Source organism: Sabethes cyaneus, chromosome 3, assembly GCF_943734655.1.
Source record: "Sabethes cyaneus chromosome 3, idSabCyanKW18_F2, whole genome shotgun sequence".
In the NCBI taxonomy this organism is placed as follows: domain Eukaryota; kingdom Metazoa; phylum Arthropoda; class Insecta; order Diptera; family Culicidae; genus Sabethes; species Sabethes cyaneus.
In genome coordinates, this window is record NC_071355.1 from 160,784,575 (window position 1) to 160,928,167 (window position 143,593).

Here is a 143,593-nt window from a genome sequence, read left to right on the forward strand (position 1 = left end):
TGCTTTTAAAGTCGGTGAGCAAAATGTCTCGGAAACGGCTCAACAGTTCAGTATCAAACACAATCCTCATCTTAGGTATATTTTTAGTGATAAATCGAAGGTTTTTCTCACCGACAAATGTTTTAGTCTATTCATAATTTAAAGCCAAGATTTCGTCGATTTTTTAGAAGCGGCCATTTTGTCAGAAATCATTTTACTTTTCCTTTGATTATTCAAGATAATACGGATAATACATTATTACTAACAACATATTTCTTTTTTTATTTTAAATGGTCCAATCCATAAATATCGTGTTCACTGCAAAACAGCTTTTTAGAAGTGTTTGAGCTGTAACAGCTTTTAACAAAAGAATATTAAAATACAGTTAAAAGTTACCATAATATGCGTAAAAATGCGTAAAAAAACATAATAAATTAAAAGATCTTTTCAAGAAGAAATCTTGAAAAAACTATTTTTGGTGAACAAAAAGCCGGGACTCAGGCATCCGTCAACTGACTTGTTAAGCCTAATCGTATCTTAAAATTAATCAATGAACAGTTAATGATAAAAGTTGCGTAAAACTTTGTTCACAAAATCCTTACTCAAAGAGTTAGCTAACAGTTCATGTAGATAAAAAAATATTCGTTGCTGACTTGCTTAACTCAAGTCTTTGTGCTAAGTTATCGTTTCTTAATCAGTAAAAACAAACTGAAACGAAATTGCTGCTAGAATTTATAGCAAAGGATAATACTCATTCTGTTTGTCTATTATACATAACGTTGCGTTAAGCTACAGCATAGAGCTTACCCGGTTCCATCAAAGCAGAACGGCTTTCCCTCCGCTCTAGTCACTAACTGAGTTGCTCTGCCGAGTCAGCGGCGTTACGGTGGAATTGTGGCGTGTTTTGCGCGATCCTTCGCTGTCCAGCTCTGATGAAGGTGTGGTAGAATTGCTCAGAGCAAAGGTTTTGTCGAAATCGATTGTTGCATACCCTGCTTTTTTCGGACTCTCTGGCGGCAGTAAGCCACCAGATACTGGACTCTGTGAATGGGGGGTGCCAGTGGTAATCGAATCGTTTGGATTGTTTAAATTCACGGCAGCTGGATTATTGTTATTGTTTTTTGTTGTCGTTGGAGCAACCCCTACTGTTGGTGATGTGACGGGCGCCGAAACGTTAATATTGTGTGACGAATTTGACTGATCCAAATCCAGCACTATGTAATGCACTTTTCGATTTGCTGAAGTTGGTGTGCACGGTTCTGAATTATCCAACGGAAGTTCAACGTTGGCAAATATATCTGGTTTCGAGTAACGACCACGCAATAAAACAGATTTCAGCTCACCTGGTTCCAAGTTTTCGTAAAAACGAGCTGGGTCGGCTGAACGACTTGAAATCATGCGTATGTGTGTAAACATGCTTGCTCCAACCGCGGTTGGTGTTCTCACGTTTTGGTACTGGTTTTCATCGAATGAGCCGGTGTTATTGTTTATTGAAATTAGGCTTGAAATACTTTTACTGGATGGCTGAACACTCTTCGTCTGTCCAACACTTTCTGACATACATGGAATATTCACATTCATGTACATTCGTGTAGGATCACTTTCTGATGCGTTTTGTGGCAGCTCTGGCAGCAGTGTATTGAGCTCTTGTTGATTGGTAACAGCGGAAATCGATTCGTTTTCAACACAAGGGGCCGATTCCTGCGGTGTTACATCTAGAGACATGCGATTTACGGAATGTACACCGCCAATCAGCGTAGTATCTCTCATGGGAAACTCTTGGTAAAGATTGCTTACCCCATGATGCGTACTATTTGATGCACTATTCGTGGGTAAAGGATTGAGAGTTGTGACTTCTAGAATATTTGTCACGCTGTTGGGTGATCCTGGCGAGGTTACATCTGGACTGATAGGTCCACTGCTTACGGAACTCAATCGTAGTCCCTGTTGAAAGCGTGTAGTAATTGTTTGAGGCTGCCCTCCTGGACGACCAGGGGTAGGTTCCAAATAGCTGGCCTCGATTGGGAGTGTATCTGTGCTCCGACTTTGGTTTGAGTTTGAATGAATGGTCCCGTTAGGACTCAACGATTGACTAGTTGCTATTCCTGTACGATTTATAATGTAACTGCCAGTTCCAGTGACGTTTTGTTGCTGCCCACTTCTGGTGGCAGTATTGTTTTGTGACACACTTCTGGCAGCTATTGAGGGTCCAAAGGAAGCCAGCGGGATCGGATACGGATCGTTTGGATCGTCGTTGTAAATTCGTCCTTGCAGATAGGACTGCACTGTGAAGAACAATGTTTGCGATCGTCTGCACTTAAATTTGTAATAACCTTCTCCCGTGGCACATCTTCTTCCAGACTCAAAGTAAAACTGCGTACTGCTCCATCCGTATCGTCTGATACACTGTAATGGCCATGTCGTAGGTTCTTTTCCTTCTCTGTACAATGTTAATTCTGTTCGTGACACTTCGAGCTGACCGCTCCATGGCGGAGTTTTATCTATGTTAATAACGTAGAATTTATTCGGATGCACATCTTCAATATCCTTCTTCGAGTTAATACAACCCATTTTGCAAGTTGGATTTTCAACCTAGAATTTCATAGCATCAGCTTTTGTAATTAGCTAATGAAGTCACCCTTGAAACTCTTGATCGGTGCATACAATTGTGTTACGGCCAATTGCACAGATCTCGAAAAACGCTTTGGAATATGTGATCATTCCACAGGCAACAGCCGAGGCGGCGCTAATCTATTTCTGCAATAATGCACACTTTTTAACTACCTATTGTTTATTCTGCAATCACTTTTTACCAATGCAACGCAAAACTTTGCTTAATCGCAATTTTTATCATGCGGGCTGATGAGATGGAAAATTTTATCATGAATCTATTTTGACATTCCTCTATTACCATTTATTTTGAAGTCAAATCACGAATTGAATAAAAGTCTGGAAGCTTGCATTCAACATTGAATCTATACACTCTTAAATGTGTTTACCACCAAGGTTGGCATTAGCTTAAATTTGGTTAAAACTACTCAAATAGCCCTTAAAGTGTACATACATTGTATAGTTTGGTTCTATTCAAATATTACGTAACCAGCAGCGGGAGAGATGGGTCTTTTGAATTTTTGTTGTAAAGTTGCATTTACGATGGGCAATATTTTGGCAACATGCGGAACGCAGTATGTGGTATGCGACATGATGCTAGTTGTTGCTCAATGTTGCTTCTGTCGTTATCTGAACATTTGTGATACGTTGCCATAGTTGCTTGGAAACATCGGGCAACACTTTGGAAAAGTTACGTGCCACATGTTGCCAATCTAAATGCACCTTAATGTGCCTTAGGATGTGAACCATTTCGCGAAATTTTTAAGTTTTTGGTTAAAATTTGACAGTTCGATGGTTATTTCTCCTTGAGTGGTTAAAATCAGTTCAGAATGTGAACCATTTCATATTTGACGGATTGATAGTTTTTTTTGCACAATGAGAGCATATAAGGTGAGGATGAAAATATTGTTTATTCTGTCCGAGTTAAAATCGGATGAATTTTTGATGTTCATTTGCTTTTATTTGATAGATAAAATTTATTTCATTTCAACCCGGGTTGTTTGGACAAATTTATTATGCGATAAGCATCCATACCAATGTAAAAAATCAGAGAGGTTGTGTACAGGACACGACCGCATATAGGTGACGCAGGACTACGTAAGTCTCTTTGTAGTGATAGTAGCATGTATTCATGCTTGTAATCATTCGATTCTTCATGTATACATGCTATCCAGCTTTTTACGCGCTATAATGGAGGACGCTATAAATTGGGTTCGTAATATGCGAACAATCTTTTTGACAACTCTGCATACATCAAAACTGGGCACTCTTCTCCTGTACGGCAGTGTTGCTCTTTCTTTCGTTTACGCAAAAGAAGGAGAGCGAGAGTTTTGTTCACATTTCGCACATTTTTGCTCTGCTTCTTTGGCGTAAACGAAAGAGAGAGCACGGTAGTGTTGCAAGAGAAGAGTGTCAGATTTGATGTATGCAGAGTTGTCAAAAAGATTGTTCGCATATCACGAACACAATTTATAGCGGCCACCATTATATCTACAGACGGTCGATAATCTACAGACGCGCAAAGAGCGTGGCATAAAACACCAATCGAACCGTCAAATCGAGACACCAAATGAGCAAAGTAAACAAACTTGTGTTTCCTATAGGCAGGGAAGACTAAGTTTTGTAATCTACCTGAAATATTAAAACTTTAACTATTGATCTACTAACAACATATGGATTAGTTACACTCGATATATCATATATTGCTTTGAAAAATTCAATTGGCTTGTTCAATTTGCAAAATATGCGTCGCAATTCGCGAAGTTCCATGGAACATACCTCGCGATTCACGCAACTTACTGCTGATTATAGGGAGATTGATCCAATTCTGACTGGTTGCCAAAACTGTTTAAATAAAATAAACAAAAAAAAGTGTTGCCGAATTGGTAATTTTTCTCTTTGCGCGTCTGTAGATTATCTACCGTCTGTAATTATAGCGCGTAAAAAGCTGGATATGCAACATATATACATGCTACATGCGTTGTATGTAACATTTATCAAAGTAACATTGCATACGTTCAATTCTCAAAAGGTTGTGCATTTGAAAACAATTTAACAAAATCAAGAATACAAACTATTGCTTTCCTGCTACCTTACTGAAATTAAAGATTGTTTTTATTATCCATGGTTTCCCACGTTGAAGGGATTTTACCAATTCAATCCTATTTTATCAACAGCACATCTTTTCACTATACACTTCTAATGAAACGGCAAGCATGCGTATTCATACAGAGTCATATTATAACCGAACACTACAGCTGTAGCACACTTTTCCAACACAGATATCAAATTCGCCTCGGTGTAATCGTCTCGCGATCTGTTGGGACAACGAACTTGTGTCATTTTTTCTGGCACACTTCCCTAACACAGACATCAAATTGGACTTGGTTTAATCGCGTTCGTAAGAAATCTGTTGGCACGAGATGGCTTTGTCACTCTCTCTAGCGTACTTCCCAAGCAAGGACATCAAAATGGTCTAGGTTGAACCGCGGTATTAAGAAATCTTGGTGAATTGAGGAAACTTTGTCACTTGTTTTGACTTACTTCCCAAGCAGTCAAGCACAGATATCAAATTGGTATAGGTTTAGATCATCGTAAAGAGTCTTCCAACCAATCACGAAGCGAGAATTCTGGTAAAACAAAGGTTCATTATTTTCAGTTTTTCAATAGTTCAACGTCAAGAATCCATACTTTTTTTCATTTGGGTTATTTCTTAGAAGATTTTCCGATCGATTGGTGTAAGAATATTGAAAATCGATCGGAAAACCGCTGAGCTATTAGCGCTCAAAACCTTTCATTTTTCGTGACGCACGCATTTTTCGATTTTTTGGAATGACACCCTATCTCAAAACTTGCCGTAAGACGTAGTCCTACGTCAAAAAATCCAACGAAAAATTAGTGAAACACATCGAAGCTCTCTTCCTCACTTGTGCATATCTCATTGGCTCTCAGAACTGGGTAAAACTAACCATGCTCCCGAGCAGGGTTATTTTCGAAAAAACCATCGTACTGTCAAATTTTAACCAAAAAGTTAAAAATTTCGCGAAATGGTTCACAGCCAATGCAATTTTTGTGAGGAGGAGGCTTGGAGGAGTGATGTTACTCGTCACATTACATATTACGATTACGTGAAATTTAACACGGTAAACAGAGCCGAAAATGAATTATATTTAAATGAAAAGCTAAGAAAAAAGCTGTGATATTTTGTATGGTGATTATATTGTGCCAGGTTGCTAAATGTGAATTATTTTTCTAATGCCAATATATGTCGGAACGAAACAGCAACGTTGCTGTTGCTCTTTCTGTTTCTTACTAAAGCGATTTCAGTATGTCGCAGCACAGAGAACAGACATCCAGGCTGGCATACCCAACCCGTGTAAATTTTTGTAACGGCCATTTCGAAATAACCCCTCGTTCACGTTAAAGTTACCCGAAGTTACCCCTCGCATTTGTTAGTTTGGTGATTCGTTTGATGGCGGCGCCACCCGCAAGCATCTGTCAAAACTGAAATCCAATATATTTCTTTCCCTTTTTCATTTATGCAAAAACCAAAAAAACATCAAAAGCTCATCAGTAAACAAACCGAACGAAGGGAATGGTACAAAGGTTTGTTGATACTATCGAAACTAGTGTGGTATCGATAGTATCGTCAAACTTCATTGTTAGAAATGATTTGCGATTTGTGACACACACGTGGCAAAATTCGGTCTTCTTTTGATGTTATCGTGTTGTTATGCTAATTATCATTATAATTACTGTTGATGTTTGACTACTTTTGTTCCAAATAGTATCCGTCAAATCATCGATAAATAACCCCATAATATCGATAGTTATTTCAAGTGTTATCTCTCATCGTTAATTGACGGAAATTCTTGACGGTGATTGACAGTCAATTTAGTTTGGCGATTCGTGGGCTAGGCGGCGTTTGATAACTGTTGTAATTTTAACGGTTTTTCGTTTGAATTTTTACACAGAAAATTACGAAAAATTTGTTCTAGCTTGGATGTCTGTTCTCTGTGGTCGCAGTTCTGTGGAGTCGCACTTTCAAACTGTGGAGTCCCATTTAGTGAGAAGTGCGGTATACATAAGATACATATACATATGAAACGCCTTGATGAATATCAAAAATGAAACGTCTGTGTCAGGTCAGTTCGTCAGTGGCTTGTGTACATCGCGAAACGATTTCGCGGTGAAAAAAAAAATTTCGTGATGAATACAAATCGCGTATACGCATACAGCATACGCGGCGAAGTGTGCGTAATACCGTTTTTGTTTTTTAACCTGGGGTAGGTCCAACTTGACCACTTAATAAACCAACATTTTCGGGAGAATAAACAACCATTTTCGGGTTGTTCGTGTAGTGCTTACAGCGGGGTTGAAACTATGAAAATAAAACCCAGAGCGAACCCGACGTCTAAAAAGTTCAGCCCAGAGCGAAACTAAGTTTAACCTGAGTGAAAAAACAATCGTTTTGACAGCCGTTCGATTGGAACTAGGGCGAACCTAGGTTGGATCTAAGCAAAATCAAAAACGCTTTTAGATAAATGAAGATAGAATTAACAAAAGGGATAGAATTAACAAAAGGGCGAAACAAACCGAGTGAGGGTTGATTTTCCTATGCTGGTCCAGCAAAAAGTAACTCTCACCCGGTTTGTTTACATTTGCGACATTCGCCCTTTTGTTAATTCTATCTAGAAATGTCAGCAATCTCTATTAAATTTTGGGTATACCGTGTACCCCCGTTGGTATGACCTTCTTTAATCTGAACATTTTTAATCTGTACCCCGGTGGTATGAATGCGTTCACATTAAAACCCGATCAAGCGTCACACACAATTGACGTTAAAGTGGACTGGTAAATTAAAAAAAGCAAAAAATATTCATGCGTTTCCTCTTGCTCAGGAGCTTTGGCAATATAGCTCATATGCAACTTATCTCTCACCAGCACTTAAAATAGACCATTTTAGTCGAAACTGCCGAGCCAATTTCGTATTATACAAACCGAACCTTTAGCATTCGCGCATGTTTGAGATGTTTTCAAAACGTTTATTTTCGTCAAATCAAAACAACAAGTTCATAGGGTGCGCGTCTTGCGCGTGTGTGAAAATGAACAGAGTTACCAAATATTCAGATTAAAAATGAACTCGCCCAATCTGAACGAGCTGTTTTTCATATTAGCGGGGGTTGAGTGTAGCAATTTGTAACAAAAATAAATCAACAAACCCGTTATGTTACGTAATATTTAAACGTCTGCAAAGCAAGTATTTTTCGAATTTTTTACAGTGGCAGTGATGAAGATTGAAATTTTCAAAATATTTTTTCCTTCATTGAAGGCATCAAGAAATCGAGAATCTGGAACAAAACAAAAAATGCAAAACTGTCCGAGCTGCTGATGCTGAGATTCCCGATGACAGCTTGCGTAACAACATTATTCTAATATTGACGAGAAATTTTTGCTTCAATTTTGCTAATATTTCGTGAGTATCATAAAAAAAATGTAAAATTTGCAGTAAAAGAAAAACGTTTACTTTTAGTGTTGGTAAAATGATCCGTAAAGCACTAGTTCCGGTACTTTCCTGTGGCTGGAAGTCGGTGCCTCGTAATGCTGCTGGTGTAGTTTCCACTCAAGTTCGTGAAAAAAGTACTTTACCTGTGGTAGAGAAAGACAAACCGGAGAAATTGCCCTATTCTCCTTTTGGAACCAAACAATCTAACTGGGCCGAATGGGGTGTTGCGCGTTTGGATGATCTTTTGAATTGGGGTCGTAAGGGCTCAATCTGGCCTCTTACTTTCGGACTAGCTTGCTGTGCTGTTGAGATGATGCACATTGCTGCTCCTCGTTACGACATGAATCGCTTCGGAGTTACATTTCGTGCTTCTCCACGACAAGCCGATTGTATTATTGTAGCCGGAACACTAACAAATAAGATGGCACCGGCTCTTAGGAAAGTTTACGATCAGATGCCAGAACCACGATGGGTCATTTCAATGGGTAGTTGCGCTAACGGTGGAGGGTACTACCACTACTCGTATTCGGTAGTCCGCGGCTGCGATCGCATTATTCCAGTGGACATCTATGTTCCTGGCTGTCCTCCCACGGCTGAGGCTCTGCTGTATGGCGTTTTGCAATTGCAGAAAAAAATTAAGCGAATGAAAACCCTCCAGATGTGGTACAGGAAGTAATAAGTCAAGTGATAATTCAGATTGTTTGAATTTTGTCGAGCAAATGCTCCAGTTTAACCTAATATAAAGCCTCTATTAAACACAACCTAGTCTTTTTTTTTTGTACTCTACTTTACTGTACTGTACTTTACTTTTGTACTCATCCGCTCAATGTAAAATGTTAAACATATGGCTATTATTCACTTAAATTTAACTGCGTGTACGTCAGAATATTCCACTTTTGAGATCACAAAATATCGTAAGAATAGTTGAAATCCATTAGCGTAGAATTGGTGATCTGGATAGAATATGACATTGTATTTTAAACCAGAGTTGTCGATTGCCCAGCATATTTGTGCTGGCAGGTGGGTCACGAATTTAATCACATAATTCTAGGGCTTTTAACAAATAAACCATTTTACGAACTAACAACATTGCTGATATTGATATTGCTTTCCCGTGGAGTCATCTGTGGATTGTCAAAGTCCCAGCACGGGAAAGCGCAATGTCAATATCAGCAGGTCACCCGTCACCTTGTCGCTTGTCACATAAAATGGTCTACAGATGCAGACTTCACCGTAAGAATGCTTGAGAATAAGGCTATTTAGATGCATTTTTTTCGGCTGATCTGGGTTACGCATTTAACCACACTCCAGAATAAAAATCGCGTAGCATTCTGAGAAACATCCCAAGCCCCTTGTTACAGCAGCGAAGCAAAATTGTGCAAATATGTTTATTACATTCTGAGAAAATGGCATACTCCGAAATCCAAACTCAATCTTTGGTATATGTTAAATGTTGAATTTATTCAAAGTGAATACTCCTCTAAATCATTGGGCGATAAAGTAACTCACCAAGGATTAAGCCATTTGAGCCGCGAATCTTTTTTTAATGTTTCTCCATCCATTCTTTCTTCAATCTTAGTAAAATTGACTGCAGCTTCCATCCGCTCATCGCGGACATTACGCGATTGTACCTCCTTTATGACAACACAGGTGCCATCTTCTTTTAGAAATGTGTAATTAATGTCTGCTTCCGTCGGCTCTCCATGAGGAAATGTTATTGGCTGAACTTCAATTAAATGTTTTACCTTCCAGAGCCGGGCGTTGTTCTCCGGGATGTTCTTAACCACCGCTACTGCATTGGACTACAAATTAGCAAAAGAAAATAAATAACACATTTTGTCGAAAAGTAATCGTTTTTTTATACATCGTAGAGACCAAGATCCCGAAGTATTCGCTTCTCCCAAAAAGGACAACCTTTGACTGGTTTGATTCGGCGAACCCTGAACAGTTTCGAGGGAGTTTCAACACTGGGAAGAGCAGGCCCGTTTTCTCTGAAACCATTGAAACACATTTATATGCATTGTTTAGTTACATAAGTTCTTTGCCTATAATACCTTGGATAGTAGTATATGTTGTTTATTTTAACACCATCCTTGTACAGGAATTTTTTATTATGTTTCCCATAATTCCTGATAAATTGGCATTGCCAGCCTCCGTTAGCCGAAGATGAAAGCAGACTTTTGAACATCTTTATTATATGTAGAAAATACTTCCTATTCCTAATAATTATAATGTTTTTTTCTTTCCACTTTTACTTATATCCATCCACAGATGACAGATGTTTATACCTTTACAAATTACTACACGCTACACCGCATGTGATCAGAGATGCCAGATTTTTTCCAAAAATTTGTTCGCAGCTACTCGAAAACCAGAAAAACACCTTGAGATCCAGCTGCTCGACCTTGCTGTTTAAAAAATAATATGCACACATTTTTAAGAAATATGTCAAATACTCAAAGATTTCAGCACTCCAAAACTAGAAAATAACTGCATCAAGCATCTGCATTTCTATATTACGATATATTGCTGATTGCAAGGAAAATTGAACCATCCAAAGTGCGCAATCGCTCATAAAAGTGCTATTTTACATTAAATCTTTTCAGCTCACTCTTTCGTTACAATACAATATTTTACGATCTGTATTTAAATACCGGATCAGAATCTGAGTGCAGACCGTAATAAAGATGCATAAATTTGCAGTTTTTATGGTTGTAGGTTTGGTGCAGATTTTTGTTCGATACTCTTTAGATTTTTACCATTTTTAGTGAATTATTCCGAAAAATGTGTGCAGAATACAGATTATAAAACCAATAAATTCAAGCTGATTTTTCGGATTTCGAGTAGTATATTTTTTTCTTAAATGTTGACACCTCTGGCTCCAAATAAGATTGGGCCGTAATGTCCGAAATTTTCAATTATTCGATTACCGACTAACCGGTTAGCGCTGTATGCTCTCAATTAATTCAGTATTTGTGCTAGTAGTTTTCGATAAAAACTATTCGAATATTTCGTTTAGTAACTCGATTAATGGAGATTATTCGCTTTCATTTTATCTCCTCTGAACTATTCTGTTAATAAATTACTCGTGCCGGCAGTCTTCGACTATTCCATTCTCTAATCGATTACCGCACGTCACTATTAAACGATTACATCGTTTTAATATTTAATTAAATGATTATCAGAGTAGTCTAAATAGTCTTAAAAGAGGCAACACATTTAGGTTCATAGTCTTTTTTGGTTTTATAGTATTTGATGTTTACTAATAAAAGGAATAAGTAAGAAAGCAAAGAAGTATTTATTTGATTCTATTAACATGTTACAAAGTTGCAGAATGTTTCAATATTTCAAATGCTAGAACATAGAAGACGTGCTAAACCAATATTGCTCTACGCAAATATTTTTTCCTCTCTTCGTTTCTTGGTAACAACTGTGCCGGGCTTATGCTGCGCATCGGCATGATTCATTAATTCCGGAGGACATACAGACACCGGGCTGGCCATAATGATCTGCTTCAGATCATAGAATAGATGGCTATCGTCTTTCGTACAGAATGAAATAGCACATCCGGTTTTTCCAGCACGGCCCGTGCGACCAATACGATGAGTGTAATCTTCAATCGTTTTAGCCATATCGTAATTGATGACCAGTGAGACATCCTTGATATCGATACCACGTCCAGCAACATCTGTCGCGACCAAAATGTCTTTGGAACCGTTTTTAAGCGAAGCCAAGGCGTACTCTCGCTGTTCTTGACCTTTGCCGCCGTGTAGTGTGCATGCATTATAACCGAGCTTCTCGAGACCCTTAGCCAGAACATCGGCACCCTTTTTCTGGTTGACAAAAATGATGCAAGGAGGTTCGACACCACGAGAAAGAATTTCCATCAACTTCTTACGCTTCTCGTTCTCAGTCATGATATGGACTATTTGTTCTGTTCGTTCCGTAGGCCGTCCGACGGAACCAATATATACCGTTGCCGGTCTTCGCAGATAGGTTCTGGCTAAACGTTCAACTGCCGGCGGCATCGTAGCTGTAAACATGACGGTTTGTCGATATTTCTTCTTTGTATTGAAATTAGCCATTAATTTTGATGCATCTTCAGCTTCTTCGGTGTCCGGCTTTAGATTAGTTACCGGCATGTATTCAAGAATTTTTTGAACGTCCGGTTCGAAACCCATATCTATCATACGATCTGCTTCATCCAAAACGATGTATGTGCATTGATTAAGCACAAGATAGCGATTCTCTAGAACATCAATCAGTCGACCAGGAGTGGCAATAACAATTTCACAACCTAATCGAAGTCGGAACCCTTGTTCCTCTCGAGACAAACCACCGACCACCACAACCGTTCGTATGCCAAGCGGTTGACCAAATTTCTGTGTTTCTTCTTCGATCTGTTGAGCCAACTCTCTTGTAGGAGCCAAAATAATTGCATATGGTCCTTGATCAGCTGTTTCCAATCGGTCTATTTTGGGCAGCGACTGAATCCAGGTTAGCAAAGGAATTAAGAAAGCTAATGTTTTACCGGAACCGGTTTCGGCGATACCAATGATATCCCTATTTTGCAAACCGATCGGGATAGCTTGTCGCTGGATGGGTGTGGGTTCCTTATAACCAACTTTGTCGATAATATCCAAGATTTCTTTAGGAAAACCGGATTCTTTCCAGTTTCTGAATGGATTTGGAATTTTTCCACCTTTTATTGTAATGTTGTAATCCTCGCGAAAAATGCGCCAGTCTCGCTCGGTCATTTCATCGCAGTCTTTTTCAGACCAGTGACGGTCATCCCATTTCTGTTTTTCTTCCTTCTTTTTTACCTTTTTTAAGCGGACTTTTTCTTGTTCCTTTTCAGCATCAGTTCGGCGTTTTTCTAAAAGATCTCCATAAAATTTGCTTTGCTTCTTTTTTTGATCTTTAATATCGATTCCAGCAATATTGCCACGACCGAAGAATTGAACATGATGCCTTTCTTTATAGAGATTGTTATAATCAACCGACGTATCTTCAGCAGCATCCCAATCGAATACGAACTTCCTATCATTCAACCGTCGGACTCGCCTTTTCTTTTTGATAATACCCAAATAACGCTCGCGAATTGCTTCCTGCTCCTTTTCCTTATCCTTAGTATTTGGATCTTCTGTATTTGAACGTCTTTTGTCATCGTCCTGTCCACGATCTTTTTCTTTTCCATCCCGATCTCTGTCCCGTGCTTTTTCACGCTCTCGCTCTCGTTCTCGTTCCCGTTCCCTCTCCCTACGGTCATACTTCTCCAAAACGTCCTTCTTTTCTCTATTCAATAAAACAGAAACCGGAATGTCTCCGAACTTTGCTACAGAGTTTGCACTTGCGGCACGCATGGCGGCGACTTCTTCCTGGCGTCGTTTCAATGCTTCAGCGGCACGTTGTTCTTTTGAAATAAATACTGGCTTACTTCGGGCTTCCTCTTCTGCTTTCTTTTTAGCCAGCAACTCTTCTAGCGAGAGTGGTTCTTTCTTATTAACAGGTGGCTCCTTTTTCACATCCGGTTTAACTTCTTCTATAACCTCAGGATCTTCCTTTCGCTCGGTATCATCCTTTTTCTTCTTTTTGTCTCGGCTCCATTCTCCAGACATTCGCCGCTTGGGCAAATTTTCTACAGGCCGTTCCCTATTAGTAGCAAATGCTCCTCCACGGTCTCGGTCTCTATCCCGGTCTCGTTCACGCTCACGGTCATATCGATCCCGATCTCGGTCCCGGTCCCGCTCTCGGTCGTTTTGGTATTCACGTTCTCGGTATCTGTCGCGGTCTCTTGCTCGATCTCTATCCAGATCAATTATTCGTTCTCGCGGGGACCGAGAACGACGTTTCTTGTCTCCGGCCATCGAAGTTCTATATGAATCTGTAGAAAAAATAAATGAAATACACCAACAAAACGTATAAAAGCGTATGCTATGCTAGTGTACTGAGCTGTGGATACTATTTCCTTGTACCGCACGGATACGATACGATTAATATAGCTAATCTTTTCATTTCTACTCACCTGATTTGATAGCTTTTTTGAAGATTTTCTTTCCAGCTTAGAGTTTTGCGTAAATAGTTCTACAAATTTTACAGAACGACAGACGACAGGAAGAAGAAAAAAATAATCCCCATAAAAAATCCTTGTGCTGCCTGTACTGCGTGCTTTTCCTCATACCCAATAAAAATTTTGACTGAAACGTGGACTGAAAGCATTTTTCCCAACGGGGTGACAAGTCAAACAAACGTCAAAATTAAAATCGTAACCAACATCCACGGGATTGGCAATCTCATACTTACCTATTGTAACTGTCAGCAACGCACATATCGCGGGCAGTATTGAATACGGCCCAAAACAAACATTTTGCATTGCTGATGTTTTGTTTCTTTTTATCGTTCTTTTTATATGTTGTTTGTTATGCTGCGATGAGCTTCGAAAACATGGCCACCTGCCTGCCGCCTGCCAACACCTCGTGAAGTCCATAACAAACGCAGCCTCGGTGCACATCTAGGTGCACATTCACTTTATCAAATCAGGTAAGCATTAATTTTTAAGATTTTTAAGATTAAGCTATAAGTATTAATCATACCGGGGTACCGCACCATTTCTATAATATAGAATATTATCTATAGAAGTGATGAGGTTAGGCGCCGTACAATGGTCTATGAGGTCTATCGAAATCGGGCAATACGGAATATAGGATGCAAAGTAGAAGGGATTTTTTAGTGGATACGAAAGAAGCGTTAGCTTTCGCGTCACTCGCTTGATTTATTATTGTTTACAATTAATGACGAGTGAGAAGGAAATAGCCCGAAATAAATATTTTTTCTTATTCTGAGAGCGTGAGAACTGATTTCGAGATTAATTTTGTTATCAATCAAAGAGAAAGTGAAAGCGAAAGCGAAAGCGTATTTAGATTGTTATTGTTAGTCATTCTCCGTCTATTGCAAGTTAAGTTATATAAGTTTTAAATTGTGTTTTCATAATATGCTTTCAAGCAAGCGGATTTTAAAGCGATTAGCAATTTTTGATTTTGACCATACAATATGCGAATACAACACTGATATAGTTGTTCGAGATTTGCTGAAACCAGATTTAATCACTTCGGATATAAAAAGTGTGCGCAGTTGTGGATGGATTCGATACATGCAACGAATTTTTGAGCTACTACACAAAAACGGATATTCAAAAATAGATATACAAAATGCGATTCAAAATATACCTGAGGTGAAAGGAATTAAGCAGTGCATTGAAGAACTGGCTAAGAATAATTTTCACATTATTATTATAAGCGATTCGAATTCTGAGTTTATTGAAACATGGAACAGTTTCAACAATATTGGCAGTTCTATACACACGGTATTTACGAATCCGGCCAGTTACAACAGTGAAGGTATGTTGCAGGTTCGTCCCTACCATTACCAAACAAAGTGCGATTTAAGTTCGAGAAATCTTTGCAAAGGGTTGATTATGGAGAATTTTCTAAGCAACCAGTATGACTCAGCCGATACAGAGTATGATAAAATATTTTACATTGGAGATGGCAAAAACGATGTCTGCCCTATGTTACGGCTAAAAGAAAACGGATATGCTTGTCCACGCGAAGGATATGCTTGCTGTGATGCGCTTAATTCCGCTATCAATCAACGTCGAGAAACATACAAAGCCAAAATCCTGAAATGGAATACTGGAACACAACTTATGAGCTTAATAACAAAGGAATTGGATGTTCTGTAAATTTTTAGCTGACTGATCAGTAGTTAAGTTGCTATCTTTTCATTTTGATGTAAATGATGTTTTAATCAATAGAACACTTTTTGAAAAATCAATCAATATTATTTTCAAAACAAAAAAAAATGTTAAAATGTGACATTTACTATTCAGCAAATAAATTTTTTGATCAGCAGCATGCCTTTTTTGCATACTTTTTTGCATATATATTTTGTATGTTTTTGAAAAAAAGAAATAATGCTGGTAGAAGTTTTGCCATAAAATACCGTGCAAGCACCATATTCAAAACAGTGCCTAATTCCAAACAGTTGCAATTTTTTCATAAATACTGCCAAAATACTAGCTATTTAAACAATTTAATCACTACATCTGATGATTTAATATTATCAAAATGGTTTAAATTGCTAGAGTTTTGTCAATATTTAACAAAAATTTGCAACTGTTCAGAATTAGGCACTGTTTCGAATATGGTGTTTGCACGGTATACTTTTCAAATAATTTCTTTTACAGGGGAATGTATGATGCAAAGGTAACTGCACTGACGGGTAAAGCATGCGGTTGATAGGACAAGCCTGAAATTGATCAGTGTATTTCACTATCAAAATGCGCGAAACCACAATCCACTATGTGTGTGAAACGTTGCTGTTATCTGGATAAATTTGTTCTATTTGTAAAGCAGAAAAGGCATTTTTTAGAGTGGTTTCAACCCAGAGGGTCATTCAGAAAAGGAATTTGTTAAAGAGTAGAGACAAACAATACTTTGCACAAATTATTAGTGTTATTGCAACTGGCCCGTCTCCCATGTTACATTTCGTTATTTTAGATATTTTGATGTCCAATACTATATAAGGTACCCCGGGGCAAGTGGGAATACGGGGTAAGTGAGAACGAAGCTTATAGCTCTCTTCAACTTCATTTTCTCCAACCGAACCTTTAGAAATGAAAGATACAACGCAAACGCATGTATTAAAATTATAGATTATTTGTCGACCAACATTTGAAAGGGGCGGATAAGCCAACTGTCAAACAGAACGACTGAGAGTTATTTTTTGCTGAAGCAGCATAGGAAAATGAATAAATTCTCACTCGTTGACAGTTGGCTTATCCGGCCCTTTCAAATGTTAGTCGACATTTATAACAGGCATTCCAAACATCAAAATGGGACTTTCAATTTGAGCGGTACTTTCAATTTGGGTTGTAAGTTTGACGCACCTTTCTATAAATGATATTTTGCTCATAGGCTTTACATAAAAGTACATGTTTTTCTGACAGTTGGTAAACATAATGAGTGTATTAACAAATTACACCCGAAAACTAGTTGTTTAATTTGACAAACGACATTAAAAAAATGGGTCGAAATAAGGTCGATACTTCAAAACACCCGGGGCAAGTGGGACCTATTAAAAATAAAGTTTTTCAGCACAAAACTTTCTGTCTTAACCCTTTATAAGGCAGTGGCAACTATATTGTCACCAACAAAAAATATTTTGCTTCTATAATTATATTGATATTATTGTCAACTGCAAAGAAAATTGTACCATCCAAAGTGCGATATCGCTCATAAAAGTGCTATTTTGCATTAAATCGTTTCGGTCTCTTCGGCGCACTTATTGCATGGAATATAACGAAAAAGTGCGCCGAAGATACCGAAACGATTTAATGCAAAATAGCACTTTTATGAGCGATATCGCACTTTGGATGGTACAATTTTCCTTGCAATCAGCAATATTATGGACGCAAAACAAATATTTTTCGTTGGTGGCAATATAATGCCTCGGCCTTATAAGGGGTTAATACATTTTTTAGATGAACTACCGAACATTTTCAGTTCAATTACATAATATGTATACCAGTAAAGCTTTAAAATAAAACCGAACAGTACTAAACCAAGGGGCCCCAAAAAAGAAGCCCATATGCACAGCTTGTTAGGGAACAGTTTGGTCACATTTTGGTTACACCTAAACGATGTTAACGGGAAACTAGCAGTCATTAACTATTCATCGGAGAGCCCAATTTCGGAAGCAGTTTTTCGGCCCAACAGCGGAGTTCTCTTTATAGAAATGTATTCACCGCATTCTACTGGCCAATCTGAACACATCGAATATATTTTTATGAACAAAATTTTTGATTCAAACAAAAAAAACTGCTTTTGAAATTTGCAGAGTCGTTGACGACTAATTTCACCTTAACCCATTATGACCCAGCGTATGATATATCATACCTCGTCTTCAAAACCTGTTTACTGCTGAATTTCAATAGTTAGCATTGTTAATATATCACTACAAGAGAGATAAGACATCAATCTGATGTGTGTGTGTGATATAAGTGGTCAGTTTTTGTCATTTCATCTGTATTTTCAACAGTGCAAAGTTGTGACAAATGGCGGAAAAAAAGTTGAAAAAATAGCAAAAAAATTTTTGTCTCCAAAACGCATGAAAAAGTCTATACATTTAGTGACGAAACATTACCTGACATGTAAATTAGTATTTATATCAAGGGGTCGGTCACTCAGCACAGCCGTTTTTATGTTAGGCGACTTGAAACAAGCCGAACTGTGCCGATGCTGTACCGAAAGTGCCGAACTGCAAGATTTGTTAAATTCGTTCTAATCTGATAGATCTGGCAACCGTGCGAGATGATTTTGACAACTGGCAGTGGTCCCATTTCATCTGTAACATTGAACCGGAGGTGTGTAAAGCCATATAAATGTTATTTTTATAGGGCTTTAGAGGTGTGCCGCTTGATATCTCTGGAGTGCCTGGGCACAATGTGCTGAGTGTCCGACCCCTTGATTTATATGTAAAGTCTATCACAAAATTCGATAAGAAATCTGTAAAAAACTTTGTAATTTGTTTGTTTGAAACTGAGCCTATAAAATATTTAACCTGCGATATTTTGGCCTTGAAAGCGTTCCAAATGACAATTTTGCGTTTCCTGACACATTTGAGCCATAATATAACCCTTTATAAGGTAGTGGCAACTATATTGCCACCAACAAAAATTTTTTATTTTGCTTCTATAATTATATTGATGTCATTATAGAAGCAAAACAAATATTTTTCGGTGGTGGCAATATAATCGCCACGGCCTTATAAAGGGATAATAGATTACAGAGTTTCACTTCATTTGGTCCAAATTTAGGTACAGGGATACCTCGATATAAGACAATTTATAATTTCTAAAAGTTGTCTTATATCGAAATTGTCTTATATCGAAACATAGTTTTTTCAAAAAAAATTTGCGTTAGCGGTCGCCAGTTTTGCTCTGTGTTATGTGTTTACGGTTTTTGAACTATTTATTATTGTTTGAACTATTAGTTTTTTACTATTTTTGGGGTATTTTGAAATAATGAACATCTTCATGGCACCGATTTCAGAATGGAAAATCAGCTCTGGTATCGTTATCAGCTATGTCAAAGGGATTTGTTTCGATATAAGACAAAATTGTCTTATATCGAATTGTCTTATATCGAGGTTGTTTTATAACGAGGCTGTCTTATATCGAGGTATACCTGTATACCCGGGTCATAATGGATTAATCGAATTTGGAAAGGCAAATTTGATATAATTAAGCAAATCTGCAACTGGAATTGAAACAATAAAGTGTTGTTGTTATTATAGCGTAACTATGTCTTATGAGGCTGTGAACCATTTCGCGAAATTTTTAACTTTTTGGTTAAAATTTGACAGTTCGATGGTTATTTCTCCTTGAGTGGTTAAAATCAGTTCAGAATATGAACCATTTCATATTTGACGGATTGATAGTTTTTTTGCTTAATGAGAGCATATAAGGTGAGGATGAAAATATTGTTTTATCTGTCCGAGTTAAAATCGGAGGAATTTTTGATGTTCATTTGCTTTTGTTTGATAGATAAAATTCATCTCATTTCAACCCGGGTTGTTTGAACAAATTTATAATGCGATAAGCATCCATACCAATGTAAAAAAAATCTAACGAAAAATCAGTGAAACTTGTCGGAGCTCTCTTCCTCACCTGTGCATATCTCATTGGCTCTCAGAACTATATAGGTTAAAACTAACCATGCTCCCGAGCAGGGTTATTTTCGGAAAACCATCGAACTGTCAAATTTTAACCAAAAAGTTAAAAAATTCGCGAAATGGTTCACAGCCTGAGTAGCTCTACCGAATTGGACATGGTAGAACAAACAGATCATAATCGTATTTTCGAGCTATTAAACAATGGTTAATCCTAAATTACGCCTCGCAAGAATTGGATACAACGACATATTCAACTACATTTCATTACAATAATGCTTTACAGCGTAATTGCTCACGATCTGTGTTTTATATAAATTATAAAGTCGCCCGTTGTGATCTGATTTTGTTCCGCTATTTTTGAACGAACCCATCGTACAAATATTGTTTTTGATTGCTTCTTGCAATGCTTTAACATTGCTGTATATTAACTTACACAATTTACCATTATTTATTGCTTTTTAAGCAAATTTGAATATAGGTCCCACCAAGGTGAGTTAAAATAGGTGATCTAGTTTTCACAGTTTGTAGAACAGAAGTGCGCGGAGCGATTGGTTAGCAACCATCGACGTTGTTAATACACATTCAATAGTTTTCGCTTTGAAAATTTTGATGACCGTCAAGGGTAACCCAGCGGGGGTGATAAACAAATTTGAACATCAGAAAACCTTCTTGACTAACCCTAAGTGGGACCTATCGCCATAATTTTGAAAACTCTCCAGATTCATTGCATGTAAATTGATAGGCCTTTTTCGTAATTAATCCTTCGAAGCGATACCACTGAAGAGTTTCTGTGTTGAAAGAATTTTGAAATAATCATAGGTAAAGAAAACACAGTGGAATAAACCCAAACTATGCATTTTTTAGGTCCCACTTACCCCGGTGTACCTTAATTCGATACGTATTTTTAAAATATTTAATCAAAACTTGGTGTTTATAATAATATTTTAGGGAATTGGCTGTTTATTCCTTTAATAAAGTAGACGATTTGTTCTCTTTTACGCAAACGTTTCGATCTCAGATTTGGATCTTCTTCAGGACTTGGTGTTTATATTGAAAAAAAAAAAAATTATGCTTGTCTCATCGCATATTTATTTTTCGTGTGAAATGTTTTCAAATTCTATATTTACAAAATTGATACAAGTTTTTCAAGGCAAAACGTATAATAACAGTGAAATTAAACAATTTTAGCAAAACCAGTTTTTTAACTTTTAGAGCGATTTTTCTCTTTTTCATTTTTTGTCACATCACAGACAACCAGAAGTCCAAATCATGAACAGAACTGAGCAGCTACTAGAGTGACTATATATAAAGTGGCGACAATGTCAAAATTGAAATGACAATTATCTGTCAGTGTCATTCCAGTCAAGCAGACGACCATCCAACGCGCATGCAGGAAAGAGAAAGAAAATACGCATTGCATACTTTTGGGATAACATATCGCCACTCTGTATATAGTGACTCGAGCAGCTACCAAAGCACGGGCACGGTACTGCTAGGCAGCCATGTTTATGCAATCAACATCTAACCACAGAGATCTAACCATTTGCGTAAATGTGGCAGCATGGCACCGCTATTGGCCTTGCCAGCCAGGGGTTTGTGTGAGAAAAAAAGAAAGGGAAGTATTTTTGCTTTTGTCAACACTCACGCGTTGACAGTTCGGCACGAGATTTCCTGTAAGTGCGAGTAGCCTACGAAATCTCTTTCACTGCTGGCATCTCAAATACGTTCTGTTCGTTTCACTCTGCAAAGCCAGGCAGATCAAGGGACTGGCAACCCTATCCTTACTCTATGTGTTTGATAGTAGCCAACATCTACTGCCGGCGTGGGTATTATTTGCAAATTCTGGCTAAGATTTGAAAATAATACCCGTCTGCCAGCATACTGCCCAGGTAACCAATTAGCATTTCCAATGCAATTTAAATGCAAGCCAATAAGCATTTAAGTCGCCGTAAATGCTATTTTAATGCTATTTTGGCAAAATATGCGGCTACTTTACTGCTAGCCCTTTTATAATGCAGCTAATGCTTATTTGCAGCTAGTTACCGGCAAGAAGAATTTAAATAGAATTGTGGATGCCAATTTACAATAGTTATGCAGTCAAAAGGCTGATAAACAGCAACCTGCAGTATAAAACGCCAGGGATGCTAATAAACGATTGATTTACTGCTTATACTAATGCTTATTGGTTACCTGGGATCCCAGTAAACCATTTGGTTTGTATATCTCGATTGCAACTGAGGTATACGAAATCATATCTGAACGAAAAAGTTATATTTCACGCCATATAAGAACATATATGTACCAAAGTGGAGGCGATATACGTGCGAAAATTTTGACAACTATTTGTAATTCTATTTTGCGCAGTTTTTATAACACGCAACTAAATACTCCTGAATATATGATTAAGATATAATCAAATATTGCAATTGTCTATCCTGCTTTATAATTCACAGTCATTAATTGTATATGAAGACACGCACGACTGCAAAACAACTTATTGTTCACTTCGATTTGACATACTCTAATCATTATACAATTCCAATGTGAAATTGACATGAACACGATTTAAAGTGAACTTTCTATTACGATTTTGTGTTATCTGGGATGGCTTTGCAGAGTGAAACAAACAGAACGTATAGCAGTGTCATGCTGTCTCATTTACGCAAATGGTTAGATGTTGGCATGGCTGCCTAGCAGTATCGTGAGGCAGATAGGTATTATTTTCAAATCTTAGCCAAAGCAATAAAAGGTGCATGCATATTTTTTATGCGTTTGGCAAACTATTTCTGGAGGGCGCCACTGGCAGATATTACACACAAAAAATCGATTACTTTCTTCGAGCCTGTTAATTTCTCTGTGCTACCTTACCTCTATACATTATAGTATTTACCTACGTATTTACCGCGTTTCGTGTTGGAACCACTGACGGGGCCCGGCGTTTCATTTTTGACTCACAAGATCTTGCAAACAAACACCCTATTGACATCTGTATATCGAGCTGCAGTAATGAAGGCGACTGAATGTCCCGGTCTCAAAATTTGACAGCGGGGCCAAAACACTGTCGAGGCCAGGCGTATGAAACTGAAGGGTAAAGAAGCGGCTAACATCTTTTTACGCTTCCTGCACGTTCGATACAAAACGACCAAACGACCACTTGCTTATACAAGCGAGGGATCGCTTATGTCTAACAGCAGAGCGATGTATTTAACGCCGTGTCTATTTTTTCGGTGTAGCTGGGAAGCGTTAGCAATCGTCATCACTTCGCGTCAGACGTCTTACGACGCTTGCGGTGACGAACCCATTTCTACCCAGTTCGAATTAAAAGTCTACAAGCGTGTAATTTATAAATCAACGGTTCTTATTTTGACATTCAGTTTGAAAAACATGTCAAAAAGCTAAAATTTTTGTGCTTGTACTTTGTTAGTTACTGATGCCGCGTTCAAAAATGTTTAGCGTACCAAATTGAAAGTATTAGGTCAAAAGTTGCGTATTTAACGTGAGAAAAAACTCATCAATTGCGTTTAAAGCATAAAAAATGCGTAAAAACAAGCGTATGACAGGTGGGCCTTCGCCAAAAATTGCGCGACAAGCTGCGCCTCCACCTCCATCGGAAGCGATGGAAGTGGACGATGATGACGCTAACTTATCGGAGGATGAAGAAGGTAATTATGAAAGATTTAGTTACAATTAAATGTCGCTTACCTACGTCTATCTTCGTTCAGGGGGAACGCGCGTTGGAGGTATCTACATTCCGCCACCAGTGCCGCCGTATTGTTCAACTGAATGCAAGGGTCCTCGGTTGATAATTACCAATATTTCGAACTACAATTTTAAAAGCTATGCGGGACAAGTTATGTTGGGTCCGTTTCATCAACGTTTCTCTGCCATCATTGGACCGAACGGTAGTGGCAAAAGCAATGTAATTGATTCAATGCTTTTTGTGTTCGGTTACCGGGCGCAGAAAATACGCTCTAAAAAACTGTCCGTGTTACTACATAGTTCTTCAAAGCATCCCAATACAAACAGTTGCACAGTTGGTGTACATTTTCAACAAATTCTAGACCGAGAAGATGGTTCATTCGAGGTGATTCCGAATTCCGAGTTTGTTGTGGCTAGAACGGCTTTCCGTGATAATTCGTCCTACTATACAATAGATAGCAAGCGAGTTCACTTTCGAGAGGTTTCAAAATTATTGAAGCAGCATGGAATCGATTTGGATCATAATCGTTTTCTGATTTTGCAAGGTGAAGTAGAATCCATTTCCATGATGAAACCGAAAGCACTTACGGAAACGGATTGTGGCTTGCTGGAATATCTGGAAGATATTGTCGGAACAACACGATACAAGCAGCCACTAGTCAAGATTAATGAGCGCGTTGAGTCGTTAAATGAAGAGCGAACGGAGAAACACAACCGCTGCAAGTTGGCCGAGCGAGAAATGAAGGATTTGGAAAAGCCGATGACAGAGGCCGTCGAGTATCTGAAGCTGGAGAATTCGCTAACAAGAACCAAAAATCAACAAATTCAGAAATATCTTAGTGAACAACGTAAAAAGATCGGAGAACTGGATGTTGAAAGGGAGCAAGCTAGCGGTATTCTGAAAAAACACGACGACACTTATGAGGCTCTAAAACAAGAGCGCATAGAAAAAGAAAATTTAGTTAAAGAGGAAATTAAGCAATACGATGGGCTGGTGAAACAAAAAGAAGACAAGGAATCGTGTTTGAAAGCTTCTTTGGATAAATATACCAAAGTGCAGGCCAATATGAAAGCCACCAATGAGCGTAGAAAAAAGACTAAAAATCAGATTGAAACCGAAAAAACGAAGTTAAACGAGCTTAAAGAGATTCCGGAGAAAAATGCCAAGGAGATAAAAGAATCGGAGAAGAAAATTGAATCACTGACAAAGCAGAAAACCGATATAGAAGCAAAACTAGCGGAAAACTTGATTACGCTGAAGGATGAAACGAAAGGTTTGCTTGACGAGAAAGAAAAGCTTCAAACAGAACTAATTGACTTGAAACGAGCTGTTGACGAAAGCAAATCTGCCTTAGCTTTAGCGGAATCCGAGTTGAAAATCTGTCAGCATAACGAAACAACAGAAAAACGAAAGCTGGAAACGTTGAAATACTCGTACGACGATTCCAACAAATCCCACGAGGAAAAACGTGTTCGTCTACGGGAATTGGAACAAGGTTTGCCGCAATTGCGATCCGATTTACAAACCGCTCAAGGAAAACTACAGGAAAATGTTACGGAGGAGAAGGAGCTTCGCCAACAGTTGCGTACTATACAGGCCAAACTACAGGAGTCGATGCAAGCGATGCAAGCTACCCGCTCCCAGGGCAAGGTATTGGATGCTTTGATGAAACAGAAAGCGGAAGGTCGCATTCCTGGTATTCTTGGTCGGCTCGGTAACCTGGGAGGTATTGATTCCAAGTACGATGTAGCCATTTCGACCTGCTGTGGGCAGTTGGATTTCATCGTTGTTGAGAAAGTAAACGACGCTCAGGCTTGCATCGATTTTCTGAAAAAGTACGACGTAGGACGAGCTTCGTTTATTGCGCTGGAAAAAATTCAGCAATATGAGCAATACTGCCACAGCCGCATTCAAACGTAAGTGAATATCGAATGTGCACCTATAAACGTATTCTAATTTTCAATTTGATTTTTTTCTAGACCCGAGAATGTGCCCCGTTTGTTTGATTTGGTTCGCGTCGAAGATGAACGGGTTTTGGCGGCGTTTTATTTTGCTCTTCGAGATACTTTGGTGGCCGATAATTTGGACCAGGGACAGCGTATTGCGTACGGTGCAAAGCGTTACCGTGTAGTGACCTTGAATGGTGATGTCATTGAAACATCCGGTACAATGTCTGGTGGTGGCCGTTCAATGCAGCGTGGTCGCATGGGCACCAAAGTGCAAACAAAAACCTCTGCGTCCAATACGCCAAAGTCCAACAAGGAAGTCGAACACCTTCAAGTGAAAGCTGAAGAAATTCAATCGCAAATAAACTTCCTGCAGGAGCAGCAAGGTACGCTCGAGCATGATATCCAGAAGTTGTCGGCTCAGCTGAAGAACCAGGAGAACGAGGTCAAGCGACTACGGATGGATCTCACCAGTTTGGCCGAACAGTTACCTCGTTTGAAGGAACAGGTTGAACGGCAGGAAGCTCGCGTCGCCCAGACACACTCCGATCCGGAGAAGGTGCGAGATTTAGAAGAAAAAGTAAAACAGTGCAAGGCAGAACATAAAGTTTCGAGCGACGCAGCAAATTCCATCCAGAAAAAGGTGGACCAGGTAACCAGTAGAATTACTGATATCACCAAAAGTAAGGTGAAGGATCTCCAAACGAAGATCAGCAACTTGACGAAGCAAATCGATAAACTGACGACCAACATTTCCAAGCTGACGGTAGAAATCAAAACTTCAGAGCGTAATGTGAAGAAGACCGAGGACAAAATCCAAAGCATGGAAGAAGAGGTAATCGCGGCTCAAACTGCCATCCGCCAGGGTAACGAAGAACGGGAAAAGCTAGACGAGGAAGCTACTCAGTTGAAGCAGCAAATTGATGACCTGCGGGTCGAAATCGAGAAAGCTCACGAAGGTTCCTCTAGCATCAAGAAGGAGATTGTTGCCATCCAGAAAAAGGAATCCGAAGGTAAAATGAAACGGCTAGAGTTTGAGCAGATTTTACAGTCGATCGAGAAAAAGTTAAGCGAAGTTAAGGACACCATTCCGCACTGGAAGAATAAGGTTAGTTCTTTTTTATATTTTAAGGATGATACAAGGTAGGTTCAATACTGTTTATATTTGCGACTTACCATTTCTGAGTGTACGTAACAACAAGACGGCTGTTATTTTATTAGTTTACCGTATTTTTTATCAGTTCAGTTGATATTTTTAATACTTGAATTATATGGTAAAAAACTGCTTCGCAGATAAAATATTCATAGGGTTCAATTTTATTCGACTTGAAAAAATTCTATCAATTTCGTTTAGCGGACTCGATCGTATATAATGCACAAACGTTATTGTATTGGGTTATAGTATTTATTCCTGTTGAGGAATAACACAAAGTATTGGCTTGGATATATGTAGACAGATTAAATTTGCGTTACGATTGATAGTATTAGGAGGAAACATGAGTTTGAATTGAAAACGTGCTAACAAGAAATTTATATTTGGGGGTAAATGACGGAGAATATGTAATACGCGTGACAGACGAAATTACTAGTCAGTAAGGAACGCGTTCTTCGGCAGAATTATAATCTGACGAATATGTTTTTGCAAAATTTTTAACATTGAAACAGTATCTTTAAAAAGTGTTTTATCTATCGTGTGTTTTACGTGCGGTTTCATTTACTGTTGATGCGCGACAGAAACGTCCTATATGTGATTATGCATCGGTTTACATACGTGAGCAGTTACTACTACAGCAGTATGTATCGTTATCGTTATGTTAACTTTTCTCTTACAGTTGATGTGGATGCAAGCGAACCTTATCGTCGTTCTCCATCCGAGCAGAATCGATTTCCGACACCGTAGGAAGCCCGCTGGGCCATTCGAGCAGCTCGGGTTCGTGTTGCATTATCATTTCAGCTTCGGCTGAAAAAGGGAACATGAAATCTAATTAATTAGTTATTGTTTAAATACATCGAATAAACAACCTATTATTCGATGAACTTTTGTGCCGTATGCCAGATCCGCATAGTAAGCCACCAAGAATGTGAGAGGTACTATCGGTCCTAAGACGGCGAACCTGCGGGTGGAATTATACCGTCCGATCAAACCAACTGTTGCCACGCAGTAGAATGATCCTAACCAATAGAATAGTTCTCTTGCTCGAGAAATCTGCAGTGCAGTTTCTCGTTCTTTGATCTGATAATGCATTTGAATCCAACGTTCCATCTAAGGCGAGAAAACAAAAAAATCAAAGTTTCAAAATACTGACACAAGAAACATATTGTCAGAATATATTTACCTTTATTTTATTCATTTCTGAAATATACTCCTGATTCTTTTTCAGGACTTCGGCTCCTGTAGGGTGAGAGAAAAAGCTTCCCATGTCTATTTTACGTATTTTTATTGTTAACTTGTTTTCACTAAATCACAGCTGTGAAACTCGTTGAAAACCGTATCGATTTTGTTTTCTGATTGTGCCCAAGATGCAATAGCTGGAATGATACCTCTATTCACTGATGACAAACTATTACGACATGCATTTGGACAAATATTCTTAGAGAAATTGATAGAACTGAAGCTCTCAGATGCTTACATTACGGGTTGGCTTCTCTTGTTTTACTTCCGATGTTGGTACATGTTTTGTAAGTACTGCGCAAGCGCTTACTTCCGGTGTATGTTTCGGTGTTGCCTCATGTTGTATGTTGCTATAACTTTGTACGTTTGTATTGTTGATTGTTTGGATTGAAAAAAAAAAGCATCGGGCTGCATCCAGGTCTAGAAAGGACATGCACACGGACAATAAGATTGTGCTGAAGAGCGAGTAAATATTTGTTTGTTTTACATCTTACATCGCTCTTATGTTTGTCGTTTCGCTTCAACGTGAACTCCAAACATATTTTTAGGATGGTTCATTTTTGCCATCAAGCGCTTCAATCGAAAATTGCTATCGCGTAATTATTCAGAAATAAATTTCTCATTAAGTATGGAGATTGTGCTGCTCGAACCACGCGAAGGAATTTTTTTGTTCGAGTTTCTTCAATATGTATATGATTCATTGTTCGAATTTCTTAAATTTTGTTTCCTACATCATTTTACGAATTTGTGCTATAAATCTGAGTTTTTTTAAACAGTTTTTCGTTTTAGTTTTTTAATTTCAATCAATACTTTCCGAAAAGATAATGATAAATTATGCCTCTATAATTGCTAAAAGTGGAAAACTGTCATGTATGTACCATCATGTAAGCCACCATCAGTTCAAGGTCCTGCCACTGGATATGGGTAGAATTATAGTTATTTTGGAACTTCGGTCCTCATTTGATTAATGAATGAATTTCACGCTAAAGCTGTTGCAGAAAGGCAAAAAGGGGTTGGGCGGACCCACAAGCAGAGACGCATGTGCGCATTCCAAGATTATAAAGGGGGACTCTGTGGCCGTGAGGTTGCCGAGTCTGCTTTGACAAGCGAATGGTCGCGGGTTCGAATCTTAGTAGAATCAGGCCATTCGATGTCAAAGTGACTTTGGCATGGATTTATTCTCAGATTCCTCATCACCCTTCCTACATGCTGAATTCTATATTATCCCGATGAAGCCTATTGACAGTGTAAAAATGAGACCCTTATAGTAAAATGTACCGGTTAGCTGTTCCAGGGGTGGCTATAATTGGGGACAGCGCTGTCATGTGAAACGAGGTGGGTAAAGCACGTCTGAAATTCAATAAGCATATCGCTCACTTAATAGCGATTATAGCAAACATTAAAATGCAGTGCGGGTTATACAGCAAACATCCGGGCGATATCACAATTGATCAACGATACTGGCCGCAGTGATGAGTCCATACAGGAAAAAAAAAGATAAAAATCTCCTTCTTTCTTCTATGTAATACTCCAATAGGCTTTACCGTCGTAGTTTTTTGTTCAAAGAGCTTACTTATTTTACTTACTTAGGGTATGGTAGCGTATCTTCGGCCTGTTTCTAAATTCGGTCTATTTTCCCTTTTTTCGCTAATAAAAGTACTTTGCCGATATACAATTTTAATATGTTATAACCTTAAACCTTATAACTATTTCATGAAGACTGTAAGTAATCTACTGTTTTTTATTAAAAGAACGTCAAAATCATGTTTTTCATCGGACCAGGCCTAAAAATATATCAGAAACTGAGACGCGGAAAATAAACCCAAGATTTCTTCGAGATTTGGTAATGATGTGACTGTAATGCTCCTGAAAGTTCAATTCAGAGTCTAGCATAACCCCAAGATCATGTACAACGTTTATTCTATCTACGTGTTCGTTTCCTATCGTTTTTCTTCTAAAAGTACCTACTGAGCATTTCGCTACGTTAATCACCACGAAGTTGCGTTTGCACCAGTCCTGAAATTTGTCGATGACTCCTTGTAACAACTGACAGTCAGTGGAGGTTTTGATTACCCAGAAAATTTTAAGGTCGTCGGGATACAGTAGTTTGCAGTCTTCCGGTAAGCATTGGCATACGTCGTTGAAAAATATAATAAACAAAATATAATATAATATAACGAAAAATATAATATAATAATGGACCTAAATTACTGCCTTGTGGAACGCCTGAACGATTGCGAAATTCTTCTGATTCTATTGAGCCCAGTATTACACACAGTCGACTATCAGTCAGTTATGACTTGAACCACTTGAACCACACATGACTTTTTACCGGATTGACCGGCCATCGACTTTGCAAGTGAAAAACCATCCGGGCCGGCCTAAAACCGGCCATTCCGTCACTTCCTACGGGATATGGACTCGGATCATTACCTAAGTCAAACCTTGGGCTTAAACTATCGACGGTGTATACCTTGCGACAAAGTCACCATCTTCGGTTAAACCGAAGACTACAGAACTCAAGACTGGCCATTCTGTCAAATCTCGACGGACAGGGTTAGTATGCCGTCTACGGATGATGGTGATAACTTTTAGGTTGTATATGTGCCATCACTCTAGCATAACAACCACACTGACATCATTGCTTGACATCATACGTCAACAATACACGCATACATTCTTTCAGATGGTTGCGCGATCACTAACACTCATAAGTAGTAGTAACTCCCTTGGGATAAGAGATGCCGTTAGTAGTATCGTCCATTGCTTGGATATGCGAACCTTCTACTATGCCCATGTCTTGAGTTCTGGAGTCTTCAGTTAAACATTTGGAAATTAGACAATCCGTGAGTTACGGAGAACTACGTGCGTACTGGATGAAGCTCTAGCTTCCGCTGTGGAGCTAGATACTTCGGCCTTCGAAGACGAGGATACGCTCGGCTGCTAATGAGGCCGCAATAGTGGTACTAGGCGAGTATCGACGAACGCGGAATAAGTTGACAACGATCCTGAGGAGGAAAAAGCGCCAGAAGGAGGACAGAGATCGTGAGGAGCTGGAACAGTTATTGCGGGCTAATGACTATTCGTAAGGGCTACACACCTAAACCTAAACCTGAAATATGTAGAAACGAGGGGAGAATCTAATTACAAACGAGCGCAAGGTGGTCAACAGGTGAAAGCAGTTCTTCGATGAGCATCTCTGCCAAATTTTGTTTTGTTAGCAGTATCACTATGGCGGGTATTACGGATAAAACTTTCACTCTCTGACAAATCCTCCAAAAATATCCGGAGTACAACGTGCCCACGCATCATATTTTCGTGGATTTCAAGGCAGCATACGTTCTAGTCAGCCGCCCAGTTAGCTTCGAGGTACGACGCTGGTCTAACAAGCCAGTCGTCTTATGTTCGAATCTCGGCAAGGCGGTGCTTGCTAGTTAGAGTCAGTAGGATTGTTGCACTGGCCCCGTAATTTTCCTGTACTCTAACAGCCGGCTGCGAAGTCTGTCGATAAAGAAGGGTAATGTCTAAAAAGACGGTATAAACCCATGGCTTTGCTTTTTACGTTCTAATCAAGCGCGAACAACTATGACAGATAGTGCACGAGAACGGTTTTCCGGACAAATTGACGTGGCTGATCAAAGCTATCCTGGAGCGAGTGATGTGTTTCGTGCGTGCTTCGGTGGCACTCTCGGGTCGCTTCAAATTGCGCAGAGGTTTGCGGCAAGTGGATGGACTATACTGCATGTAATTCAACATTGTTACTTACTTACATAGGTGGCTTGCCGTCCTAAGACAAAGCCTATTGAATGAAGTTTCTCCATGTAACTCGGTTGAGGGCTACCGCTCTCCAATTCCTCGGACACCGAGTACTCTCCGCCAGATCGCGCTCCACCTGGTCTAACCATCTTGCTCGCTGCGCTCCTGGTCGTCTTGTTCCTACCGGATTTGAAGCGAACACCATCTTTGCAGGGTAGTTGTCCGGCATTCTTGCAACATGCCCTACTCATTGTATCCGTCCAGCTTTAGCCACCTTCTGGATACTGGGTTCGCCATAGAGCTGTGCGAGTTCATGGTTCATCCTCCGCCTCCATACTCCGTTCTCCTGTTCGCCGCCGAAGATCGTTCTTAGCACTCGTCGTTCGAAAACTCCGAGCAGTCGCAGGACCTCCTAGAGCATTGTCCATGTTTCATGCCCGTAGAGAACAACCGGTCTAATAAGTGTCTTGTACAGGGTGCACTTTGTACGGGGACTTAGTTTGCTCGACCGCAATTGCTTGTGAAGCCCATAGTAAGCACGACTTCCGCTGATAATCGCCTCAAAATCTCACGGCTGGTATCATTGTCCGCCGTTATCTGGTATCATTGTTCATCGACTACCTCAAACTCATCGCCGTCGATCAATATACTACTGCCCAAGCGGTGTCGTTCGACCTCGGTTCCGCTGGCCAGCATGTACTTTGTTTTAGACGTATTTACCTTTAACCCAATCTTTTCTGATTCGCGCTTTAGTCTGTTGTACTGTTCAGCTACCGCCACAGATGTTCTGCCGATAATATCCATGTCATCGGCAAAGCAGACGAATTGGCTAGATCTGTTGAATATCGTGCCCCGCGTGTTGATATCCGCTCGGTTCATAACACCTTGTAGCACTATGTTGTACAGCAGGCATAAAAGACCATAACCTTGACGAAGCCCGCTGTGTGATTCGAATGAACTTGGCAATCCACCCGAAATCCGAACACAGTTCTCACACTCCAACTTGTCGCCCTTTTTATAGATCGGACAGATAACCCCATCTTTCCACTCCTCCGGTAGCTGTTCCGTATCCCAAATTCTAGCAATTAGTCGGTGTAGACAAACGGCCAGCTTTTCTGGTCCCATTTTAATAAGCTCCGCTCCGATGCCATCTTTTCCAGCTGACTTGTTGTTCTTTAGCTGCATGATGGCCTCCTTAACTTCGCCTATCGTTGGGGCTGGCACCTCTTCCCCGTTTGTTGCACCGTCGAAAACGCTTTCCCCGCCGCCAAGGTTCTCCGCCTGGGCGCCATTCAGGTGTTCGTCGAAGTGCTGCTTCCACCTGTCAGTCACCTCACGATCGTCCGTCAGAATACTGCCAGTCTTATCCCGACATATTTCGGCTCGCGGCACAGAGCCTTTGCGGGATCCGATCAGCTTCTGGTAAAACCTTCGCGTTTCCTGAGAACGATGCAGCCGCTTCAACTCTGCATATTCCTGCTCTTCCAGGTAGCGCTTTTTATCCCGAAAGATTTGGTTTCGCTGCGTCTTCTTCTGTTTGTGTTTTTCCGCGTTCTGACGTGTGTTCAACATTGTTAGTAAAGGTGTGACCCGGCGAGTGGGCATCGAAATGAGAGGAACGACCGTCAACAAAAGTAGCCAACTCCTAGCCCTCGCAGACGAAGCTCGATATCATTACTAGAATGCATGGGACACGAAGGCAATCTACACCAGACCAAAAACGGAGGCTAGGAGGATTGGGTTACAAATCAATGCATCGAAAACCAAATATATAAGATGCTCTAAAGAAAATGATATTCGTCTCCCACGCCTCACTATTGACGACGGTGAACTGGAAGTGATTGATAAACAATTGATGAAGGTACGGTAGGAAATGAAAATTTTTTGGTGAAAGAGAAGAAAGAGCGGAAAGGTGAGAAGGGGGGGGGACCACCGTTTCAAAAACAAACAATATTAATATATATGTATGACCGCATTTCAAGGTCAAGACTAAAAACATGAGATTAGTCGAGTGATTGATAAGTTCTTATAATTGAGTCTCTGGTCACCGCCGCAATAATACGAGTAAGGAGATTCAACAAGGTTTTCAAGCCCACTTTTCCTTCCGCAAAACGCTTTGATCAAGAAGCATACGCCACCGCATAAAGCTGACTGAGTACAAAACGCTTATCAGACCGCTAGTCGTCTACGGACAGGAGCAGTAACTTTGTAATTTACGGAACACATACGTGCACTTGCCGTATTTGAATGAAAGATGTTGCGGATTATGTTTGGCGGAGTACAAATGGATAGCGGTTAGCGGAGAGTGGCGTAGGTGTATAAACCACGAATTGCAGGCACTACATGGAGAGATTTTCATCGTACACCTGGCGAAAGTTGGAAGACTACGGTGGGCCGGCCCCATCGCAAGTATGTCGGACGATTGTGCAACGTAATCTGTTCTCTTCAAGAGCCCCCGGCACCAGGAATAGAGAGATCCAACGTGCTAGATGGCTCGACCAGGTTGAAGATGACTTGCGTGTGTCGAGGCGCTCAGCGAATTGGCGACCATAGGGGCCCAGGATCGTGTACAGTGGAGAGGAATTCTTGATACGGCAAGAGCCACTCCGGCTCTCGGCTGGTAGAAGAAAAAAGAAGTATACCATTTTAGCAGTATTATGATTGGAAATGTCATCAATCAAATAGTTCCTGTCTGTTCACCGTCACGGAAGCCAGCATGGATAAACTCCTCACTCCTCCGGCTTCAGCTCTTCTCAAAGATTGATGAAAGACGATATTCATAAAGCCGCAGATAAGAAAGGAACGAAAGAAATTGCATTTTGTTCTTAACGACTTTTCGAAAGCATTCGATAGGGTGTCGCATGTTAAACTTTTGATGAATCTTTCTCACCAGTTCAATTTCTCGCGTCAACTTATTTTCTTCATACTTGACTGATTGATTCCTGTAGATGATTCCTGAAGCTGTAGAAATTGATGGCCAGTTTTCTAATGAGATATCCATTCTTTCTGGGGTCTCACAAGGATCAGTTCTAGGGCCGCTATTTTTCTGAATGCCTATTTTAAGTGAATGCCTATTGTATTGCAATTTTGCAAATCTATATATTTTCCAAATGATGTTCAAATCTATTTTTAATCATCACCAGGGACCGAAACGGTTACACTTGTTCTATACATTTACCACCATGTAATGCCACGTCAGACTCTTAACCACCGCTCTTTACTGTTTCTGTATCGACAGTGCCTATCTCTTGTAAGTCTCGAGACTACCCGAATACGTACATGATAATAAGCAAAGATTCTCGTACGTCAGCTGACCATCCATACAAAATGTCGTGTAGACATGACATGTATTTGCCGCTTTTTGCTTACAGTTGCAGTTGGAATAGTATGGAGAAGTGATAGAGAATAAGGTGTATATTTGGTGACCTTATTTGAAACCGTATTGTTTTGGGGGAAAGCTGTATATTTGATTTATGTTATTCATCAAAAGAGAATACAAAAAGTGTGTCCAAGACTGGTGACATTTTCTCTCCGATACCGAAGAGTGTACGGCCACGTATAGAACAAAAGATGGTTTCATTGTTCTTGCATTTCTTTTCGGTACTTGTGTACCAGTAACATGCCGCAAGACTGGTACCAAGAAAAAATGGTAAATGTCACCAACCAGTACATTTTACGTCCCTCATCACAGTTACAAATTAGTGAAATGGCCCGGCTTATAAATGATGCTCTTGCTTATCTATCCTCGTGCTCTGAAAGAAAATAAATTCTTCTAAAAATTTCGTAACACGAGGACAACACCCAACAGTTTTGTCAGATGTTTTATTTAAAATGATTTATGAAAAAATTAGCTATGTTCCAAAGTTATCCATTTTGAGGGTAATTTTTCAACAATTTGCTTCACTTTCAAACATCCCCAGATATCTTCGAAGATAGTTTTCCGAATTTCGTCGGAGCATTCTACCGTTCGCGGAGGAATTCCATTATATATGCTTACGTGCAAAATTTCCTAAAATCTATCTTTAATGCCCAGTTCTATGCACCACAGTACGTTAGTTCGTTACGAGCTTCCAACAGGAACCAGTGTATCGATGTAGTTTGGTTCAAATTTAACAGCTTTTGCAGATGCTTCACCCGAAATGTGGATTTTTTATATAGTTCAATAACTATGGTCTCGTGATAGAACCGTTACTAATTGTTGCTTCGTCCTCTTCCAGTTGAAACCACTGAAATTACACGAGATTCCCGGGGAAACCACACCAGAACCGCTGAAGGAATACACTGAGGAAGAATTGGACGGGTACAAACTTGCCGATTTGCAATATCAAATTTCAATCCAGGAAGAAAAGCTAAACTCGAGCAAACCAAATCTCTCAGTTATCGAAGAGTTTCTGAAAAAACAGGAAGCCTATTTGCAACGTGTTGCAATTCTGGAAGAAATCACAGCCAAACGAAACGAGATGCGTCAACTGTATGACGACGTAAGAAAGAAACGGTTTACGGAGTTCATGCAAGGCTTCCATATTATAACCAAGAAGCTTAAAGAAATGTACCAGATGATCACGCTGGGAGGTGATGCAGAGCTTGAGTTGGTCGATTCGATGGATCCCTTCAATGAAGGCATCGTATTTAGTGTGCGACCGCCGAAAAAATCATGGAAGATGATCTCTAACTTATCTGGAGGGGAGAAGACGCTCTCTTCGCTGGCTTTAGTTTTTGCTTTGCACTACTACAAACCCTCTCCATTGTACGTGATGGACGAAATTGATGCGGCGCTCGACTTTAAAAATGTGTCGATTGTAGCGCATTACATAAAGGTAAGTAAATAGTTACACCTTTGTTACAAAGATATTCTAAAATTGTGTCTTTATTTTTTTTCAGGAAAGAACTAAAAACGCCCAGTTCATTATCATTTCACTGCGCTCTAACATGTTCGAACTATCGGATTATTTGGTTGGCATATATAAAGTAACCGACTGTACTAATTCTGTAACGATCAAAAATGATCCACCGAAGTTTCTCCATTCCGCTTCGCAACAGCAGCATCAAACGTTTTCATTCAACCCCAATTTAAGCTTGCAGTCCGATCCAGGGTCCGAGCAGACCGGTAACGAATCGAAGTCCATGGAATTCCCAGTCGAAGCCAATTAGGAAAGTATAACGTGACTGTTCTCATTCGTGTGTATTTAGTTTTCATTTTCTCTATTGACTACAACATATAATAACTGTAAAGGGAAATTTTCACATATCTTTGACAATAAGTAATTTTTGTATGACGAATCACAGTCAGTGCCTTTTGCTGCCAAAAAAAGAAAGACCTTTTCAACGCGGAACAAATTCCACTGTTGGCTTGTGAACTATCAATGAGAATCGTGCCAAGAAAGAACGCAAAACGTGCGTCTGATAGCAAATGCCTCAGCCAGTGTGTCTAATCATAGTGTGCAGGTCTGGTAAGGTCACTCGCGCCACAATGCCGCTGAGTGCACCGATACCTGCTAAAAAAAGCCTGTTAGAATGGTAGGGAGAGCAGGAATTTAAATGGAAATCTCGCCTTCTTTTTCAAATTAGTTAGATAATAATGTGAACAAAACAGGATGTTTCAGTATTTTTCAATGAAAAATAAGTCAAATGCTTAAAATTGTAAAAACCATATTAGCTAGCATGGCGAATGACCAATTGGTTAAAACCATATAAAAAATTACCTAGCAATACATAAAACTGGGATATATTTTTATGCAATAAAAATATTATTCAATGTTTTTTTCAGTAGTTCTTTAATTGTTTTCTCTAAAGTTAGGTATATACCTACTAGCAGAGTGCCCGATTGCTTGGGATTCAATTAGCTTGAGTATATGTGCTGCATGAATCTGGTGGAGCTAAACGTGGGTATAACGTTCTAATTTGACTTTTAACTGGATTGCAAGAACGTTATGTTATTAAATTGCTTATTTTACCGAACAGGTAATTTTTTTCTGAATTAAATATTAGAATAATATAACAACAAAGAGAAGCTATGGCAGTTCCATAGTAAATAAAGCTTAGATCATTTAGAAATGGGGTACTTCCGGATACGTGTATTTTTTTGACGTAGGACAATGTCTTGCCGCAGGCTGGCATTGAACCTGTCAGTGGCTGTCATTGTCAATAACATTAAAAAAAGTTTCCCATATGTTTTCTTCGGGACTGATTTTTTTCACAGGGAGGGACGACAGGGAAGTATAGCTAACGACGATTGCATCTTGACCAATGTTTTGTCCATGTTCGGAGATGTGTGCTACAATTGATACTGTAGTGTTCGGCTGTGATCTGATTTACAGGCATGCTTGCTATTCGATTGGAGCAACAGTGGAAAGAGAATCTTTGGCGTTGTTGCAATATTGTGTGTACGTCCTAGCGGTAAATACAAATATACTGAATAGCGTTGTAGAACATTTGTAAGCAATGAAAACATCGTGTGCAAATGAAAAGTTGTTGAGAATTTTTAAGCGCTCTTTTTAAATAAATTTCGCCAGTAGTAAGAGATACCTAGATAGTGACTATAGTACTTTTCCGAAAAGCAATTTTTTGGACGTATTTAAAACAAGTTTGGATTTGAAATGGAGAGAGTTATCAAGAAGGAGCGTCAAATATAGCTTTGGCTCTCTCAAGCTCCCACCTAGCGCCTCCACGCAGATCTAAGTCAAATGATGACGGTCGATGGCCTTACCCGGAAATGCTTCATGTACTTACTGGAGCAAGGAGGTGCGAACTAGAGCGACGAATCAGATGTTTACCCTGCGTCAGTTGCTAGACAAGTTCCGGGAGTGCAACTTGCAGACAAACCATCTGTTTGTGGACTTTAAAGCGGCGTACGATTCAGTTAAACGAAATGAGCTGTGGCAGATAATGCTAGAACATGGTTTTCCGACGAAACTAGTTACGCTGATTCGTGCGACGCTACACGGATCCAAATCATGCGTTAGAATAGCGGGTGAGACCTCAGCTGCTTTCGTGACGTTGGATGGACTGAAGCAAGGGGATGCACTCTCTAACCTGCTATTCAACATTGCCTTGGAAGGTGCATTACGAAGGGCAGACGTGGAAAGGAATGGAACTATCATCACGAAATCTCACATGCTTCTTGGTTTTGCGGATCATTGGAATCAACCGTAGAGCAGTGGAAGAGGCCTTCAGGCCTTTTAAAAGGGAAGCGGCGCGATTGGGACTTACCATTAACACCACCAAAACGAAGTACATGGTTGCTGGTAGGGAACGTTGGAGCCCAAGCGAAGTTGGTACGGAGGTAGAGTTTGATGGGGAACGATATGAAGTAGTGAAGGAATTTATATACCTTGGTACACTCGTGACATATGCAACGATGTAAGCCGCGAAGTGAAACGACGAGTTGCAGCCGCGAATCGGGCTTTCTACGGATTACGTAGCCAGCTGAAGTCCCGTAGTTCGCTGATTCGCACAAAACTGGCGCTCTACAGAACACTAATCCTCCCGGTGGTCCTTTACGGATACGAATCATGGATGCTAAAGGAAGCTGATCGGCGAGTGCTTGGGGTTTTTGAGCGTAAAATTCTGCGATCTATACTTGCTGGCAAAATGGAAAATGGAGTGTGGCGCAGACGCATGAATCACGAGCTGTACAGGTTGGTTGAAAAACTACTCAAAACCTGACCTTGTACACTTTAAGGGCATTTTGAGTAGTTTCAACCTAGCTTTAGCTAAATCCGACTTATTTACGGGTAGAATCATTTAAAAGTGCACTCTCGAATCACTTCAAATCGCGCGGAGGGTTGCGGCCAGGGGATATAGATAGCAGAGTAAACATAGGTAAGCGAAGATGAATCCTTTGTAGCCAAAAAGAGAATGACGTCATTATTTCCTATGCGACTCTGGAGAATTTTACAGTGTTGCTGAATTATCACCGACCTTCAGCACAAGTAGCCAACTCCTACTTAGCCTTCGCCGACGATCTTGACATTATTACTAGAAACTTTGGGACGGCGGTGGTGGTATACTTAGACTAAAAATGGCGGTTCTTGGGAAAATTTTGTAACCCAATCCGTCGCTAAATATATGGTAGGATCAAATAAAACCAAACCAAATATGTACATGGTAGCAAGAGGCTCCAGAGCAAACAACGTTCGCCTCCTACGGACAGGGACTATTGTCGGTGATGAACTGGAAGTGTTTGATGAGTTAATACATTTGAGATCTTTGGTCAACGCCGACAATAATACAAGTAAGGAGATTCAATGACGAATTCAAGCTGCAAGTCGAGCCTACTTTCTCTCCGCAAGACGCTTCGAACAAGTAGCATACGCCTCCGCATAAAGCCGACGATGTACAAAACCCTAACCAGATCATCTGGCCGATCTGGCAGGAGATTTTTAAGTTTGCTTACAGAAGACATACATGTACGTGTCGTTTTTGAACGAAAGATGTTATAGACTATTTTTGACGGGCTATTAACGGAAAGCGGAGAGTGGCGTAGGTGTATGAACCACGAGCTACAGGTACTACTTGGAGAGATTTCCGTCGTACACCTGGCGAAAGTTGGGCGGTGGGCCGGACAAGTCGCATGGATGCAGGATGACTGTGCAGTGAAATCCGTTCTCTTCAAGCAGGGATGGCACAATCACTTTGACTCAATCACACTCATTTGACAGTAGCGTATCAGTCAAGCAAAATTTGAAAAAGTTATATATGGGACGATTGAAGAACTCAAAAGGGGTCAGTCCCGGCGTAGTGGTTAGCATTCACGCCTCTCACGCCGAGGACCTGGGTTCAAATCCCAACCCCGCAGAAGTCGCGAATGACCCAAGCTGGTTAAAGTGACTATAATCTAACAAAAAAAACCACCAATACAGTCACACACTATAGCAATCCTTATTGGCCTTGCCAGCGTTGAAAGAGATTTCGTAGGCTCTCGCACTTACAGGAAATCTCGCGCCGAACTGTCAACGCGTGAGTGTTGACGAAAGCAAAAATACTTCTCTTTCTTTTTTTCTTACGCAAAACCCTGAACAATATCAGCAACGCTGGCAAGGCCAATTCTCCCGAAAATGTTTTTCATTCGGGCGTAGCACTCAAGTTTTCCACACCCGATGCACGCTCATTGTCTATACGTCCACTAAAGCGCTATAAAGGTATACTTTTGTAGAGCTTTAAAGTCCACGCGTCGCTTGCATAATCTGTCAAATCCTGCCCGTTGAACGCCGGCTTCTGAGTTTGACTCTGCGGTTTCACCTTTATCAAGGTCGTAGCGAAAAAGGGGATTCATCGCGCATCTGCTAAATATCCACGGTTGCTCTGCTCGCGAGCAAATTCGATTTCGAGCGAAAATTTCACCCATCAGCGGCAGCAGTTTGTCCAGTGAGCTCGTACTGTAAGGTTTAGTGTTTTCGATTTAAGTGCAGTTCTAAGTAAAAGTAAGTGTTTTTTTTGCTGAATGGCTTTAATTTTTTGTTTAAATAAGTCGAAGGTTACCTTCGGCGTGCGGTGCTAGAAAATAGATGCTTATCAGTAATGCGCGATATGAGAAAGGGATTATAATACTCATTATATTGGTAATAGATTCATCGTGTACTTTTCACCGGAGTGACGGCGGCTTGCAACCGGGTGCATTAGAAAGTGGTTAAATTTAGGAAAATATTGTAAAATGAGTTTAATTTGAATTGCCTAAACTCTTCTTTGAACGAAAGTACATTGTAGTCGTGGGTTTTACACCATTTGGGAATTGACCGTGTGAACAATTCTGTAGTCAGCAAAAATGGTGGCTTCCTTCGGACAATATTCTGTTACATAAGACGAGGCTATCTAAATGCCTGCAAATTAAACAACTTTTTGCAGTTTTTGTGATACTATGAACATCAAGCTGTAATGGCTATGGCAAAATTGTTAGATGCCGGTTTAAACTGTATTTGCAAGTAGTACCCATGCCATTCGGCATGACCTCTGACTCAGAATAGAGGTCAAACAAATGAGATAGTGCTTTGAAAAATTCCTACTGGGTCTGGATGGTGAAAAATTTGTTAATTTGCTGTTTTACCATATCGAACTTTGATATTTGTTGCCTTTTGATTTATAAAGTTTTTTTAAGTTTACCAATGATGAAAATTTGTGTTAACTGAGGTAATTATTTTCCTATGATAGTTATGGTATGATGTCTACGTGGTGTTGATTATTTTTTATTACTAAAAATTGTTATAGGTATCTAGTTGGTCAAATGGTTTACCATGTAAATTAAAATAGTATAGTTATGACAACACAAACTTGTTACTTTGGACTCACCTATTGTTTTATCACTACCGAGATGATTCACCTAAAAATATTGAAATAATTTTGCATCACATGCAACACGGGGCTCAACCGAGTAAAGTAACTATAATAAACTCTATCCTTTACTCTAAACAGTGTGGCTGTCAGGACTACTTAACCAATTACAATGCGTTTAAGTGAATTTTTAACTAGAAATCTGAATCCAAGCTCAAGTTGAAGTCCACTTCCTAAAGTCCACCCTAAAGGATATAAGCGCAAATCTAAGTCCAATGGTTTAAATCCGACTACAAGATATATCACACAAACCTGTCTAACGTAGAGCTATGCTGCCCATGGATGCATAGTCGACGTAACGACCAGCATCATGATTGTTGAGAAAACGCATTTTTATCGTCAAAACGTTTAAAACCATATAATCTTTGCTATAAACTTTTTGAATCGAATAATCTGTCAATTTAGTAGAGTTTATTAATCAAAACAGGACTGATGGGGTTTTATGATTCATTCATCATTTATTGTGTTTAAAAAATGCGAACGCCAGTTTATGCGAATAAACAGACTGTTTTTTTGAACGATTATTCACATAACTTGGCGTAAAGCTACAAAAACAAATAGGTTGCTATGCTGATTGATTATGCAGGGAATCACATCAACCATTAGCATTACGTGAAACCAATAGCAGAGTAGCTCAATTTTCCTAAATTTCTCGAATATTTTCGAACAAACATATGTTATTTGAGTATTGGGCATGTGAACAACATAGTTAAGAGTGCGTAGGACCGAAAAAGTACATTTTGGTCATTTTGGTTTTACGTCAACTATGCATCCATGGGCAGTATGTACATCAACCATGCTGTCATGTCTAGAACACAAGCCTTCTGATATTTTTTTTTGTTAGGGGAAATTTGCCATTTGCCCGACACGCCCCTAGTTTTCACGAAATTAGACAAATAGCTCTCTTGTTAAGCTCCCTGCGCTTTTTAATGGTTTTCCTATTTGGATTCATACACCTCAATTTTGCATTCCGATCGGACCCGTTCAAATTATGAATTTCGATCGATGTGATCTATCTTTTTGACTAATTGATGATATACCGCAGAAAGGCACCAATAAATTATGAGTTAAAGCATCTTTCACTAAATCATTTGCTACCTGATTGTTGCATCAGCCTTGCAAATTTGTACAAATAGTCTGAGTTTTTTGGCTTATATTTTGCTACGACAGAATGCTATCCTTAACAATTTTCGATATACATTTACAAAAACTTGTCAGAGTTGGTTGACTGTCGGAGTAAATGCAGAAATTTGCGTGAAATTTGTACCCTTTCCCAAAATTGCATAGATCTGTAAAACAACCATGGTCCTTTTGTTACTGTTATTTTCGGGCCAGAACCATAAATTACAGCTTCAGTTTTTCTACCAATTTTTGAGTCATCAGTGAAAGAGATCGTTGAGCCTTCTTGATGGATCACTATACTATTTCCCAATCCGAGCACAATGTTTCGCACTAATTGTAGGTGATCGTCATCTTTATGTTTCATCCAGTCTACGTTCCATATACCTACAACGCGAGCTCTATTAAAAAAACAATGTTTTCCAGATGGATTGTGTTTTAAATTTTTAGTAAAATGTCAATAAAATCTTGACCTTGAAATAGCAACAAGCGTTCTATTGATCCGTATTACAGTCAATTACGTCACTGATAACGTACCAGGCAGCGATTACACCATCTACAATAAATGATACGAAACATTATGTAAGCATTTCATCTATATTTTTTTAGTAATTTAGTATAGCAGAGCTTTTTTTGCAAAACAAGCAACATTACTGATAAGAATGTATTATCAACGTTTGTTGTCTATCTATCATTAGGCCAAAGGTACTAATTTTGACCGCTTGGCTTTCTTCACTGTTAAATTTCAGATCCAAAATGCCGTTCAAGAGTATTAAAGCACGTCAGATCTTCGATTCTCGCGGTAACCCAACCGTCGAAGTTGACTTGGTCACCGATTTGGGTCTATTTCGTGCGGCCGTCCCATCGGGGGCTTCAACCGGTGTTCATGAAGCTTTGGAGCTGCGTGACAACGTTAAGGGTGACTGGCACGGCAAGGGTGTTCTGAAAGCAGTGGAGAACATCAACAAGACCATCGCACCAGCCGTGCTAAACTCGGGTCTCTGTGTTACTCAACAGAAAGAGGTAAGTCGTATTGTTTGGAAGTATGTCGCCAAGCCCCAATGACGAGTTCCATTTGTTATTTATTATTATTTTCAAGGGTGATAACGTATTGTAGATTCGTTGGTTAATAATTATTTCATTTTACAGATTGATGAGCTCATGTTGAAGCTGGACGGAACAGAGAACAAGTCGAAGCTGGGCGCTAACGCCATCCTCGGTGTTTCTCTAGCCATCTGCAAGGCCGGTGCCGCAAAGAAGGGCATTCCACTATACAAACATATTGCTGAGCTTTCTGGTAATGGAAACATCATTCTGCCGGTGCCGGCTTTCAATGTCATCAACGGCGGTAGCCACGCCGGTAATAAGCTTGCTATGCAAGAATTTATGATTCTTCCGACTGGAGCTTCGTCGTTCACCGAAGCCATGAAGATTGGCACTGAGGTGTACCACCACTTGAAGAGTGTTATCAAGGCTAAGTTCGGTCTGGATGCCACCGCTGTTGGTGATGAGGGTGGCTTTGCTCCCAACATTCTTGAAAATAAGGAAGCCCTGAACTTGATCCAGGATGCTATTGCAAAGGCTGGTTACACTGGCAAAGTCGAAATCGGTATGGATGTTGCTGCTTCGGAGTTCCACAAGGACGGCAAGTACGATCTGGACTTCAAAAACCCCAACTCGGACAAGAGCGCATGGCTGTCTCCGGATTCGTTGGAGGAAATGTACCAAGGATTCATCAAAGGTTTCCCTATTGTCAGCATTGAAGATCCCTTCGATCAAGACCACTGGGATGCCTGGGCAAAGATTACTGCTAATACAAGTATTCAGATTGTTGGTGACGATTTGACAGTAACTAATCCGAAGCGTATTGCTACCGCTGTTGAGAAAAAGGCTTGCAACTGCTTGTTGCTAAAGGTCAACCAGATTGGCTCTGTAACCGAATCCATCAACGCCCACTTGCTGGCCAAGAAAAACGGCTGGGGTACCATGGTATCGCATCGTTCCGGTGAAACCGAGGATACTTTTATTGCCGATCTAGTCGTTGGCTTGAGCACTGGACAAATTAAGACTGGTGCTCCATGCCGATCGGAGCGACTCGCTAAGTACAACCAGATTTTACGCATTGAAGAGGAACTTGGAGCTGACGCCAAGTTCGCCGGAAAGAATTTCCGTCATCCACAGTAAATTATCTTTAGCTTAGTATTTACTATACGCGCGTAGTTTATATTGTCTGTCACTCTCTCACACTCATCAAATGAGAAGTACTAAAATCTGCCACACAAAATAAGATCTAAAATGTAAGCATTAGTAATGTGTGTTCTAACAATGCCCATAAGACTTCAAATGGGCTAAGCGATTGGCTTTTTATGATTTACAAAATCGTTAGTTTAAATACCTACCTACCTTAACCGTAAACATATTCAGAACCCGTACAAGCGTACCATCAGGAGGATTTTTACCAACATTTAATAAAGTGATTGTTACTGTTAAAATCAATGAAGTCTTACAAAAGTAAAAATGAAGTACATGATTATTCATAATAAATACACGACATACACAACAGAATAACTGTCTTCTGCGTATTTAAATTTCGATTCGAAACGAAAGATTAAAAATAGAAATTCCGAAATGCTCGCACACAGGGGGTAAATCCACAAGGGCTTGATCATGAATGTCACGAAAAAAACGCATTCTTCCAATATTTAAAGATGCTTTGATAAACATCTCTGAAATTGTTTTGCCTATACCCGTCTTAGCGAAAATAGCAAGTTTCTGGAAATGTTTTTCTAGAAGATAGGTACATATTAGATCAAATGCACCAGATTGCCGGAAGTTTTTTTTTTCCGAGTAGACCGCTTACGTAATTTCTATTTCTTTCAAGAATTTCGAAATACCAAATTAAAGTACAAGCTAATGTATACTTTAATTGGACGAATTGGGTGCTACCATTTGAAGGCTCAACAATTCATAAACTTGTAGTCTCATACACTGTAAAAACGCTCTGTAAAAACACCTGGCTTAAGTTAGGAAATAATTAAAACACTTGAAATAGAACACGTTGTATTGCTTCAAAATTAAAAGTCCTTTAAACAGAAATATCAGTCATAATTTCACTTTTAGTTCCACTGTGAGGATGGATTACTACTACTAATGCTGCAAGTATTTACAAAATAAGGTACCTACGGATAAAACAAAATCTTCAAACAGAAAGTCTAGTTCGCCCTTTGCTGCAAATGCAGATTGCTCTCAGTAGTTTAAATAACAAAGTGATCGTAAGAAAGATCAGCGGAACGGACACCACTATCACATAGGAGATCAACTGATGGAAACGGTTGGTAGTCCAGAGAACCGTATATTGTAAATTGGTACCGTCTGTGGAGGGAAAACTTGAAATTAAACGTAACTACAGCACTATGCAAATCACTTACCTATGACCGCAAAACCGTAACCAATGTCGGACACTCCCATACGGTAGGAACAAGTCGGTATGACGATCTCCAACAATTCCTGTGTGTCATGATGATACCGCAGATCAAAGTTATGCACCTTGTAGGCAGTCTTTTTATCACCACTCAGCGGCATGTAGGTAGCCGATCGCAAATGTTTACGGTGTATTCGAACGTACCGAGAGGAGTGTAAATGACCGGAAAAAATTACGTTGGGCTTAAGTTTTTCAATTGCCTAGAAAATAAATTTTTGTATTATTTCAGATTAAAATATCGTAAGCATTCATACATCATAAGTAAACGTTCCCGGCGTACTCAAAAATGGCATATGGCTTAAAAAAATTCTTATATACTGATCGGATGCATCATCCCCTTGTTCGTTTATAAGTCGAGGATCATTCAATGGCATTTCATGAGTAATACGATTGATATTATAGATCGTAATATTCTCGTTGATGATCCAGGCAGGTTTCTCACTAAAGTACTGTCGAAATCGTCGCACTATCGACGGTTTCACTTCTACTCCTTCTCCTCCGATGTCATTATCTCCAGATACATAGATCAACTGCCAGATAAAGTGCATAAGATAAATCAATTTATTACAAAACCCAAAAAATGCAAACCACTCACCTTTGCGGTCGCGTGTCTGGGGAATATCGCTCCAAAACGCTCATAATACTCTTTGAAGTAGTCTTCATTTGTAGTTATTCCTTCATCCATTAAATCGCCCAGAAAACAGATGACATCCGGCCTCACATGCTCAAGGGCCCTTTCATAGTACCACGCTAAGTAACGGTCCGAATCATAATTGGCCATCCCGGAATAAAAATGGGTATCGAACGAGTTACCTAATATCTGCGGGTCTCCAACAAACAACATTCGCAAACAATTTTCTGAGTTTGAAAACGAGATAAGCATAAGTAGGTATGTAATAAGTTCAATTAAGTCTTACCTTTTTTACAGTAAATATTCGACCACTTGAGTTTTTGAAGAACATAAATCAATACTTCATTGTAAAGAATAAGTATAAACAGCACCATTAAATAGATACGCCATATGGGGTGTAATCTAAAGATATTCAAATGGGATTAGTTATGCAATTTTATAAAAATGACTGCAAACATTCCAATTTACCTCATGAATTTCTTTCTCATTCTAGACAACGAAAACTTAGCCATATTGAACAATTATGTGTCATTCTTTTTACTCATGCCTTAGGCTAATTTGTCGACTTAATTAAGGACTACAGCGTGACTAAACAGTTTACAAAACTTGCGTTGAACAAAAATTTCGGACAGCAGAATGTGTAAAAGCGTAAGGAAATAAATAAACACGATTTGCCGATTCCGTACTTCAGTACAAACGTCAAAATTTAAAAAAGAATAAAAAATCACAGCTGATTTTGATAGTGATGCCAGATAGATATATCCTATGCTTGATTCTATGTTTTTAATGAAATGCCCGCAATTTTCCGCATTTTCCAAATACCCAGAACCTTGATAATCTTAAATAGCAGAATAGCGAATTCATAAATTAACCGTGCTAATTCGAACAAAACTCTTGCTATTTTAACTATTTTAATGATACGAAATCATCAGGTCTAGTGATCAAATTGTTTAATCAGCTAGAATTTTGTGAATATTTTCGAAAAATTTGCAACTGTCCAGGATTGGGCACTGTCTTGAGTATGGTGCTGGCACCGTATTTCTAGATGAATTTTGAGTACAACATCCAGTTTAATTAAAGGTCAGGTTTCACGTCTAAATTAGCCCAAATTTAAATTCAATTTTATATCAATTTGAAGTCAAAATTCAAGTTCCATTTCAGGCCCATTTTCACTTCTATTAAAATTTAACTTGGAATTGTATTTGAACTTACATTTGAAAATAATTTCACAATCGGAGCTGAAATTGCACATAAAATAAGACACAAAGATTCACTTAAAATTGAAACGGGAACTTATGGAGAAACTTCCAGGGTAGATGCAACTAGTCCGGGTGGCTTAAAATGCCGTTTTCAGCCGTGTAGCAAACATAGAGTCGTTTGGCAATTTTATCTGATTTGAAATTGGAGTTATGTTAGGACCAATTTGGACTTGAAGCTTTACTTCAAATTGAATTGAAAGTTCGACTTAAAATTAAATTTAAAGTTGGACTTGAAATTAGTGATCATATTTTTCTTAACATTGAACTTGAAATGGGACGTGGAATTGAACTCAATTTTGGATTCGATGTTGATATGGACTATAAATCGTAGCTGAAATTTTATTGGAAATTGGGCTTAAATTTGGAGCAATTCAGACTAGAAGATTCGTAACAAATTAAATTGGAAGTTGAGGATTGGGTTTCAAATTGTACTTGAAATTAAACGTGAAGTAGGATTTACAATGAAACATGATATTTAGCTCGAAATCGGACTTAAAATTGAACTTGAAATTATGCGTGAAACTACCCTTAAATTAGACGTAATTTTTGACGTAGGACTACGTCTTTGTTTGCTATACTGGGACTGGGTAGCACTTTGTGAAAACAAAAATAGAAGTGTAAAGGCCCGCGCACAATTGGTACTTTATGGTTGCGTTTGCGTAGATTTGACAGATAATCTGTCAAATTGTATGGGATAACAGTCAGATTTGCGCAAACGCAACCGTAAAGTACCAATTCTGCGCGGGCCTTAACGTTTGAATGAAAGATTTCAAATGCTAATAACTACTAAACTATTGAACGAAACTGAACAATTTATATGTCGTTGGATAGATAAAATAACCAGCAATTTTATGGAGGGGACAAGAGATCAGCTTTAAGGAGGGCATACGAGGGGAGGGGGGCTCCTATACAAATGAAACACAAATTACCTCAAAATTCGAGAACTAATCAATTTTCTATGGTAAATTGAGACCCTACCCGTCTTTAGGAGGGGGCTCCCATATAAATAATATGCAAATTTTCTCATAACTCGAGAGCTAATCAAGCAAAAGGAACCAAATTTGGCATGTGGGCGTTTTAGAAGGCAGGAACTTTTTCTATGGTGTACTGAGACCCATCTGTCTTTTAATAGGGGGGCTCCTGTACAAATGAAACACAAATTTCCTCATAACTCAAGAACTAATTAAGCAACTGGAGTCTGTGAAAGTAAACTAGTAAAACATTTTCTGAGCAGAAGACAGTGAATCGACGCCGCTAACTTACGTGCCTGTTGCCATTTATGTCAAAAAAGAAGAACATTCGAATAGCACGTCATATTTACAATGAACGCGCTTTAGCTTTAATGTTATTTGTAACCAATGGCCTTTTTAAAGGCCACAAGCGAGTTAGAGTAAGATTATTGAAACATGACATGGTAAGCTACGCATAATCATATTTAATACAATAATCTGTGGGCTGGTCATTCATTATTATTTCAACCTTTATGCTGCACACAAGTGATTTTTAAAAGGAATCTCCATGTCTCAATGATTGCAGGCGTTGTACTTATGAACTCCCGTCCACGTATTTTCAAAGCCACCATTGCATTCATAAAAGAATTGAGTCTGAATATATCGCTCTTCTCTTTCAAACATTCACTTAAACAATGGCACTCACAGATTCTTATAAACATACATATGCCAGAAATGCAGTTTACATTAGTCTATGATCTAATGATCTGATATTGTCCTAACGTCACCCTTTCGTAAAACCTTTAGGGCTGTATACCTTGTAATTTTTGTTTTCAAATTTTGTTCATTATAATGATAATTATTGGTGATTTATCTTATACATAAAATAGTCTATACGAATATTTATTTATTTATTTACTATTTGATGGGGCTTTCAACCTGTGGCCTCTACGCATAGAAATTTTAAAGTAAGTTAGATCTTTTTAAAGCCTGTGTTCGAGTGTGTCGAGATCAAGTAGACGACATCTATCTTCGTAAGGTGGCAAATAAATCTTCTTTGTACCCGTTCAATCCATATGACCCAAGTAAGGTACCTCGGAAATCAAACAAGATTACAATTCTCTAGAAGCGGACGATCTAGGGCACAATATAATGATTTAAGGCAGTGGGTGCTCTTAAAGTTTCTCTCAATCTTGGATATTTCCTTAAACGACCACTTCGGCCGGGGTACCTAGAAGCTGCTACTATGGCGAGCTGCGGAGGTTCGAAAACAGACATTGAGGAAGCCTGCAAGTCGTAGGCGAAATACGTATCTGTCGAGAATAAAATATACATAGTAGAATTAAATTGGATAAGCTTTCTTTTTATCTAATTTCCAGGATTTGTACTCTACTAAAACGCTCGAAAAATTTCAGTCTTATATTTGATGCAGAAAATTCAAATAGCAACATTTAAATCAAGTCAGCATGCTCGGGTTAGCGAGGGGTTTGAAACTTTATCGCAAATAAATACTTCACTTGTTTTATTCAATTAAGCTAGCCCGGTTCACAGTGACAGTTCTCACCCAGTTTTACCGGATTCCCCCAATAGTTCAATGAACAAAAACAATCCCAGCTGGCTTCTCTCGCTCAGTATTAAACCACTCACGATTCTTTCGAACAATTTAGATTCCGCGACAATTCCGTACATTCTGACGATCGCCAGATTTATATACCAGCAAAAACATATACGATTGTTTCCAAATGTCAGGAAATTTACCTTGTTCGAAAGACTTGTTAAAAATTGAACACAACGGATCCGCCATCAATTTTATTCATAGTCTCAAAGTTGTAAGAACAAATTAGAAATTGAATATAGAAAAAAAATAGTTAGATAACACGTAAGTTGCATTGTATTGTTCATTTTTACTTTTATTTCACTGCTCTATTTGATTGTTGTTGCAATGCGTGATCAAGTGTAGTTGAAATGGATACGAAGGTGTAAGTTTAATTTTTATTTTTATTTATTACAAAGAATAGAATATATTACGTTGAAAATTTATTTTTATATTTTTGATACCTTCTTGTAAATCAAAGAATTGAATTTGAGACAGAATCAACCTTTCGAACTGAGATCGATATAAAATATCGAAGAGAAAGAGCCTAAAAATCGATTCAGCGAAAAACCAACTCGGTTCAGCTTGCCCATTGCTTGTTTGGTTTACTTTTATTTACTATTTTAGTCGTGTTTTGCTACCCGGGCGGTGTGGTTGTGTTTTGTCGCTTGTTCGCATTGTAGTGTTTCAGTTTTCCCGTTGACCTGTGCAAACTGAGCAAACGAAATAAACAGGACGACGAAAGGAGGTTCGCTGTCTGCTGCCGGCTATTTCCGAAGCAGTTCTTTTGTGCGGTTATTGACGGTGGGTCACATCTATTCACTACACGCCAGATTTAGCATTATTTGATTGGTATTTTTATTGCATTACTCACCCATCGCGTCATATTTCGTGGTCATTCAGCAGTATGATGATGTATGGTGGATTGTGGATATTTTTTCTGTGCTTCACGGCAAGCATGGTTGGCTGGCGGACGACGGTTTTTGGGTGTTGGTGTATTGGTGGTCGAATTAAATCTTTAGTGCTGTGATCTTTATTCGTATTTGGGGCGCTGCTGCTTGATACGTTTCTTCGCTTTTGAATCTACCTTGGCGGGTTCCCCAATACACCCACTTTGTCGGTGCGGAGTATTCGAAATCGCACTCTGCGGCGATACTTCCATCGGATGAAAGTAGTCATAGTGAAATTATTTCAACAGTTTTCACAGAAATACTTACAGAAATTCCATTGGAATATTTTTTTTTTTTAGTTCTAGAATTTGGTTGATGTTTTGAGTAGGTACTAAAATTTTTTATTCGAAATATCGCCAACCATGTTACGCCGCATGAGCTCTTTTGTTTTCGCCCGTGGCTTTGCTTAGCAATACATGTTCGGATTGTTCACGATTCAGCCGGCCGTCGAACGATGGGACCTCATTTCAGGGTATCGAGACTTTCTATATCCAGCGATGTTTATTGCTCAAAGTTCCACTTGGGCGTTTCGGCGTTGTGCGTTTTGTGCGGGCACCCGTACTCAATAAAGTTCATTCAACATTGATGGAAGAAAAGTTAAACTGATTGAGGAAGTGTAGCAAAAATATACTACTCTTTCAGGTGTTTTACTGCTACTGTTACGACTAGACGGTTCGTTGCCAATGGGCACCAGTTTCTTGCGTTTGAAAGATGTGCGACCAACGAAAATAAATACCCCTAGTGGTGTCCCGTGAAGAACGTTCCCACTGACAGAAAACTGATGATTTACTGATAAGCAACAGTGTAGAGTGAACTGAAGATCAAAGTATTATCTAGTGAATATCTTGCATAAATAAACGATGTTTCTTTGCACTGGGACGGGACTGTCCGAAGAAAAAGCTCGGTTCTTTTAGCCCTTGTAAGAAAGAAGCCGAGGAACGTTACTCGAAGAAAACCAAATGTGAATGTAGGGGAAATAACGTTTTGCGTTATGTCTTCTGAATATTAATGTGGCAAGGCAGATAATAAATACGTATGGCGGTTGATTGGAGTTCGGGTAATTGGATGTCACAGGCAGTAAAGGTGAGCGTACCATGTGTGTTTTGAATGCCGCAACAAATTAGTGGGTTTGAAGGTAATAATTTTACAAGTATTAATTAGACGAATGGCTGTAATCGCCGATTAGCAGCAAAGCGTTGAAGTAAACCTGGTTCGGCTTATGAACAGTGAAAGTAATTGTTGATTCAAAGTGCTCCAGCATTGGCTATCGCATATGCTCTACAATGTTGTAAATATTTTGTGTACCTCTATAATGGTATTTAAATTGTGTTCTTGCAAAGTTGGACTTGATTCTTTTTATCGTTGGATTACGTTCCTGTACTTTATTGAGAGTTCTGCTAAAGTTACTATCCACACTAGTTAGATAAAATGCTAGCTTAACCTTCAAATTTTCATTCAATTCCATTTTCAGTTATTCATGTTAAATGAATGTACATTTCCTTTAAATTCATTATCCTATCTTATTAATATGAATTTAAAACAAAATCCAATGTGATGTAATGTGATAAATACATTAATAAATACTATTTGTGAAAGTTAAGGTTATATTTTATAATAATTCAAAACGTGTTTTTCGTATAAGTGTTAGCGTACGGTTGCATTATTTTATGAAAACAAAATGTAACGATTTGTATTACAAAATTACTTTGCGTTTGTACCATAGTCATACAAAGTGCTACATCTGTTTCAGTCAAATTTTGACACTGAGGTATATGCCTATCGTGTTTCCACCTCAATGGAGGTAACTCCAACGGAAATTAAGTAACTAAATGTTACCGGATATCAGTAGTTACTTGCATACTGGTACTTTAACGGTTCTACATTCATATTTATTTCGCAAACGCATCGTTAACATGCTTTGTTGCTTGTATCGATTGCATTTGCAGGGTGACTTCAAGAATTCTTTGATCAAAGCACCTTCGACTCTCCAAAGGTTTCAAAAACCACGCGGATTAATAAAATTTGAAACTCAGTATAAAAATGCAAAAAAAAGTTTTGGCCAACAAATTTTACGTTGTAAATGTAAGTTGCCATACAATTTTAACATTTTTCTAAGAAATACAGGGATACTTCGATATAAGAACCTTGAGATAAAACAATCTATATAAGGTAACTCAGTATAAGACAATTCTTTCTTCGATTTTTTTTTATACAACTAATTTTAATTAGAAAACGTCACACCATATCTAGGAATTCAGACTTTCACTTGAATCGCTTACTCGTAGTTAATGGTGCAATAGTTTCAAACTAATGCGTTTATGCTGTTTACGTTACATATGTAACATGCTGAAAAAATTAACAGTTTTTGGATTTTTTGTTTTGCTCAAGCATGGGAACTGGTGCCTGAAGATTCAATCACAAAATCGTGGAATATTCTGTATAATCCAGACCAGATTCACGAAAATGATCTCCCGCTAGTAGTTTTGAGAGAAGGGATAAGGGCTATTTCAGAAAAAATTAGTACTGTTAACGAATTGTTCAATGAAGCACGAAGATCGAATTATTCAAAAGAAACATTCTTAATCCGTTCGTTGCTGATGAAACATTGTATGGTGCAAGGAATTCTATGATCGATAACAACCAAAATTCCCAAGAATTATTTGCTCCTGACAACGAAATCATATGGCACTATACAAGTTACGCATATGAACAAAATTGGCACGAATAGGGTGCATAGAATGTTCTAAGCGACTTACCCTTGGTAAACCCACTCTTCTTCACCCGATCTTATCTTTAAACAATGAATCTAGCCGAATTTGAAGTCCTGAAAAGGAAACATCATAGAAAAGTGAGCGGTCATTCTTTTCTTTTGCCAGAATGCATCCAAATACCTACTACAAGGTTTTGTTCGAAACAGTTGTCTTGCATGGAAACAGGGCTGAAGGGATATTTGTGCATGGGACGTGACGCAGCAATTCTCAAAGCGAGGAAAATCAGTAACTGCCTTATCAAAGAATAGTTTTTGATCGTTTCATTTGCTGCTTTGCGTCAGTTAGTTGCTTACGATGCTTTACATAGTTTCAATTGTATTTTTGTCAAGTATGCAAATAGCGATAGAGTGGCAAAAAGACACTCGAAACGAAAGAGGACGTTAGCTAATTGATATTTTAACTGATTTAACTGGTAATTATACTTCAAATCAATCTATCACAATGAATGGTGTTATCAACAATTTCGTCGTAGTTGACGATTGCGAAACAGTTGTAAATAATAACTCAGAATAGTTATTTATTTTTTCGGTTTAACCGCAGTTGTAAGTAAGCTCCTTAAGTAAGTTGAAACTGCATACCAGTTTAAAGTTGACTAGTGCTACAAGTCTTGCAAAAATTGTCAAAATGCGAAATCATCGCCAATCATTAGAAGATGTGTAATTGTGATCTGATGGCTTAACTCTTAGTGTAACCACAGAGAACAGACATCCATTCAGGAACAAATTTTTCGGGAATTCTTGGATAAAATTTCAAATTAAAATCACCTAATATGCTAGCGATACCACCACTATAGTTTCCTAACTAAATGATTCATTTGATTTGCACACTGACAACCTTTGGCTCTTCTGGCGCTAGTATATATGGACTATATGCGTTATGCTAGCGCCAAAAGCTAGCTGCTGTGAGTTTAGCGTAGAATTTCATGCGCCTTTAGCGACACCATCACTATAGGTTCCCAACTAATTTGACATAAGTTTTATCCAAGTGGGGACCTTTCGCTTGGATGTCTGTTCTCTGTGGTGTAACGTCAAAGTCTAAGAAATGACTACAAATGGTATACATATACATTGGTACAGATTAAGGATATTTAAACATAACTTCATTTAACAAATGTGTATAAATGTTTTGGAGCATTTACAACACTACATTAAATTATAAATTTGCGTAACAAACTGCTGAAAATTTACAAATTGTCAAGCATTGTCGAATTGTACCTTCATTCGTAGTCCTACGTAAACGTAAGGAGGAATTCAAACCGGTGATTGGACGGTTCAGCGCCCACCCGCAAACGAACGAAAACGGCCTAAGACTTGTCGACTTCGTCGCTTCCAAGAACATGGCCATACGTAGTACCTTCTTCCAGCATAACCTCTACCATCGGTGCACCTGGAGATCACTCAACTAGACAGAATCACAAATCGACCACGTTCTGATAGATGGTCGGCACTTTTCGGACATTATCGACGTCAGAACCTATCAGGGCGCTAACATTGATTCGGATCACTACCTAGTGATGGTAAGGATACGTCAAAAACTATCTGTTGTGAACAACATGCGATACCGCCGCCCGTCACGGTATAATCTAGCGCGACTGAAGCAACCGGAGGTCACCGAAAACTATGCGTTATCTCTCAAAACCGCGCTGCCGGAAGAGGGTGAGCTGGATGATGCCCCTCTTGAGGACTGTTGGAATGCCGTGAAAACAGCCATTAACAGCGTAGCGGAGAACGTCCTAGGCCGTGTGGCACCGAATCGACGTAACGAATGGTTTGACGAGGAATGCCAGCAGATATTGGCTGAGAAGAACGCAGCGCTGGTACAAATGCTGCGTAGAGCCACCCGTCAGAATGTGGAGCGATTCAAACAGAAGCGGAGGCAGCAAACCCGACTCTTCAAGGAGAAGAAGCGCCACCAAGAGGAGAAGGAGTGCGAAGAACTCGAACAGCTGTATCGCTTTCACGACACACGGAAGTTCTATCAGAGACTCAACGGATCTCGCAAAGGCTTCGTGCCGCGGGCCGAAATGTGCAGAGATAAAGATGGAGGTATCTTGACTGACGACCGTGCAGTGATCGAAAGGTGGAAGCAGCACTACGACGAACACCTGAATGGCGTGCAGGCGGAAGACCATGATAGCAGAGGAAGTGACCACATTGGTGCAGCAAACGACGAAGAGCCCCATCGATAAGGGAAGTTAAAGAAGCCATCCAGCGCACAGTGGTCCCATTGGTATCAGAACACGCGTTTTTTTAATTGCGCCGAAATGGTTGATTATACTGGTTAAGTATGTTCAGAGAAATTTCTCAGCGTTAAAAGCTCTTTCATATGGCATGAACGATTATTTGATTAATCCCCCTAAAAGTTAGATAAAAAATTTATTTTTTGAACAGTAAGAGATACAGCAAAACAATGTTCTACAAAATTTTTGAAAAGATTATTATAAAGAACTTTGCCAAAGAAAGTAACCTTCTAGCTATTATAGTTTTAGAGATAAAGAACAATTTTTGTGGAGACTTTACGAAAATCAATTTTTTGACCACAGTTCTTTCTACAGTATTTATACGCATTAGACATGTTCGGCAAAGATTTTCTAACAGTCAAGTTACATACTTTTGTAGAATATAGTAACTTGCTATCGTCAATATTTGCGGAGAAAATTAAAGTTTTCGTTTAAAAATTAGCCAATTTTCAACAGCAATAACTCCCAAACATGCAAATATATTCAAGCCATTTATTACCCATGTGAAAGTACAAGAAAAATACTACAAAATGCAAAACAAATTAGCTTGACCCTGGCTATCCCTCTACTAAAACACTCGCATTGAAAATTGTTACTCGGTTGAATTTAATATGGCGTAGTGTAAAAACCGTGTTATCCCGATCAAGTAAAGTGTGCAAAATAAATAATGAAAATGTGTAATCCAAGCAGCATGGATTATTAAGATTTTCAAAATTCGTTTTCGGATGAAATTTAATTACTGCAGTTCGAGGTGTACAAATTTCGAAGTGTATTTCAAGATACTTCATCGCTGTTACTGTGATTATCAGACCTCAAGTATTATCAGCTCGAAAGCTGCATCACTAAACACGTTTTCTGATGAAGAACTGAAGACAGTAACTTTTTTCGTAAAGTACGGTTGCGATGGAAGATGGAACCGCAGATCTTAGCCAGTATTAGCAAACATTCATTGATGATGATGGCACGAAGTCCAGCTCAAGCCTTTGTGTCACATCAATTGTTGCCATGAAAGCAGTAACAAATGGAAAGAATATATTCCTAAATCCACATCCATCTTCGACCAGATATGTTTCTTTCAATTAGCCTAATTAGATCGTCTTCGACCAGGTATTGCCGGCCGTTGCATCTCCAGTTTGCAAAGGAAACGGCTGCACTAACGCTGCAAGAAAAAATTAACATAGACCAGCAAATCGCAAAATTTCATCCTACATCCATTGAATGTGAAGGTAGAACGGTAGTGGTTACGAGCTGATGATGACAATGGTGGACAAGGACATACAACAGTTCCGAACTCATCACACAAGGAAGATCTCCAGAATGGCTACAAATACGGGTCTTCTGCCGTCTGTTAGAATCTTCTGATCTGGTAATTTCTAGCATAAGGGAACTACCAAATAACAAAAACGCCATGTCCTCTGAAGATGTACCTACTGCAACTGTTGGTCACTACATATGATATGCACAATAATAGCGATAGTGAGGATGAAGAATCTTCAAATACATTTCGAAATTCGTACACCTCGAACTGCAGTAATCAAATTTCATCCGAAAACGAATTTTGAAAATCTTTTTCTCTACAAATAATCCATGCTGCTTGGATTACACATTTTCATTATTTATTTTGCACACTTACTTGATCGGGATAACACGGTTTTCACACTACGCCATATTAAATTCAACCGAGTAACAATTTTCAATGCGAGTGTTTTTGTAGAGGGATAGCCAGGGTCAAGCTAATTTGTTTTGCATTTTGTAGTATTTTTCTTGTACTTTCACATGGGTAATAAATGGTTTGAATATATTTGCATGTTTGGGAGTTATTGCTGTTGAAAATTGGTTAATTTTTAAACGAAAACTTTAATTTTCTCCGCAAATATTGACGATAGCAAGTTACTATATTCTACAAAAGTATGTAACTTGACTGTTAGAAAATCTTTGCCGAACATGTCTAATGCGTATAAATACTGTAGAAAGAACTGTGGTCAAAAAATTGATTTTCGTAAAGTCTCCACAAAAATTGTTCTTTATCTCTAAAACTATAGTAGCTAGAAGGTTACTTTCTTTGGCAAAGTTCTTTATAATAATCTTTTCAAAAATTTTGTAGAACATTGTTTTGCTGTATCTCTTACTGTTCAAAAAATAAATTTTTTATCTAACTTTTAGGGGGATTAATCAAATAATCGTTCATGCCATATGAAAGAGCTTTTAACGCTGAGAAATTTCTTTGAACATACTTAACAAGTATAATCAACCATTTAGGCGCAATTAAAAAAACGCGTGTTCTGATACCAATGGGACCACTGTGCAGCGGCTGAAGAACAACAAAGCAGCGGGAAAGGATGGCATTATCGCGGAACTTATTAAAATGGGCCCGGACAAGTTGGCCGGCTGTCTGCATCAACTGATTGTCAAGATTTGGGATACGGAACGACTTCCGGAGGAGTGGATGAAGATGGGGTTATCTGCCCTATCTACAAGAAAGGTGATAAGCTGGATTGTGAGAACTACCGAGCCATCACTATCCTGAATGCCGCCTACAAAGTGCTGTCCCAAGTCCTCTTTCATCGACTATCGTCAATAGCCAATAGATTTGTGGGAAGTTACCAGGCCGTCTTCATGGAGGGTCGGACTACAACGGACCAAATCTTCACCCTGCGGCAGATCCTTCAGAAGTGCCGCGAATTCCGAGTTTCCACGCACCACCTGTTCATCGATTTCAAAGCCGCATATGATAGCATAAACCGACAAGAGCTATGGAAAATTTTGGACGAAAACGGCTTTCCGGGTAAGCTTACTAGACTTATCATGGCTACGTTGGATGGGATCCAGTGCTGTGTGAGAATCTCGGGTGGATTGTCGGACCCATTCGAATCTCGCAGGGGACTTCGACAAGGAGATGGTCTTTCCTGCCTGCTATTCAACATTGCGCTTGAAGGTGTTATAAGACGAGCGGCGATCGAAATGCGGGGCACGATTTTTAATAAATCCAGTCAATTTATCTGGTTTGCTGACGACGTGGATGCTGTCGGCAGGACATTTGAGGCGGTGGAAGATCAGTACACCAGACTGAAACGCGAAGCAGAGAAGATTGGATCGAAGATAAATACGTCTAAAACGAAGTATATGCTGGCGGGCGGGACCGAGCGCGACAGGGCCCGCTTGGGCAGCACCATGGTAATCGACGGGGATGAGTTCGAGGTAGTCGACGAGTTTGTATTCCTTGGCTCACTGGCAACAGAGGACAACAATACCAGCCGTGAGATTAAAAGACGTATTATCAGCGGAAGTCGGGCCTACTACGGACTCCACAAACACTTGCGGTCGAACAATCTGAGCCCCCGTACAAAGTACACACTGTACAAAACGCTAATTAGACCGGTTGTCCTCTACGGGCATGAAACGTGGACACTGCTAGAAGAGGACCTACGAGCACTCGGAGTTTTCGAACGGCGGGTACTAAGAACCATCTTTGGCGGAGTGCAAGAGAACGGTGTATGGAGGCGAAGAATGAACCACGAGTTCGCGCATCTACGGCGAACCAAGTATTCAGAAAGTGGTTAAAGCTGGACGGATACGTTGGGCAGGACATGTTGCTAGAATGCCGGACAACTATCCTGCAAAAATGGTTGGAACAAGACGAAGAGGGGCACAGCGAGCGAGGTGGCAAGACCAGATGGAGCGAGATCTGGCGAGCACTGGGTACCTGCGGAACTGGAGATCAGTTGGCATGGACCGAATCAGATGGACAAATTATACTGCGCAGGCCCTGTCGTAAGACGTTAGGTCAATTAAGTAAGTAAGTACGTAAACCCCTCGTTCGTTCCCCTACACTGAGAAAACATTTCGTATAGTTTCTATGTGTTTCACACATAGATTTTTTCCAAGTGCCCAGTAAATGAACTTTATGTGCCAAACAGTTACCATTTATGTGTTTTTAAAATTTACCTTTAAAATTTGCACATACTATTCATATGCATATAATTTTCATGTGTACTTTCTGGGCGGATTGTGTTTATATGTGGCACATAATAATCATAAGGATTTTCATATGGAAATTTTCCATTAGTTATGTGCGGATTATTTTGAGTGTAGGCATAGACTTCCATTCTTTTTGCTTTCCTTTGGTAGATCTTAGGCGGAAAATCATTTAGCGGAGTAAACTATCCTGTAGAAATCTATAGCAAATTATGCAAATTGCTATAAACGTTTTATAGATGATTCAGGGCGAGACGCCACTAGGCCGCGAGTGTTTCCGGCGACCCACCCTTGGGAGTCCCTCGCAGAAATGACTATCTAAATTTATTTGTTTTCCTAGGTCTACAATTTAGTACTTTCCTTCAGTTAGCTCCGATCGAGCGATAGTGAGTAAGGACGGATCACTCTTTCCTTGTGAGCAGATCGAAAGCAACGGGCTTGATTAGATGGTTTACCGCGAAAATATAGTTTCTAAAAAAAGGTATTTTCTGCTTTATATTTAGGTAGTTATCCACCAAACCAAAATGAAGAAATCCATTGTCTGTAGGAGGACCAAAATACCGGCAAGTTACATTAGGGCAGCTAGCGATTCGATTTTTGAGCCATATCAAGCAAAAATGATTAGGTTTTTGATTATTTTTCTACATTCTGAAATAACACACTGTGTAACTGCTTTGGAAATGATCATAATTGGCCCAAAGAAGTAGTTAAAAGTTTCATCGAATTACGGTGCTGGATAAGGTCGTCTATGGTGAGTTTTCGCCTACTTTCCCGCATAGAGAGGAAAAAACAGCATTAAAACAAGCTTTGATGCGAATTACATTTAAAGTTCAAACTATTACTTGGCATTAATATTTTTGGATCGTATTTTCATTATTCACCAATGGATAACGTAAGAAAACCACTATTTTACACTATTTTTCAAAAAATAAAAGGTCTTTTAGCTTTTCTATCTGTTTTGAAAATGACAAAGAGAATCTGCTGATCTGCTGATGATGATTGAGCAGTTGCGGATATATGTTTTTAAAAACTCGAAATAAAGTATGGATTATGTTTACGTATGGCGAAGCGGGTCCGTCACCCTACTTGCTACAATTATGATACCATATGTTGTCAACCTCAGGTATATGTTTCAGACTAAATAACAAAAAGCTTTATAGGGTATGTCGTTGCTTCGTCGTAATTGCCTATTCCCGTCCTATACAACACAAATTATTAAAAATATCAGCATTTTTATGACACCCAGTGCAAAACTAGTAATTCCCTAATATTTTAGTTTGTTGTCTATCATACGCGATCAATCAAAATGAGCTGAGTCTATTTAAATGCTTTTTATCATTGAAGAAGTCCTACCAGCTAAATTTCCTACGTTTTTTCGTGCGAGGAAGAAGAAAATGCCGACTAAGCGTTTCAATTTCCATCATTCATAAATGAAAATAACACACGCTAGGCACTGTCGTTATTCTACAGCCAGGAAAACTTGCCTGACCTGCAGAAATGTTGCAGAATAACTACACAAATACACGCGCTTTAGCTTCGTAAAAATTGTTGTGATTTTTAGTTCGGACGATGAAAAATTTTGATGGACGGATTTTAAAACGGTACGACGAATTTAAGAAATAAAGTCAGTTGCGTAATTTCAATAATTTGCTTTAATAATTACTTTTCAGTAATTTCAAAGTTCACGTATCGGAAGGTAAATGTGTCTTAGTCAAATCAGCACAAGAACTTTTGGAGTATTCATTAAATCCATCCAACAAATGATGAAAATTAGAATGGCTTTACTTACTACGACGGGAATTAGAAATAAACCCTACAAGTAAATCAAGTGTATATTCTGTGATTTTCGGTACCAGATTAAGTTCGCACTTAATATTCATCGCTCAAATACGTGCAGAGAAAGAGAATAGCTTTTACTCTTTAGAACAGTTATTCTGCGTTCGCGTGTATACTGATACTATTAAATTTGTCAATTGAACAAGCAAACGAACTGGAGGTTCAGTAACAAACAGTAGTCAATAACAGTTGAAGACCCTCCAGAACGGTGTAGCTGCAGCCGGGTTTACATAAGAACATTGTTACGCAATTGGTTTGGCTGTTATAAACAGTTATTTTCCATTACTGGTGGATGATCGATTGACACTTCATGCTGTTTTTTGCAAATCGCTTTGCTACCTTCAAAACCGTACGGTGTCTTTATCGGTTCTGTAGAACGAACATGTGATGGATTAACGGATGATCTCATCGTGTGCGATTTATTTGAATACGAGCATACAGCCGATCCGTCAAAAGTATACTTGACAAAGATCAACACCTTTAACGATGATGATGATGATTCCTTGCGGAATCCGGTTTATGCGTGCCCACGTTTGCAGTTGAATTTTTGGTTTCATCGTTTGGAGATTCTTCCTTCAGCGATAGTTTTAATCAGACAGACAGAAAGGCAGCACAAAAAAAAATCAAGTTCCATTGTGAGCATGCTCGCCGACGAGTTATGGCTAAAAATAAACAATGCCTATGAATTAAATAAAGATAAATAAAAAAGCTAACAACGATGCGAAAGGTGTGGCACATTGACACTTCCGGTAGAGCACGTGTATCAAGTTTATCAAATCAATGGAAATTAATTGTACGATGACAATCAAATGAGAAAACTGCACTCCATTTGGATGTGAATTGGAGGTTTTTCCTGTGTTAAATGATCAATTAATTTCAAATAGTTTCATAATTGTACTCAATTTACTATTTATCCGCAAAGTAACGATTATACTACTACTTATGACCGGAAAGCACATAAGACATCTTTAAGTAGGTATAGTTTAAAAACGTTTAAGAAGCCAAGTATATTTTTAAATGAACTTTTTGTTTCACAACGATAGTTAAATACAGATGTATGGCACACACCGTATTGTTAATGTATGAATAAAGTAGTTTTAATTTATCACACGAGTGTGATGCTGATGTTTGATGAAATGAAACCAGTAACATGCGACATTGGCTGTTCATTTTTTTTTATTGCAGTACAGTAATGCCTACTTCAGCACAGTGTCTACTTATATTAATGCAGAATTTTAATATAATTAGAAAATATACACAAAGATAGTCATTTATACAGTCAAATTTCTGTTTATATAGTTCTGCCTAATAAGTTTCAGTTAATTTTATTTCGTTTCGTATATTTGTAAGCCATGAATTCATCCCTGTGAAGATTGCACGTAACCGCACAATAATTGCACACTAGTAGTAAAAAGCTCACCGCAACTTAAGAACATAGCCACCTGTCGGTTACTAGAAGAGTTACTGTCGCTCGCGCCGATACATACTCACTATTGGCGTCACTCAAATTGGTCATCTCGCTTTGCCCAATGGCTGAGTGATTTAAATCACTGGTGTGCGCTCGAGATTGTTCTTCAAACAATCGCGAATGATGTACAAGAAATAAATCGTACAGGTTGATAGAATTAATCTTTGTCGCGAAATATAATAGCATTTCGATTGCTATTATGCCGAAAATGCTATAAGTAAGGGATCCGACCAACTCCATTGCTAATTGAGTGGAAATCTTCAAACTTAACTTTTCTTCCGTAATCAAAGTTCGCGATTTTCTAAAGGTGCATTCCAAGGTGGTTGACAAAGTCAAGGACTTTGCTAGTAAAATCCACCCGTGCTTAAGGTGAGAAGAAGCTAGAGTAGCGAGATTAGGCCTTATAAGTAACTTTTAAAGTTTTAGACCGACTGCTAGGATAGGAGTTACCAAAACAAGTGACTCGTGCCCGTAAAACTTACAACTAGCAGGTAAGCTGCGTGCTACGGTGAAAATAACTTATCAGGCATACGCATAACGAATGTACACGTTCAACAGGGTTCCCCATTCAACGTGGGGTGTTTATTCCGGCTAGGGCAGAAGACCAATCTGCTAAGCGACCCCATCGAACACGCTATCATCAGTCATAGGATTGACTGCTCCACTCAGCGCACTCAGAACGTGCTACGGACCGGCGCCTGCCACTCACCCTAAGGTGGCAAACGCTATACGCTCTTCATTTACATCTGGATCAGCTTGACTGCCTGGATCAGCTGATTGATCGCTGCTGCCTGTGTTATCAGGACCGTTCGGCCTGTGCTGTCGAACTGTGTGGAAGAACCAAATCAAAAAACCGCAAGTGCTAGCAAATAAGACTGTTTGCCATTGGTAGCCTTAAGTTGAGTAGCTTTACCCTGTCCCGGGACCAGTAGGCTGATGCGTTCAATAAACAGCCTGTTAGTTTGAAAACCACCTGAAAGATATCGAACTTTTGTTTGTTTTTCGAATTAATGAATGGTGAGATCTTTTCTCATTTAGATTCGCGTATCGTCTCGATTCTTTTAGTTCATTTGTTTGGAGATTTTGTAGATATTAATCGATCAGTCTGTACGAATAATTATTGGTTTAACCCCTGTTAGGAAAAGTCAGATGAACGGTGTGATTTAGCCACTTTTAACCCGCCCGTTTTACAGAGTCTCATAGCCGGACTTTCAAAAGCGTCAGCAGCCTCCTAAACCGGAGTGGCGCTTAAGCTGCTGTGCGTTGTGTGCAACACGAACGTTACATATTTAAATCAACAATTTGTTCACTGATACCGAAAATACTGTTGCTAGTTGTTCAGGATATCAATTATAAATAAGCTTGCTTCCTTTTGAGGACTAGAAGTTACAAGAAGACGATATAATGCATATTTAGATACAGATAATGAAATTTGGTTGAACTTTGTTCGCACTATTCTTTTCAATAGAACTATTTTATAACACCGAAAAGGTAGAAATTATTATTAAATTAAGTTAGGTCGAATTGAAAAACGCAGCCAATTAGTTTTTATTTGTTCAGGGAAGCAATGGGAGGCGTCAGCTGTGGCGCCTTCGCCACTGCACGTAGTTTGTAGTAACGTTTTAATAAACTTGTAAAAGTTAGAAATGAATGAAAACAAGATTTACGCAACTTCGATGACTGCAGACTGTAGTAACACATACATCATTTTAACACTATGGGGTAGGGATAAAATTTTTTTTTTTGACTCCATTAGGAGAAACCGACAGCCAAAAAGATATCGACGAATCTGATAAATCGACTACCGTAAAATGAACTCTAAACCAATCGCGATCGAAAGGAAAGATTTGTTCAATCTTGTTTCGGCCCGGCAGCTGGCATGACTAATAGGGTTGTTTCGTAACGTGTGCCGAAAAAGAGGTTTGTTCACGAGCGAATAGCAGCTACTGTTTCCATGATTGGTTCAATCGGTCCCATTTAATTAGGCAAGCAGTTGGCGGTGCTCTAATTACATAGACCAACCGTCGTAGAAACTTAATATTACCACCACTGTTTGGACAAAAATCGGTTACAATCTACAATTTAATTTCTTTTGTAATTTGTTCCATTGTTGAGTTTAGTTGAGAGTTTTTTATTATTCTTGACTTATCTTGACACATGACTTTTTTTTTGAAATTTTTTTTAAAAGATAAGTTTTGATTAACATCACTTGTGATTATTTTCTAATTGCTGAGAATATGCCTTAGTTTGGGTCGTTTTATTAAAAAGGTGTAAATGATAAGAAAATTTTAATCTTTCTAAATTATATTTGGCATACATTTGGCATAGAAATTATGAAAAATGTGTATAAAATGAAATGAGGTAGTCAGAGCAAAAGCTAGCAGCTATAGTCTAGGTGTAAAACAAGTCTTAAGAACAGGTCAATCAAAATGGAGCACGATGCAATAATGGTGAAGGGGCGTATAAAACTATGCAAACGGGTAACCTTCGCCACTCGTATGTACAAGCATTGATTTTCGGCTCGAACCGCCTGGTGCGTCTGATGTTGTATAATGTTCATTGATTGGTCGTAGAGTCATGCGGCATCATGCACAAATAATTCCGACGCAGGGCTCATGGTGATTCGTATTGCATTGACCTTCATTTCGGTTGTTAGTCACAAAATATCATACAAGACAGACCACTCTTACCACTGCATCCAGTAATTTGAACTATTGTGGTATGTCCCGTTTATTTCTTTTACTGTACTCTTCAAGCTTACCTATCACTCATTGAGGAAGTGATAGGCTGGTAGCTGGAGCGAGACAGGCGCCAATCAGGGATGACTTGGTTTATGAACCTTGTTACCCTGATCGGAGACGCAAGCCAGATCTCCCTAGGATCTAGTGGGCCTTTTTTGAGATACTGCAGTCTGCGTCCTATTGGTGCACCACAATTGCAGCACAAGTGCTTCGCTCTCGGCATTCACAGGCGACAAATACCATCTTGTACGAAACCGAGATTCCGAAGATGATATTTACTCGGACAATGTCCTGTCACAAGAGCGGTAAGCGTGCTGAGATCTCAGCACTTTTGAGTAACGTTTGTACTCGGTGTTATATTTTTTTTGATTGTTTGAGCGATTGTACGGCCATCCAATTGGCCATGGCTGTTCGGTTTTCCCATTGGTTCAGCTCACCCTTCAGCACATAGTTAGAGATTCGGCAGAGTGAATCTGGACCCGTGAATGGAGAGTTAAAGCCACATGTTCGTCTGCCGACTCACAACGAGTTCAGGTCCTGTTCCTCTCTTATATTCATCACCTTCCCCTTCGTTTTCCGGCAGAGAGAGAGGCTGCTTGGTAAAAAATGGTCCACTGCATCAGTGACCGGCTTAATGCAGCAAGGGCAAATTACTGTGAAGGGCGCCCTGGTACTCCACTGGCTCCGTTGCGGCTGAGTATTTGTAAAATCCCCCTCACCATTCATCCCTAGGCATGGGTCGCGTCACACCTTGGATTAGGGGTTTATCCATTCAAGTCTTTACGTAATAGCCATGGAGAACAGCTATCAAAACCATCCTCCTTTTAGGGGCTTTGGACTCTCTGCTCTGGTTCTTAGTAGCTCCAGGTTCGTTTGAACATGCCTCTACAGAGATCCGTCATTTGCAGGCGGAGTCTATTTGTTTATTTGTACATCAACAGGCCTTGTGGCCCAAATGATAATTTAACCTAAAAACTACGCGCTATTGATAAAAAAACGATTTTTCAGCATGTTACGGCTGACGTCAAATTCGAAGCTGGAGTAAAAAAGGGTTAAAGTGGCGTAGGAGACCGGTAATCGTGCTGCAGCTGCTGTAGTTAGTCCGTCGATTCAGCACGTGTAGAAAGTGGCTATTGCGCAATGTACGACTCCGGACGTGAATATCAAGGTTTTCCAATATATACGGGCAATCCGCTCGTGAGGTCAATAAATCGGAGACAATTGTTGCTCTATTTACATCGCGACGAACATGAAGGGGGTCTAGGTCGATGAGCCTACAGCGTTGTTCGTAGCTTGGCAGCTGGAAAGGGTTATTCCACGGAAGTCTCCATAGAGCAAAACGAATGCATCTCCGCTGCACTGACTCGATTCGGCTAACTCCATTTTGATAGTATGGACTCCAAACTGGAGCACAGTTTTCAAGATTGGAACGGACTAATGCACAATAAAGAGCTTTCAAGCAGTAAACCTCGTTGAAGTTCTTGCCGATGCGCATAATGAAGCCAAGGTTCCTGCAGGCTTTGTCCACAATGAACGCGATGCGCTGCTTGAATGTAAGTTTAGAGTCGAGCAGTATCCCCAGATCCTTAACGCAGTTTTCGCGACGTAATGGCGTATTTGACAGCTTGTAGTCAAAAGCGAACGGGGTCAGCTTTCTGGAAAATGTGATGACTTCACACTTGTTGGGGTTAAGCAGCATGCGGTTGTCGACACACCATTTGGCAAAGGACGATAGTTTTTCCTGAAGGACAGCGGCGTCAAATAGCGCACTTAGCATGTCACTTGTTTTAGAGCACCTTTGATTAGACGCGTCAGTTTATCTGGAAATCTGTTCGCGTGCATTATCTGTCATAGCTGTTTTTGTTTAATTGTATCGTATGCTGCCCTGAAATCGATAAAAATATAAGGAAGGAAACCTGAAGGAAGGGAAACGCGCGAGGTGGTCGGTAGATCTAAGCAGCTCATCGATGAGCACATTTGTTATGAAATAACGGTAGACGGAGGAACGAAAGTTATCGTGGCCGTTTACAAAATCGATAGGCTTCCGGACCTCAAGAAGATTCGCCGAAAAAATCGTGACTTGGGGTTGGGATTTGAGCCCGTGTCCTCGGCGTGAATGCTAACCACTACACTGGGACTGACCCCTCGCAGAAGTTGCAAATTACTTTCAACCTAGTCGAACCATCTTAAACGTTACGCCCGTTTGTTCCTGATGCTGTCTCCTTTCATGTACAGTCAGTCCACAATCATGGGTCACACACAATCGTGAGTCATTTTGGCTCTAGCTACTAATTTCCGCTTAAATATCACCTAATAATTGAGGAAATTATTAGTGCTATTTGTGAGTAACAATTTTGTCAATCAATTAGTAAAACAATCATGCATTAATCGGCAGTTAAAGATAAAATGACTCATAATTGTGTGTGACCCATGATTGTGGACTGACTGTACTTGGTCTTCGACCCATTTATTTTTAGTCCAATCTTTTCAGACCCCGTTTTCAGTCTGGCGAAGACGGGCTTGTTTGGTAGAATGGTTTATTTGGTTTATGTTATATTGGTTGTTCATGTGAACTCCTGGTGGCCTTGTGGATATCTTTCCGATCTGGTCGTCCTATGGCGATTTGCTACCGTACTGTAGCACCGACTGCACATAGAATGTTTTCTTCTCGTTGTCGGGTCCATCTTTGTGCAGGCAGCACACGTTGACATTGCTGTAATTGCCACATCCTATTGTTGATCGCCTACAATTACATTATACTGCTTATTAACATACAATTAACAATTACATACTCATTTCCTGCTTATTAACAGCTCCACAGCTCTGGTAAAGGGCCTTCCAGCTACAGATCTTCCTTACTTTCTCGCCATTGCGGCATCTCCTGCAGTGCCACGATGCAGAACTTTCAGAAATTTAGCTGTCCGAGCAGAACCTTGTCGCCACTCGTGAAGCTCTGCAATGCACAGTTCCGGGTGCCATGTTGCTTGTTCGTAATTTATTGCATGGGCCAAATGTTTCGAATCGCATTTTCTTGGTTGTCGGTAGTCGTTGTATCTAAGGTTGCCTTCCCTTACCAGCACCCACAGGATTCCTAAGGAGAAGTAAAGGAGATTCCCTTAGCGTAGTTATAGGAATCCTGAGGATTCGCCTGTTGGATTCTTATACAAGAATTCTGGTTCTATAAGGACGGAATTCCACCACACAATTCTAATGCGAGGAATCCCAAAGATTCTGTGCGAATCTTCTTGGTTCGTCCGAGTTACTACGGTCATGCCATCGAGTCTCGTAATGAGGCTACTATTTTGGCTTTTGTGCTCGAGACAAAACGTTCGACTGGATGCTCCACCTTACACTGTCATCAGGTGTTTCAAACATGGAGTACAGACGCTCACTTGGTCGTGGAAACGATGCTGCCTTGCAGTGGAATCATCATCAAGAGCCGCTTCTGACACGGGAACTGATGCTTAATGCTATCAAGGCTGACCCTCGTATCAATGCATTCGCATGAGTGTCCCCCTTTTTTACGAATAGGGAAATCTGCTGAGCACCTTAGAAGATACGGTACTATCTGACTCCTGTTTATTCGCCGTTGATCGGCTCTCCAGTGGTTTTGTAGCTCAAGTACAATCTGGGTAGCAGCCGCATTGACCGCTCCCCAGACGTCCGAGCTAGAACACATCCTTCGAACTAAGTTGTCCGGAGTAGTGTCCTGTCCGCTCGCTGCCTGCATGTTGCCTTTCGCGCCCACGAAACGAGGGCATATAAAGAAAACATGTTCTGCAGTTTCTTCTACATCCACGCATTCGGGACACGCGGGGGACTCCGCATGACCACGCCGGCCCGCCATACCTAAGTATGGACTGAGCCACGTTGACTAATAGCCTTCGCTTGCTGCCATATACCGCAGAGCTTTTAGACAGCATACGAGACAATGCCGAAATAGCTGTGGAAGCCTTCTTGCAGGCATAGTGAACGTGGCTCCCGAATTTGAACTTGTCGTCCACCATGACTTCCAGGAGTTTTAAGGACCGCGTTGACGAAATAGTGCAGTCCCCGATGCTGATCTTTGCTTGCTGCACCGACTTGCGGTTGTTCACCACGATAACCTCCGTTTTATGATGCGCTAAGTCCAGTCTCTTGGAGCGCATCCAATTTTTAACAATACTTATAGAGTGGGTGGCTGTCAACTCAACCTCTCTGATAGATTCACCGTCCAGTCCCTTTCAAGGTGATGTCGTCCGCAAAGCCGATAATCACAACCCCTACCGGGAACTTTAGTTCCACCACCTCGTCATACATGACGTTTCACAACACCGGGCCCAGTATGGAACCTTGCGGAACCCCTGCGGTGATTGAAACGCACTCCTGACCCTCCTCGGTGTTGTAGCATAGCACTCGATTCTGGAAGTAATTTTCCAGAATCCTGTACGGCGTCGCTGTACTTGAACGTTCCGAAGCGAGACGGCTATGGAGTCCCAACTAGCGCTATTAAACGCATTTCTCACGTCGAGCGTGACAACTGCGCAATAGCGGATACCAGTCCTCTCGCGCTGGATTGCCACCTCGGTTGTGGATGGCATCCACTGTTGATTTGCCTTTTCGGAAGCCGAATTGGTTCCTTGACAGACCGTTTGTACCCTCAATGTACAGTACCCTCTCCAGCACCTAGCCGACAGTATCGAGCAGACAGATCGGCCTATATGACGAGGGGACCCCCGGAGGTTTTCCCGGCTTCGGCAATAGGACCAGGTTCTGTCGCTTCCATCTGTCCGAGAAGTGACCATCTTCCAGGCATCTACTCATTACTGCCCCGAATAGTTCAAGAGCCTCCAAAATACCCGCTTTAATGGCCAGGTTAGGAATTCCGTCTGGTCCCGGTGCTTTGTTCACCTTCAGGGATTTAGCGATCTCATTGAGTTCCTCGTTCGTAACCGTCACTTCCTCCCTGACCTCTAAACCGCCATCGCCCACGTTACTTTGGATGTTCGGCATGGAAGTCGATCATCTTACGCTATGGTGATTGTCCCCTTGTCGGTGAGCATAGGATCTTGCTCCACCATAATTGATTAAACGAATTTGGCTAAGGTTTCACGTAACATAGCTGATACTACGAGGAGGAAGAAATAGGAGTTGCTGTAATTTAAGTGGATGGCTACTACCCAGATCTTGGTACAGAAATATTTAGGAACCTGAAAAAAAAAAATATTTTCACCACAAAAAAAATAGTGGTACCGTGAACGCTCCTAATTCTGCGCATTTTTCTTTATATAAGTATTTTTTAACATTGTGCATAACTATGATCATTGCGTTATTTTTTTATAAATGTCTGTTGAATATTACGTCATTATTCACAAACGGGCCATAATATTTGAGAGCGATAGAATTTAACGTCAAACTGATAGTATTTTATATGGCAGAAAACATCATCGTTAGCACCAACGCTAAGATTGTCCTTCTAGGAAATTAACAAATTTATGATCGAAAATCTTTGCAATCATCAAATTACCAAGCATAATTAGAAAGAATAATTTTAGTCACGTTTTAGACAAAAAGAGTGATTGCATGCATTGCTTTCCTTAGAAAAATGCGATGCAATAATGCGCAGATTTAGGCACAGATTTTTTATTCATGTTCCAAATTCTGCGCAGTAATGTATCCTACGAAGAAATCGCGAAAGAATACGCAACCTCGCCTAAATGGCTGAGGTATAGAGGCATGAAAATTCAAGTAGAATCTTTAACTTGCATTGATTGGAATCCTGTGCTGTGTCTCGGGGTCCGAACCTACGAGCGCCAATTCATGAAACCAAGTCTTCTATTTTTTTTAATGTCCAACCTCATGGGGCTGTCAGAGCGTGGGGAAGTGGTTTCTATATGAAAACACAATTATTAGTAAAAAGTGTCTAAAGTGTAATGTTCAGTATGCAGAAAACCCAAATCAATTCGTCTTTCACGTTATCGAGAATAAAATATTTAAAATGAGGCAATCAAAATGATAACAATATTCCTTTGCCGCCCGGACAGCACAAGAAGACCGAATCATAGATTTAATTATGGTAATGGCTAATGCCAGATTTTTTGGTATGCTTTCAGCGTCTAAAGTCATAAACAGCATGTCAGGAGTATTTATTTTCACTTTTTGGGCTCGCAGAATTAGGAGCAAACATGCGCAGAATTAGGAACATGGACAAGAGAGTGCGCAGAATTAGGCACCGTGGATAAGTTTACAAAACAAAAAATATACTCAATTGTTGATCGACTTTTAATTCCCATTTTTTTTACCAGATATTATAGCCCGTAGCACTACACGTTGCTGCTATCCGCGTTGTTAATTTAAATGTAGAATACTTAGAATAGCGGAAGAATCATAAAAATGTCTTAACTGCGCAGAATATGGTACGTTCACGGTACACAAAAAAAAGAAATGTGATACAGAAAGGAATAGCGAGTTAGAAATTCCGCAGAATTGTTCTATCAAAAAGATTAATTTGCCGAAAGTCAAGGGACAGTAATAGCAATGTTGAGTGGCGTGAAAAAAGAAGATAGTCGATATTATAGTAGCTACTAAAACAAACCGCTCTGAATAATGTAATTAGGGTTGTTTTAATAGTTATACGTTACGCTTGATCGATTTTCGATTCCATCAACATTATGATGAAATTTCTTCACTGCATTAACACCACTCTGCTAACTTAAACATATCTGTATCCAGCCTTGGCACGATCTTTTTGCCCTTTGACTAAACCGCTTCTGTTAAGCATAATTTCAAAAAAGTTTGTATTGGGCACTTGTAGAGCTAGTCATTTTCTACAATAGTGCTGAAGTAGTTGTGGTTTTATATTTTGTATTTATGGCGCTATAGGGCTGCAATGGTGTTGGTAGCAAAAAACGGTGACCGGTAGCAACCTTAACATAACTTTAATACAATAAATAGATATACCTATGTTTACTTCAGGAATATGGTAGATAATAATTAACTGTATAAGGGCGTGATACATTTCATAGGGCCCAGAGTGGAATTAAGCGTCGAAGTGAGAACCTTTTATTGAAGTTACCTTTCGAAAATACTACATAATAATTAAAAACTGACTCAAGAAATGACATCGGAGCTATCAGTCACTCGTGGCCTCCTGTCATCATTAAATCTAATTTGCTCATCGATGATTGTTGTGCGTGACTCTGTTCAAAGTTGCTAGAAAAAGTTCCCTCAATATTTTTTCGAGTTGAACAGTTGGGCTAATTTATGAAATGTACGCTACAAATATGATTGCCTGGTGTTTTTGTTAGGCAGCACGGATCGATTTGGTGATGATACTTTTGCTTGCAGTCAATATTTTCTGCCGTGTTCATCGACTGATACTCCGCAAGTTTTCGAGCAAAAGATTCAGAAGTTTTCATCGAGATTTATACCCACTTGGTTTCGACGAACCGAAAATGATTTAGGTAGATATTTTACAATTGACGAAGAGACCTGTCACTTTAGTCAGTTTCTTTAATTATAAAAACAATGCCATTCACGGACTCCTACTAAATGAAGAAAGATCAGAAATGTTTTAATAGTCTTTTGTTTCTTTAGCTTTTATACACTTGCGACTTTGGAAGATGAAAATGCGTTGATCAACCAGAATTATATGTGATGTGATTGCGGACAATAATAATTGTACAGCTTCAGAGCTGTTTATCGTGAACAAGCTAATAAAAATACACTATATTTCTATAGCAGTATTAAAAAGTAATGTATTTGAACTGCCACATTACATAGTCCGGATATACTGATGATAATAACAAGGTCTATTTCCGACCTGAAAGACATTCTTTTTTTTTAATTTCCGACGAACCGTTACATTCACCAAAATAAAACTTCATCACATACATCTGGCTCTTCCTGTTGCATTTTATTGCGTGGTGCTCTAAAGATGAACGGTAGTGTTTGCATCACTAATTCCTTTCCGTGGAACCGACAAAAAATAAGATCTCTTAGGGAGTGGTGTTTAACGTAGCGGTTATACCGTAGGCTCGTTTTCGCACAAACCCCCGTGTGCACGCGAGCTCTTGGCACATTTAATTTTTTGTGGTTTTCTTTATGGAACGTCTAGTAATTTGGTTGTTGTTCCGTTTAAGAAGCTTTTCACTTTCTAATTCCCTCTCGGAGAAGGCAATGGTTAACACATTTTCAGCAATTGAAGTGGTAAAACATTATCAGATTACGTACCTGCTGCAAGTGGGACTTTGCCCAATTCTTGTTGGAGAATAGTTTGCCATACTAGCTGTTTGTTTATGGACCGAAGCACTCGAATATCGAGAACCTTTTTGAATTAAGATGGTTTATGCAGACTAAGAAATTGGCCTATTTCAATCGCTTATAGTTCAAGTTGAACGTTGCGTTGTGTTTTGTCTTTCCCGAAATAGGACGGCGTTGAATTTATCGATGACTGGTGGTTAATTGAATTGATTGTTCCATCACGTCGGAATCGTTTGATTGTGAATGGTGAAGCGCATTTATCACTTCCATTACCTTCGCTGGTGATCGCGGTGAAGTACAATATTCCGTGCATTGCGCTAGCGCTCGACGGGCACGTCTATTATAAATTACGATTACTGATTGATATGTAAACGAAAATTCAGTTAAATGGTTTGAGACGAGTAAATTTTTTTTTGCATATTAATACATGCCCGCGCGTTCGGGTTATGAGTTGCATGAGTCATCACGGTAAAGCATTGCATCGATCGAAACGGAACGATCGCATGCGAGCAGAAGGCGTTTGAACCTTCCACAACATTGCGCTGCGGTTTGCTAGCATAACTGAGACTACCGCAGTGCACCAGGGGGATGTGTTCGAACTGCGAAGCGTAATTTATAATTGTTTTATGTATGAATTCGATCGATATACATATACATCATCATCTGATATTTGGTTTTGGCCTAATAGTTTGCGGTTAGTTGTTGTGAAGTTAATCGTAGTTTCGCCTATTTAAAATAAACATATGCCGATGAAAATATTTCTGTTTTCGTGCCTGATCAGAGAAAAAATGATTGTTATTGCAAGCGTACGTTCTTTGTCTATGTTACATATATATGTCTATAATTAAATCTGGTATTACTAATATGCTTTGCGCGCTGCAATAAAAGCTGTTTAAACAGTGCACCGCAATAAAAAATGGTATAAACAACGTTACATGACAAGTTCATTTATAAAAGTGCTTATTTCGGTCAATTGTGTGTCTCAAGATGCTTCTGTTGTTATTGTCTAGAAGAGCCGCAGAAGGTCGACACGGTTTCGCCTACGCCATCGTCAACGTTACAGTCCTATAATTGGGGTTTAGAGATTTTTAGAGCGTCATTTGTCACAAAATCAGTGCACTTCCATCTACCTTTTAACATAGTGGAAGGGAAGCTTTCGATATTAACAATTATATTCAAATATATTTGAACTTTCGGTTTTAGTTCGAAAATTTCTTCTGATATGATCGAATACTATTTTCATTTAAAAAGCGCGAAAATAAATTTTTTTACAAGGACAATATGTAGCATGTATTTGATTTTGTCCTCATGAATAAATCAATTATCGGAAAACTGTGTTTAGTTCCACTGTGACTATTATTGTGTTTTTTTTTTGAGAAAGTATTTGTGCTGTAACCGTCGGTTACAATGCGTGAATTAGCTTCGCCAATCTAAATTGGGGTTTCGATCTGGTCGAAATTCTCAGCACAAATTCTCTAATTCCATCGCTGAGGCCGCTGTCTAATAAGTGGCTGGTATCCCTCCACGTTTGTCACATCGTGTCCGGGATGGAGGGGTCATTCACGCGGGAAAGCTTTCTCTATTATATTCAACAAAAACTAACCTGACCAAGCATTCTACTAAGTAGGTGATATCCCTCCAAGTCCTTTGGTATCGGTAGCTGTGAGAAAAGCTGCCCTGTCTCATCCCCCGATTGGTCTTGGTAATGGTTCCAGGTGGAGTAGCCTCTCCGGATATCCGGAATATGATTTTAAATTTATGTTATAAAATGTACTAAATATAGCCACGTGGGCCAAAATACCTCCTGTACCCCACACGTAGGGAGATTATTGAAACAATAGTATGAGTGCATTACAATTATTGAACATCATTATAATTTAAATCTAACAAACTAACAATAAAATTACTTATTTGAAACTAAAACTGGAATCGTTTCTACGAGTTACTTAGAAGTTGGTCAGTAAATTAAAAATCCTATTGTTAAAAGGGATCACTGAAGCGTGAATCTTGCTGCAAAAATATCTATTTCGGAAGCTATCGCAACACTAATGATGTCTGCAATTCTAAGATGAAAGAAACCGTAGGATTAAAAGACAACACACTTACGGTGCACTAATGATGGTAATTAAGGTTGGTAATTGGCTTGTCGATAACGATGATTACTCATTACGCCTTAAAATAGAGTATCAAATCACTAAACTATCTTAACGCCAGTGTACCTAATAGAAAAGGATATAATATCAGTGCGAGTGTGTCATTCATTATTGGTTGACTTGAAAGTTTTGGTTTCATTGTTATAGACCACTGGAATAAGGTAGAAAAATAAGAGTTGCAGTGAAAGGTAATTTGTGTTAGTCCGTGTGTTCCCGTACTATCATTCACCGGAGTGAAGTAAAAGTGAAAGGAAATAAAAGATAAAACTTGGTCTGTACATTAGAAGGTTTTGAAGAAGGGCGAGGTGAAGTGCAAGACAAGTACATGCAAATTCCGGGGTCATTGCCATACAGGGTATAAATCAAAACAGTCCTTTTTAGGTCTATAATTTTAGATTTTTTTTTATTTAATTGGCTTTCCGTCTTGGGACATAGCCTGATGATCTAAATTTCTCCAATTAACTCAGTTGTGGGCTACCGTTCTCCAGCCCCTTGGACATCGTATACTCGCCTGCAGATATCGCCCCACCTGGTCTAACCATCTTGCACGCAGCGCTTCTGGTTGTCTTGTTCCTACCGGATTTAAAGCAAACACCATCTATGCAGGATAATTGTCCGGCATTCGTGCAACATGCTTTTCATAAGGTGCTCTGTAGTCGCAAGGTTATCGAGTCTTCTTTAATAAGCGGTGGTCGTGGGTTCGAATCTTAGTAGACTCAGGCCATTCGATGTCAAAGTGATTTTGGCATGGGTTCCGAGGCCTCTCATCACCCTTCCTTCATGGTGAACTGAATCCCGATGAAGTCTATTGGCACGATTGGCACGTTGAAATGAACTGGTTAGCTGCTGCAGCACCAGGGATGTCTATAATTGAGGTCAGCACTGTAAATGGAGAATATGGTGGGTAAAGTAGAGTAAGCATTGAAGGAAGGGTAAACCTCACACACAATCACGCATAAACAGCATGACAGGGACGCTACAACGTAATTCTTCCAGCCAATTTGGTCCATCGCCGCCGGTCTGCAGATCCGCGAGTTCTCTGATATCTGTAAAGCAGATAAATTGCCCTGATTTGTTGAAAATCATGCCCGCGAGTTCATCGTCATTCGCCTTATGAAACCTTTTAGCACAGAGTTTAAAAGTAGTCCGGAAAGACCAACATATTGTAGAATTCCTTTGCGAGATTAGAATGGGTCTGTCAGACTGCACGAAATGCTTACACAATGTTTAAACCCATCCATCGTAGTCATGACAAGCTCGCCCGGAAAGCGCTACAAAATTTTCATTTGCATTTTTCCATAGCATATTCTATTCCATAGGGAATAGAATAGAAAGATGGGAAACTCGTGATTCATACTCCTCCGTCACTTTCCGCTTTCAGTTTGTACTCTGCCGGTTAAATGAACAAGGGTCAACATTAATTTGAACTGATATTTTTCCGATATTCTGTGGAGAAGATAAAAAAAAAGTAATTTTGCTCGTTTTGCGTGTCCACATTTTGACTGTTCGTTGTGAGATCGCGTGTAATTGAAATTGTGAACAAGCATCGAAACCTTTCATACTACACTTAACATATTATAACTATTACTAAAAGATAAATACCATTGCAAAAGTGTATTTAATGCAGGTAAAATTAGTTTAAAGTAGTGACTAAATTGAAAGTTGTATTACAGCTTGATTATAAGTGAATAATTATTTTGCCGGTGCATTTTAGTAAGAGTATTATAATTTATTGTAATTTGCGATAAAAGGTCCGGTCCTGCATGACTGTTTGTTGGCTGATTTAAAAAGGAAAAATATCAATTAGTTGATTGAATTGGTGAAAGTCGTAAGCAATTAAGAAATAAAGTAAAGTGATTAATTAGTGGTTTACATTAGTGGAAACAGGTTTACATCGAGTAAACCGTCAAACAGCAAACAAATATTGAGTCAGAGGAAAGGTGAAGGAAAAGGTTGTAATGTAATCAATTAAATAGTTGCTAATTGAGAAATAATAACTACGGTTTAAGCTGTCACAAAACCAGTGCTGTTTCAAAAAACTAGTTCTTCATCATGGAAGTACATACATTCAAAAGAAGCTCAAGTTCTAATTTTCATGCAAAAATAATTGAAGATAGAATTAACAAAAGGGCGAATGTCGCAAGCGTAAACAAACCGAGTGAGGGTTGATTTTCCTATACTGGCCCAGCAAAAAATAACTCTCACCCGTTTTGTTTACATTTGCGACATTCACCCTTTTGTTAATTCTATCTAGAATTATCTGAAGGAGTGCCAGGTCAAAAAAAAATCCAATTTCTCATGTATAACCAGAGCTCAGAGGGATGGTGTGGCTATCAAATTACATGCATCGTCCTTGTTCCACTCATTCGTTTCGGTACTTTTAGTTCTGATACCTATTTAAAGGTTAATTCATTTTAAAACAACTGAAACTAATTAGAAAGCAGGTAAACACTGCTATTTAGTTATAATTTACCGATTTTTAGCTGTTATTTTCGATATGCTGGCTGGTTCCAAATTGTCGCCATTCATGGATGTTTAGTTCGCAAGATTTTGACAATTTCATACCCCTGTGTCTAACGCGCTATATCCCAGATATTTTTTGAATTCAGATTTACAGTGGGCCCGCTAATTTGAACGATTCCTCATGCAAACTAACGGAGTTTGTTTTTAATTTGAACAATTGGCAACCCTAAATGTGCTAAGACTTGTATGAACTGGCCGCCCTGCTCTTTGTTATTATTTCGGCGGTTTGATTTAGCTGTCATTGTAAATCTATACCTATAAAAATGGATTTCTGTCTGTCTGTCCGTATGTTCCTTATAGAATCGAAAACTACTGAACCGACCGGCGTCAACATTTGCATGTAGGGGGTTTTGGGGTTAGGGAAGCTTCTTATGATGGTTAGAGACTCCTCCCCCCAGTAAGAGGGGGATCCCATACAAATCTATACCTATAAAAATGGATTTCTGTCTGCCCGTATGTTCCATATAGAATCGAAAACTACTGAACCGATCGGCGTGAAAATTTGGGGGTTTTTGGGGCCAGGGAAGATTCTTATGATGGTTAGAGACCCCTTCCCCCACTAAGAGAGGGTGCTCCCATACAAATGAAACATACATTTCTGCATAACTCGAGAACTAATCAAGCAAATGGAACAAAATTTGACATGTGGGTGTGTTTGGAGACAAGAATTTTTTCTATAGTGAATTGGGACCCCTTCCCTCTTTAGAAGGGGAATTATGACCCCTCTCTCCTTTAAGAGGGGGGGGGGGGGCTTCCATACAAATGAAATACAAATTTCCTCATAACTCGAGAACTAATCAAGCAAACGGCACCAAATTTAGCATGTGGGTGTTTTTATAGGCAATTTTTTTCCATGGTGAATTGAGACCCCTCCCCTCTTTAGGAGGGGAATTATATCCCCTCACCCTTCAATAGTGAAGGGGGCTCCTATACAAATGAAATACAAATATTCTCATAACTAGATAACTAATCCAGCGAATGGAACCAAATTTGGCATGTGGGGGGTTTTGGAGGCAGGAATTTTTTTATGATGGTTTGAGACCCCTCACTCTTGTGGTAGGAGGATAAGGACTCGCATACAAATAAAACAGACATTTTTGCGTAACTCAAAAACTATTCGAACTCGAGACATTTTAGAGTCTTTCATAAAACATTAGTCAATAACAAGACCACCAAAAACTATCAATAGTAACATTAGATAATTCAGCGTGAGACGGCCCCAGGCCGCGAGTGTTTCCGGCGCTCTGCCGTCGGAAGCGTCGGTCACTGCAGGGGGGGCAGCCACTAGATCCTAAATCACCTCTATCTAGGTTTATTTATTTTTACTATTGTCACCCCTGCGAAATGGTACTTTCTACGAAATATTTTCCGTGAAATGGTACATCCCGCGTAAGGTTTTTCGCGAAATGGTAGTTTGCGAAACTCTATATTCCGCGTTATGATCAACCGAGAATTGGTGTTCCGCAAAATGGTATTGGTATCCCCTTTATTTTATCAGGCTAAGCAATGGGGGAGTTGTTTTCTACTTTACTGTGAGAAAAATTTGTATATTGAAACACCCACGAACCCCCCAGAAACTTGCAAAACTCGATATTGTGACAAAGGTCATCCGAGATTCACGATTTATGTACAACACAGTTTAATTTGTGGCAATACGAAATTTGTCGGGCCAGCTGGTAGCGAATATTTCATTCTACCTGCGAAGTTCTATCAGAATCGTTGAGAAAATGAAAAGTGAAACAGATTAAATACGCTAGGGAAGCATGAACAAATCAGGCTTATGTGCATTGTCTTCATAAGCAAATGGTGTCATGTTGCTTATGACATTTGAACCATTTTTTATTTGCACATCGTGTAAACGATTAAAAAGCGTTCAGTTTAAAAACGGTCAAACGAACGGGGGTCCACGGTATTACTAAATTGAAATCAAGTATTACACATAATATGAATATGAATATATGGTACTACCACCTGCCTTAGCAGAACATCCGTTCATAGCAATGAGCCTATCATGTCAAAAAGAGTTGAACATATTCAACGATTGGTCATGCTTCCCAACTCTTGTATGAAGGGCCAAAAGGGAATTGGTCGATAAGCAACATCACTTACACGTACCAGGGATTTAGAGAATCTCCTTCCAAGGGCTAAGTCGCCTGAGTCAATCGTTGAATAAACCGTCTAAATGCAGAATGACTCCAGCAGGTGGGGAGAAGAGCCCGCTCATTATCCACGATGTGTTGTTAGTCGGGCCAAGATTAACCCTAGAAAGTTGACTGTTTCACTCTCCCTAGGCCCACCGCTTCAAACAAGTGCTCTGATGGTCCCTTCCTCTTCCCCATTCTAGTTTATTTATGAAATGTGGTATATATGGATAAAAATAGAACAATCTCACCAGCAGTCCTTCGAATGGAATAGAGTTGCGTCCTTTTAGTTTCCATAAGTGCTTCCAATAATTAGCTTAATTTTTTCTTCTGGTATCCAATATCCATGTGTAGTATTAACACTCGTATTGGCCAAAGTTTTATACAGCAGGAGGTGCTTCATAAGCTAAAACGAAAAAAATAATTGAAATAGCTTATTTTATGCTTACCTATTAACAAGGTCGTGTGGCTCCGCCGTCTGCCCAAAACCTCGATTTTGAGATCAGGCAGCCGGGAACCACCCAGCATCGCACCTCCTAGCTTGGCTACTCAAAAGAGCATTACCAGGTACGGCCACTTGGAGGCGCTAGGTAGGGGCTTGGGATGGCTAGAGCTATATTGGACGCTCCTTATTTGCCTTCCCCATTTCATACCCAAAAATCAAGTATTACACATAAATACAAAAAACTTTAATGTCAATCATTTTGTTCTAGATGTCCTTTTTCTTCAAAATATCTTTATTCCCTTGTCGCGCAATAAGTTTTTTTTCGGAATTTTGCTGAATTTTTGTTTTTAATAGATGATAATTTTTGAATGCACGGTCAAAATGTTGTTATAATAATGTCAAAATGTCAAGAAATTTGTTATATTGCCACATATATTGTACACATTTTTTATATTGCCAATTCAAAACAAATTACATGTGTGATTCTGGAGCGTCCAAATGGAAGGCTGTCTACAGAAATTGGCATTCTATATATATTGATTCTCAGAAATTGAATAATTTTGGTAGAAGACAGTAATGAAATATAGGTGTTTATAGTATCTCCAAGGCGTGACAAGACGTGACGGGAAAAGAGAGGAAAATTGGTTAATTGGAAGGTATGTGAAGTACCGTTCCTTTTTTTCAAACTGGGAGATCCGGGCCGGTTAAGGCCCTAACTCAGCGAGGTTAAGGCGCCGAACAAAGTCGCATTCGACTTTGCGCGACTCCGAATAGCCATTACGATGGGAGCGGGAACTCTTATCCCTACCTCCACGCGGTACCGGCCGGGACGCAACTGGGCCTAGGGTCAACCAAATACCAGTCTTTGGTTGCACCCTCAGTTGTGTGCTAACAGGGAAAGGGGGGCACTTTGTGCCTGAGGGTAGCGTGGCGTAGTGGTGTAAAGAGGCGAGCGGGGCTCAACTCCTATAAGCCAGCTGCGGGCGCCGTAGTGTTTGCGGTTAGCGTGGCGCAGTGGTGTAAAGAGGCGAGCGGAGCTCAATTCCTATAAGCCAGCTGCGGACGTAGTAGCGTCCTGTTAGAGCTCAGGACTTTAAGCAAAAAAGCCAGGTCAGGAGTGCCATGGGCACATTAGGATCGGTTCCAGGAAGATCCTAATTACGGTGTACTGGACGGGCGGGAATAATCGTTTGGATTTGGCGCTACAGGGCTGACGGCTGTGCTATTCTACTACCTTATGTAAGGAAGGGTGATACCTTCCCGAAACGGCGAGTAGGCTAATGGTACAGCTGCCTTCCGTCCCGTTAAAACCGTGGCTGGTCTCTAGGTACGTTCAAAGCTCGTCACTCACGTCAAAGTGCGGTGGTGTAGGCTCAGATGATACATTCCTGACTAACGCCGATCGGATGCTGACATCCCTGCCCCCATGAAGGGTAGGGGGGAGTGTCCCTAGCCATGGCCTCCCTGCTTGCATAGATCACCATGGGATCGTTAAGGCGACTACACAATTACGAGTGGAGATAGCGGCCTAGAGTTGGGACCCTTTCGAATGGAAAAATTTTTAAATTTCAAAGAAGGATCGAATACGGGTGCTACTAGTGGCAAAGATGATATCTTTGCCAAAAGTAGTAAGTTGGCTAGGTCACCAACAGCAAAGACAGGTAGCCCCCCGTTATCGGGGGCGCGACCCAAGAAGGGAAGCCCGCCGAAGTCGGGGGCACAGCCCATACAGGGAAGCCCCCCGAAAACGGGAGCGATACCGAAGAGGAAGTTGACACCACCTAGGACTAACACCCCAGTTAGAACGCCGGTGGCCATCGCTGCCAGCTCAGCCAAGAAGGCGAGCGACAGCGGTAGGCAAATGTCAACGGAGGGCATGGTGCACCCTCCTGAGGGCGAAGTCGGGCTTCCTCCAGCCAGTAGCAAGCTGGAGGAAGCCAAAAAGTTGGTGGACGAGTTGTACTCGTTCATCAACTCTAGGTCAAATGTCCACCTCGACATTAAAAAGCTGGCGGTGAGCCTCCGCTCTACCGTCATAGCTGCCGAGGTGGAGAGGCAAGAGCTTCTGCAGCGATGCGAAATCGCCGAAGCTCAGGTCATAGCCGCTAAGGCTGTGGCCATGCCTAGTCAGGCGCGTACGCCGCTTGCCAAGCGCAAGGCGGCTACGCCCGACCATGGACCAACGCTGGTGGCCAAGAGGCAGCGGACTTCGGCTCGCGCCTCTACCAGCGAACGTGCGGGGGCGGTCCCGGATGGTGCTTCCGGGACCGGGGAAGAGGATTGGCAGGTGGTTAGGCGTAAACCGCCTAAACCGCCAAGGCCGAAACCGAGCGAGGCTGCGGCTGCAAAGCCAAAGCCAAGGCGCGTCCATAAGGGCGACGCCTTAGTAGTGAAGCTGACAGGCAAGCTGTCGTATGCTGATCTACTGCGAAAGGTTCGTGTGGACCCCAAGTTGCAGGAGCTTGGGGCCAACGTTGTAAAGACCCGCCGAACCCAGGCAGGGGATATGCTTTTCGAACTTAGAAAGGACCCAACGGTCCAGAGTTCGAATTACCAGGAACTGGTTGAGCAGTCCCTGGGCGAAGCGGGCCAGGTCAAGGCGCTGTCGCAGCGTGTTCTGGTCGAGTGTAAAAACCTCGACGAGATTACGACGACAGTGGACCTGAGTGATGCTCTGCGGGATCAGCTTAAGGTTGATGTGGCACCCGCAGACATCCGATTGAGGAAGGCATACGGTGACATGCAGACTGCGACCTTAAACGTGCCAGAGGCAATCGCCAACAAGGTGTTGGCGTCTGGCAAAATTAAGGTAGGATGGTCAGTGTGTACACTGGTGTCGAAACGGCGTATCGAACGCTGTTTCAGGTGTATGGGTTTTGGCCATCGGGCGGCCAAGTGTAAGGCCCCCGATCGGTCCAAGCTGTGCAGGCGGTGCGGCGAAGATGGCCACTTCGCCAGGGGATGTAGCAAACCCCCCAGGTGCCTGCTCTGCACAGTCGATGCGGGAAATAAGCATGCCACAGGTGGTCCACTGTGTGCGGCTTATAGGCGGGCATTGCAACGATAAGGGTGCAGGTTATACAGATTAACCTAAACCACTGTGAAACGGCACAGGAGTTGCTATGGCAAACGGCAGCCGAGACGGGGTGCGATATTGCCATTATCGCGGATCCCTACCGGGTCCCCCGTGGAGGCACTAACTGGGTTATCGACAAGGGTCGGATGGCAGCGATCGCCGTGATGGGTAGATACCCGATCCAGGAGGTGGTGTCGTCCGACCAAGAGGGGTTCGTGATCGCGGTAGTCGATGGCGTCTGCATCTGTAGCTGCTACGCTCCACCTAGGTGGTCGCCGGAGCAGTTTGACCGGATGCTAGACGTGCTCACCGACGAACTCACGGGCCGCAAGCCCGTTGTCATTGGAGGAGACTTCAATGCTTGGGCTGTCGAATGGGGTAGCAGGTGCACTACTCCGAGGGGACAAAGCTTGTTGGAAGCTCTGTCCAAGCTAGATGTAAGTCTGGCTAACGTGGGATCCGTCAGTACCTTTTGTAGGGGGGTACAACAATCGATCATCGACATCACCTTCTGCAGCCCAATGTTGCTTGACAACATGGGCTGGAGGGTGTCAGATGAGTACACGCATAGTGACCACCAAGCTATACGGTACACGATTGAACGACGGGCGCTACGGCCACGCGGGGCGAAGTCGACAGGGAGGAGGTGGAAAGTGAAGGCCTTCGACAAAGACCTGTTCGTTGAAGCACTCAGTGCAGAGAGCACCCGCTCGAACCTGAGTGCTCGTGAGCTGACCAACGTCCTAGTACGGGCATGTGAAACCACTATGCCTAGGACGGGGCAGCCAATGAACGGTCGTCGCTCGGTATACTGGTGGAGTGATACCATTGCCCAGCTCCGTTCCAGGTGCCACAGAGCGAGAAGGCTAGCGCAGAGGGCCCGGACCGATGCAGATGCTGAAGCTCGGGGAGCTGATCTTAGAGCGGCAAGGTCGGCGCTTAAGAAAGAGGTCAGGCGTAGCAAGAAATCCTGTTTCCAGGAGCTATGTCGCGATGCGGATTCAAACCCCTGGGGTGGTGCATACCAGGTGGTAATGAAAAAGATGAAGGGTACATCTGCGCCGCAGGAAACCTGCCCCCAAAAGCTGAAAGTCATCGTGGAAGGGCTCTTTCCGCAACACGATCCAGTTTGGTGGCCTCCGACCCCGTACGGTCAATCGAATGATGTCCTCACTCCGGTCACGAATGAGGAACTCATCGCAATTGCCAGGGGTTTGAAATCGAAGAAAGCGCCCGGTCCTGACGGGATTCCGAATGAGGCACTCAAAGCGGCGATCCAAGCATATCCCGATATGTTTAGAGAGACGCTTCAGAGTTGCCTAGAGGTATGCGAATTTCCAGACAAATGGAAAGTCCAACGATTGGTACTGCTGCCAAAGCCGGGGAAACCGCCTGGTGATCCCTCGTCGTACAGGCCAATTTGCCTATTGGACACGCTAGGCAAATTGCTAGAGCGGGTAATCCTAAACAGGCTGACGCCTGTAGTGGAAAGTGATGACGGACTGGCAAACACGCAGTTTGGCTTCCGTAAGGGGAAGTCCACTGTAGATGCCATAAAGTCCGTAGTGGAGAGGGCCGAGAAGCCTATGAAACGGAAAAGGCGAGGCGACAGGTATTGTGCCATAGTCACAATCGATGTCAAAAACGCCTTTAACAGCGCTAACTGGGGTGCAATTGCGGTAGCGCTGCATAGGATGAGGGTACCGGATCATCTATGCAGGTTGCTTAAGAGTTACTTCGAGAACCGGACGCTAGTGTACGACACGGCGGACGGGGCGAAGAGGTACAAAGTGACAGCGGGTGTTCCACAGGGTTCGATTCTCGGCCCCACGCTTTGGAATGCCATGTACGATGGGGTGCTGAGGCTCGAACTACCCACTGGGGTCGATATCACTGGCTTCGCCGATGATATAGTCCTTACAGTGGTAGGCGAGTTTCTAGAGGAGGTGGAAATGCTGGCATCAGACGCCATAAGCATAATAGAGGGCTGGATGGCGGGCGTCAATCTGCGATTGGCCCACCATAAGACGGAAGCTGTGATGGTCAGCAACCGAAAGTCGGCCATAGAGGCAAAAATAATCGTGGGGGGACAGGTGATTGTCTCCAAACGAAGTGTGAAGTACCTGGGTGTCATGACAGACAACAGGCTGAACTTCACCAGTCATGTGGATTATGCTTGTGGTAAAGCGTCAACGGCGGTCACTGCTCTGTCTAAGATCATGCCGAACGGCTACGGTCCTAGCAGCAGTAAGAGACGCCTGATGGCCAGCGTTGCCATGTCGGTGCTACGATACGGTGCACCGGCGTGGGCCCCGGCTTTGGAGAGTAAGCGCAATCAGGCATGCCTGAACAAGGTGTTCAGGCTGTTAGCATTGCGCGTTGCGTGCGGCTACCGTACCATATCGTTGGATGCGATTGGGGTTATTGCAGCCATGATTCCAATATGCATACTCCTAGGTGAGGATATCGAGTGCCATAGGCAGAGGAACGTCAGGGGCGCTAGGGACAGAGTTAGGCTGGACTCTATTAGGCGTTGGCAGGCGGAATGGGATCGCACCGACCATGGTAGGTGGACCCATAGGCTGATCCAGAACATATCGTCCTGGATCGGCAGAGGTCATGGTGAGGTAAACTTTTTCCTTACCCAGTTTCTGTCGGGTCATGGATGCTTTAAGAAGTATCTACATACGCGCGGGCGGGCAGATTCACCCTTTTGCCCCGTTTGCACGGTAGCCGAGGAAACGGCGGAGCATGTGACTTTTCACTGCCCGCGGTTTACGTCCACTCGGCAGGTGATGCTTGCGGTCGTTGGAGAAGACACCAACGCCGACAACATCGTGCAGAGAATGTGCGCTGAGCAGCGTGCATGGGGTGCCGTCGATAGGGCGGTAACCGCGGTGATAACGGAGTTGCAACGGCTAGAACGTTTGCAACGACAGGGCCGACATAGCTTGCTAGGGTCAGTAACGGGCTGACTGGGCAGCCCAGGCCCTAGGTGAAGGGTAGTGGCGATATGAAATGGCAAGGGTGTTGTGTGGACCCACACACGCAACGGACAAGTCGGAGTGCTTCGGCACGTCCTCCCTCCTGAAGTAAAACCTAACGGTAGTTCCGGGAGGGGTTCAGGAACGGGCAGCAGGAGAGTTTTTAGTAGGTAGGCGCATGTTGGCACCATGTGAATCCTATTCGGCACCGCGAAGGTGCTGTCTATGAAGATTTTCTCCCTGCATAAACAATACAAAAAAAAAACTGGGAGATCCGCGGATTGAACCAAGCTAATTATAACTGGAACTCGAACCTAATTTTGCTCTGTGGCCCCGTGATTCGCTGACACTGCGTTCGCTAAAAAAAATGAATTTCGAGTTAAAATGGCAGCAGTAAAAAGTCCAGGTTTCTATACGAAAAATGTATTTTTTTGACGTTTAAATTTTACGTTTTTTTTCATAATATATTCAATTTTCAATATTGCTGGTACCATTTAACGAAAGGGAGAGCAATTTTGCCTTAACATTACCTAATAGTATTATGGCAAATTTGGAAAATTAATTGTTTAGGTACTCTGTTTTTTTTGTGTACCTCAACACAAACAATTCGTAAAATTGCACCGGCGTTTGCTTAATTTTTTCGTCAATTTTGCAACGGTTTAAAACGATGTTTTGTGTTAATTATCACCGTAATCACTTTGTAATTGTTTCATGCATTTTTTGGAACGACTGCTGACGAGTTTCGTTTATGTACCTGCTGCCCTGTCCCTCGTAATAGCCGGTTTGCTTGGGCACCGATTGTTTCAACTGCCGTTTTTGTGCCGATGATGGGGCTAAAATATCCGTAGTAAACACTTCGTGCCTTTCCATTTTTGTTTCATTAAAACTCCGGAATTATGTAGGGATGTCTTTGTGTGTTACAATTCTTCTGTGTCGTTAAATATATGGAGGTCAAGTTTGTCAATGAGTGCAGCGACCGCTCACGGCAATTAAGTTGACATTCAACAACAAGAACGGTGGCCGGTGCTCGAACTTAGCTGGGGGACGAAAGAGAAAAGCGGGTTAAGGTAGGTTCCTGACCCAGGAAATTTACCTCAGGTGTTAGATTGCTTCTGCATCTTGTGGTTGTTTGTGTTTTGTAATTGTTTTTTTTTTAGGGAAGACAAAATAACTGTTGCACCTTCAATGATTCGAGTGGCTTGTATTGTGACGGTGGGTGCTTGCTATGGGTTGTTGATTTGCACGCTGTACTGCACGTCTGTTTGTCACAAAAAAATCCTTATTCGCACTTCATTTGCGCAAATAATTGTTCAAACTAGTGTATGATTGTATATGCTGTTTCGAATTTAAATTCCGGAAATTGCAGCGGAATATGCAAATGATATGCAGCTATTTTACCATGTACTTGTAGTTTAAGGCAAAAGTATGCTTGCAAAACATGAGTAATATTAACTTACGCGTCATTAGAAATCATTACATAAAAGTTCACGCATGAAATATTTTCACAAAAAAGATGTAATCTGCTTATACAATAAGGTAAAAAAAACAATCTCTCCTGAGGAGCAACATTTTATTAGAGAAGAGCACGATTAGCACAAATTTACCGTGAAATGCTATTATCGACATGGCTTTCTCTAACAGTACTAGGTACCTACCTGTATCTGCACTTTTTGCGTTCACATGGAGTTTCCTTCTTTTTCTGCTGCAGTTTATAGATCGCTCAAAACAATACCTACGCTTGCGGTTCGCCGGTATAAATAAGTAGCAACATTATAACCACATGAGGGGCTATTGTTGACTTTTTTGCCCGTAGAATTCACTGCCTACGTGCCAACGTTGCTGGCTGTTTGGCTGCAACATGTTGCATATATGCATAATCTACCTTCGGCAAATACAGCAAATACAGCTGTACATATTTTGTTTTCCCACACCACCACCGCCCGCGGATCACAGTGGGATATGGATGGTTAGAACCATGCAAGGGGAAATTTTGTATCTCTAAATTTTGTAGTTTTTTCTTTTGTTTTGAAATATTGCAGTCGCATTATTTGAAGTATTTTGATTTTGTAGCCCAAAAGCCAATACTTTTCTAATGAAATTTTTTCAATATTTTTCTTGAGTTAAAATTTTATCATCCGAGTCAAATAATTCTGATTTGTGATCTACGAACACATGGTATAATCAGTTGAGGTTCGATCTGGTGAATATGGGATGTGTGGAAGCAATTTGAGTTGTAAATCTTGCAATTTCTTCATAATGTTTTTGTCAACTGGGCGGAATTTTCTCTACCAGGTCTAGTCTTTAGTATTTCGCGAGAAAACTGGTGAACAAAACTCCATGCGCATTCCATAATATAGAGGCCATGACCTTGACTGCTAAGTTATGTATATTCGGACTCTCTGGTGGTTATGCTACTGCATTTAAAATACACATACCGCCGATTGTTTACGATTTATTCTTTTCGGAGATTGGTCAAAATTTATTAATTATTCTATGGGATATTTTATTATGGTCGCTACAAACCAATTAAAATTATAAATCAGTATAATCTGACTTTAAAGTTTCCGCTCTTGCATGTATTTTTAAGTTAACAAAGCTGGCGGACTGATTTTACCTTTTATCAGAGCGAAAAGCGAAAAGCTTTATTAAATTATGTCGGTAGCTGTCAAGCAGAGAAAGCTTAATCGGTTTTATTGCTGCGTTCAGCAGAGCGTGATACGGCTACTTGAGTTTTATAACCTATAAAAATCTTCTGAAGAGTGGGCCACTTGCTCGGAAGGCAGTTTTATAGCGATCATCAAGACATTCTGGTGGAGCTCATAGTTTTATTAGCGGTTTTAGCGGCTTGTCAGACCAGCGTCGTACCTCGAAAGCATCGGCGTTGTACTCCCGACATTTCTGGAAGATTAGTCGGAGAATGATAGTTTGATAGCACGGGCCATGGGGCCATTGTGGTACAGCCCTACGATTTTTCTTTTTGTTGGGGATAGACGACGTAGCACAATATGGGAAAGCACCGTTGTGGTGGTGTTGACCCGCGTAATGCCGCGGTAATTACAGCAATCCAGCCGATCACCCTTTTAGTACGTGGGACAAACCACACGTTCCATCCACTCCTCCGGTAGTTTCTTTGGCTCCCAAATCCTTGAAATTATCTTGTAAAGGGCAGTCGCTAGTGGTTCTTGGGTATTTTTGTAGAGTTCTACCGGGTGTCGGTCTTTTTCGGCGGCTCTGTTGTTCTTCAGTTGATCGATTTCTCGTCGGATGTATTTGGGATTGGGAGGCAGCACGTTGCTATTGTTTGTAGGTACTTCTAGGTTAACTTCTGTTGCGTCTCCTATCGCTGTTGAGATGCTCATCAAAAAAGTGCTTCAACTTGTCGACCAGCTCCCGCTCGTTTGTGATCAGGTTTCCCCTCCTCGTTCCTACATGTGTCAGACTTCAGTGTGTTTCCTTTACGAAGTTGGTTCAGCTTCTTACAGAACTTGCGCGTCTCATTAGCCCAGAATAGTTATTCTAACTCTTTACGATCTCTGTGCTCCTTCTAGCGTTTTTTCTTCATCAGGGTGGTGGTCAACTCATTCCGCACTTTGACACGGCAATGCCTTTGGGCTATCCAAGCCTTTGTTTCAATTAACCTTTCTATGTTTTACATTAAGTAACATTACTAGTTTTCTATAGTTTTAACCATTTTTTTGCCAGTATATCGCACTGTGCTAAAATACGCCTTCGCCTGCACATGCGCCAAGTGTTCGATCAAATTAACTTTTCTCTGTCTTGCGTATGTTCGATGCATTTCATCTTCGCCGACGGGTCTTTGCCGTGTTTTTTCTTCTTCTTTTGCTGCAATAGGATGTTGTTGCGCGTACCGTGCCTCCACCGTCGGTTTGTTCCCTCCTACTTATGGGCAATGTCAGCAATGAAGATGATGAAGATGATTGGTGTTCTATTGCATTGTTTTTCATCCGAAGCTGAATATGTAGTGCATTGAAAGGAAAACGCAAAACGCACTACCTTGCTGTTTCCACCTACTATACTTCCCCGTCTTCTGTTTGATGGAAAATGAGGTGTGCATACGCTTGCCTTGTGGGGCTTGACTTTGAGATCTGTTGCAACGCCCGTGTTCTTAATATAGCAGTAACGAACGATTGCTGAAACATACGCCCTTAGCACGATATGCGATCTTTGGATCGGAATCTTTTTAGTTTACGCTTTGGTTTTCGGAACATATTTCCCCGAATCAAGGATAATTTGATCACGTTGATTCAATTTTGATTCATTTGACAGTACCGTCTCAGCCCAAACTGTCAAATGAATCAAAATTGAGTCAATGTGATCGAACAATCCCTACCTCGAATGTTAATCAATTTTAAGTACAATTTATTAATAGTTTTGTATAATTATTGTTAATCAAAAAGTTCAGTAATATAAATATTGCAGATAAAGGAAACTTGAGCTCAGTAAAAATTCGGAGAAAAAATTTGGTGAACGATTTGTGAACGATGGCTGACGTTTAGAGAGGCATACCGGATCAAATTATTTCCTGCAGCAAAGTGTTCCTCCAATTTTTTTCATCCAACTGTAAACGGTTTCGTTGACTTTCAACTTCGAAAACTTTTTTAGTGTTTGCTGGCTTCAATTATCTAATTCATTACTGATTATAGACTTTCAGTTTCTACTGTCACTAATCTGTCCGTGGGAATGCTATGCTGTTATCAATAGATACGTCTATAAATAAATAAGCGAAAAGAAACTACGATCGCGGATGCTGTAAGCGTGGATCACAGCCGGTCACTATATCGACCGCTTTAAACCCGTTTTTCTCGTTATCCAGTGGTCAACCTAGTGCAGGTATCATCTCTATCCGATGAAGCATCTTCACCATTCGATAATGTTAATCCCCTTCTTCTTTTTATGATGGAAGAGAAACAAACATTTCTATCTTGACTCATTTTCTTATTTCGTTTTCATTTTCATTTCAGCTGGCAAAGCTAATACAACTAACTTAATTGAGTGGAAGCGGCGACGGTTGCGGATTGCTGTATTGTAGCTGATTACGCGAACAAGTTCAACGGGCGAATCAAGCGGTCAACAACTGAAATCAACTGATCGTCTGGGTAGCACGTGAACATGGAATCTACATCCTTTGAAAGGCGGTTAAGTGATATGTGGCGGCTTGAGTTTGAATAAGCAATTTAAATCTCTGCGCTGAAACTAATGCTCGAGCGCTAGTTGACTGTGATAAATAGAAGGTTGGCCAATTGCGTTGAAGAAGGCGTGAATTTGAGTTGTGCTTTGCGTTGCGGTTATATTTCAATAATGGGCAGATCAAGTGATCAAGTGGTTTGATTAAAAGTGAACATCATTAAGTGAGGTGATTTTTTCTTGGGAAGAGGCTTTAAAATAAAATTAAAAAAAAAACAACGAAGGACTCACAAGGTGATGTTACTGTACGGTAAAAGATTTAAACGAGCAGCGAACGAGTAACTCAGTCGCGTCCGATGAACACGGAAAACCAAAAATTACTGAAGGATGGGATATTTTTCGAAGCGGAACGTTTTTATCTACTGCTGCATATCGGCGTGTTTGTCACTGGTAAGTGCTGTTAAGTAGTTTTCCGTTCCTTGACATCTCCGAATTAGGCACCTGACATTTGAATTTTTTATTCATTTCTGGTCAAATAAATAGAAACACTCTATTTTAATGAGCATTTAAAAACCAATATCTCGTATATGTGCGAACGTAAATTATTAACTTAAAATGTAAAATGATTCACTCGTTATATTTAGGAGCTTACATTCAAGTAAGAAAAGCTCATTCTATGCTGCTCGGTTAAAGAGTTATGAATTTACTGAATATGTAGTGATGGGGTATTTATGATAATTTTCGTACAAAAGGCGCCAAAAACGATCAGAATTTCGCAAGGTTTTGCATACGAGCATAGTCTATGGATTTAGTAGTGTAAACAATATTTAAAAAATTGAAGATCTCCAGACAACTTTAAGGAGAACTCTCCGTTTTTCTTGGACATCACTCATCACTAATTTTAAACGTTCATAACTCATGAATCATCGTAGAACAAACATTTTTTCTCGGCAATCTAGAAAAAATGTTAGATAGAGGTAGTTTTTCAGAAAATTTTCCACTGCAGTGGAAGCTTCTTAAAAAATTTATTTCTTATTTGTCAATTAATTTTCTTTTAGTGACGAAAATTTCACTATAGCGTTCAGTGTAGAAATTCATGTTTATTGTTTTCAGTATTTTTTTTATAGAAATTCAGAAAATTTGATGCTATAGGTGCTATAATTTTCGAGTTAAGTTTAAAAAAAAGAGAAAAAAAAAATTAAACCCTTTCCAAAAGTTATTCTAGACAAATTTTCGAAAAACTAAATATGCAAATTGAGAGGCGAACCAGCCGCAGGCTGAAAACCTCTCTAATATAGAATAAAAAAAGTATACAAAGTTGCTTATTTACATGAACTCTATATACACACAAAGTTTCATTGAATTCTGAGAGGGTCGTGTCAACCTTTGGTCAAGTTGGCGTGAAATCCGTCAATTCTTAGGAAATTGACTTATTTGCCAATTCACTTGAGATAAAATTGTCACGATAGCGTCATGCTTTGTTCCTGAGTTCTAAGGGCCGGTCCCAATTGATATTCTGGAAGATTTCAAAGCTGTTCGTTTCTTGTTTTTGATAGTTAATATTATTGTTATTATTACCTGTCAATGTTCCGTGACGGGAGCATTGTGTTTGAGCATTTAGGTTATTTGCTCACCGCAGAAGAGTAATTCTCGTTGAAACGGGGCTACTAATGACACGAGGTCTTCAAATATTGAGAGTAGTTAAATAATGAGAATTATACCTTTAATACCCGAAAGAGTGAACCCGTCGTTCGCCAAAGGTCCCGACAGTTTCAAAAAAGTGTAGTTTTTAGCAAACCTTGAGATCTATATCATGTGATATTTCTTAAATTTGCAATGAAACGACTAACGGTTGACATGGTTCTGTAAAGAAAAAGAACAGTTGTTTCGAATAGAGTTAAAAGTTTTTTGACGGCTGTCTTGCATTTGGTCGCCATACTCGAATTTATCAGAAATTTGCCATTTTCGCCATGAGCCCCCTAATCGATTTTCATTTTAAGACCACCATTCGAAAGCTGAGAAAAATGCTATGGTAAAAAGTAAATGGAACAACCATTTATCTGCAGCAAAGTTCAGGAATTCACCATTTTTGCCTTGAGCGTGAAAAGTGCTACTAGAAACACATTCATCAAATTGATTGTCATTAAGTTATGAATTAAATGAAACAATTAACTATCTGTAGCAAGGATTACAATTTTCATGTAAAGTTACATCTTGCTACCGAAAATTAATTGTTTAATCGGGTTTATTACGTCGGGGCAAGCGAAAGAGAAGAGACACAAAGAGAATCTCGCATTGTTTCTTAGGTTCTTTTGAAAAGTTACGTGAGAACTACTCTGAATACCTGAAATCTAATACCTGAAATGATGGTTGATCGTTTTTCTTTGCGAGGCGGAGGAACGGAATTCGCAAAAATTTGAGCTTTGTCTAGAAAATCCAGACAAATCTGGAAGGTTGGAAGCTCGGTGATCGGTATTAGTGTAAGTTAGACCGGATTATGCGACATAATTTTTATTTAGAGTAAAATGTATTCAAAGTTTGCTGGACTGTGTTAATTATTTGTAGAATTTAATTAATCGAGATCGTCTCATATCTGATATCTCTTGCTATTTGCAACATTTATGTCAACTGATGAAACTAAAATGTAGCTTAGAAATTCTTGGTCGTTTGCTGTCATCAATTCATTTTTTTTTAATTTTGCGGCTTGGTCCCGGTTGACTCAATACCGAGCAATTATCTTTGCAAAAAAGTCGGTCCAATTTTTGTGACCTCAGTTCTGAACTGAACCAAGTTCGCATTATGGGAAGGCGCTTTTTTTCTTACTGAAGTATGTAACGATCCTTTCCGTACTTTTTTAACGTTTGGTAAACCGTTTTTAACGTGGTTAACGTTGTTTTGAAAAAATGTGTGTTTTATAATAGGTATGTAATGTTGATTTTAACACCTTTCTTCATGAAAATTAGCGAAGCGCTTGTGAAATCCTCCTCAAATCATTCTGAAGCAGCGTGGTGGAACCGTGGACGGTTTCTGTCGCAATCTACGATATTCCACAGAGTGTAGCTTTGAGGTTTTGGGTATTGTGAAACTGCTGTAGGACAAATAATTTATCATCCGAAAGCAAAGAACTTTCCCAGCGTGCGGCAATAGTAGGAGAGTTGCTCTTACGAGCCTTTTTTCGAACCTGCTGAAACTTTGAAGTCTTGTTATCTCAGCTTCTTTTAAAACACATTTTAGTATTATACTACATACTATAACGGGCGGCAGTAGTTTAGTGAGTAAAAGATTCGGGTACCAACCAATGGAGCCTGGGTGCGAGCCTCACCTGCCATTGCACAACCCGATATATTTTTGGTAAATAATATGGTAAATAAATTTGGTGATTAAATTTTCCAGTTCATCCAATTAATCATTTTTCGCATCACACACTTCCTTTCCAAAATAGTCTTGATCGCGTTTAGTCATATACGAGTAAATAAAAAAGAAAAAACACACCCGGTGGTTTTAATCACAAGACTTGTCATGCGACCATCGGCAACGCGCTGATTTGTTTCTATCGCACCGACCGAGTAGATAACAGTCTACCCTTTCGGCGGTGGAAACAATAAGCGGTCATACAAAAATAATATCGTCACATGAGAAGTGTGTCGTCTCTTCCTACAGTTTTCTTTTACTTTTTAATGCTATAGGATGGGGACGTCCCAGCAATAATATCTATACCTATAAAAATGGATTTCTGTCTGTCTGTCTGTCGGGATGTTCCTTATAGAATCGAAAACTACTGAACTAATCGGCGTGAAAATTTGCATGTAGAGGTTTTTGGGGCCAGGGAAGGTTCTTATGATGGTTAGAGACCCCTTCTCCCACTAAGAGGGGGGCGGCTCCCATACAAATGAAACACAAATTTCTGCATAACTCGAGAACTGATCAAGTAAATGGAACAAAATTTGGTATGTGGATGTTTTTGGAGACAAGAATTTTTTCTATGGTGAATTGAGACTTCTCCCCTCTTCAGAAAGGGAATTATGACTCCTCTCCCCTTTAAGAGGGGGGCTTCCATACAAATGAAATACAAATTTCCTCATAACTCGAGAACTAATCAAGCTTGCGTCTCCACTTGACTGACATCTGAGCCGAAACAAAATGCATAGCTTGTAAACAACAACAATACACAAAGAGAAATTGTGCCAAATTTGGTTAATTTTAACCAGCAGAAAAAAAAGTTATAGCCAGTTGTAATTGAAAGTGTTGCAATAATTTCGTGTTCGACCTGTAGTTGAATTTTGGTGAATTGTAGACGCTAGAGGGGTTAATCACTTATCGGTCGTCCAACGAGAAAGTGTCATGATACCTTCTAATGGTTTTGATTACCTAAACTATCCAATGTCATAAAAAACTAAACTGGAACCATAATGTTGTAACGTACATGCTGGAAACGAAAACTGCTAATTTTACACATCATCACACATCGTTCCAAATGATGTTTGCAAATTGTTACTTATTGGCGGAACCTCCAGTTATTGCGAATTGTGGAACTAAAATATCGTTAGCGATGCAAGGAAAACGTTCATTATAGGCGTAATATAAGTGACCGTCTTATTAGTTCAAGCATCATTAGCTCGGTCCATCCAACCATCTCGAGCGGCAACTGCTTGAGAAGGCAACGTTCAAGTGCAATTGGTCATTTTTGTTAGCTATCGAGTGACGTGTGTAATTCTTTAAGATAGCCAAACTTAGCGAAGTTTTTTTTATTATATACGCTAGGCTCTTGAGTCGAGTTGAATTGAAGATGGTCGGATCGTAAAAATCATCACTTCACTATCAGGTAGATCGGACAAATCACGAAGCATTACTTAATTCATTTATTGCCACAATTAAAAGCTGTTTTAAACATGCGTGGACCAAAAACAAACAGGGCAGATTTATTAGACAAACCAGTAGCGACTAAGTAGGTTTGGCTGCTGCATGGTTTGTTCCGTGAACCGTTGCAGATTACTGGCGCCGCCGTTGACCAAGCCGTTGTCCGTCAAGCAGCATGGGGAGAAATTTCGGTCAAAAGTGAAATTTTGCACTTGTTTGAAAATTTTTACACTATCTGCTAAGAGGGTCCGGGCCAGCTGTGATTAGTCTGACAAAATGAATGATTAACAGCCGGAACAGCAAACTATACAATTATATGTCCATGAACGTTAAACATCTGGTTTTGTGGAGCTGGATTCGCTCCGACACAGTTTTAAAGGCACACGGAGTATTTTCAGGCACAGATTTTTTGTGTGTGGAAAACGAGTAATATTTTAATCATTTTTGGTTTGCAGTTTTATCTTGTATTTTATTGTTTTAGATAACAACTCGGTTTAATTTTCAATTAAATATTGCTATTCAATAAAAACTGTTTATTGATATTGGAGATAGAGTTGGGAAGAGCAGATTTTTTATGCGAGCAAAGTGCATAGTAAGAAAGGCCACTTCAATTTATACCACATTTTGGGTGGATGTTAACGAATACAGTAATGTTCCGATTTTGTCAGCACCCGATTTTGTCTACGCCCGATTTTATTGGCTTTTTATACTGATTTTGTCAAGCTATAATTTTTTGTACTTTTGTGTAATTATGTCTAAAAATAATTTATAAAACTTTTCAGTCTGCATGTAACTATTCTGATTCTCTGGGGAGAGTTTTTGAATAAAATGATGCCTTTTTGCGAGTAATTCGGGGTCAAAATTAGGGTATTTTTATATTAAAAGTTCAACAGTTCCTAAACAAGCAAAGATAGAAGGTATACTATATTCAGCAATGTTGTGTATTTTTACTATTTGTACAACTTTGTAAAATGAGAAAAAGTCTTACAACTACTACAAAAATAGCTGAAATAGAAAATCAGAAACAGAAAAAGGATTTTTCTATCTTTGCTGACTTCAGCAAAATTTCTTGCAATAATATGCTATAAAATTTTGCAGAACACATCAATTGAAACTGACAATGAAGAAAAATAAATTTTTTATTGCACCTTTATGGGAATTAGTCAAAATTTGAATTCCGCTAGACAACAGAACTGTTAATTTTAAGCAACTCTTCCAAAGGTTCCTTAAACCTGAAACCAAATTTTCCCGGTCAAAACTCTAATGCACCTCAAAATATGTTCTGGGCCAGTGTGCTGTGCCCGGTTGATTAGATTGCGTTAAACTTTCGGTTGATCAATTGAGGGTTAAAATTTAATTTTTAGTAGAAGTCTTGAATTTTGAAAAAAATTCCCGATTTTGTCAGTTTCCCCATTTTGTCAGCCCAAAACTCAACATAGGGCTGACAAAATCCTGTAATCCAAAAACTGTTGCGCTGATTTAATTCAAACACACTTGCCTTCAGATTTGCGAACTTCAATTTCACTAAACACTGACTATTATAAGCATTTTATAGAAATTACGCCATTGACTTTATTTTTGAATTCGTCGTGCCGTAGTTAAATTAAACCACAACAATGTTTACAAAATGAGCTTAGATGTATTTGTTTAAGACGGCATGCAAGGTTTTCCCCGGCAGAACAACGAGAATGTGTTGCGTGAGTTGAAGGTAACTTATGAGTGACGGAAATTCTAACGATTTGGTCACTTTGAAATATTACGTGAGGAATCGAAGTATGTACTTGATGGCGATGTAATCAAGGAGGCGACGTAAAATAAGTAGTCTTTTTAACATAATCAACAACGAAAAACATATTAATGTCATAGCTTGTAAAATAAACCTTCATTCCCATTTTGTTCGTCAACCAGTTCGCACCGTAATTATTTAATTCCTTAAATACGTTCTGCTACCCAAGAGGTTGCGGGCCAGCAGTCGTGAAAAATGGAGAGAACTGGAATCATCAAACCCAATACCGAAAACTACGATTCCTGGAAGCTTGAAGTCGACTTTCTGCTAGTAAGAGAAGACCTGTGGAAGTTTATCGAACCGGGAGTGAAGCCTGAAGCGGCTGCTGATTTCGATCCGATGCTGTGGCGTTGATTGCTTGGGACGAAGGAGATCAGAAGGCGCGTGCGACCATTGGACTGCTGTTCAGTCGGAGTCAGCACGGTCTAATCCGGAACATCAAGACTGGAAAGGACGTTTGGGTCAACTTGAAATGGCAGCATGAGAAGAAATCTCTAACATCCAAGGTACGCTTACTGAAGCGAATTTGCGACCTGGAATTCAAGGGCGGGGACAACATCGTAGAGCATCTGATCGAGTTTGAAGACCTTTTTGAGAAGTTGGCGAATGCTGGGACGAAATTAGATAACGATCTTCAAGTGGTCCAAATTTTCAGAAGCCTTCCAAGTTCCTTCGATGCGTTAACTACAACTCTGGAAAATCGCTCGGAGGATGAACTGACGCTGGCATTCGTGAAGGATAAGATAATTATTGAAGTCCAGAAGCGGAAAGATGTTTTTCCAGGAGATTCGTCAGTACTCAAGGCAAATGAAAAAATGAAAGGTATTATATGTCATCATTGTCAAAAAGTTGGTCACAAGAAGCGCGATTGCAAGCTATGGGTGCGGCAAAATAAAGAAACTGATTCTCAAAGTGAACGAAACCGGAGTGCTGAACCAAAACGGCCCTTCAAGAATCCGGCGAAAGCAAGAGTAGCTGCATCTGAAGGAGAAGCCTTCGTTTTCAGTTCTCGAGATAATCCAGTTCAACATTGGATCGTGGATTCTGGCGCCAGTTCCCATATGTGTGCAAATCCGGATTTTTTCCTCTCAATTGAAGAGCCAATCGCTGCTACGCCAAGTTTTGTGACGGTTGCTGATGGTAAAAAGGCTCTGGCCAAAGGTGTTGGCAGTTGTCAAATCATGTGCTATGGACAAGACGGTAATACGAAGAAGATAACGCTTACTGAAGTACTATAGGTTCCTGATTTGGATATGAACCTCGTTTCGGTGGGGCAACTCGTTTCAAAGGGAGCTACCGTGATTTTCAACCAATGGATGTACTGTCAACCGCGGACACCGGATTGCTGCGGTTACTGTACGTAAAAATGGATTGTATCACGACTGGCATAGGAAATTCGGACATCGTGACGTTCATGCTGTGCAGGATTTGGTTCAAAAGCAACTAGCGACAAGACACGTAATTGTGGAAAGAAGATCATTTGCGAAACATGTTTGGCTGGAAAATTTACACGTTTATCATTTTCAAAGAAAGCAAACAAGAAGTCAAAGGCTGTAATAGATTTAGTACACAGTGACTTGTGCGGACCAATGAAGACGGTCACTCCTGGAGGTGGTCGATATTTTCTAACCCTTATCGATGACTACAGTAGATATACGATGCTGTATTTATTGCGGAAGAAATCAGAAACCTATGAAGCTATCGAAGATTATGTGCTGAAAATGAAAACGATGTTTGGAAAACCACCAACGAAGCTGAGGTCGGACCAGGGAGACGAATATCAGAGAGGCGATTTGATAAAGTTCCTGAAGAGTGAAGGCATCTAGCAAGAGTTTACGGCGGGTTATTCACCTCAACAAAATGGCATCGCTGAACGCAAAAATCGTTCTTTGGTCGAGATGGCACGATGCTTACTATTGGAGGCTGGAATGCACAATCGTTATTGGGGAGAAGCCATCAACACAGCAAATTTTCTGCAGAATATGTTGCCAACCAAAGCAGCTGATTTAACATCGTTCGAGAGCTGGCATGGATTTAAACCAGATGTCGGAATACTGCAAGTTTCTGGTTCAGAGGCATACGTTGGCATAGCTGAGCTTAAGCGTACGAAGCTAGAAGCTAAGGCAGTAAAAATAATCTTCGTGGGATACTCTCTGCACCACAAGGCGTGGAGATTCATCAATATAAAAACGAACGAGATCACCATAAGTAGAGATGCGCGTTTTCTGAATACGTATCAAACCAGCGAAGGTATTCCAGAAGAAGCTGAAGATATCCAGTACTTTCAGTTGCAGCTAGTAAAGGATTTAGAATGCCCAAATAGTTCAGAAGATGATGAGCAGTTAATATGTCGTGAAAACACAGAAGATGCCGATTCTGAGGATAATCTGGACGAGTCATTATATGAAGATGTGAGCATTCTAGAAGAGCGTGAGTTCGAGGAGGAGCAACCGGGGATTCAGGAGGACAACTTATTGCTGTGAATTGTAAAGCAGTATAAATGACTGTAACATTTAGTTATATCTTAATCGTATATTGAAGATTATTAAGTTGCGTGTTCCAAAAATTGTTGTATAGAATGCAAGATAGAATTATCAAAATTTTTGCACGTATATTGCCTCCACTTTGGTACTCATATGTTCCATTCTGACCGCATTGCTCCTTCCGTTCGGCTCAGAGTTTTGTAGTAACGTTTAGTCACATGACTCACTGTTGTCTGTACGATTCCAAGTTGTTATTCGATGTCCCGATGAGAGAGTTGAGAATTTTGCAGGTGTTTGCGCAAAATCAATTCGCAACATTGCTTTTCGGTTGAGGCCATTTTATCCAATTTTCGTAAAACTGACAGCGATAAAAATACAGTGTAAACAATACATTCTAAACTTCTTCTACCCAAATTTTCAAGAGAATATACCCAATGGGTAATTTTTAGGGATGGGAACTATCATTAAAAATCGTTACTGATAACCATCAGTAGTTTCAGTGCGTTACTGATAACTATCAGTAAATATCAGTAATTTTACACATCACGGCATTGTAGCAAAAAAATAGGAAATTGTAATATAACTGCATTATTCATTGTAATTTTACATTGTAATTTATCAGGTGGACTTCATGGGGCTCGCGAAACAACCAACCAGATTTTTTCCATCCGATAGATCTTGCAGAAATGTTGAGGGTACATCGTGTCCTCGGATCACATCTTTATTGATTTCAAAGCAACATACGATACATCGAGACCAGCTATGGCACATAATGCACGAAACCGGTTTTCCGGATAAACTGACACGACTAATCAGAGCTATATTGGAACGAGTGATGTGTTTCGCACGTCTGGAGGACACAATCGAGTCCCTTCGAGACGCGGCGATGGTTGAGACAAAGTGACAGCTTTTCCAGTATGCTGTTCAACATCACTCTTGAGGTGGTGTTCCGACCAGCGGGTATCGAAACGAGAGGCATGATTTTCATCAAGGGTAGAAGTATATGAATCACGACATACTTTCACTGCTTGAGAATCCCAGAGACTCCCATCTACATCTGACGAAAGTCGGTAGGCTACGGTGGGCCGGGCACGTCGTAAGGATACCGGACGACAGAGCAACGACAACAGTTCTTTTCAACAACCCCACCGGCACCAGAAACACGAAAACTCAACATGCAAGATGGCTTGACCAAGTCGAAAGTGATTTATGATTTTTGAGATGACTGGGAAATTTGCGACGAATGGCCCAAGATCGAGTTGAATAGAGAAGACTGCTTGAAACAGGACGAGCCACCCCGGCTCTAAGCTGCTGACGACAACGACGACATGTTGTGTCACTTTCGTCTATCGTACGCAAACTACCGACCATTAACTTTAAACCAACTGATTTTTCTAACAGGACGACGTAACTGTATCAATAAGCATCAATAACTGCGAAACCTTACTGATACTTAGTGATATTATTGCTTACTGACAACTATCAGTAATTAATGATAGTTTTCCCATCCCTAATTTTCTTCAGCGTTTTTTCCGTGATGCAGTTTGATGTTTAATCGCCTGTATTTTTACTGGTTAGTTGATGACTTCAAAGTTCAGAAGATAGCGTAACCTCGTGGCCGTGGGAACCTCAATACTAGTGCATCTGCATTACAGCTTCAAGTTATCCATAGCTTAAAGTTCAGTGAACGCATATTTTGCAAATCGACTCAGTGTCGGAAAACTACATACCAGCTGCGTTTGAAATATAGCTCATTGTTCATTCATATCATAAACAGATACAGGCAAGTCGTTAGATATGCATACGTTAACGTTACCATTGCATAATTTTTAACAAGTAACTTGCCTCCGGCGTATTTCATATTTTGTTTCGAAAGTCCTATTTTAAACTAAGTGCCACAGTACACATTGTTCTAGTCCAGCACTAAACGACCTTTGTTTGTGGCAAAGTTCCCATGCATTACTCAAACTAATCGTCAGCCAGCGGGGTCTGATGAAGGGTGTGACCCGACAATCACGTGCTACCTGGTATTCGCTCTGGTTTTAAGGCACATGCAATGTAAAAATTCTTTTGTTTATGCTGTCCGTCGGCACCAGCCAGCACCTTGGCTGCGTTGCTACTCGGTAGGTATGCTCCAATTAATATCATTTTCATCGATGGTTGCATGGGAATTTAGTTTAGAACTGGTTGTGCTTGCGTGGGTGGGACCTGTAGCAATTGCACAATGTGCTAACGTATGCAACTGTATGCAATCGGTTTGGTTTGCATATCTTATTATTATCTGGCCAGTTGTATTTCTATATCTAATGAGAAAGAATTTTGTAAGTGAAGCGAAACAATATTCAAATCATAGGTATATGTTGTTTCCAAGTCTGGATTGTAAGCAATTGTATAGTTTGATCAAAGTGCCATCAGGTTTTAAGAAAGGATAGTTAATTAATTTTTAAGGTTTAGCTTAAAACCTGATCCATTTCATAGTTTTTGTGTTAGCGAAATGGGTTTCAGGTCTTTTGGACTGTCTTGTTAATTGATTCGTTTACTTTTCATATAGTTGAATACTTGATTGAAATTTATTCGAGGTAACTCCGTGACTGCGCGTGTTTCAAGCGAATTGAAGAACATTTAATTCTATTCACTTGTTTTGATGAGCTCAGTTCCCCGTCATACTATGATATTGTCTTAAGGGCAATCATTATTCCTTGCAATTTAGTTTAATTATGTGTTATGGAAGATCTATTTCATCCAATTTCATCTGAACGCAGCACCGGCGAGCATCAGTTACATTTAACATAAAAGCGTCGTTTAGTTAGTGCTATTATGGAAACATTCATCTGAATTAGTTTATACCTACAAATCAGACCAACTCAATGAACACACAGTGAAGCTCTAGATTGACGAGGAACTTTTTTGTTATCAAATTGCGGTTCCTATACTGTCACGTAATGTTAGTGCGAAAATGAAAACAGCCGTTAGTATCGTGTTCGGCCGTTTTTTGTTGATTATGTAAAACACCGTAACTATCATTGGAGCTGTTATGCCGAACATTTGTTGGACAGCATTACTTATCCAGAGAATAGTAAACTTGATTACCACCGGTTGCTTTTAGCAACAAGAGCGAAAACATTGGGATTGTGTTTTGTGCAACAATGGTTCGCTAATTAGTGCGAACGCTGCACAATTTGCCATTTTCACTACACTAAGTCGATAAGTCATTTTCGCTATAAAAAGTTAATCACTATTTGTGCGACTTTTATCTGACGTTCACTTTGCTTCCTTTTAATTACGAATTCCAACTTTTTACAGATTACCTACCTGATAGCGTTTTCCTGCGAAGTGTCGTGGGTGTTGGAGGCAAGAGGTAACCTGCCGATTCCGTCCTACCTGTTGTGTGCGGAGTTCTTCGTTCTGTTCGTCTCATCGGCCGTCCTCATCCACGGATTGTCCACGGTAAGTTACGTCGTGCGAATTTTTGACCGCAGTTTTGTTTCTGTGTTAGGTAACGAAACATTTACTTGCAGGGAGTATCATGGGGTCTTCTATGCTGGTCTATCATTATCGGAATCCTGTCGGTGCCGGAGCTAGCGCTCGTTATGTACATGACCATACAGTATTGGGTAAGTAAAATATGCTGTTTTTTAGATGTCAAAAAATTCTTAAACTAAACAACGTTTTCTTTCAGGGTCTCCAGTCAGCACACGGACTAACGGAATTAATTGGGTATTTAGTACGTTTAATAGTCAATTGTTTGGCGCTGCTTTGCGTAATACCAACAGCCTTGAGGTTAGTAAGATCATTTAGTGGTGAAGATCTGTTATCGACCCTGCCCCAAACGAATTATGGTTCAGCAGTACTGTAGGTTCTGCACTGCCTTCCTCAAATTCCCTCGAACATCAGCAGCGTGCATCGTCCTCGACGACGTATATCTATCGGGTGCGGGGTCTGCCCCGAAGTCTACGGCCTCTTCCTGGTTCGCTGCTAAAAATAGTTTTGGTTACTCTTTTATCGCCTAACCCACCGCTGCCTGCTACAAAGTACTACCTTCACTATACCAGCATGTTTGTATACTTGATACAGCTCGCGGTTAATGCGTCTACGCCACACTCCATTTTCCACTTTACCATCAACCATTGATCGCAAAATTTTACTATCAAAACCCCCCAGCACTTGTCGTTCAGCTTCCTTTAGCGTCCATGATTTACGTTTGTAAAGTTTGTAAAGAATATTTCCTTCGCCTAGTAAATGGTATCACGAATGTTTTGGTGGGGCTTATATTAGGGCCCTGTTGTAAACACCACGAAATAGTGGTATTTGGAACTCCTTGCATATGACTGGACAGCAATTGGTCAAATTTATCTCTAAAAATCTCATAACCTTGCTGTGATAACTTGTGCAATAAGGCGTCAATCACCAGCGGCCAAAGCAAGGAGGAGAGAACTCCTCCCTGAGGATATCGATTGATTGCAGAAATCGTGATTGACATATCTCCTAGTGAGGCTGTGATTTCCCTGCTTGACAGCATTGCTTGAATTCCGCTCATTTGTTAAGGAGAGCCGCGTTAATTGAAGCGAAGGACGTGTTGTCGAAAGCGGCTTCAATGTCAAGAAAAGCACAGAGTGCCGTCACTTGGTATTGGAGCGACTTTTCAATAAGTGTTACTAGGTAATGAAGTGCGGTTTCCGTAGATTTACCGCATTGGAAAGCACGTTGATTGTCATGCAGAGGAGAGTTTTTTACGAACTCATTCCGGATGTAATTATTTGTGAATTTTTCCATAAACTTGAGAAGCGTTGATGTCATACTAATTGATCTGAAGGCTTTTGGCATGGTTTTATCTCTTTTACCTGCCTTAGGTATGAACACCATCCTGACTTTCCGTCAGCTTTTCGGGACACGTCCCAATGTGAAGCTGGCTGATGAGCTCGGATATGATAATCTCGTCCGCTTTTTGTAAGAAGATGGGTAGTGTGCCGTCCAGACCTGGAGACTTCATAGATTCAAAGTAGTTGAGTGCCCAGTTGATTGAAGCCTCCGTAAGTAGTCGACGTGCAACTAGAACTGAGTCATTTGACACATTGAATGATGACTCATCTTGCTGCTGCCCGTCGACGTTGCTTCCAGTAGTCACCTGTCGAACCGTGGTAATGCGTGTTCACAAGAACATTCAATGTTTGCCTACTAGTAACAGTGAGACTACTATCCTCTTTTTTCAGTTGCCTTAGGCCAATATTATGATTCTTGGCTGAAGTCGCGTCGCGTTTGAAGTCGCGTAGCCTGGATGCTCTCACAAAACTTGACTCTGGACTTCCTGAAGGCCTCCCGATTGGACGCGATATTAGCCATGTTGAATAGACGCCTAGCTTTCCAAAGGCGGTTGCTGAACGTTTCATTCCACCAGGGCATGTCACGGCAGACTGTCTGTGTGATTAGTGGACAGATGTCCTCTGATAGAACACCAGTTGGTTTACTTCGGGTTTCTGTATTGTTCTCTCCTGAAAGAATTTGTCTCAATGTTAAAAATGATATGCCCGTGATCTGATAAACTAGGTTCATCCGAAACATGCCAATTTTTGACCTTCTCAGCTATAGAAGTACTGCATAGAGTGAGTTCTAAGATCTCATTTCTGACAGCATTAACAAAAGGAGGAATGTTCTTTTTTTTGTATGCCATAAGGGCATTAGGTAAAATGGCCACTGCGACAGTCTCAATGATCGTCTTTTATGGCAGAGCGTTTCTTACATTGCATACATTGACAAGTAGGTACTCATTCTTGTTATTTACATCCATGCGCTTGACAATGGTCTAATATTTTCCGATTCCGCGTCATGCTATGGTTTTGGTACCATATTGGCAGAATGCTAAATCCAGCCAAAATAGCACAGAACAATCGTCTTGCTTCAGAAAAGGCAGTAGACGTTTTTCCAGATATTCCTGCAAGTAAATTTGCTGGTTGACGGTCCCGGTTGCAATAGAAATGAGAATTCTCAAGCCACAGGTAGAGATACGACATTCGACAGTTTCATTTGCTTGAAAAAGATTGCCAGCTTTCTCTTTCCGGTTACCTATAAAACTCCAATGCAGAAAGCTATGTTGGGCCTGCCTTATCGTGTTCTTCGTCGTCTATCATCACGCAATCGTCAGCATCTTCGTGACAATTTCTGCGATCATGTTTTGACTGTCTTGTTTGCTTTAGCGGCATGATTTGGAATCACTATCTTCTTATAAGTCGGCTGTCCGGCTCGTTCTTCAGGTCGATGCACGGTGGTGGAAGACACTCCCGGCTTGTTTGTGACATCTTGGAGGGTAAGGCTTGGTTTCCACTTCCAAGCGCTGGCGCTACTCTTTTGACGTAGGACTCGTCTTACGGCAAGGTTTGGGAAAGGGTGTCATACCGAAAAAATCGAAAAATGCGGGCGTCACGAAAAAGTGATAGATTTTGCGCGCTAATTGTTTAACGGTTTCCAGATCGATTTGAAATATTTTTGGGCCAATCGGTCGGAACATTTTCTACGCATTCACACCAATGAAGACACCTATTGATTTCAAAGTACGTTCACCTAAAAAATTGAAAATAATGAAGCATTTTCCAATTGGAAATCCTAGCTTCGCGATTGGTCGAAAAAAAAAACACTATAGTTTCAACGTGATTTTAGAAAAAAAAACTGACAAAATTTCTTAACACTGCAATTAAACCTAGACCATTTTGATATCCTTGCTTGGGAAGTACGCCAGAAAGAGTGACAAAACCTCCTCATGCCAACAAATATCTTACGAACGCGATTTAACCTGATCGAATTTAATGTCTGTGTTAGGAAAATTTGCCAGCAAAATGACATAGGTTCCTGATCTCAATAGATCGCAAATTCTTTACGGCGAGACGATTAAACCTGGGCGAATTTGATATCTGTGTTGAAAAGTGCGTTGCAGCCATAGTGTTCGATTATAATATGATTCTGTATGGATGCGTATGTTTGCCGTTTCATTGGAGTTGTAGTGAAAAGATGAATTGTTGATAAAATGGGATTGAATTGGTAAAATCCCTTCAACGTGGGGAATGATTGGTAATAAAAACAATCTTTAATTTCTGCGAGGTACCAAAAAAGCAATAATTTGTGTTCTTGAATTTGTTAAATTGTTTCCAAATGCACATAGAATAAACTCTGAAATCTATTGAGGATACGTATACGTTCATACAATGTTACTATTTTGATAAATGTTACATACATGTTACATGAAGAATTGAATTGTTACATGCAATACATGCTACTATCACTATAAAGAGACTGCGTAGTCCTACGTTACCTATGCGGTCGTAACTTGTACAAAACCCATCTGATTTTTTGTCTTACTCTGTTTTTGCGATCAAAACCTATGTGCTCAAAAGCATAATAGTGATTGAAGTACCTTTAAATAATTACACAAATGAAGAAACGTTTAATAGCGCCCTTTTATTAATCTTCTAGGTGGCGTCAGGAGAAAAAGGTTTTAGCACAACTCGAATCCCTCGCATCAAGGCTACAACTGACCACGCCGACACCGACTACTCCGTTCAATGCCACCACTAATGGAATGAACTCACTGCGAGCTAGTAAACGAAGCCAGATGAGCAGACGTCCTTCTACCGGATTCGACAATCCCGGTTACGTAGCACACGAAAATAATTCCGGGGATCTCGTTCAACAGTACACGGCTTATAATAATTTGTATGGATCACAAAGTGAGTTCAATGCGAGCATATTCGGGCTGAATCCTTCACAGTACATTGGTCCCCCGCCGCCACCGTTGGGAGCTGAGTGCAAGAAAACGCAATCGCTCTTAGATCTGCGGTTTATTTTCCCACCAAAATTCCTCACAAGCAACGAAAAAAAGACTGCCAAAGAGAAAGCGGGAACTGATGAAACGGACAGTGTCCTCAATAACAATCTTAAAAATAAGATCAACAATAAATTAAACGACGGTACGAGTAAAGATAACAAACCCAGCAAAGATACCAACAGCGTTGTAGATATGAACACCGATCCGACAGTAACGATCAACGATCCAATTTACTACACGATAGAATCGACCAAAAACAATAAAATTCTTGGCCGAAATTGTGTTTCACTGGAGAACCTCGGAAATATTACACTTTCGGAGTCACCACTGCCATATAAAAAGAACGATCGATACGGCAACAATCTACTTAAAAACTACACCCTAAATCCGTGGAACGTTATAGCTTACAATCCGGCATATAGCGCCTATCCGCCGGCCTATTTTCACTATGGAGCTATGCATCCGTATCAAATCTATCAGATGCATCACAATAATTTTCCCCCACCGAACTCTGTGGGAGGTGGATACTTCAATGCCGGAGGGCATCAGCCTATTCATCCCCATAATCACCACTATAATCCGCATCATCACCATGCCGGTGACCCGCGGGCAGCTTATGGTGGTGCGAACCACTCGACCCTGAGCTATGGGTATAACAACGCTTATCTCAACAGTGCAAACAATAGTCGCCAATCGCTGGGAAACGAGTCAGACGACTTTCGAAAGTACCGGGATGTAGCGTTGTAGTGTAGTGTCGCTTGAGCCGTTATGATCGTCTAGCATTACAGACGACCGGGCCGGGAGAGTAAGTGCATAGTTTTTTTCGCGACAAATGTATTTATTTGCCGATGTTAGAGTCGTGATAGGATTAAGACTAAATGTAGAAAGAATCGAACCGAGATCGTGTATTGAATATTGGGTATGTGTGGGATTAGATGTACAGACGCAATACTCGGTTAACCAGAAGATCTGAAACTATACGTATAACGAAATTTCACAAACGATCGATCAATATATTGTCACAGTTACCTTTGTAAAACCTAAGAATACGAAGCTGATTTAAACCAAGTCAATGAATTACAACGAAATAAAATATTTATGAAACGTAGCCAGATAATCGTTAACTTAATTGCTTCAAGATGACAGCATATCACCTTACCGTGAAGCTTCGATTTTTGTAAGAATAGGCCGATTAGTAGGACGTAAAATAGGCGATTCCGCCTACGCAGAGCCTACTAAAGAGAGGAAAAAGCATGGGGGATTTTTTACCGGGATCAGCCGAAACGTGCTGAAATTCCGCTTCTGGACATTAGCTAGCAGTTTGGAGTAGTCATTAGGATCAAGAAATCTGTGGACTTTTTTTAACAATTAAATAAATAAAATCTGCTTTCCTTTAATGCTGAATAGAAAGTGTTCGAAAATCTTACTTTTTAGCTGTGTGCATAAGCGCCTTTAAATATGCAATTTATTCCAGTTGTGTGTAATCAAACTGTTGCACGACACAATGCGCAACAAGACTTTGTCTCGAACAGAGAGTGATTTCGAAAAACTAAACTTTTTGTGTGGAATTTCCGCTCGAAGAATTATTATTATTATTATTATTAATTCTCCGAAATATGTCCCAAAGTGAAACCAGCGCGAAAAATGGTAATGAGCTCGGAAATTCTAACGCTGTCCATTCTCTATGAGAACATGGGTAGAATACCATTCGAATTTGACGATTTCATTGGTTCAAAAGAGCTAAGAGCCCATTTGATCGAAGGCTCCGTAAAAAATCGGCGTGCAAGCAGAGTCGAGTCGTTTGACACATTACCTAACGACATTTTCTAAAACAGCGAGGCCTAATTTCATCGATTTATTCTTAACATTTTACACTTTGCATTTAAATAAAATAGGAAAGGATACAATGGAAATCATGCAATTTTTTCTGAATAGCCAATTGCGTTGTATACAGCCAGGGATTGTCTTCTAGAATTTTTAACATGTTTCTCTAGTCATCACCAAACGTTAGGCCACCCTGAAGCGCGAGGCTCCGCACGGGTTTACCGGGCTAAACTATCTTCTGACGATAAGTTGTACGTCGACGTCCTAAGCAATAGTCTTATAACCAAGCTGCGATATCTTGTGAAGAAGTGCGTCGGCCATCAGTGTCCAAATCCAAAGCAAGGGAGCGAAAACTCTTTGTGGACATTCTTTGACCACCGAAATCGTGACCAACGTATCTCCCAATGATGCTATGATTTCTCTGCTCGAAAGCATTGGCTGCGTCTAGCTCATTGACTGTGGTCGATTTCGTTTTGAACGAGAGCCGTAACAATTGAAACGCGGATTCCGTCCCAAAGCAAAACCGGCTCGAACATGGTTGATGAGGTCGGACATTATAACGTTGTCCATTTTCTGTAAAAATGGGAAGAGTACCATTTAGATCTGCAGATTTCATTGGTTCAAAAGAGCTAAGTGCTCATTTGATCGAAGCCTCCGTAAACAATCGGTGTGCAAGCTGAACCGAAGCGTTTGGCACATTATGTAACGACCCATTTCAAAGCAGCGTGGTCCAATTTCATCCATTTTTTGCTCTCTGCATTTAAATAAAAGACAAAAGGAAACATTGGAAATCATGTAAATATTTCTGAACAGCCAATTGTGTCGTATACAGCCAGGGATTGACAACTAGAATTTTTTTTAAACATTTTTCTCTAATCATCACCAAGTGCGAGGCTCCCTGAAGCGCGAGGCTCTGTGTGACCGCACGGGTTTGCCGACGTTTATTCGACGCTCTGGTTTATGAATTTCGGGATTCACTATTAGTTGGTCTTATGTCTTTTTTTACGAATAGGGAAATCTGCTAAGCACCTAAGAAGATACGGGACTATCAGACACATGAGAAGACAACTCAGGGCGTGGGATTGGGTATCCCGACCCCTCTAATGGAGCGTGAGGATTCAGACCCACTAAAACCCTACTCAAGACTCCAGCCTCAATCCCCCCTGGCACCACCTTATCGGTATTACTTCAGAGAGGGGGTATTGTACTTAACGAACCCTCTTAGAAAGCTACTGGACTATGGTAGTTAGGCTGTTTATTCGCCGTTGATCGGATCTCCACCGCGCTGCAGCGGTTTTGTAGCTCAAGTACAATCAAGTACGCGACTGCTACGCGTTGACCGCTCCCCAGACGTCCGAGCTGTAACACATTCTTTGGACTAAGTTATCCGGAGTAGTGTCCTGTCCGCTCACTGCCATCATGTTGCTTCTCGCGCCCGCGAAATGAGGGCATGTGAAGAAAGCATATTCTCCAGTTTTCTCAATATCCACGCATTCGGGACACGCGAGAGACTCCGCATACCTAAACTTGTGCAGATACTGTCTAAAACAACCATGCCCTGACAGAGTCTGTGACAGGTGGCAGTTGATTTCGCCGTGGCGCCTGTTGACCCACCCGGATAGTTCCGGGATAAGTCGATGTGTTCACCGGCCTTTTGTGGAATTAGACCATGCCCGCTGCCATGCGGTCATCGAGGCCGATCTCCGTATGCCTCTAGTTCCACGTTGGTTGAAGCACTCTACGTCCTCGGTGATGGTGATGCTAATAGGCATCATACCCGCTAAGACGCAGATTGCGTCGTGTGAAACTGTGCGATACGCACTCGCCACTCTCAAGCACATGAGACGATAGGTACTTTCCAGCTTGGCTATATAGCTTTTGGTACCTAGCGCCGATGACCACACCGGCTCGCCATACCTGAGTATGGATTGGACCGCGTTGGCTAATAGCCTTCGCTTGCTGCCATATACTGCAGAGCTATTAGACATCATACGAGACAATGCCTAAATAGCTGTGGAAGCCTTCTTGCAGGTATAGTCGACGTGGCTCCCGGACTTGAGCTTGTCGTCGACCATGGCTCCCAGGAGTTTTAAGGACCGCGTTGACGAAATGGTGCAGTCCCCGACGCTGATATTTGCTTGCTGCACCGACTTGCGGTTGTTCACCACCCCGTTTTATGATGCGCTAGGTCCAGTTTCCTAGATCGCATCCAATCTTCAACAATGCTTATAAAGTGGGCAGCCGTCAACTCAACCTCTCTGATAGATTCACCGTAGACTTCCAAGGTGATAACGTCCGCAAAGCCGACAATCACCACCTTTACCGGGAACTTTAGCTTCAATACCTCGTCATACATAACGTTCCAAAACACTGAGCCCAGTATGGAACCTTGCGGAACCCCTGCGGTGATTGGAACGCACTTCTGACTCTCCTCCGTGTTGTAGCATAGCACACGATTCTGGAAATAATTTTCCAGGATCATGTACAGCGACACCGGCACTTGGACGTTCCGAAGCAAGTTGGCTATGGAATCCTAGCTAGCGCTATTAAACGCATTTCTCACGTCGAGCGTGAACACTGCGCAATAGCGAATACCTGTCCTCGTGCGCTGGATCGCCACCTCGGCTGTCTTAGTGACAGACAAGATGGCATCCACCGTAGATTTGCCTTTTCGGAAACCGAATTGGTTCCTTGACAGACCGTTTGTACCCTCAGTGTACTGTACGAGTCTATTAAGGATAATCCTCTCCAGCACCTTGCCGGCAATATCTAGCAGACAGATCGGCCTATATGACGAGGGGAAACCTGGAGGTTTTCCCGGTTTCTGCAATAGGACCAGGTTTGCTTCCATCTGTCCGGGAAGTGGTCAACTTCCAGGCGTCTACTTATTACTGCCCCGAATAATTCGGAAGCCTCCAAAAAAGTCGCTTTAATGGCCAAATTCGGGATTCCGGCTGGTCCCGATGCCTTGCTCACCTTTAGAGATTTAGCGGTTTCAATGAGTTCCTCGTTCGTAACTGTCACTTCCACCCCGACCTCTAAACTGTCGTCGCCCATGTTACTTTGGACGCTCGGCTGGGAGGCCGATCATCCTACGCAATGGTCTGAGATACTGGAACGTCGGTCGTGGGACGACTCAGCGGCCTGGGGCCATTGCCTTAACTCGTGGCGCGGAAAGAGGCCCTCGATGATCCGCTCCAGCATCTCTGGCGATTGCTCTGTGGGCGCCATCACGCCCTTGGTCTTTGCTATTACGACCCTGTAGGCATCACCCCACGGGTTCGCATTGGCACTAGCACATAATTTTTCAAAGCAGGCTCATTTATTAGCTTTTATCCCGCTCTTAAGCGCTGCGCGTGCAGCAACAAGTGCTACTCGACATTGTGCCCTGCCTTCGTCCGAACGAGCTCTTTGCATAATTCTCCTTGCACGAAAGCATGCTCCGCGGAGTTCCGCAATTTCATCTGTCCACCAGTAAGCCGGTGACCTCTCATACCTAGGTCGACCTTTTATAGGCATGGTAGCGTCGCACGCTCGTGACAGTACTTCAACCAAATGCTCTGCGTTCGGATCGGGCATACCGCGATCACTGCACTCTCTTCGGATCGCTTCCACAAATACTTCGGGATCGAAGTATGATGTCTTCCATCCAAGGGAGGTTGGAGTGTCGGCTCTTCTGGTCGCCTGTCGCCTCGTTATCTGACCGACACCATAGCGGACCGCCTGATGGTCACTGTGAGCGTAGCCATTGTCTACTCTCCAGTCTCCCATCACACCAGGACCGCCGAATGTCACGTCGATGGTAGTCTCCGTACCGTTCCTACTGAAGGTATTTGTGGTGCCGATGTTGGCCAGATCTACATTGAGCATTGCCAAACCTTCAAGTAGAATCCGACCCCTATGGTTCGTGCGACCACTTCCCCACTTTACCGCCCAAGCGTTAAAGTCGCCCGCCACAACCAACTGCCTTAGACCAGTCAGCACAACTGATAACCGGTCTACCATCTGCGTAAATTGCTCGATAGGCCAGCTCGGCGGAGCCCCACAGCTGCAGTAGAACTCTCCACCCACTTTGGCAACCGCAAATCCCTCGTCTGCCGTTTACACAACCTCTTGAACCAGGAACCTGCTTGTCGTCCATATAGCCACCGTCCCGGACCTATCCGAGTTCCAGTTACCGTTTTCGGCTGGGATGCGGTATGGGTCCGAGAGGATGGCAATGTCCATCAACGACTCAGTAACTGCTTGGTATAACAGCTTTCGGGCCGCGTAGCAGTGATTCAAGTTTAGTTGCGTTACCTGCACTACGCCCGTGTTTTAGTCGCCGGCGCGCCTGCCGGGCACTTTAGACCTCCTGTTGTATGCTTAGCGTCCCCTTGGCTGGTACATATTAGGCATTCGAGCGGCGCAGTACAGTCCCTCGCTATATGGCCCGTACCGCCATATTTCCTACACAGGTAGCTTCAGTCTGGCCCCTTACAGTTCCAGGACTTGTGCTTGCTTTCAAAGCACCGGAAGCAGGCCTCCGGCTGCCAGAACACGCTCAGTGTGCATTCAGTGGGAAAAATCAATTCCACAGATCCGTATTGGAAAACCTAATCAAGCTTTTTAATCAATTTTTTTAAATTTTTACTTAATAAACACTGAAAAAATATCACTGTACTGAAATATTTTCACTCTACAATTTTCAGTTACATATAAAAAAAATTGGAAAACAAAGAAAAGAATACTTATTCATATTAGTCCGTTATCACTCTAAATATTTATTTTCACCTGTTATTCTCCTTGCAACATTTTCTCGCTAAAAATGACACAGAGAAGTGATTACAATTCCAAATTACCTGCCTCGATCAAAGAGAATTTGGACTGTTATATCTTATCGTCTAAAATGAACCTTACCGTAATCTAAAAGCTTACTTGTACTCGTTTCTATGTACAGATGGTCACATGATAATCAAACATTTTACCACGAAATAACAGTGGCGTAATAACAATGAGCTGCTTGAGTTTCCCTACGTTTCCAAACTTAATAATTAACATTACACTTGAACAAGATTTCAGCAACATCGGCGGCTTCCAGGTCATGTCCAGGGTGGTCTGATCATTCCTTTTTTTTGTTAGTACGTAAATGCACTTTCGGTTAGAGTAACTTTTGCATCCAGCACAGATCCTCTACGGTACTCATTGGATGACGCCGAGCTGTGGCCAGCCACAAAAGATCCTCCAACATATACTTCCTTCCTTTCCTGGTGTTCTCCATGAGCACTTCTGGCATTCCTTCGTGCTTTCGAGTCTTTGTCGCCTTCGGTACTATCTATGGAATTTGCACCGGAATCCCCTCTGAGCAAGTATCCTCCAAAGGAAGAATCTAGCAGACCAAGCAGAGAGTCGATTGCGGATTTCTCTGCACTGGTTTCTTCGTCTGAAGAGGGCCCCGGTGTAGTTGTCGAGGGCTTCATCGTGATATGAGGTACTTCCATTTCGGCACCGGACTCACCACGATTGACTACATGCCGAATGACGGGATCCTTGGAGCCCACAACAGGAACCATTTTCGGGGGCAGCATCAGTGTATTGTTATTGTTTAGACCGTATGTTTTGACTTTCGAGTGACCTTCAATTATTAGATACAATGGAGCTCGGTTTGTAATCTTCACTGGTGCATTGTAATGGGAGAATAGCGAGTCTGCCGTTATCGAAGGTGGTGGGGAAACGGTGGTGGTAGTGGTGGAGGTTGTAATTGCAGTAGGAAGAGTACGAACGGTGGTCATCGGTGCAATAAATGCAGCGGGTGTCACATGAGGGGCTCGGATGTCTGTACTGACAGTTGGAATAACGTGGGACGTTTCCGAGGTTAAATACTCAATGGTTTGTGGTTCGTGTATGACTGTTGTTGCCATGGCGTTAATGCTTTGTGGGTTGTAAAATGTGGATGTGTATTCAGTAATAGTTTTTGTTGCGACGGATTTTGTGAAAGGGTACGCTTTTTCATTTTGAAGAATTGTTTGTAGAATGGGTTTCCTATGGCTGCCATCGCTGGGAGTTGTCAGACGAAGAGTGGTTGTATACTGTTGGTTGGGATGCGCTTGCATTGAGTTTTGCTGTTGATAAGAAGCCATTTGCATCATTGATGTTTCAGTATACTTCGAGCCTAAAAAAGATGGAAAAAATAGAAAGGTTTCTAATTCATAAAAAGTGAATTAAAATAAGTTTATACCCGCATATTGATTTACAAAACTATTAGCAGGATTCGTCATGGTCCCAGCTGGTTTGTAGCGGAATCCTTCCGCTTCAAAGCGCTGTGGTTGATGAGTGTTCGCCTGAGACCAGAGATATCCATCGTTGCTCTCCTGCTGAAGATGATTATTGAGTGGGGGCGGCATAAGAACCGTTGGTAACTGGTTTATTTGGTGATGATAAAAATTGCGCCGTACTGGAATATTATTACTCCATCCTAGTTGTTGGTCAACTGCCTTTGAACTTGACTTTTTCGAAGGTACTCCCAGAAGCAGGATGTCACTGCTCTTGTCTTTGTTGGCCATGTTTTCCGGCCAGTACCGTACTCGTTCCAGAACTGGTGGACTATAATCGAAAGTTGGATCGTTCTTTAACGGATCACCTCGTCCAACAGGATGCCATTCATTATATTCCATTCGGGGGGAAAACATCGATCGAGCATTATTTTCTGTAAGAATAGATAAAGAAAAAATAAAAGCATAAGCGATCTTACAATTATTATTATTTTTATGAAGGTTTGAGTAAACCTGATAATAGGTAAGGCCGTTTGTAGACGGATTAAGGGCAAATTCTTTAACTATAGTCTAATCAATATGTACGCACTGACAAAGAATAAACCCGATGACGTGAAGGAGGAGTTTTATAATCTATGGAGAGTGCCCAGAACAAAAAGATAGCCAACGGAGATTCAAATATACAGGTCGGACGTGAAGAGTTCTTTCGCCCCGTTTTTAGTAGAGAAAACCTCCACTCTACCACAAATGACAAATAATCAACTTTGCGGTAGCCAAAGGAATGGCTATTTTTAGTACCTATTTTGCATGACGGAACATTTGGAAGCATACCTGGAAACACCCTAAAATAAATACCAGTGCAGTTTAGGAGAGGGACATTCCACGCCAAATTTTTACCTTATGACAGATGCTCCATAAACTCTGGGAGTTCAACTGGTAGACTCACCATTTGTTTATTAACTTCAAGGTGGTGTACGATTCAGTTAAACGAAATGAACTATGACGGATTACGCTTCGACGTGGTTTTCCAACAAAACTGATTAGAATGATATGTGCTACTTCTAATGGTTCAAAATCAATCTTCAGAATAACAGAGATAGGTGAGAATAGATGAGATTGCTATTCAACATTGTATTGATTGGAAGGCCATACAAGCTGAGAAGCGGTATCATCATAACGAAATCTCGCATGATTCTAGGGTTTGCGGAAGATATCGATATCAACGGCGGCAGACCCTATACTCGTTGAATGTGCGCTGTTGATGAGGCGTGTTGTCGCCGAAAAAGAAAAGCAAGTAAAGTATTTTCAGATGTTATTTAAAATCGAGAAGTGGATAACAATTGATAAATTAACATAGACATATATTTAGTACTAATATGATGTCAAATGGTTGAAAGATCTCAAATATAAACAAACAAACAAACAAACAAACAAACAAACAAACTAATATTCGAACTTACTAAGTGTTATCGTAAAAATTGTGAAACAGACCTTACATTTTGAATATCTATAAAAAGTGGAACATTTACTGTATTTATTTTTGGTTTTGAACACATTAAAAACAATTTTTTGGCAGTTGTATAACGGAATCAATGACTATTCATCATTTTAATGGTATTGCACCTCACCATTTTCTTCACTTAAATAATCTTCCACAGCGGCATCATCTCCGATAGTTCATTGTACTAATCAAGATGAACGAGAGAGAGAGAGCAAAAGCCGACTGAATTCTAACTCGTTTTATCACGCAGCGCTGCAGCATTCCATCAGTGTCCCACGCTTCCATAGTTCACTTTGGCAAACTATCTGTTTGTGCGGTTTAGTGCATTTTCTTCCTCCTTACCACCCTGTTCTCGCCGCAAGTGTTCGCTGGCTGCATAAGACAAGGTGAAAATAGCTATTTTTCAACAAAACAGGTGTGGATATGTCCGAGATGGACGAGAGGAAAACCAACCCAAAACAAAATATACATAGCGGCATTGCTTTACCTAGCAGTTTAATGGAAACTTTTTTATAGAAGTACTGTTTAGTGTTAATTTTTCATTTAGACATCTGCAAAACTGCATAACTGCAAAATGTAAACCAACCAAATGAAGCTGTCTTGGTGCCGATATAGCTACCTAATGAACTTATTTCAAACCATTGCAATGCATTGGTTGTTTTATTTAAAAATTAAAAGTAAATAATATGCGCCTCTTCCTTTCACGATTTATGAATAAAAATATTCATATTTTTTTTGGAACGAAGTTGAAACTTTTCTTCTATGAGGAAAGGAATGTTTAATCTATTAGATGTACGATTATCATATGGGGACTCAACAATTGATGCGAAAAGCTTTCATACTGTAATCCGATGTCTTTTTTTTTTCTAAGTTTAAGGTTTTATTTCCTGATTCCGTGTTCAAAAATAAATACTTTCAATTCCTGTGGTGATTAATTTACTGTCACTACCGGTGTGCATCTCTATAAACAACCTTTTAACCAGATTCATTCATTCATTCGTTGGCTTCGCTTGATATGGTTGCTTTGTCGTTTATCTGGTTTCCTGAAGACTCGTAAAGAGAATGGCGTGTTTATTTTATTGTTGTATTTATTCTGCTATAAGATTCGCATTACTCTTTCGTTCAGTTTCGTTTCTTTGCCACACATTCGGTTAAAATGGTATAGAGGCTAGAAAATAACAAATCTTGTGTGCAATCAGTAGTCTTTGGCCTTCTATAATTCGGCAGATTTCGAAAAATTTCGTAACAATAATCCTCTCCAATTTGCGAATTAATCTTGAGCTTCCTTGGCAGATAAAGTTGAAAAATAAAATGTGGGTCATTTTATCTCGAGTTATCACACTGCAGTGTGGTCCAGAAAGCCAAATTAGGTGGAATAAATTGTTTACTCAGTAGTCGTTGATTTTAGATTATTTATTTAGTAACAAAATCTTGATTTAGGATGCCGCTTTTTTGGCATTAGCTATTTTAGAGTGACCCGTAAATTAACCAAGACCTAGAAATTATCTTCAAAACGAAACAAGATGGAGCGATATTCACTTCAGCAATTTTATAGCTTGAAATATTTTGAGTAATATTGCAGAAGACGAAATCCCTCTATCTCGAACCGTCTCCATATTAGGGCGATTTTCCTGAGTCAAGTTAGGGTGACCCTGCTATTTTGCGATTTTTCTCCAGAACCTTTTTATTTTGCATTTCTCGCAAAACACTTCTTCAGATGACTTTTGACTCAATAAGACGCAACTTTTGGTGGAAAAAGAAACTGGCTATCTATTTTACTTCTACATTTATATTAAATTTTGTGATACAAATAGGCCGTTTTCAAATGTTAGTATCGTAGAAAGATGCAAGCAGAATTAAAATCGGTTGATTGCGTTTGAAAGATCGTGATTTTTTGTGTATAATATCAAAAAATTGGAGAGTGGATTTTTGTCTATCTCAAATAAATCAACTTTGAATATGTGGGGTTTTAACAGATTTAAGTATATAAAAGTAAACGACTTGCGCCATAACTCCGGAACGCCTTAACTGTTCCTCAGCAAACTTGGCGTACATGTTTCTTGATACAAGTGAATCAGCACAGGGGGTTGACAAAAAGGGGGTGGTCGCTAAAAGGGGGGGGGGGGCAAAAATTTAAAAGTGGCTGCGATCAACTTGCATTAAATGGGCGAACCAGCCACAGGCTGAAAACCTCTCAAATATAGAGGGGGGGGGGGGGGCAGATATGTCTAAATGAGGAAAAAAGCTTTGTTTTTTTGTATTATGAGAATTTGCAAACTGAAACGTAGTGTTGTGAAGCCCGCATTCGTGTGGTCCAATTTTCTCTCACGATTTCCTTCTAACGAACACACATGCATGAGCATTTCTTTCGGATTTTTTTTTCTGATATTCTCATGCACTGCGACAAGTTTTTGCCATAGTGTATTTAGTTATCACCTCCCAGTTGGCCTCGAGGTATGATAAGCCTAATTTCTTCTTCTACAGCAGCATAGAGCCGGGGTGGCTCGTGCTGTTTCAAGCACTCGTCTCCATTCAACTCGGTCTTGGGCCACTCGTCGCCAATTTCCTAGTCGTCTCAGAAGTCGCAAATCGCTTTCGACCTGGTCGAGCCATCGTGCACGTTGGGCTCCCCTGTTTCTGGTGCCGGTGGGGTTGTTGAAGAGGACTATTTTCGTCGCACAGTCGTCCGGCATCCTTATGACGTGTCCGGCCCACCGTATCCTGCTAACTTTCGCTAGATGTACGATGGGAGTCTCCCCAAGCAGTGCCTGTAGCTCGTGATTCATACGCCTCCGCCACTCTCCGCTTTCAGTTTGTACTCCGCCAAATATCGTCCGCAGCACTTTCCGCTCAAACACGGCAAGGGCGCGTATGTCCTCCGTAAGCAGCGTCACGTCTTCAAGTCCATAAAGAACTACCGGTCGAATAATGGTTTTGTACATTATTAGCTTCGTGCGGCGGCGTATGCTTCCTGATCGTAGCGTTTTACGAAGGGCAAAGTAGGCCCGATTTCCCGCTTGGATGCGCCGCTGGATCTCCTTACTAGTGTTGTTGTCCGCGGTCACCAGCGATCCCAAATACACGAACTCCTCTACCACTTCTAGTTCGTCGCCGTCAACGGTTACCGTCCGTGGGAGGCGCGCGTTTGTTTCCTTTGAGCCTCTTCCTTTCATGTATTTGGTCTTTGACGCATTTATTTTTAACCCAATTCTCCTAGACTCCGCTTTCAGTCTGGCGTAGATTGCCTCCGCCGTCGCAAAGTTCCTGGCTATGATATCGAAGTCATCTGCAAAGCCTAGAAGTTGGCTACCCTTGGTAAAAATCGTGCCTCTCGTTTCGATGCCCGCACGTCGGATTACCCCCTCAAGAGCGATGTTGAACAGCATGCAGGATAAACCGTCACCTTGTCTCAACCCTCGCCGCGTCTCGAAGGGACTCGATAGTATCCCAGAGATGAAACACATCACTCGATCCAATGTAGCTCTGATCAGTCGCGTCAGTTTGTCCGGAAAACCGTATTCGTGCATTATCTGCCACAGCTTGTCTCGATCGACTGTATCGTATACTGCTTTGAAATCAATAAAGATGTGATGCGTGGGCACGTTGTACTCCCGACATTTCTGCAAGATCTGTCGGATAGTAAAAATTTGGTCCGTAGTTGCGTGAGCCCCCATGAAACGCGCCTGACAATTCCCTACGAAACCTTGTGCTATCGGCGACATCCGGCGTAACAGCATCTGGGAGAGTACCTTGTAGGCGGCGTTTACCAGCGTAATACCACGATAGTTGCAGCAGTCTAGCCGATCACCCTTTTTGTAGATGGGACAAACCACTTTTTCCATCCATTTCTCCGGAAGCTTTTCCTCCTCCCAAATCCTCGAAATAACCCAGCGTAGAGCCTTTGCTAGCGTTTCTCCGCTATGTTTATAAAGCTCTGCCGGTAGGCGGTTCTTCCCAGCAGCTTTATTGGTCTTCAGCAGCCTGATTTCTCGTTTGACTTCTTGGAGATCAGGTGCTAGGACATCACTATCTTCCATGGGCGCTCCTAGGTTAATTTCCGTTCCGCCTCCTTCTGCGACTTCGCCATTGAGATGTTCATCGAAGAACTGCTTCCACCTGTCGACCATCTCGCGCTCGTTTGTAGGGTTATTGATCCTGGTTCGGCCCATCAGCTTAATCATCGATAACTCATTGAATATTCAGAGATTCAAAGGCAAAACAGTTTTATAAGCTGCTTACATTATTTTCCTATGCATTGCCTTCATTTATTTGCCATGAAAATTAATATAACTAGCTCAGATAATTAAATTCATAACATATGTAAAAGCGGCTTCCAATGTCGTCATCAAAGCTTTCATTTTAAACACCTAGAAAGTGTATTAGTCTGTGAAGTATAGGTTAAAAACAATTTTAAAACATAGATTCATCTATATTCTTCCTTTATTGGAACGTGTTATTCCAAACAAAAAGCGAAATTACGACTTATTGAGAAAATACGATTTTAATTTTTTGATCTTAGTTCGGCCTACAAATGATCGTGGTTCGGCCTATCAGCTTCACTAAATCACCGCTAGTGGCGTCGCGCTTCGCCCACGTTTTAACCAATTTTTCTGGCTGCACGAATCTTACGTGTTAAATCAAATGTTGTGTTTTATTCCATGTTTTGTTATTTTATGCATTTCAGAAACAAAATTATTAACATCCTAAAATTGAGTTTTTCTTGACAACAATAAATACGAGGGTATTTTTTCCAAAGTAGCGTACCAACTGGGTTATAATGTTTTAGAATTTTATGCAACCTTGTACACGGCTTCAATACTTGTGCATGAAACAATTTTTAAAAAATTGTATAGTGTTTTCCTAGAAAACTCAAATGGAAATTTTCTGATTTTCAAGTGCATCCCCTATTTTAAAAATTCATAGCTGTTGAGCCAAGTATTGTAAAATATATATTTTTTCATGGTGATGTAAGCAAATTTACTCAACAATCCAGAAAAATACTATCTGGGAAAAAATTTGCACAAAAATTTCAAGATTATGGGAAACTCCAAGGAAAAATCAATAACAGTAGTATCACGAACTAATTGGAAATAAATACGTTTCGGTTCTACTATAATTTGACTTACGTCACTTAGGGGGAAGTCCTGTATGACCGGACACTAGCGATTTCTCAAAAACAAGGAATGATAAAATTATTAGGAAAGAATAGGGTAATAGTACCATTAAAGTACTATTGTTCCATTCTTTCCAAATATTTTTATCATTTTTTGTTTTTAAGAAATCGCCAGTGTCCGGGCATAGAGGCCTGTCCGGCCAACCTTCATCAGGGTGGCAAATTTCTAACAGGAAGTTTCTAAGTAGAACTAACCGGAATTCATTTCCAATTAGTTCGCGATAATTCGTGAGTTCTACTAATACGCTAATGATTTTTAATAAAAGTATGCAGGTAACGCATTTGAATTTTTTTAAAAAGTTTTTCGGTTCGCCAATTTCTGGTCTTTTAACGATAGGAATTTATCATTCTATTTTGTTCCTGAATTAGGTCAAAAATCAATGACTAACGTCGGTGTATGACCGATTATTTGTTAACGCAGTTGTGATTTCAAAAGCAGCTATTTTCATTGATCCATTGGAAAATATTCTGAAATTAAATGTAAATTCTGTCTTTCTTCGAAGGCACTTGTTAGAATACAGGACAATTGCGAGGTTAGTGCTTCGATCCTTTTGACTCTTACAGCCTCTTCCTGTCGAAATTACAACATGCGACGCCTGGCTTGTTAGATCAGCGTTGTACTTCGAGGCCAACTGGGAGGAGAAATAAAAAACTATATCCAAATTAATTTCAAATAACCACATTATTGTTAATGTACAAGCTTATTCAACACTGATGGGTAGATAAAGTGAAAAAAGATACTATGTTTAGCAACAAAAATACATCTGTACTTGTAATGCTTCAATATTCCATTGAATTTGTCTAAATTTATATAACTCGAAATAATTAGAATATTGACCATGTACAAGGTTACTTAACACTGCTATGTAGATAAATTGAAGAAAGATGCTATACTAGGCACCAAAAGTAAGCTTACACCATTTCTGATTGTTTAATTTATAAAAACATTGGTTTTGGAAACTTTATATCGGAATAGGCCGAACCAAGATCATCGATGGGCCGAACCACGATCAACATAGGCCGAACCAGGATCATAATTTGACTGTCATTAAAAATCAAATTATAGATCAACTGGTTTTCTAAGGTTTTTTCTAAATTAAGAAATAGAATCGTCTTTAGTTGTTCTTCCCATACATTCTAAATTTTTTACGAAAAACATTGTGATTTTGTAGATATACGTGCATTAGTCCATGGGTGCTATGTGAAACATTGAGAATAGGCCGAACCACGATCAATCACCCTAATTAGATTCCCTCCCTCGTCCCTACACCTGTCAGGTTTCGGTGTGTAGCCCTTCCGAGTTTGGTTCACCTTCTCATAAAACTTGCGCGTGTCATTAGCTTGGAATAGTTGCTCTAATTCTTCACGATCTCTGTCCTCCTTTTGGCGTTTTTTTCTCCTCAGGATCGTGGTCAACTGGTTCCTAGCTCGTCGGTACTTGGCCAGATTCTCTCTAGTGGCAATACTTAGATAATTTTTCCAAGCATTTTTTTTCTCCTCCACCGCTTGTTGGCATTCCCCATGAAACCAATCATTTTGTGTACTCCGAGGCTTAATACCTAGTGCCGCGGTAGCGGCCTCTCCGATGGCCGAGCGTATTCTGCCCCAACCGTCTTAGAGGTTTGAAGCACCTAACTCCTCGGAAGAAGGCAGTGCCTCATTCAGTACTCGCGCGTAGTTCTCGGCAGCTTGTGGGTTATCTAGCTGCCTGATGTTCAGCCGAGGAGGGCGGCTTTGACGTGCCCGGTATACGGTGGACAGCTTTGAGCGCACATGTACTGCTACTAGGTAATGGTCAGAATCGATATCCGCACCCCGACGGGAGTGTACGTTCGTGATGTTAGAGAAGAACCGGTCCTGTATGAGAACGTGGTCAATTTGGTTCATTGTACGTTGGTCAGGTGATCTCCAGGTGGCTTTGTGGATATCCTTGCGCGGGAAAAAGGTGCTTCGGATCACCAGGCCTCGGGAAGCTGCGAAGTTTATACATCGTTGGCCGTTATCGTTTGTGTCGGTGCGCAGGCTACGGGGTCCTACCACCGGTCTATACATTTCTTCCCTACCGACCTGGGTGTTCATATCCCCGATGACGATCTTGATGTCCCGTGACGAGCAGCTGTCGAACGTTGCCTCCAGCCTTGCGTAGAACGCTTCATTCTCATCGTCGGGTCTACCTTCGTGCGGGCAGTGCACGTTAATGATGCTATAATTGAAGAAACGGCCCTTTATCCTCAATACACACATTTTCTCGTTGATCGCCTTCCAATCAATCGCGCGATCCTGCATTCCGCCCAGCACTACAAAGCCCGTTCCCAGTTCGTTGGTAGCGCCACCACTCTGGTAAAACTGGGCCTTTCCGCCACGGATCTTCCATACCTTCTCTCCTTTGCGACAGATTTCCTGCAGAGCTACGATGCCGAGTTTGCGGGGTTCCAGCTGTTCGATCAGCACCCGCTCGCAACCTGCGAAATTTAGCGATCTGCAGTTCCAAGTCCCGAGTCTCCATTCGTCGTCCTTATTCCGTCGCCTAGGTCGATGCCGAATATTCCGCTCCGAATATGCTTGAATGTTGTTAGTTTAAGTTTGTTTAGCTGTGTAGCCGTACTGGGGCAACACTACCGAGTCTCGTGATGGGGTTGCCATCTTATAGTGCCGAGACTCACTATACCTCCTTCCCGGTTAGCATACGACCTTAGTTTCCACCGGGGTTGGTTACCCGATCTCCGCTAAGGTTGCTCGTATTCCGGCTGGTACCACGAGGAGGTCGGGATCGGAGTTGCTGGATAAGAGGCTAATGATGATAAGCCTAATATGATGGCCTAATAAGCCAGTCGTCATATGTTCGAATCCCGACTGGGAGAGGCTGTTAGAGTCAATAGGGTCGTAGCAACTGGCCCTGCAATTGTTCCGCACTTTAACAGCTGACTGCGAAGTCTGTCGTATAAAAAAATTTTGCTTTGCTACCGTTCTCCAATTCGTTCTTTGACGTAAAACGCCTATCTCTTTTAGTTTCGTGGCAATTGCATTTTAAACGTATGGTTTTGGGTGTTGAATTAGTATCTAAAAACTGCAAGAATTCACGCATAGCACACTAGATTACCGCGTGCGATGAACACTGCCTGACACGTATGAAAAACAACAACAATGTTTTTAATAAATTGAGGGTTCGCCTCCACTTTTGCTTGCATAAACCATGGTGAGTATAGACATGGTGAAACGCACAGGACAATCAGTAGGCGAAGTGGAGTAAAAGCTTTCGTTGCAAAAGGGAAGAGACGCGACGGTTCTGTGACGTAGGCAGATTGCAGCTTTTCTCGTTGCTTAGGTTTTATAAACAGCAACCGTAGCAACGATGCTTTGCTACTAAATGTTTGCTGGCTACAGCAACAAATCACTTGACTGATCGATGGTCGAATATTTGTTTTGTCTAACGAAAACTAAAACCAAGGTACGTAATTCTGTAATAATATGTCTTAGCGATTCTAATGTGATCTTTTCAGAATTCAAAAATGTAGCGTGCTACAACTTAGTTACACTCAAATAAGCGAAAATTGAATGAAGTGCAATCAAATCACGTTACCAACTGGCAAACGGCGAACAGTTTTCGTTGCAATAATTTACAACACAAATCTTTGTGCTGGATTTCATGAATCCCTAATACGGGGCGAATTAGCAAACGTCGCATTGGCCGCCGAAGGTCAACTTGTTAAGGTACATCGACTCATTCTGTCAGTATGTCCATCTTATTTCCGGAAGATGTAGCCCTAAATGTCAGCACGTATTTATTGGGACAGAGAAATTAATCGAACGGAGTGAACACTGAGCAACTGATCTGATCGAACGTTTATTCGAGAATGATCACATTCGTGCTTCAACTGATTTATACTCTTCATTTCTAGCGGAATGGCGACTATTCCCTGCGTTATTTCTGAATGGGTTGTTTCCGAAGTTAAAACCACTGCAGCGGAATCGAATTCAATTGTACAAGTTCGATTCATTTGATGGAAGCAACCACGAGAAAATACACCTCTACCCCTGCCGCCGCTAGTATAGTAATGGACCGAGTGCTACCCTTGTTGGCCACGCAAGTGCGGCGCCACAACACATACAAATTTTGAAAACACAATCGTCACAGAAACGAACGCTTCGCAAAACCTCGATCACACCGCAAACGTCTCAGATCAGATCAGAAACTGCCGTTGAGTCTGCACCCTAAATTCAAACCGTTCCAATTGTCAAGCGAGTCACCCTCCAAACACAGCAATCATCGTCGGATTTGGAATATTGCAGTTCTACATCAAGCAGGAACATACAGCAAGAAACAATCAGTCCTAAAACCGAGCCGGAATGCGCTGATCCCTCGAAGGTAGCAGCGATAGAAGCGGACAATAAATAGGAACAGACTGGCGGAACATGAAGCAACTGAACGGGACAAGAAAGCAGATGATTCGGCTCATAACGTTATAAACGCTCATAACGTTAACGATAAATCTGTTTAGTTCAATACCATCTTTAAAACTTATGAAAAAGTGTCACATATTTAAAAATAATGATACATAAATAGAAACTTTTTGATAAAAATAAAAATCTGTTAGATAATTTAAATTTTGATCTCTTTTTACAGGATATCTAAGTACTGTAGCATCCTAATGAATGTATTTAAATTTTCATGCAGCAGGAATTGGATTCGACTAATACGTGCAGAATCTAGAACTTTGTTTTAAATTTGTTCAGACGATCGCTCATTGAAAATTAGTAATTTTAGTCATGACTAAAATATTCCTTTTAGTTCTATTTTTGTATTGCTAGGGTCTAAAGGAAAAACTCTATTTCCGTAGGGCGGAAATACTTTACGTTTACACGGTTTACACTGATAGGCACGAGAACGTCACCACCAGAAAACCGCTCACCGCCTGCGTTGATGAAAAAAGCAAGTCTTGTATAACACGAGCACGTGTTTTCGACTGTAAGCTTTTGTAAAAAAAGATGCCTACGTCACAAGCTTTTTTAATATGACTGCCTCTGTCTTTTGGCGTTTCGTTTCACCATGCTCTATACATCATGGCATAAACTAGCAAAACTCAAGCCGCTTAGGTTTATTTGCTGGCAGCAGCTCTTGAACCTGTAGTGTGGAAAGGAAGCGGTTCAGCACGTTCCACACCTCCATGGAGACAAGAAACTGTGCCGCAATTTGTCTTGTGCTTGTCTTGAAATCATTTCCCACGATTCGCAAAATTTTATGGTCAATCGCTGACGCCATTTGCTGATGAGGTTTAGGCTTCCCCCGAAGCCTAGTTAAAAACAACGTTCCTTCTCGGAAGCGACGGTGTGTAGTCATGGACGTCCCTGAATTAAAATCATTGTGCAACAAAACGAACACTTCTGGATTTGTGTTCACTCCTACTTGCATTAGGTATCCGACGATCAGAAAATATACAACCATACTCCTGCTGGGCTGTTGTTGTTACGCAATTAGCGAAGCCGTAACAAAGGTGAATGTACGCGAGCCTTTCCGGAAAATACATTTTAATAATGCAATCGTTTTCAGAAACATCCCAGAGAGACCTAAGAAGTCAGTTTCGAAACTGTTGTCCATATGCGTCTAACCGCGCCCGTTGCACGCGTTGATCTAACGTGCTATGCGTGATGTACGTGTTGGAGCAGTTTTCTGGTACTAATTCAACACCAATGAAATTGCAACGAAATTAAAAGAGGTAGACGTTTTACGTCAAAGAACGAATTGGCCCTTACGAGTTTGGTTCACTTTCTCGTAAAACTAGCGCGTGTCATTAGCCCGGAATAGTTATTCCAGCTCCTCACGATCTCTGTCCTCCTTCTAGCGCTTTTTCCTCCTCAGCATCATGGTCAAACCATTCCGCGCTCGTCGATACTTGGCCAAATTCTCTCTCGTGGATATGCTAAGATAATTTTTCCAAGCTCTTTTTTCCTCTCTATCGCTTGTAGATATTCCCCGTCAAACCAACAATTTCGTGCACTCAAGGTTTCCACTCCTAGCACCGCGGTTGCGGCCTCGTTTACACCCGAGCGTATCATACTCTATCCGTTTTCGAGGGTTGAAGCATTCATCCATTACGCGAGCGTAGTTTTCGGTAACTCGCGGGTTGTCTAATTGCCGAATGTTTAACTGAGGAGTGCGGCTTTTTCGCGAGGTATAAACCATCGATAATTTTGAGCGCACGTGTACTGCTACTAGGTAAGGGTCCGAGTCGATATCCGCACCCTGTAGGAAAAACCCTCGATGAGAATATGGTCGATTTGATTCGAAGTTCGTTGGTCAGGTGATCTCCAGGTGGCTTTGTGGATATCTTTGTGGTGAAAGAAAGTGCTTCTGACCACCAAGCCTCGGGAAGCTGTAAAGTTGATGCATCGCTGGCCGTTATCGTTTGTGTCGGTATGCAAGCTATGGGTCCCGATCACCGGTCTATACATTGCTTCCCTGCCGATCTGGGCGTTCATATCCCCGATGACGATCTTGATGTTCCGTCATGAGCAGCTATCGGACGTTGTCTTTAGCTGCGCATAGAACGCATTCTTCTCGTCGTCCGTAACAATACTAGCATTTTGATAATTAAATGAATCCGTAACACTATTAGCATTGGTGAAAGTATGTTTGAATATATCTTAATAAAGTATCCAAATAATTTTATGTCTAAATTCTCTAGTTAGTATAGTAGTCATAGGATGCGAACAGAGCACCAATAATAATACGGTGGGAAAAACGCATTCGTGATCTTCGGTCGATTCCATCGTCGAGGTGTATACTGTCCTCATTCGTAATTTTAATCAGTTCAATCGCAAATTAGTTAACTTGATCGGATTAACGTCAAACGATTAATGACTTATTTGGAATTATTTATGCCGTCGATGGGCTCAGTGTGGCTGCAGCTGAATGAATGAATGAATGAAACATAGCGCAGGAGCGTTAGTGTCACTGGAAGCGAGCAAAAACCGCATCGCGTAAACACGTAAAAGGTTAAATAGCTGTCCACCGCGCATCTTTACAGAGACCGACCGTTTATTAGCCTTGCCATGCCATGCCATGCTGCCGGCGGCGATGCTGGCTGGTTCGCAACGAAACATAGTAAAGCACAAGGAGCGCGTCTTCCGCCAAATGAGAAAATTACATGAGCTGTATTTCGATTCGTACTCTTGTCTTCATCATGTGTCCTGTGTGTGTGCTTTTTGCGGAGGAAAAAGTTTCACTAATGAAATCAATAAAATGTTTAGTTGATTATTTTCAGACGAAAGGCCGATAGCTAGTGGGCTCGAGCCCACAAGACTGGGATAAGTTATTGCAAATGGATATTCGATTGTGGCTGGTTGGCGTGATTTTGTGAAGTTTTTTTTGTAAAGATGATTTTTCACCGTATTGTATAGTTGTATTTGAAGAAAAAGTTGGATCGTTTAACCGTTTAAGTTGGGATGCAACTTTGTTGAATGTGAATTATTATTAAAAGCAACAGTAATAATCGTAAATAGCAATGATGTTGATAATAACATCATGTTAATGATTTAATTATTAAAATGGAAAACAGTAATTAATAAATTATTAAATTATTGTTTATTGATCTTCTAATTCACAACTCTTTATCAATGGCACTATTATGGGTGGAAACACATTCATACTAAACTGATTTGACAATAATCGCCAATCAGCCAATTTACCGACGAGATTCGGTCAAACCGGTCTAATTTTAGTGCAAATTGTACATCACTTAGAAATTGGAAACTTTCCTTATACAATAATCAGTGGACATTTGATGAATCGAATTACAATTAACTTTGGCACGAACGTATCTGTAATATGTGTACTCACCTGGGGGCAAATTCGAGGTGGCGCTCCGACTGCTCGGACGAGGATAAACCCCACCGTGCGGCGGTAGATCGCTGGCACTTGACTGGTGGATGAAAAATATCAGTATAAATATTAATTTGTAGCGTTGCACACTCATGGTCGGAGCTCTGGTTTATGGATGACGATGTCTGCCGATTCTGGGTAACGAGGATGACGGCGAAGATAGAAAGAAAAGAAAAATGAGACGAGCTTTAATTAGCGGAATGCTGCGGTCGCCGGAAGATACACCTGATGAGGTGTTAATGGTTGCATATTACAGGGCATTAGTCTACTTTGTAGTTATTTGAGCGACGATTGGTTGATTTTCCAGCCACGAGAACAAAAGAAGCTGAGATGTAGATATGTTGCGTCGGTTACATGAATGTTATTTAAGTAAAATATATTTTGTTTACTTAATGACTTTTGTATATATTATATATGGGTCATTTTACGTGATGTGACCTAGAAAAGGTTCACACGTGTAATCGACCTTTACGTATTTGTGCCAAATTTAGTGCAGATTAGACCTCCCTCGTTCAATGTCAAATCCATTTATCATGGGGTATATTAGGTTTAGAAAAAACTCGCTTTTACATTTTCGAATAGAATTGCCTAAAGAATTCAGGGTCAAGTATAAAGACATTTATAATACAAGGCTTTGTTTTGCCCAAGGAATTCGAAAAAAAAAACGATTTAGGGGCAGCACGACCAATTTTTTTTAAAACTGTATTAGGATTTTTCCCTCAATATGTTCATTTTTTCAAAAATTGCTTTGTTTTAGACGGAGGCATATACCTTTCAGTCAATCCTTTCTGCTAGCAGACGACTTGACTAGATTTGTTGAAGAATGTGCCCCGCGTTTAGATATCCGCTCGGTTCACAACAGCTTATACCGCTATGTTGAACAGTAGGCATGAGAGACCGTCAGCTTGACGAAGCCCTCTGTGTGATTCGAATGAGCTCGACAATATACCCTAAATCCGCAAAAACAAAAAGCACTGTCTATCATCCATCGTAGATTGAATCGGTATGATCAGCTTCCTGTGGAAAACTTTTTCGTCCATACTTTTCCGTAGGTCTTTTCGGTCGATAGTTTCATATACAGCTTTGAAGTCAACGAACAAATGGTGCGTGGGAATTTTGTATTCACGGCCTTTTAGGAGGATTTTCCACAATGTAAATATTTGATCTATTGTTGGCCGTCTTTAACCGAAGCCAGCTTCGTACAATTCTTTAAATCTGTTCACAATTGGTAGTTGTCGGCAGAAAATAATTTGGGACGGCACTGTGCAGGCGACTTTGAGCATGGTAATCACACGATAGTTCTCACAGTCCAACTTTGGAAGTATTCATTTATTCAACATCAACAGACTACAATTGTCCTAATGATGGTTTCTTATACTATTACTAATCACACAGTCAAACAATTACAAATATACACAGATTTTCTTAAACGTCATTGGTAGAGAAAAATACAGAAAAGTTTCGGCGGATAGTTTCACGTGACAGATTAAAATCAAAGTCAGCGGCAACTCTATTGAAGACTCGCTGTACTCCGGTCATAGCACTGTTTTGTCCATAGTTGGTGCGTTGAAATGGTAGTCGCAGCATTGCGGCATTCCGCAGTGCCCTGGAACGTACATTCAGATTAATCGAACCTAAAATGGCAGGATAATCGATTCTTCCCTGCAACATATCAGCAGCAAACAAAGCTCTCGCGATGTTCCTTCGCGCCTGAAGTGTCCCCAAATGGATCAACCGGCATCGTCTCTCGTAACTCGGCAATCGGAACGGATCTCGCTAAGGTACATGACGGAGCGCAAAACGTAAGAAGCGGCGTTGAATCGACTCAATCCTAGCAACTCCGTTTTGGTAATACGGATGCCAGACGGAGACGATGGAACCGTATTCGAGAGTCGAACGGATGGGTGAGCAGTATAATGCCTTAAGACAATGCACGTTGGTGAAGCCTTTAGCGATGCGGAAGACGAATCCTAGAGTTCTGGATGCTTTGTCCACAATGTAGGAAATGTGTCGTCTAAACGATAACCGACTGTCCAAGATAATGCCGAGATCTTTCACTTGGTCGACACGTTGGATTTCAGTACCAACGAGCTTGTAGTTGAAAATCACTGGTTGACGGATTTGGAGCATTTTTCAGGATTCACGTGCGTGCAGTTCAAGTTACACCAATCCATAAAGGTGTCAAGCTCTCGTTGAAGACGGATTGCATCGATATTGGAGCGAATCCTCAAGTAAATCTTCAGATCATCGGCGTAGGATAAACGAAGGCCTTCAAGAACGTGGTTGACATCATTAAAGTATAGCAGGAAGATTAACGGTCCCAAATGACTGCCTTGTGGGATTCCAGACGAAGCCGAAAATGCATTAGATTGAAAACCTTCAACCGTCACAATCAGTTTACGACCTACGAGATAGGAATTAAACCAACGCAGCACACTTCCGCTGATACCGAGTCTTTCCAATTTGGCAATTGCAATAGCATGATTGATTTTGTCGAACGCCGCAGATAAATCAGTATAGATGACGTCCGTTTGAACACGGTCCGCTAAGCTTTCAGCAATGTATGATGTGAGACACATGAGATTTGTAGTGGTTGATCTGCCGGCGATGAATCCATGTTGATCATCACTTAGGTATTGTTTGTAGTGTGACAGCAGCGGAGTCATGATTACAAGCTCGAATAACTTCGAAATGGCACATAATGATGAGATTCCTCGGTAGTTATTGATGTCTTTCCGATCTTCTTTCTTATGAACAGGAAACATATGGGCAGTTTTCCATACGGACGGAAATACCCCGCTTGAGACGGATAGGCTAAACACCTGCTGATAAGTAGGGGGATAAGTAGGTCAGCGATGTGCTTTTTAAAAAATTCAGACGGTATGCCATCTGGGCCGGCTTTAGTCGAAGATTTTAACATTGAGGCGGCTCTAGAGATCATTGTTTCGTCGATATTAAGAGTACCCAGCGTATTCGCAGTCATTAGCGCAACATTGTTGGCAGCCTGAGTAACTTGGTCGTCTGGGATCACTTCATCGCAAAACTTGTCACCCTTTTTGTTGATCGGGTAGATAATCCCATTTATCCTCTTCTCCTGTAGCTGTTCTGTATCCCAAATTTTAACAATTAGTCGGTGCAGACAAGTGGCCAGATTTTCTGGTCCCATTTTAGTAAGCTCCGCTCCTATGTCATATTTCCCAGCTTTTTATTGTTGTTTAGGTGCATGGTGCCCTCCTTAATTCCGCCTATCGTTGTGGCAGTCTTCTCCGTTTATCGCATCGTCAAAATTGCTTTCCTTTTTACCATGGTTCTCCGACGGAACGCCATCCAGGTGCTCATCAAAGTGCTACTTCCAGCTTTCCGTTCTCTCACGATCGGTAGTCATTTCTATCCCGCCAAATTACGGCTAGCAGCACAACGCCTTTCTGGTTTCTGACAGAACTTTCACGTTTCATGAGAACGATGTAGCCGCTGCAACTCCGCTCACTGCTGCTCTTCCAGGCAGCGATTGTTCATATAGTTGACGGAGGGAACGGTAGAAGAATGTAATTAAACAAAGGTTTTGGTAGTGTCTCCAGGCCGAGAGAAAACGTGAAGCGGAAAGATCGGAAAATTAGGTTAGCGAGGGTCATTGGAGCAACGCTTACTAAGTTTGTATAACGTTCCTCTTTACCCAAGAAGAAGGATCCGCGCATCAAATGAAGCTATAATGGGTGTCCAACTTCTTCTCCAAGGCCGTGTAGATTGCGGATATTGACGAGTTTATGAACCACAGCGATCTGGATAGAAAGTAAACTCTACAACTCACCTTTTTCCTGTAAGAACTCATTACTGCGACCAGTATCGTTGATCTATTGTGATTTCGCCCGGGTGTTTGCTGTATAACCTGCTCTGCATTTCTTTTTGCTATAATCGCTATTGAGTGAACGATATGCTTATTAAATTTTATGCAGCGCTTGTGTGTATTGGGTTTACCCTTCCTTCATAGCCTGCTCTACTTTATCCACTCGGACCTTACTACTAGCCAGTACTATGCCATATTATAGCTGTCCCTGGCGAGGACTCATTGCGTTCCTCTGATCAGTTATAAACTATAAGAGAGACTTTTTACAATGTCCAGAGGCCTCATCGGGGTAACAAAGAATTCAGTATGAAGAATGAAGCGCAATGAAGGGCATGAGAATAAATCCTTGCTAAATCACTTGACATCGAATGGCCTGATTTTACTAAGATTCGAACCTACGGCCACTCGCTTGTCAACGCAGACTCGTTAACCTTGCGACTACGGAGCCTCAGAGCAACCCACTCATTAGGCGTGCGACGTATTTCAAAATTGACGGCGATGACGGGAAGTGGTTGATGACTTCGTATATTTGGGATCTCTAATCAGCACTGCCGACAATAATACGAGTAAGGAAATTCAACGACGCATTGAAGTTGGAAGTCGAGACTACATTTCCTTCCACAGGACGCTTCGATCAAGAATCATACGCTGCCGCACAAAGCTGACGATGTACAAAATGCTAAACAGACCGGTTGTCCTCTACGAAGTTGAGACAGTAACTTTACTTACGAAAGACATACGGGCACTTGTCGCATTTGGATGAAAGGTGTCGCGGATTATTTTTGGCGGAGTACAAACGGATAGCGGAGAGTGGCATAGGCATATGACTCACGAGTTGCTTGCACTACTTGGAGAGATTTCCATCGTACACTTGGAGAAAGTTGGGAGTCTACGCTGGGCCGTTAAAAATGCCTGATCTCATTACAAAGTTCAAGACAAAAACACGAGGTTGGTCTAGCGCTTTTTCTTCCGTAAGATTTGGGTTAGCTGCATCTTCTTCTTTTTGTGTCTTTCTACGTTCTGTCATGTGGCACTGCGAATCTTTGCTCCCGCCAGCATTTTTCTCATTCATCACCCTTCTATATTCATCGTCAAACTAGTCATTCCGCTGCTTTCATGTCCGATCACTAGGTAGTGACCCGAGTCAACGTCAGCGCTTCGATAGGATCTGACGTCAATGATGTCTGAGAAGTGCAGACAGTCGATCAAAATGTAGTCGATCTGTGATTCTGTTTGGTTTGGTGACCTCCAGGAGTACTTGTGTAGGAGTTGTGTACGGCCATGTTCTTGGAGGTGGCAAAGTCGATAAGTCTTAGGGCCATTTCATTTGTCAGCTACAGCCAGGCTTGTTATTTCCTCACTCATTGTGCAAAAAGTGCAACTTTTTTTGTTCCACACAATGAGCAGAACTGCTTTCAGAAATGAGAAGTAAATCCACACAATGAGAAACAGACTAAACACAATGAGAAAAACTGACGTGCAGAAAAATTTCTTAATGCGCTCTTTAAATGAGCAACTTTCGGTTTTGCTCCCGGTCCTCTCGGTAGCTACAGCAGTAAACGTGGAAACAAAACAACCGGTGCGCGTACAGCAGCTATAGACTCAGAGGCGTCAAGACAATGAAAAGTCGTTATATTTTGAATCTTAGCGGAGAATTGCCTTTGTTTATAATGGGACTTTCCTGTTGGTACGCGACAAGAAGCATATGTATGGGAATTCAAATGTTGCCATATCTAAATAACATTTTTCGCACTGTTGCCGTTGTGACATGCCTAACCATATGATGCAGTTGCGTTCACGGGCAGCCAAACTCAACTGAATATACTAAATGTAAGAACCATGATTCAACTGCATTAATGGATTAATATTTTTCTGATGGCAATGACCGCTACTGACAATCGTCGTTTTTTCTCAACGCACTACCCATGTTAAAACTACCCGTAGTTGTCATACGTCAGCGCATCGCATCAACTTATTCAAAGTGTATTAACATTCTCCTCAATGAGTAGCACAGTGTGCGGTTGCTCATACAACTGCGTTCAGCAAGAAAGAGCACAGTTAAAACGAAACGGAGCAGAATAAATCGCGTTGAAGACTGAGCACAGTTTGAATTTTTCTCTTCTCTTTTTTTCTTCTGAGGAGGTGCCATCCCTGGCTACAGCACCAACTCGTATATCAATGTACGAAAATTATTGTAAATGTCTCTTAACAAATTCGAAATCGTAACTAAAGCTTGATAAAGTGTGCCCAAGTTGATTTCCTCTCGTATATTATAATAACTGACATACATACGGTTTTCAGCACAAAATTGTATATCAGTACGAAGCGAGTCGCGCTTAATCGGATATTATCATATATAAATACTTATACAGTCGTAACGCTTAAAATTATTCCTAATCATGAATATCGCCTCCAAAATAGTACGGATACGCCAGTTTTGCGCATCAAATACGATTTATTATCATGTAAATCTGTACGTAATGGTAATTTTTATCTTTTTTGTACATATGGAAATGCTAGCGGATGACAACTAAAATTTTGGATTTTTTTCCAGGCTCCTATATTCAACAACAAACGGGCTCAGAAAGAAATGAGAGTATGTATGTGTTAGTTCTCTCTTTCTCTCTCCTCTTTTTGTCAATATATTTTGTTTTGTTTATGCTTGCCCAGTTTTGCTTAAACGAGAAGCATTTCTATTTCACTTCTATGAGCTGCCACAGAAATGAACATACATAAATTTTTCAAAATTAACAATAACGGAAAATCGAGTTTTCCGACCATAACTCTAGAAATACAGAAAATGCGCTCGTGAAGTTTCGTCACTAAAAGATAATATATTATTAAATAGAAGATTTTCGAAGAATTATAACATTTCATAACATTTCCGACTTTTCTTTAGAATTTTATTTTTTTTTCGCTTTAAATTACAAAAGAAGATAAAGGGTAAAAAGTTAAATAAAAATTGATTACATGCTTCGATTACGCATCCAAATATCTATGAAAAAGTAATGCTCATGAGGTTACATTAATTTGATTTAGAAACAATGTGAAAAATGTATTCTTTTGAAAATCTGAGAAAATAGAGAAGCGCCACCGCAAGGGGGACTGATCAATTCGCACAAAACTGTGGGAAATTGATTATGGGGTTGGAAGGAACAATAATACCAAATTTGGTTGTAATCGGAGATGGTCAATTACAACGGGTGTGATCACTATGAGAAAATTGTTTTTTTTTCGTCATCTAATCATTCCCAATGTCAATATATTGAAGTACACATGTATCTAATTGAATTGCCAATTTTTTTTTCATTTTCCTATTCCACGGTTACGGAACCGTGTCGAAGCCGCCACAACGGCTTAGCCCAGATTTGTGTCTTAGCACTAAAAGTATGCAACGCATCTTCCGCATCGCGTGGGCAGCGTTGATGCAATCGAACAATTTCTCTAGTGTGGCAGAGCACCGATCTGCCTCACTTCACGTCGTACTACGTGCACTGCTCAGTTTCATTCACGATCGATAGCACTTATCCACCCAAAACAATCTCCCAGCAGTGAAGGAGTCACCTGAACACTTACCGGAGGTAGCCGCGTGTCGAGATAATCCTCAGCCGGACGGCTTTGCGCTTAATTTGAAAATTACTTTTACTTTTCCACCGCCGAAGCCGCTCTGTTTGATTGGATTTAATGATTTAATTGATTTTAAATTCCACCCAAATTTTGTAATAGAGACCAAGTTATATAACTATGCAAATTATGATGTTGATATAGAAGAGCTCTTGTTTTCGGCCACTGAGCGCCGTCTGTATGAGTACGGTTGTTCGACCGAATTATTAACGAGCTTAAGCCGCGCACTGATGCAACCTAGATTTTACTTCGATTGCTCTGCTCTAAATGAAATGTTTCGTAAACAAGGTGCGGGGGTTCGGCTAAATTATAACAACAGTACTTACTTAGTATGAGGTAAGTGCCTATTTTATTATATACCGTTCTACCAATAGATTAATATAAAATAATAAAATAATAAACAATAAAAAATATAGTACTGTGAGCGTCTATCTCTTTTCGAGTTTTTTTGTTTGAATTTTATCTTGGTTTTCCAATCAGTATTTCAGTATTTAAGTCAAGTTGATGATTAGGAAACGAGGTAAATGATAGTTGAATTCAGTTTTTTTAATATTTTTTTTTTTTGAAACGATGGTCAGTTTTTTTAGCTGTTTTAGCAACGTAGTTGAAGTTGCCAATTTTGTTGGAAAACTCTGCATGTTGACGATAAATTTTTAAACCAAGCAAGTGAAATTATAGTTTCGTACGAAAAAGAAAATTATTCACCTCTTGAAAGCAATAATCACCATTTCGTATATGTTCACGACAGTGGAAAGATCGCTTTCATTTTCTGTACTAAAAATGCACAGCATACAATCGTAGCTCTTATTCATAAGCCGTTTGGCAGATCTGTTGCCCGCAGGGAACCATTCATTCATTTATTCATTTGTTGGCCATGATTTTTCCCGCTGATGATGTAGCAGCGAGTGGTCTCGTCTCATTTTTGCATGCCGAAAATGTACACGCACGTTTTAACGATTACAAATTTGTTTCAAGAAGCCGCACTACTTCTCTCTTATTGGTCAAACGTTTCTTCCGTGTGCCCCAACAACCTATGCTGGCTGGCTCATGGTTGTGTGGGCGAAGGTTTGTATACAGATATTTTGGGTGTGCGATTTTCCCACGAGCAAGTTTCACTTTGGTCTTAATAGGTCTTAGTTTTTGACCTGCGGTCATCTATAAATAAGTTATGAAGAAATAAATAACTCACGATACTGGTTGTTGTTTTTCGGAAAACCGAAGTATGCTCATAACAACATTAATCAAAATACACATTAGTAAGCTTGCTCGAGTTAGACTACGTACGCTACGCTGTTTTAATAATAACGTTCCTGGATCCAATCTATTTAGTAGTCACGAAACTTCTTAATCGAATACGTTTCAATTCTCGCATCCCACACGGATCTCACGCCGGTCTCAAAGCGAAAGTTGTGGAATCGTTTATGTGATCAGACTAAATCATCTAAGTCAGCATCACACTACCACTGAGGGGAAACCAATTCTGCTAGCCTTTCACGTTCAGTTTGCTACAACATTTGCTTACGTTCAGAGAATGTGCGCGCTAAAGAGCTATTGCATCAAAAAAAAAAAAAACAACCGACTAGGAGGAGGCTCTATCCAAATTTCCGCCATGAAGTCTAGAGCTACTTGGCGGCAATCGTCGTGTACCAATCCTAGCCAATCATTTCCCTCTTGTGCCACAGAAGTGCGCGTGTGTGGTACGAGTGAGACCGTACCGAAGGGTTGGCACGGAGAGCTTCAATATGATTTATGATCGTGCAAACATCAACGCCTAGCCTCACACAATGGGAGTGAATTCGAGCATGAGTCATCTTTTGCGCTCCGATTTATCGAGCTGTGAGTACGTTTTTTGGCTAGTTCTGTTGCCCCGGTGATGGATGGTTGTTTCGGTTTTACGCATGATTAGCGAAATTCATACAAGAAAATGAAGTATGAAAAAGTTCACCCGGGGTGAGACCACAGCTAGGTTGGTTGGGGTAGGTCCAGCCGGCTAACACTTTCTGCTACAAGCTGTCTGCTCGGTTGAAGAGCAGCTTGCGTTTCGTTTTGGTTTATTTTTGTTACCCGCTTCTCTAGTGCCGTTTAAAATGTTCAGAAAATAGAATAATGACTGGTGAAACTGAATAAAAACTAAATAAATAAATATAAGGCCATATGATCAAAAAAATATAATGTAGATAGAGAATGAAAGATTATCATTTGATTAATCAAGATTGCAAAATCTGAGATGAACTTAAATATTCATTTTAGTTCTTTGTTTTTCTGTTGAATATTTTATTTTGGTGTAGAGCTGTGTTCTTTTGTTAATAAAAAAAAACCTTTTTGCATTCTAAGTAGACCAATTTTGGAAGTTTAAAGCACGGTTTAAAGGTTTGAAATATTATAACTCATACATGATATAACAATGCAATAACATAACAACATAACAATAGCATTGTTGACACTGTGCAGGTCGATCGTGATTAGCAAATAGTCAACTTGCAGGAGAAAACAAGAAAAAAATGTACACAGTCATCTGGAAAGTCTAAAATTGCAAGTGTTGAAAACCCCCAGGGACACCGTATGGTGAGTATACTAGGATGCCAATGAAAATGGATTTCAACGGAACAACCTGCAAAATATTCTTTACTATGAAAAAAACATCCTGTGCAAAATTTCAGCTCAATCGGCCTTGATTTACTGCTGCTGCAAACTTTGACGTCTTTGCGGCAGCAGCTAATCAAGTCCGATTAAGCTGAAATTTTGCACAGGATGTTTTCTCATGGTACTGAACATTTTACAAGTATTCCGTTTGAAAATTCGAATGTCACTTTTTTCCCATACATTTCATTGGCGCCCTAATATTCAGCAAAGTTTACAATTTTAGAGTTCTACAAACAAAAAAACAA

General features: G+C 40.6%; 11 protein-coding genes across 14 annotated transcripts in view; 5 read left to right on the plus strand and 6 right to left on the minus strand.

Moving 5' to 3' along the window:
- LOC128741391 (probable serine/threonine-protein kinase ndrD) overlaps positions 1 to 2,773 on the minus strand; it is a 3,673-nt gene extending 900 nt beyond the window's left edge. Inside the window, exon 1 of the mRNA XM_053837184.1 lies at positions 1 to 2,773. This exon is cut by the window's left edge and continues 900 nt beyond it. Within this exon, the coding sequence (XP_053693159.1) occupies positions 823 to 2,550 (1,728 nt within the window). The 5' untranslated portion in view covers positions 2,551 to 2,773 and the 3' untranslated portion in view covers positions 1 to 822.
- A 5,228-nt stretch (positions 2,774 to 8,001) lies between these two features.
- On the plus strand, positions 8,002 to 8,846 carry LOC128742977 (NADH-quinone oxidoreductase subunit B 2-like). Its single transcript, XM_053839476.1, has 2 exons — positions 8,002 to 8,065; positions 8,123 to 8,846. Exon 2 carries the CDS (start codon positions 8,133 to 8,135, stop codon positions 8,769 to 8,771), a length of 639 nt encoding a protein of 212 aa, XP_053695451.1. The 5' UTR covers positions 8,002 to 8,065; positions 8,123 to 8,132; the 3' UTR covers positions 8,772 to 8,846.
- A 693-nt stretch (positions 8,847 to 9,539) lies between these two features.
- On the minus strand, positions 9,540 to 10,365 carry LOC128743304 (uncharacterized). The gene is made up of 3 exons (XM_053839857.1): positions 10,150 to 10,365; positions 9,960 to 10,086; positions 9,540 to 9,897 (listed from the first exon to the last, which is right to left on the minus strand). The coding sequence occupies exons 1-3, from the start codon at positions 10,281 to 10,283 to the stop codon at positions 9,601 to 9,603; spliced, it is 558 nt and encodes a 185-aa protein (XP_053695832.1). The 5' UTR covers positions 10,284 to 10,365; the 3' UTR covers positions 9,540 to 9,600.
- Positions 10,366 to 11,429: 1,064 nt separating this feature from the next.
- LOC128744737 (probable ATP-dependent RNA helicase DDX23) lies at positions 11,430 to 14,218 on the minus strand. Its single transcript, XM_053841946.1, has 2 exons — positions 14,121 to 14,218; positions 11,430 to 13,979 (listed from the first exon to the last, which is right to left on the minus strand). The coding sequence occupies exon 2, from the start codon at positions 13,960 to 13,962 to the stop codon at positions 11,485 to 11,487; it is 2,478 nt and encodes an 825-aa protein (XP_053697921.1). The 5' UTR covers positions 13,963 to 13,979; positions 14,121 to 14,218; the 3' UTR covers positions 11,430 to 11,484.
- An 800-nt stretch (positions 14,219 to 15,018) lies between these two features.
- On the plus strand, positions 15,019 to 15,995 carry LOC128744738 (pyridoxal phosphate phosphatase PHOSPHO2-like). Its single transcript, XM_053841947.1, has one exon. The coding sequence runs from the start codon at positions 15,087 to 15,089 to the stop codon at positions 15,834 to 15,836; it is 750 nt and encodes a 249-aa protein (XP_053697922.1). The 5' UTR covers positions 15,019 to 15,086; the 3' UTR covers positions 15,837 to 15,995.
- A 7,236-nt stretch (positions 15,996 to 23,231) lies between these two features.
- Positions 23,232 to 36,901, plus strand: LOC128743845 (structural maintenance of chromosomes protein 4). Its single transcript, XM_053840525.1, has 5 exons — positions 23,232 to 23,490; positions 23,551 to 25,444; positions 25,508 to 26,582; positions 35,840 to 36,439; positions 36,504 to 36,901. The coding sequence occupies exons 1-5, from the start codon at positions 23,364 to 23,366 to the stop codon at positions 36,771 to 36,773; spliced, it is 3,966 nt and encodes a 1,321-aa protein (XP_053696500.1). The 5' UTR covers positions 23,232 to 23,363; the 3' UTR covers positions 36,774 to 36,901.
- LOC128743847 (plasminogen receptor (KT)) lies at positions 27,202 to 27,894 on the minus strand. The gene is made up of 3 exons (XM_053840529.1): positions 27,811 to 27,894; positions 27,497 to 27,737; positions 27,202 to 27,434 (listed from the first exon to the last, which is right to left on the minus strand). Exons 1-3 carry the CDS (start codon positions 27,892 to 27,894, stop codon positions 27,301 to 27,303), a joined length of 459 nt encoding a protein of 152 aa, XP_053696504.1. The 3' UTR covers positions 27,202 to 27,300.
- A 4,016-nt stretch (positions 36,902 to 40,917) lies between the features above and the next one.
- Positions 40,918 to 45,649, plus strand: LOC128743846 (enolase). Of its 2 annotated transcripts, none has more exons than XM_053840527.1 (3): positions 40,918 to 41,044; positions 43,817 to 44,090; positions 44,217 to 45,649. In XM_053840527.1, the coding sequence occupies exons 2-3, from the start codon at positions 43,824 to 43,826 to the stop codon at positions 45,249 to 45,251; spliced, it is 1,302 nt and encodes a 433-aa protein (XP_053696502.1). In that variant the 5' UTR covers positions 40,918 to 41,044; positions 43,817 to 43,823; the 3' UTR covers positions 45,252 to 45,649. The 2 variants fall into 2 exon arrangements, with proteins under 2 accessions (XP_053696502.1, XP_053696501.1); XM_053840526.1 differs by lacking the exon at positions 40,918 to 41,044 and adding an exon at positions 43,495 to 43,649.
- Positions 45,650 to 46,001: 352 nt separating this feature from the next.
- Positions 46,002 to 47,811, minus strand: LOC128743196 (uncharacterized). Its single transcript, XM_053839724.1, has 6 exons — positions 47,648 to 47,811; positions 47,466 to 47,581; positions 47,144 to 47,406; positions 46,803 to 47,078; positions 46,496 to 46,748; positions 46,002 to 46,439 (listed from the first exon to the last, which is right to left on the minus strand). The coding sequence occupies exons 1-6, from the start codon at positions 47,689 to 47,691 to the stop codon at positions 46,267 to 46,269; spliced, it is 1,125 nt and encodes a 374-aa protein (XP_053695699.1). The 5' UTR covers positions 47,692 to 47,811; the 3' UTR covers positions 46,002 to 46,266.
- A 3,814-nt stretch (positions 47,812 to 51,625) lies between these two features.
- On the plus strand, positions 51,626 to 111,711 carry LOC128744379 (uncharacterized). 3 transcript variants are annotated; one of them, XM_053841355.1, is made up of 6 exons: positions 51,626 to 51,786; positions 93,508 to 94,120; positions 106,100 to 106,243; positions 106,315 to 106,410; positions 106,476 to 106,576; positions 110,258 to 111,711. In XM_053841355.1, exons 2-6 carry the CDS (start codon positions 94,058 to 94,060, stop codon positions 111,354 to 111,356), a joined length of 1,503 nt encoding a protein of 500 aa, XP_053697330.1. In that variant the 5' UTR covers positions 51,626 to 51,786; positions 93,508 to 94,057; the 3' UTR covers positions 111,357 to 111,711. The 3 variants fall into 3 exon arrangements, with proteins under 3 accessions (XP_053697330.1, XP_053697331.1, XP_053697332.1); XM_053841356.1 differs by lacking the exon at positions 51,626 to 51,786 and adding an exon at positions 52,478 to 53,015; XM_053841357.1 differs by lacking the exon at positions 51,626 to 51,786 and adding an exon at positions 93,276 to 93,376.
- A 5,839-nt stretch (positions 111,712 to 117,550) lies between these two features.
- On the minus strand, positions 117,551 to 133,331 carry LOC128740336 (uncharacterized). The gene is made up of 3 exons (XM_053835874.1): positions 133,196 to 133,331; positions 118,651 to 119,118; positions 117,551 to 118,584 (listed from the first exon to the last, which is right to left on the minus strand). The coding sequence occupies exons 1-3, from the start codon at positions 133,329 to 133,331 to the stop codon at positions 117,551 to 117,553; spliced, it is 1,638 nt and encodes a 545-aa protein (XP_053691849.1).
- Positions 133,332 to 143,593: the final 10,262 nt, after the last annotated feature.

Bases quoted from the DNA above. Each gene is read 5' to 3' on its own strand.
- LOC128742977 (XM_053839476.1), top strand. From the start codon at position 8,133: ATGATCCGTAAAGCACTAGTTCCGGTACTTTCCTGTGGCTGGAAGTCG.
- LOC128743304 (XM_053839857.1), bottom strand. From the start codon at position 10,283: ATGTTCAAAAGTCTGCTTTCATCTTCGGCTAACGGAGGCTGGCAATGC. The intron at 10,087-10,149 runs GTATTATAGGCA...CAATGGTTTCAG, and splicing joins AACATATACTACTATCCAAG to AGAAAACGGGCCTGCTCTTC. The intron at 9,898-9,959 runs GTATAAAAAAAC...GCTAATTTGTAG, and splicing joins GGGATCTTGGTCTCTACGAT to TCCAATGCAGTAGCGGTGGT.
- LOC128744737 (XM_053841946.1), bottom strand. From the start codon at position 13,962: ATGGCCGGAGACAAGAAACGTCGTTCTCGGTCCCCGCGAGAACGAATA.
- LOC128744738 (XM_053841947.1), top strand. From the start codon at position 15,087: ATGCTTTCAAGCAAGCGGATTTTAAAGCGATTAGCAATTTTTGATTTT.
- LOC128743845 (XM_053840525.1), top strand. From the start codon at position 23,364: ATGCGTAAAAACAAGCGTATGACAGGTGGGCCTTCGCCAAAAATTGCG. The intron at 26,583-35,839 runs GTTAGTTCTTTT...GTCCTCTTCCAG, and splicing joins TTCCGCACTGGAAGAATAAG to TTGAAACCACTGAAATTACA. The intron at 36,440-36,503 runs GTAAGTAAATAG...ATTTTTTTTCAG, and splicing joins TTGTAGCGCATTACATAAAG to GAAAGAACTAAAAACGCCCA.
- LOC128743847 (XM_053840529.1), bottom strand. From the start codon at position 27,894: ATGGGAAGCTTTTTCTCTCACCCTACAGGAGCCGAAGTCCTGAAAAAG. The intron at 27,738-27,810 runs GTAAATATATTC...TTCTCGCCTTAG, and splicing joins CAGAAATGAATAAAATAAAG to ATGGAACGTTGGATTCAAAT. The intron at 27,435-27,496 runs GTTGTTTATTCG...TCCCTTTTTCAG, and splicing joins AAAAGTTCATCGAATAATAG to CCGAAGCTGAAATGATAATG.
- LOC128743846 (XM_053840526.1), top strand. The intron at 44,091-44,216 runs GTAAGTCGTATT...TTCATTTTACAG, and splicing joins GTGTTACTCAACAGAAAGAG to ATTGATGAGCTCATGTTGAA.
- LOC128743196 (XM_053839724.1), bottom strand. From the start codon at position 47,691: ATGGCTAAGTTTTCGTTGTCTAGAATGAGAAAGAAATTCATGAG. The intron at 47,079-47,143 runs GTGAGTGGTTTG...TTTATCTGGCAG, and splicing joins CCAGACACGCGACCGCAAAG to TTGATCTATGTATCTGGAGA. The intron at 46,440-46,495 runs GTAAGTGATTTG...TTCCCTCCACAG, and splicing joins TTACGGTTTTGCGGTCATAG to ACGGTACCAATTTACAATAT.
- LOC128744379 (XM_053841355.1), top strand. From the start codon at position 94,058: ATGGGATATTTTTCGAAGCGGAACGTTTTTATCTACTGCTGCATATCG. The intron at 94,121-106,099 runs GTAAGTGCTGTT...AACTTTTTACAG, and splicing joins TATCGGCGTGTTTGTCACTG to ATTACCTACCTGATAGCGTT. The intron at 106,244-106,314 runs GTAAGTTACGTC...ATTTACTTGCAG, and splicing joins TCATCCACGGATTGTCCACG to GGAGTATCATGGGGTCTTCT.
- LOC128740336 (XM_053835874.1), bottom strand. From the start codon at position 133,331: ATGAGTGTGCAACGCTACAAATTAATATTTATACTGATATTTTTCATC. The intron at 119,119-133,195 runs GTGAGTACACAT...CTATTCTTACAG, and splicing joins CACCTCGAATTTGCCCCCAG to AAAATAATGCTCGATCGATG. The intron at 118,585-118,650 runs GTATAAACTTAT...CATCTTTTTTAG, and splicing joins TTTTGTAAATCAATATGCGG to GCTCGAAGTATACTGAAACA.